This window comes from Bidens hawaiensis, unplaced genomic scaffold (assembly GCF_021521415.1).
Source record: "Bidens hawaiensis isolate Kalapana, Puna unplaced genomic scaffold, B.hawaiensis_p1.1 tig00419396_1, whole genome shotgun sequence".
Lineage (NCBI taxonomy): Eukaryota > Viridiplantae > Streptophyta > Magnoliopsida > Asterales > Asteraceae > Bidens > Bidens hawaiensis.
Window position 1 is genome coordinate 261,407 of NW_027504847.1, and position 143,068 is coordinate 404,474.

General features: G+C 36.0%; 16 protein-coding genes and 3 pseudogenes across 23 annotated transcripts in view; 12 read left to right on the top strand and 7 right to left on the bottom strand.

Annotated features, from left to right (window-relative positions):
* The first annotated feature begins 11,693 nt into the window (after positions 1-11,693).
* On the top strand, positions 11,694-17,571 carry LOC143608566 (uncharacterized). The gene is made up of 4 exons (XM_077083577.1): positions 11,694-11,948; positions 13,075-13,285; positions 14,719-17,459; positions 17,515-17,571. Exons 1-4 carry the CDS (start codon positions 11,796-11,798, stop codon positions 17,569-17,571), a joined length of 3,162 nt encoding a protein of 1,053 aa, XP_076939692.1. The 5' UTR covers positions 11,694-11,795.
* On the top strand, positions 17,405-19,803 carry LOC143608619 (uncharacterized). 2 transcript variants are annotated; one of them, XR_013149291.1, is made up of 2 exons: positions 17,405-19,561; positions 19,682-19,775. XR_013149291.1 is itself a non-coding variant. In XM_077083618.1 (2 exons), the coding sequence occupies exon 1, from the start codon at positions 17,598-17,600 to the stop codon at positions 19,509-19,511; it is 1,914 nt and encodes a 637-aa protein (XP_076939733.1). In that variant the 5' UTR covers positions 17,405-17,597; the 3' UTR covers positions 19,512-19,514; positions 19,741-19,803. The 2 variants fall into 2 exon arrangements, 1 of the variants encoding a protein (XP_076939733.1); XM_077083618.1 differs by having other exon boundaries at positions 17,405-19,514; positions 19,741-19,803.
* A 15,950-nt stretch (positions 19,804-35,753) lies between these two features.
* LOC143608567 (uncharacterized) lies at positions 35,754-50,299 on the bottom strand (annotated as a pseudogene). Its single transcript, XR_013149287.1, has 12 exons — positions 50,018-50,299; positions 48,638-48,922; positions 47,055-47,372; positions 45,568-45,795; positions 45,379-45,479; positions 45,156-45,279; positions 44,120-44,175; positions 42,422-42,605; positions 41,707-41,804; positions 40,147-40,745; positions 38,725-40,069; positions 35,754-38,534 (listed from the first exon to the last, which is right to left on the bottom strand). The product of XR_013149287.1 is annotated as an uncharacterized LOC143608567 (transcript).
* A 6,328-nt stretch (positions 50,300-56,627) lies between these two features.
* LOC143608568 (uncharacterized) lies at positions 56,628-57,710 on the top strand. Its single transcript, XM_077083578.1, has one exon. It carries the CDS (start codon positions 56,628-56,630, stop codon positions 57,708-57,710), a length of 1,083 nt encoding a protein of 360 aa, XP_076939693.1.
* A 3,407-nt stretch (positions 57,711-61,117) lies between these two features.
* LOC143608569 (protein NO VEIN-like) lies at positions 61,118-64,047 on the top strand. The gene is made up of 3 exons (XM_077083579.1): positions 61,118-61,285; positions 63,349-63,558; positions 63,778-64,047. Exons 1-3 carry the CDS (start codon positions 61,118-61,120, stop codon positions 64,045-64,047), a joined length of 648 nt encoding a protein of 215 aa, XP_076939694.1.
* Positions 64,048-64,405: 358 nt separating this feature from the next.
* On the top strand, positions 64,406-66,379 carry LOC143608570 (uncharacterized). The gene has a single exon (XM_077083580.1). The coding sequence runs from the start codon at positions 64,406-64,408 to the stop codon at positions 66,377-66,379; it is 1,974 nt and encodes a 657-aa protein (XP_076939695.1).
* A 21-nt stretch (positions 66,380-66,400) lies between these two features.
* Positions 66,401-68,755, top strand: LOC143608571 (uncharacterized). The gene has a single exon (XM_077083581.1). The coding sequence runs from the start codon at positions 66,401-66,403 to the stop codon at positions 68,753-68,755; it is 2,355 nt and encodes a 784-aa protein (XP_076939696.1).
* A 3,786-nt stretch (positions 68,756-72,541) lies between these two features.
* LOC143608534 (long chain base biosynthesis protein 2b-like) lies at positions 72,542-78,259 on the top strand. 4 transcript variants are annotated; one of them, XM_077083547.1, is made up of 12 exons: positions 72,542-72,704; positions 72,792-72,857; positions 75,480-75,568; positions 75,739-75,884; positions 76,367-76,491; positions 76,567-76,660; positions 76,757-76,920; positions 76,990-77,151; positions 77,230-77,356; positions 77,459-77,625; positions 77,710-77,817; positions 77,911-78,255. In XM_077083547.1, the coding sequence occupies exons 1-12, from the start codon at positions 72,576-72,578 to the stop codon at positions 78,004-78,006; spliced, it is 1,473 nt and encodes a 490-aa protein (XP_076939662.1). In that variant the 5' UTR covers positions 72,542-72,575; the 3' UTR covers positions 78,007-78,255. The 4 variants fall into 4 exon arrangements, with proteins under 4 accessions (XP_076939662.1, XP_076939663.1, XP_076939664.1 ...); XM_077083548.1 differs by having other exon boundaries at positions 72,583-72,704; positions 75,480-75,572; positions 77,911-78,259; XM_077083549.1 differs by having other exon boundaries at positions 72,681-72,704; positions 75,480-75,645; positions 77,911-78,258.
* A 211-nt stretch (positions 78,260-78,470) lies between these two features.
* Positions 78,471-80,896, bottom strand: LOC143608624 (shikimate O-hydroxycinnamoyltransferase-like; annotated as a pseudogene).
* Positions 80,897-92,432: 11,536 nt separating this feature from the next.
* On the bottom strand, positions 92,433-93,317 carry LOC143608572 (uncharacterized). The gene has a single exon (XM_077083582.1). The coding sequence runs from the start codon at positions 93,315-93,317 to the stop codon at positions 92,433-92,435; it is 885 nt and encodes a 294-aa protein (XP_076939697.1).
* A 10,139-nt stretch (positions 93,318-103,456) lies between these two features.
* On the bottom strand, positions 103,457-109,169 carry LOC143608573 (structural maintenance of chromosomes protein 3-like). The gene is made up of 15 exons (XM_077083583.1): positions 109,155-109,169; positions 108,947-109,022; positions 108,485-108,523; positions 108,335-108,402; positions 108,185-108,256; positions 107,631-107,710; positions 107,466-107,544; positions 106,818-106,935; positions 106,561-106,736; positions 106,286-106,467; positions 105,605-105,773; positions 105,020-105,166; positions 104,843-104,935; positions 104,230-104,404; positions 103,457-103,647 (listed from the first exon to the last, which is right to left on the bottom strand). Exons 1-15 carry the CDS (start codon positions 109,167-109,169, stop codon positions 103,457-103,459), a joined length of 1,680 nt encoding a protein of 559 aa, XP_076939698.1.
* Positions 109,170-112,112: 2,943 nt separating this feature from the next.
* On the bottom strand, positions 112,113-114,046 carry LOC143608559 (shikimate O-hydroxycinnamoyltransferase-like; annotated as a pseudogene). Its single transcript, XR_013149284.1, has 2 exons — positions 113,450-114,046; positions 112,113-112,992 (listed from the first exon to the last, which is right to left on the bottom strand). The product of XR_013149284.1 is annotated as a shikimate O-hydroxycinnamoyltransferase-like (transcript).
* Positions 114,047-117,313: 3,267 nt separating this feature from the next.
* On the top strand, positions 117,314-117,805 carry LOC143608574 (uncharacterized). Its single transcript, XM_077083584.1, has one exon. It carries the CDS (start codon positions 117,314-117,316, stop codon positions 117,803-117,805), a length of 492 nt encoding a protein of 163 aa, XP_076939699.1.
* Positions 117,806-119,730: 1,925 nt separating this feature from the next.
* LOC143608575 (uncharacterized) lies at positions 119,731-120,522 on the top strand. Its single transcript, XM_077083585.1, has one exon. It carries the CDS (start codon positions 119,731-119,733, stop codon positions 120,520-120,522), a length of 792 nt encoding a protein of 263 aa, XP_076939700.1.
* A 59-nt stretch (positions 120,523-120,581) lies between these two features.
* LOC143608576 (F-box/kelch-repeat protein At3g06240-like) lies at positions 120,582-121,525 on the top strand. The gene is made up of 2 exons (XM_077083586.1): positions 120,582-120,641; positions 120,899-121,525. Exons 1-2 carry the CDS (start codon positions 120,582-120,584, stop codon positions 121,523-121,525), a joined length of 687 nt encoding a protein of 228 aa, XP_076939701.1.
* A 1,620-nt stretch (positions 121,526-123,145) lies between these two features.
* Positions 123,146-124,456, top strand: LOC143608634 (F-box protein At4g19940-like). Its single transcript, XM_077083624.1, has one exon. It carries the CDS (start codon positions 123,193-123,195, stop codon positions 124,342-124,344), a length of 1,152 nt encoding a protein of 383 aa, XP_076939739.1. The 5' UTR covers positions 123,146-123,192; the 3' UTR covers positions 124,345-124,456.
* A 1,423-nt stretch (positions 124,457-125,879) lies between these two features.
* Positions 125,880-131,355, bottom strand: LOC143608533 (sialyltransferase-like protein 2). 2 transcript variants are annotated; one of them, XR_013149279.1, is made up of 13 exons: positions 131,215-131,355; positions 131,051-131,124; positions 129,197-129,286; positions 128,975-129,052; positions 128,465-128,565; positions 128,007-128,199; positions 127,778-127,868; positions 127,634-127,698; positions 127,130-127,284; positions 126,785-126,866; positions 126,465-126,574; positions 126,097-126,379; positions 125,896-125,995 (listed from the first exon to the last, which is right to left on the bottom strand). XR_013149279.1 is itself a non-coding variant. In XM_077083546.1 (12 exons), the coding sequence occupies exons 1-12, from the start codon at positions 131,300-131,302 to the stop codon at positions 126,190-126,192; spliced, it is 1,317 nt and encodes a 438-aa protein (XP_076939661.1). In that variant the 5' UTR covers positions 131,303-131,355; the 3' UTR covers positions 125,880-126,189. The 2 variants fall into 2 exon arrangements, 1 of the variants encoding a protein (XP_076939661.1); XM_077083546.1 differs by having other exon boundaries at positions 125,880-126,379.
* A 5,422-nt stretch (positions 131,356-136,777) lies between these two features.
* On the top strand, positions 136,778-139,495 carry LOC143608617 (uncharacterized). Its single transcript, XM_077083617.1, has 7 exons — positions 136,778-136,820; positions 138,077-138,160; positions 138,266-138,336; positions 138,607-138,650; positions 138,777-138,868; positions 138,939-139,016; positions 139,127-139,495. Exons 2-7 carry the CDS (start codon positions 138,105-138,107, stop codon positions 139,275-139,277), a joined length of 492 nt encoding a protein of 163 aa, XP_076939732.1. The 5' UTR covers positions 136,778-136,820; positions 138,077-138,104; the 3' UTR covers positions 139,278-139,495.
* Positions 139,496-140,399: 904 nt separating this feature from the next.
* Positions 140,400-143,068, bottom strand: part of LOC143608528 (mitochondrial phosphate carrier protein 3, mitochondrial-like) — a 3,558-nt gene continuing 889 nt past the window's right edge. The window contains exons 2-6 of the mRNA XM_077083544.1: positions 142,215-142,576; positions 142,018-142,061; positions 140,966-141,180; positions 140,747-140,871; positions 140,400-140,657 (exon numbers count right to left, since the gene is read on the bottom strand). Of these exons, the coding sequence (XP_076939659.1) occupies positions 140,618-140,657; positions 140,747-140,871; positions 140,966-141,180; positions 142,018-142,061; positions 142,215-142,576 (786 nt within the window). The 3' untranslated portion in view covers positions 140,400-140,617. The remainder of the gene's footprint in view (positions 140,658-140,746; positions 140,872-140,965; positions 141,181-142,017; positions 142,062-142,214; positions 142,577-143,068) is intronic.

Here is a 143,068-nt window from a genome sequence, read left to right on the forward strand (position 1 = left end):
CAGACCAAAGCGGTTATGTGATTTCTTACGTGTACGATGTATCCTAATCGAGTATAATAAATACAGTAATAATACGTTTATTCAATAAAAGAAAATATTTCGGACCTGGATTTTGGTATTTTAGAACAAACGATATATAAGAAATTGTATGTTTTTTCAACCTGAGCGATTGCACTATCGTATCTTTCGACGAGTGTTTTTCTTGGTTCGAAGGTGAGTGTACGTCTACGTCTGTATCTCATTTAAATGATAGAAGAAAGAATTAGGATTGAAATATGTTTATAGGAAATATAAAATGTAATATTCGAATAATGCAACTTACAAGAAAACTTCGGGAATAAGAAAAAATTAATAAAGGCGTGGAATAAGAATTGACGAAGACGAGAAGTCTATTCACGTACCTTTTCCACAATTGTCTTTCCCATTATATTATTATTAATATTATGATTATTATTATTTATATAAATCCATTAAGTTGATCATCACTCAAGAGTCAAGAGTATTAGTAACCGTTTCTTTTACACGTACAAATTCTGAATACATTTTGTGTGTTTGTTCATCTGCAACAATGGCGAAGGATCACGTGGAGGAGATACGGCGGACGAAGTTTTCAATCGGCGGAGAAGCGAATCCGTTGACGGAGGATCTTCATCAGGCGGTTAAAAATCTGTCAGCTGAGCTTTACGCTAAAGATGTTCACTTCCTCATGGAACTTATTCAGGTAGTTGTTTATTATTATTATTATTAACCTAATATTGTTCATACACTTTGTTTCTGCTACGAGTTTAGTGTTTCAGGTGTAATTTTGTTGCCTGTTACTGTAATACTGTTCGTATTGCTTAATAGGTTCGTTAATAAACGAGCTCGGCTCGTTTAACTTACACATTTAACTTACACGTGTCACCATCTAGCATCGTTCGTTAAGCCCTCGGTGTCTTCCCAGTTTCGATAACCGAGGTATATCGATAATCTAGATCTATGGTTGTTTAGTGTTTTATATATTGTGCTCGTATAGTTGTAACCGGATCCGGGTTTTGGGTTTCGGTTTTTTTGGTTCATGTTAATCGTTTTTTTTTCGCTGCGTTTTATAACTCGTTTATACATGTATATTAATATTGATTAATATCTATCGAAACGAAAATAATTAACTAAAACGGGTTAAAATAACTTGACCGTTTTCGTTCCGAACCACCGTTGAAACCCAACAGTTGTAACATAGCAGAATTTGGGACATTGTGTCATTTTAATCTATTATATTATATAAAAGGTTATACTACGTGAATTGGTTGACTATCAATGTGATCGATGTATCTTTTAGTATCACAATGGCTTGAAGAATTGATGAGACATTGATTTTTTGTGAACACACACTTCCCGGTTGCCACCTATGTTGCACGGAAACGCCACCCGGGTGTCGTACCCCGTCTCGGAAACTCGTCAGGGACGGAAACGCGGTCGGGGACGGCTAGAAACGTTTCTTGACCGTCTCCGGGATGTTGGGGACGGTTGTTGACCGATTCCAAGATTCGAATCTTATTTCGAAACGTTTCTGGAACTTCGAGGACCATTATTAAACGCTCCCGGAAGTTAAAGGTTGTTTCCAGACCGTATCCGATGAATTCCGGCGCCACATACAGTATTCCGGCGCCGGAAAACGAAAGAAGATGGAAGAAGAAGAAGAAGAAGAAGAAGATGATGAAGGCTGTTTATTAAATTAGGTTTAGGCTTAAACAATAAACCCCTTGATCTTTCAATTGTTTGCATTTAGTCTCTAAACTTTGTTAATATTTACATAAATAGTATTAAATTAGGTTATGCATTTTAACATTTAACCCTCGCTATCTAGACTAGCTTACATTTGGTACTCAATTTATAAATTTATACATAAAATGTTTAAATGACATTATATATAAATAAAAATTATATATTTATTTATTTGTTACTAGTAATTAATTACCTGTGTGTGTGTATATATATATATTATATGTATTTATTGCCGTACCCGTTTCTTGATTTTTTGGGTTTCCCGTTCCCGTACCCGTGCCCGTTTCCCGTTCTCGTACCAGTTCCCGTGCAACATAGGTTGCCACCATAGCTTTAGCTTCTAAACACGAGATCAAACGGTGCTCCGACGTTATAACATATATATTATCACAATTTATACATCCATTATTATCTAGATAGACACCATGAAATGTGTTAACGCCACTTTGGACGCTATTCTATCCATCTCTGTTTACCACAGCTGGCTTTTCAATGGGACCCAGTTGTTCCAAGGAAGCAACCAACCATTGAAGTTACCCCAACAATTCTTTCCGTTTTCGTTCTCACCGACCACCTTTGTGCCATACTCCCCAAGATCGTCTCCACTTACCCATTTCCAAACATACTAATTTTCGTTAACATTGCAACTTTTAGCTAACCTCATGACCTCCCCAAGCTCCCTCGTTTGCTTGAACCGAGCTCGGGTGTTTCCTCCACTTCCAAGACCACGCCACCACTGGACCAGTATTCTCTCGTAGCATTCCATCACCTTTGCTTTAACCAAAGAAAAAACTGAAAGGAATATTTTTGCATAATGGACCTGTTCTAGTCCAACTGTCAAGTCAAAAGTGCTCCTCACTAACGATTCCGATGGAGGCAACAAATTTTTTATGCAGTTCCATATCATCATCAGCTAACTCCATCTCTTCCTCTATCTCTACACCTATATTTAAACTACATAGTAAAATTCTATACATTTATCATTATCTTTTCTATTTAATCCACTTGTAGTCATTTTCAAAAAATATTAAAAGATTTATAGGATGTTACATAAATTTCTCAAATATAAAAAAAATTATTAAATAAAAATTCACAACATCTTTTCTCTCATTAAGACCTAAACCACTTCATATATTATAAAAACCTCACTCATATTAAAAGGTGGATGAATTGTGAATGCTTTAAGGACCCTATATCTTTCCAAACCCCTGGAATTCCACTTTTAATTAACTTGGATCGTGTTGAACATTTGACACGAGTCGTGGATAGCGGTAATCACTTGAATATGTCTAGTGATTAAATTTTAAAATATCTAAACTCTAATGTGTAACTCATTCAAACACAGATCGACAAGGATATATTAAATGATGGTTGACATTTTCATTTTTATTTAAACATCGAATTTCTTTTAATCTTGTCGCCTATATGAATTAAACACAAGACTTTCGAACCCTGTTATTTTAAAAGGTTTTGCTTTTCCAATAGACCATTTGCTTCTAATTAGGTATTTTGGCATGGGTTCATTTACAGATCATTCGTGTAAATTATCCATAATTTTGGTGTCAAAACTCAAAATGATGCTTAAATCAATATTCTTTTCGATTATTTAGTGGGAAAAGGATATTAAGTTGCAAGGAAGGAAACATTTGTTATTGGTCTAGAGCAAAGTGTTGTACGGAGGTTACTTTTGTGTCCCCACGAAGACTTTTGTTATTCATCAGGGCTGTTCACGAGCTGAGCCAAAGCGAGCGATGACTTGCTTGTTGTTTGGCTCGTTTACAACTGAACCGAACCGAACAGTTGAAATTCGAACCGAGCGAAAACCGAAACGAGCCAAATCCGAATCAAGCATTTTTCGATCAAACATCGAGCGATTTCGAGCATTATTTATTTCTTTTCACTTAAAAATTTTCAATAATAAACAAATTTGAAGGTTGTAAATAATATATTTTATCAATAAATTAATAATTTTTAGACAAACGTGTAATAGATTGTAAATTTTTATTAAAAATAAGTTTGAAGTGAGATATAATGATTATATAAACAAACTTCTAGTATTGTAAAAACTTCAAACGAACAAATAAAACTATAAAATTGACGAAATATGAAAAACTTTAAGGGGTAAAAATAGTTCTAAGCTTATATTTATCTGTTTTATCTATATATTTATATATTTGTTCATATATAATTATATATAAAATAAATTAAAAATATTTGAGCTGAACCGAATCGAGCAGACCTTTGCTTGTTGCTTGGCTCATTTACAAACCGAATCGAGCAGAGCGGCTCGTTTTCAATCGAGCGAAAAAACGAGCGAGCATTTTATGAGCAACTTCCGAGCGATCGGCGAGCAAGTTCGAGCGACGAGCGATTTGGACGGCCCTATTCATGGATTCTTCTCCGAAAAATATAGTTTTTTGGGCCGCAAGTTTAATTGGCTCGTATGTTCATCTAAATTTATCAATACTAAACTTCGGGGATACTAGACTGTCACATTCTTAAAGGGAAGCTCGTATTTTAGTTTGTCTATTAGTCTTGAGAGATCACTCTTTTGTTTAACTTGGAACCTCTTATTATATGTAAGACTTGAAACGAATATCTCCTACTTTTTAATGAACGATGAAGTATTTGGTTATCTCGCCTTAGCCCGTTGGGCTTCGATCAATTGCAAGAAAAATATAGCTATTAAATGTTTATATATTATAACTTAGACCATGCGTAATGGAAGAGTTATGGGTAAAGTTATGGCTAATAACTCTCTCCTACATAGCCCCCCTCAAAGTTATGCTTTTCAGGGGAGACGTTCAGTGAGAGAGGGAGACGGAGAGGGGTAATGATTACATGAGACTTATGAGATTTTTATCACTACACCATTTTTTTCAAAACTCTCTAACACTTACTGAACCATCACGTGTTGCAAAATGTCTAGATGTGAAAAAATCTGACTACGCATAATCTTATAAGCGAATAATGACATCTATTATAATAAAAAAATCATCCTTGATGTAAGAAAATGAAGGAAAACAAAAAGTAAAATAATAATGATAGACTCTCTTTATACCAACATGTTTATATTCTTTATTCTTCTTAATTAAGTCGTCAACAAACCACAACATCAAATAATTGCTAAATGAAAAGTCTTTAGAACATTAAAAGTTGAAAGGTCTCGAGTTCATGCCTTCGTGATGATAGAAACTCAGTCGTTCAAAAAAAGAATAGTGATAATAATCTTGGTTTAAATCACACCGGTTTTCTCTTAAGTTTAAACCATCTTTTTTTATGAAAGGCAAGTAACCATCTTGAATATCAAAATGAGACGTATGTTTTACTTGCACCTTGTAGTTTGACTCCGCTACTTCAACTTGCAAAGTCTTGACACGATTCCATCGTAATATTGTGCATCGAACATGATAAGTTATTAAAATAATTATTCTTTAGATTATATAAGACGTGACAAATATATTTCGATTCAATATAATTTGAGATAAATAATTAGTTAATATGAACCCGTGTTGCCGGTTTAGGTAAAAAAAATGCATTTTTAACGCGTAATTGCATATATTACCGTTATAAAACTTAGAAAAATATTTTACAATACTTTTAAGTAACTTAGTGGAAAAAATATCGTCTAGCAATAAAGGCCCCAAAATCGTATTTTTGACAGTTAATAAATTATTTTACGGTATTAAACATAACGATGTGTAAAATAATTGGTTTCATCACAACCATCACCACTTTGGTGGGTGGTCATGGAGATTTTCTCTAAGGATTTCCTTCCATGAGTTCGAGCCTTGAAATGAGAAATTTTGTTAGTGCCCCTTTCAAAATTAGGAATGTTAGCTGTAAACAAAATTTGGTTTCACCACTTTTCCTTCAAAATTCATTTTATATGATAAGTAATTTTGTAAAAACATAAGTTTTGTAATTTTTAAAATTTTGGTTTCAGTTTTGTCTATTTTTGTGTTTTTTTTTTCTTATTTATAATGATTGTATCTACTAATCTACTACTCATTATTTATCTGTTGATGTAACTTGAGATTCAGATTTGAGGTGGGAAAAGACAGACAGTGTACGTACAATACTACAATCTAGTTGCTTTTCAAATATATTTGGTTACATTAACTAATTTGGATAAGTTTTGGTTGTGATTGTGTCATACAATTCAATTCAGTATTTTGTTTTTGTATAATAATATGAACATATATTACTAACATAATAAATTGTAGATAAACATATATATGTGTTTGAGGTTTTATGTTAGGTGGTTATAGAAATTATCGGATTTTGTTTTTAATATTATATAGGTCGAACTCAACATGGTGTTGAGTCAAATCTATCCGGGTTAACTTATGTTCTTACTCTAATTATTTAACAACTCAAAAGTCAGGTTACGTGATTTTTTACACGTCTCCTAATCGAGTTATTATTTGAGTATGGTAAATAATCATAATCAAGTTACTACGCGTCTCCTAATCAATACGTCCCCGTATGGTCCTATACGGGGCGGGACATATATGAGTTTTTTTTAGAAAAAAAGTGGGTGTCCATAAAAAACCCCCTTCTAAAACCGGTTCATTTGAGCTTGTTTTTGTTAACTTGTTTTAACATTTATATCACCTGCTAAAATATTATTATCAGTAAGTAGCTTATTCTATGTTCATAACTTCATATACATATTAGGCTGAGGGGTGTGGGGGGCTCTAATGGGGGCTTTAGTGGGAGCTCCAACCAATAATATTATGACGTGTGGCAGAGAGAGAAACTGGATAAGGGGGGTGTTGGAGCCCCCGTTGGAGCCCCTGGCCCTGGTGTGGAGGGGCTCCAGCAGGAGCTCCAGCGAATTTTTTTTTTATTTTTTTATAAATATATTCAAACAACGTATTATTAAAAAAAATCATAAATTATTAAAAAAAACACACATTAATAAAAAAACACATTAATATCTAAAAATAAAATAAAAATTAAAGTACTAAAAAAAACATTATTCTTATTCTTCGGCTTGGTCTTCTTCGATCAACCTCTTTCGGATACGTTCCTTTTGCTTTTCCATTAGCATTTGATCGACCGGATTTAGGTTACTGAAGTCTCTAGTAACGAAGTCCAAATCTCTCATTCGACTTTTTTCCGTTTTGTCATTAGAGACCCCCTCCATGGTTTTGTTGAATTTATTGAGGGATTCAACAAGATTGGCGATGTTTATGACTTCCCCCTCAGCCGGTTTTTTCCCCTTGGCGTCCATTCCCAATGGCCGCCTCCTCGGCGGTGAAGACGTTTCCTCCTCCGCAATGTTTAGGTCGAATCCAACGCGGCAATCCGACCCGGTTGAAGTGCTATACGCTCCAGACGAACTAGTTTTAGTCCGTTTCGGCCGTACTTCCGCATCAACGTCCGGCGCCACCAGCTCAACCCACTTGGAACACCTTTTCAACCTCTCCCACAACTTTAAATCGTCCCACGTCTTCACCATCCCATACCTCCGCAAACACTCCTGCTTCCACTCTTCGACCGTGAAATTGTAAACCGCCAAATCATCACTGCCACTTGGTCTCATACGACCGCTGTTCTTGTTGAAAAGATTAGTAAACAAGCCGACAAATTTTCTGATTTCGGACCATCGACCCGAAATCATATCGGCGTTCCGCTCTGTACTCCCAACGAGCGTATAAAACGTCTCCCTAACCTTTGTCCAAAAAATCTTGCTCTTTTGGTAGTCGGCTGCAAAATGAATAAATAAATTAGATTTCCGTTTAACTTTTTTATTTAACTTTTTTATTAAAAATCATTTTTAAAAACGTTAAAACAATTACCGCAACGCCGATCCTCATAAATGACTATCCAAGCCCGACACAAGGCTTCCTTCTCATCCGATGACCACGGAGTGGTTTTCCGTTTCGTCCTCGGAGTCGAAGCCGGTCCCGACCCGTCCGTTGCAAGTTGTTTTTTCCGGTGGACGCGTCTTTTTGGTCCCGTAGCTTCACCGTGTGATTCTTGTGTCTCCGGAACAACAAAGTTAGGAGACGGTTGTGTGTTGGATGGTCGAAAGCCGGATGATTCTTGCGGCTCCGAATAAAACATCGGTTGGTGCGGTGACGACCATAAATCGTCGTCAATATAATCTGAATCAAGGTTTGGGTACCAATTTCCAGCCATTTTTTTAAAAAAAAGTTGGGAAGATGAGTTGATTTTGGGTGAAGGTTTGAAGTTGTGGTGATTGATATGGGTGAAATGGGGTATTATATAGGGAAAAAACGTTTTTTTTTAATTAAATAAGAGCCCAACGGCTCTTTGTATAAAATCAACGGCTCTTTTCATCAAAACCAAGACCACTTTACTCTCTCTTCTACAGCTAACCCCATCACGCCCGCATGTTTTTTCGCGCTAGTGCCTCGTTAGCGCCCCCGCTAGCGCCCCGGTGGTGTGGTGTTAGCGCCTGGGGGCGCGAGCGGAGAGGCTCTAGCACCCCCGTTGAAGCCCCACACCCACAGCCTTAGTAGTAACAAATATAACTAACTACGAGTTGATTGTAACATTATTGCAAAGTGCCTATATTAATTGATAAATAATAAAAAAAGGTAAATATATCCTTTTTTAAAAGAATCCATGAATTAAGATCATATAAAAATCCAGTAGTGGAGACAAAAGTAAACTTCCGTACGTGAAACCTTTGCTATTTACCAATCACCAATCCTTCCTTCATTGCTAATCACTTTCCTAGTTTCCTTACTCTCCTATTCCAATTCATTATTAATTCATATTAAACAAAAGTTATATATTTATCGAAAAGGTTAGCGTACAAATTATATTAATGTGCTAAACGTAATAATCAAATAAAGTAATTATATATACAAGTAGAGTAATTATGTAATTACATCATAGAGTAATTATCATAAAGTAATTACATAAAACTCTACTTGATTCTCACGTTTAACACATTAATTTCATTTGTATTTGATCCAAACCTTATATTTATACATGTATATATTTATTTATTTATATATTGGTGCTAAAACGGAATATTGATATAACCTGAGTTATGAGGAGGAAGGTCGTGGATTCAAGTTTACAAGTAACATGTATTTAAAAAAAAATCATCATTTACGGGATAATTTTGTAGAATAGTAACCAAGTTTCAAGTTTTTTCTAATTAAGTCACCCATAGTTTATTTAGTCTCAATAAGGTCACTCAACTTTTAATTTGTTATTTGATTGAATACGTGAGTTTAATTCATAGTTCTTTTTTGTACATGTTGAATAAGTTTTAACAGAGGGTTTGATTTTGTTGGATTAAAATGATTCGGAAACAAAAAAAATGATCAAGGAAGACTGATTTACGCTCGATTAGATGACAAAAATCGCAACCAATCGAGTGAATACGAGAGTTCATACGGTCGAAAGAATGGTCGAATACAGTTTTATGGAGATAGTCGAGTTTAATAGACCATATCTATGGAATAAGAAAAGTTTTGGGAGATCAAGATCGAGATGAGGACCAAGATGGCTGTGAAAGCCGAGGATGGTCGAGATAGCGGATCAAACCAGACAGTTCAAAAGATACAAGTTTAAAGACAAAGAATCATCTATTTGGAGTAGGAAATTGGGATGTGGTTGTTGGACCTAATATCCGAGTTATGAAAATTTGGTAAATGAATTAAATCAACTATGGATAAATTAAATGAGTTATATTTAAGTTCGAGTCCACGTATAAGAGCATTCAGAGCATGTTTTCAATATTTATGTGAGTGATTTCCTCAAATTTTATGAAATGACTATGAGTGGAGAAAGAAAATATTGTTGTTTATTAGTAAATTAGCTTTAGAAACCAGTGTATTATACGGGATAAATTAATGTATAAATTACAATGAATAATTTAATATAAATAAAAAAGATAACTAAGTCTCTTTATATTATGTAAAAAAAATGTATTACAAATATAGTTGTATTATATCAATAGATGTATTTGACTTTTAAATCGAGAAAGAGTTGTTCAACAATCGGTATACGATAATGAAGCAATGCCACTGAAAGAAAATTTTAAACAATGAGACCTTTCGATGTGAAAGATATAGCTAAAGTCTTTCACAAATTTTAATATTTAATAAACATGGTTTGTTGTAGATTTTTGAATTTCACCAAGTATGTTGTGAAATATATTATAACAATGTACATTAGTATAATATGTAAATATTTATTTGTATAAAAATGTATAGATATAATACAAATAGAGTTTAAATAAAAGTGAATAATTTAATTAGATATAATATAAATAGAGTGTAAAAGGAAAGTTAATAATTTTTTATATTTGCCATGTATAAGTTTTGGAGGGAAAAAAATTGTAAGGATTAACCACAAACTGACATGTGTCACAATTATTTTACTTTATTAGAATAGGTAGATTTGGTAAGACATTGTTCATTCTCTATATTTTTTAGTATTTTTTAAAAATGGTTGTGAATAGAATAAATAAAACATAATGATAAATGTAAAAAAATATCTTATATAATTGAAAATGAGAGAGAAAAAACAATAAATTTTAATATAATTATTGAGGTGAAAATGAGGAGACTACGATTGTGTTTGTATTTTGCTTCAAAAATCTGCTATGCGGGCGTGTAAACATAAGTCTATTAAGAAAGTTTGTATTTTAAAAAAAAAATATTAAAAATGCTTTTATGGTCTTAAAAAATAAGATAATATCCAACATTTTCACATTTCTTAATATCCTACCAACACCTAATATCCAACACCACCACCACCCACCGTCCGCCGCCACCACCATCGTCCGCCACCACCACCCACCGTCGGCCACAACTACCGTCCACTACCGCCACCCACCATCCACTGTCCTCCACCACCACTTGCCACCACCACCCATCATCTGCCACCACCACCACCGTCCACCACCCACCACCCACCGTCCGCTGCCACCCACCACCCACCGTCGTCCACCACCACCCACCACAACCGTCCATCACCACCACCCACCACAACCGTTCACCACATACCACAATCGTCTACCACCACCCATTTCCATATTTCGTACACCACCATCAATTAATTTAGCAGTGTACACACGTTAAATGACTTATATCTACTGTGATATGTATGATATGTAACTAATTTTCAGCTTATGAAGACGATATCCAGTTTATAAAATAAAAAATATTATATTTTTATGTTGCAAACCTTTAGACCACATTTTCATTTGCAGACAATAAATATGATGAAATCAGATTATAGACATTTTTTTTGTCTCAAAAACAAACAACACCTACTTTGAATGCTTTAATTGTACCGAATCATGGTCTATACAACCTAATTAAAGTTACGATTATGGTTTATGAGTTTGTGATCATTTTAGAGTTACATTTTAACGACTTATATCAATTTGTTCAAGATATTAGGCTCACTCATGTTAGTCGTTACGATTGTTTAACAGACCAAAGCGGTTATGTGATTTCTTACGTGTACGATGTATCCTAATCGAGTATAATAAATACAGTAATAATACGTTTATTCAATAAAAGAAAATATTTCGGACCTGGATTTTGGTATTTTAGAACAAACGATATATAAGAAATTGTATGTTTTTTCAACCTGAGCGATTGCACTATCGTATCTTTCGACGAGTGTTTTTCTTGGTTCGAAGGTGAGTGTACGTCTACGTCTGTATCTCATTTAAATGATTCGTTACCTGTTAAGAAGAAAGAATTAGGATTGAAATATGTTTATAGGAAATATAAAATGTAATATTCGAATAATGCAACTTACAAGAAAACTTCGGGAATAAGAAAAAATTAATAAAGGCGTGGAATAAGAATTGACGAAGACGAGAAGTCTATTCACGTACCTTTTTGTCTTTCCCATTATATTATTATTAATATTATGATTATTATTATTATTAATATTATGATTATTATTATTTATATAAATCCATTAAGTTGATCATCACTCAAGAGTCAAGAGTATTAGTAACCGTTTCTTTTACACGTACAAATTCTGAATACATTTTGTGTGTTTGTTCATCTGCAACAATGGCGAAGGATCACGTGGAGGAGATACGGCGGACGAAGTTTTCAATCGGCGGAGAAGCGAATCCGTTGACGGAGGATCTTCATCAGGCGGTTAAAAATCTGTCAGCTGAGCTTTACGCTAAAGATGTTCACTTCCTCATGGAACTTATTCAGGTAGTTGTTTATTATTATTATTATTAACCTAATATTGTTCATACACTTTGTTTCTGCTACGAGTTTAGTGTTTCAGGTGTAATTTTGTTGCCTGTTACTGTAATACTGTTCGTATTGCTTAATAGGTTCGTTAATAAACGAGCTCGGCTCGTTTAACTTACACATTTAACTTACACGTAGCTCGAGCTCGGCTTGTTTCGAGCTCTATTTTCAAAGCTTGAGCTTGACTCGTGAGTTGATTTTTAAGCTCAAGCTTGCCAGCTCGGTTTGTTTCCTATTTATCAATTATTTTTATATAATTATAATTATTTATTAATATTCTTTTCTATTATAGTTTTATGTATTAAATAATACTGTATATATTATTAATTGTTTTATGACATTATATATATTACTTAAAAATTATTAAATATTTTTTTTTAAAATTTATATAAATGACATGCTTGTTTAGGCTTGCTAGCCGGCTCGAGCTTGGGCTTGTTTATTAAACGAGCTTACTTTTAGGCTCGAGCTTGGGCTCGGGCTCGATTAAGCTCGGCTCGGTCGAGCTTTTCAAGTAGCTTGCGAGCAGCTCAGCTTGTTTTCACCTTTATGCGGTGTGAAATTAGTACATGGAAGTCAAAATGAGAGAACATAAAAATACACAAGGCTTGTGAAGGCTTGTTCACGAGCCTAAACAAGCTTTCGGTAAAAGGCACAAGCTCGATATTAATTGAGCTTTATTTGAGGCCCGGGATCGACTCGTTTTGAAATTTTTATAGATCCGAGCTCGTGAGAGAACATAGTACATAGAAGTCAAAATGAGAGAACATAAAAATACACAAGGCTTGTGAAGGCTTGTTCTCGAGCCTAAACAAGCTTTCGGTAAAAGGCACAAGCTCGATATTAGTTTTTATGTTTTTGGCATCGTTACCATGTATTTTTCGGTATTTTTTACGGTACCTGCACTGACATCAGTGCGGTCTTCAGTTTATACTTTCACTCATTTTCAGTGTTGATATATTTTGGGTATGATATATGTCTCATTCTTAGTTTGTAGTTTTGGAAATGAAAACCTAGTTCCATTGTGAAACTTTTTGTCCTGTAAATTTGATGATGATTAACTTTTGATTGAACGATTTTGCAGAATGCTGAGGATAATGAGTATCCCGAAGGCGTTGATCCATCACTGGAGTTTGTGGTTACGTCAAAGGATATCACAAACACAGGAGCTCTGGCGACTTTGTTAGTTTTCAACAACGAGAAAGGGTTTTCACGTAAAAACATTGAATCGATCTGTAGTGTTGGAAGGTCTACGAAGAAAGGGCTTCGTAAGCGTGGTTATATTGGCGAGAAAGGTATTTTTTATCTTCCATCGTTTATGCAATAATGTTTTTGTGAATCTATTGTATTGTGCTGAACAACTTTAGATTCTCTTTTGGACTATAACATGACTCTGTTTTAGTTGGAATTACATATTCTCTCTCTATGCACGTAGGTCTGTTATTTGGTTGGTTGGGTTCGTTTTGGGTTAGCCGGGTGCAATGGCGAATACAAGAACTTTTAGCAGGGGGCGGGGGATATGGATAGCTCAAAATGGGCCTGTAAAATTGCAAAATTTATGATAAAACAACATAGTTGTATATTTTTTTTCTAGCTTTTAATATAAAAATATGAAAAAAATAAACATAGAAAAACAATCAACCAAAAACAAACAGTTTAATTTGAATAAAGGAGTTAAAAGTGAATTTCAAAGGAACTAAAATAATTTACTTAAAAAATCTGTTAAACTTACAAGCAGGTGACAGAGAAGTTTTTAGGCACCAGTGTTTAGAAAATTCATTTGTTAACATAACTTTTAGTGTGGACCCATCTGCTTTTGAAAGTGCCTCAATATAGCAATATACAGTCTAAACTCTTGCTTTTTTAGTTGGGCCACCCAGTTTTCAAAGCCCATTTGATAAACCAAACTGATTATTGGTTCGGGTTAATCGAGTTTGTTTTAGTTTTGTTGGTTTTTTGGGGTATGGGATCACTTGAATTAGTCAAATTGAAGTTTTTTTATTAGTATCTGTTAAATAAGGTGCTGTAGATCAGAAATATTCTGTAGTTATTAAGCAGTCAAATAATAAACAGTGTTCAAAAGTGTCTTGAGTTTGTTTAATAAACAGTTTGACAAGCGAAAGGCACTTGAGTTCAAAGGAAAAGTCCTAAACAGTAGTTAATAATTGAGTTTATAATATATTGTAGTTGAGTGCAAAAGTGAGGACTTCAGGACGTTGTACCTTATGCTGCTCAAAGCATGTCAAACTCCTGCTTGGTTCACCCAAACCTACCTTGACCAAACCGATAACTGAACCTTTGAACCAGTACTAAGTATGTTTTAATACAAATTTTGATCTGAAACCTGTTTACTTGAGAAAAGGTCCGTCTAAGGTTAGAAACTGATTTGATAGTTAGTTTTTTGGTTTTAGCAATCTTAAAGTCGATATGAAAGTAATAAACAGTTTGATAGTATATTTGTTACTAATGGGCTAATTGAAATTTGTAATTAGTAAATGGAGAGAATTTTGGATTTAGCAGCTTGTAAAATTATTTATGGTATGATGTTAACCTTACATAACAGTCTCTTCTCTGAATGTGCCCTTCTTCATTTCTTTTCGAGCACTTGTTTTAAAAGGCATAAAATCAAATCACTTCTCTAAAAGAGAAGCATGATTTTGTACCATATTTTTATAGACATGCATTTTATTTAGTATTTCTTCTAATACATTGTCTACTTTTTCATCAGGAATTGGGTTCAAGAGTGTTTTCCTGATAACATCTCAGCCTTACATCTTCAGTAACGGCTATAAGATACGCTTTAATGAGAAACCATGCCAACACTGTAATCTTGGTTACATTGTTCCCGAATGGGTCGAGGAGGATCCAACATTGTCCGCCATTCAAAGTGTATACGGTTCGTCTACTGCTCTACCAACCACCACTCTGGTCTTACCATTAAAGGCAGAGAAGGTCAAACCAGTGAAGGATCAGCTTTCAAGCATTCACCCTGAAGTCCTTCTCTTTCTTACAAAGATCAAACGGCTTTCAATCAGGGAAGACAATGAGGATCCTAAACGAAACATCGTGAGTGCAATATCAATCTCAAGTGAGAAAAACTTTGTTACTTTGAAGAGCATGGATGCCGAGTCATACACACTTCATCTCACTGCTGATTTATCTGGCACTCAAGATGACACAGAATGTGGCTATTACATGTGGAAGCAAAGGTTTCCCGTTAAGCAAGAAAACAAAGTCGATGTTCGATCTGAAGTAGAGGAGTGGGTTATTACGCTAGCTTTTCCAAACGGGAAAAGGCTAAACAGAGGTGCAAGCATGCCCGGTATCTATTCCTTTTTACCAACCGAGACGGTAACAAATTTCCCTTTCATAATCCAAGCAGATTTTCTCTTGGCCTCGTCAAGAGAAAATATCCTCTGGGACAACAAATGGAATCAGGGGATTCTTGATTGCGTGCCTGTTGCTTTCTTAAACGCGTTTACATCATTGCTTAAGTCCTCTACAAGTGCTCCGGTGTCAAGTCTTCCTAATCAGTTTAGATTCTTACCTGTCAAAGAATCTTCACATTCCAAACTGAATGTTGTTCGCGGTGAAATTAAAGCAAAACTTGTGAACGAGACTATTGTTCCGTGTGAGTCATACACGGGGCAGAAGTTGTTTCGTAAACCTAACGAAGTTGGTAGGCTGAAGCCTGCATTTTGGAGCATATTAAACAGTGCAAGGAATCAAGGCGTTAGTTTTTCAAACATTTCGTCCCATGGAGCTTATATTCTTACTTGTTCTTTTGATCAAGAGGAGTATGATTCCATTTTGGAGTTTTTGGACATCAAACCTGTAGATAATGAATGGTATGCCAAATGCATTGCTGGCTCTAATATTGTAAGGGGCATCTCAGAGGAACTCTACATGCAGCTTTTGGTGTTCATAGCAAACAATTGGTCTTCTTCATTTTACTATACCAGCATGAAGAATATACCAATCTTAAAGTATGTTGGGATGGATGGCCAAGTGAACTTGTTCACAATTAGTTTCTCTGCAAACAGGCTGCTTGGTGCTGATTCGTATCCCGTCTCCTGGTTGATAAATTGGAACACACAATTCCACGGTTGTAATGGTCAGTACTTTTTGCCTTCAGCCACACAAGAAGCCATTGGATCATGTTTGATGAAGCACACTTTAAAAAAGTGGCTTATGGAGGAGGCGAAGGTTAAATTTGTCAGTGTTAGTCAATATGCTGATAATCTTATTCCTTCACTCACAACCGACCGTAAGCTTGCTGTTACTTTTGCGCATTTTCTTTACCACTCTTTAAAAAAGAAATATTTGGAGGATAGTCAAGTTAGAGCACTGTGCAGTGAAATGCCAATTGTTGATAGGTATGGACAAGTAACTGTTCGAAGAGATGGTGTTCTTGTACCTTCTTACGGAAGTCGATGGGTAGAGCTGATTGGTACGAATCCCTGGACTCAACATAATTATGTTGAGCTAGGAGAAGATTACACCCGGCCCTTGAACTATTTTGGTAATTATGCTTCTGGTCATGATATTGTTACATTTATGGAAACTTATGTTGGAGCTTCTGATGTTCCTTATCTCTCTTCTCCGAATGCTGCTATTCCTACTCTGTCTTCACCTTTGACCAAACCAAATGCATTGTTACTACTACAATGGCTTTATAATTTGAGGTTAAGAGGAGTTAGTCTACCGAATATGTTTTTGTCATCCATCAAAAATGGCCCTTGGCTGAAAATATCTCTAAGTGGTAGTCCTGGTTACAGGGCACCTTCAGAGTCGTTCATGCTTGACTCATCAAGCGGGAGTATTTTACAAAATGGGTCAGTGCTTGTCGACATCCCGCTGGTAGATGTAAAGTATTATGGTGATGAAATAAAGGAATATAAAGATGAGTTGAAGAAAGTTGGTGTGCGGTGTGATAATAAAGAAGCGTGTGAATTCATTGGTGAGCGTCTCATGTCACTTGCAGCTTCTGGAAAGCTTACTCGTGACAATGTTCTTTCAATCTTGAAATTTATTCAGTATCTGGGAGCACATTATATCTCAAGTACTGCACTAGTTAACCGAATCAAACAAGGAAGATGGGTTAGAACGTGCAAAGGTGATATGATCCCAGACAACTCTGTTTTGTACAGTTCTGAATGGGAGGCTGCTTCACAGTTAAGTGACATTCCATTCGTTGACGGAGATTATTATGGAGGGGAAGTACTTTCTTTCAAGAAAGAGTTAAAATTGCTGGGCGTTGTGGTTACTTTTGATGCGAGTTGTTACCAGCTTGTGTCGGACAACCTCAAGTCCTCTTATTCATTGACTTCATTGTCGTCTGAAGCTATGTTACTGATGTTAAGATGCATAAAGAAGTTACTATACAAAAAAAAAACACAAAATGTGTTATGCATACAGAAGTTAAACTCAACAAATAAGTTCGTGCAAGCAGTGAAAAACACAAAATGTGTAAAGACAAACTTGGGCTACAGATGTCCATCTGAATGTTTTTTTATAACTTCAGCAACTGAATGGGGCGGTCTTCTCCAGGTCTTTGGGTCGTTTCCGATTGTTGATGTAAACTTCTATGGAAGCACCATCCTTACAATGCAGAGAGAGTTAAAAACAATCGGTGTCATGGTTGATTTAGAAGACGCAGCCAAAGAATTTACTCGCGTGTTTAAACAACAAGCTTCAGCATCTTCCATCAGAAAAGAAAATGTTCTTACGTTTCTGGAGTGTTTCAGAAAGTTGAAGAAATCGAAGGTCAAGCTTCCAGAAGATTTCAAAAAGTGCATACGCCAAGAAAAATGGCTAAAAACAAAACTTGGTGATTACAGGCCACCGAATCAGTGCATTCTTTTTGGTGCAGAATGGGAACCAATTTCTCAAATATCTATCCTTCCCTTCATTGATGACGGTAACTTCTATGGCAGTAGGATTCATGATTACCAAGCGGAGCTGAAACTGTTGGGTGTAACCACCGAGTTCAAAGATGGTCCTGAGTTTGTTGCTGCTGGACTTTTCTTCCCCGAGAGTTCAAGTGGCATTACTCCTGCAAGCGTTTATGCTTTGCTTGATTCTGTGAAGAGACTTAGAGAATCTGCATCAGAGATTCCTGCTAAGTTTCTTGAGAAACTGTCCCAAAACAATTGGTTAAAAACCCATTGTGGATACAAACGTCCGAACGAGTGTTTGCTCTTCTATGAAGAATGGGATGGTTTCTTTAAACGTGATGATGGTCCGTTCATTGATGAAAAGTTATATGGATCTCGTATTGAATCCTACAAAAAGGAGCTAAGTTTTTTAAAAGTGGTAACTGCTATTAACGAGGGATGTAAGCTGGTTGCTAGTTACCTTTACTCTCAATCCAGTTTTGAAAAAATAAATCGATTTTACATTTACTTGTCTGAGTTTAAATGGGTGCCTGAAGAAGATGACAAGAAGATATGGATACCAAGAGGAACCGATAACGGAGAGTGGGTAACACCTCAAGACTGTGTTCTTCATGACAGAAAAAATCTATTTGGTGATCAGTTTTATGTTTTGGATTTGGATAAATTCAAGTATGAGACGAAAATTCTTGGATTTTTTGCTGATGTTTTCGGTGTAAAGGTTCATCCGTCTGTTGAAGACTACTGCAGTCTATGGAAGAAATGGGAAGACTCAGATCGGTTAATTACTCACACCGAGTGCTCTGCTTTTTGGGAGTTTGTGGTTAGAAACTGGAACTCGGCCGAGGAAACATTCAACAAAAGTATAACAAAAATCCCTGTTTCATCTTCTACTTCTGATGGTATTATTCTGTCATATAAACGTGACGTTTTCATAGGCGATGATCTTTTCTTAACGGATCTCTTTCAAAGCTGTTCCCGTCCCATATTTGTTTGGTATCCTCAACCAACTTCCAAAACTTTAACCCGAACCAAGCTTGTGGAAGTCTACAACAAGCTCGGTGTTCGTACCATATCAGAATCTGCTAAAAAGAACTTATCCGAAGTTGATAATGTGAAATTAGTACCCGTTAATTCGAAAGAGAAGATTATGAAAAAGGGTTTGTTGAAACTGATTCTGGGGTTTCTAGCTGACCCAAGTCTTAATCTTGACGCCGAAAAAAGACATGAAGCTGTAAACCGTATGCTGAAACTTGAAGCTTTTGAGACGGTTGATCCAATGACTGTGAAGTACGGTTTATCTTTGTCTTGTGGAGATGTTGTGAATGTTGAAGCTAAGCGGATGATCCGTTGGGACAAACAGACCTCCAAACTGTATGTGCAGAAGAGAGAACAAGGTGGTGGTCTGAAGAATGTTTTAGAGCACGCGTCTCACTTTGCTGAAGTGATAGCTGAGGGGATGTTGTGGGAGAATGAAGAGGCTGTGCCACAGCTTTCTGAACTGATAAGGCTGGGTTATTTGGTGACGTTTGATGAGGAAGCGGTTGAGTTCCTCATGAAGATGAAGAATCTTCAAGTGTTTGTTGAGGATAATGACTACCTTTCTTCCATATTTTCTTCCTGTTAAGAGGTATGCCATTTTTATATTCTTCCTTTTTATTGTTATTATTGTTTTGGGTAGAAGAGATTGTATATAGGTCGATTTGGGTCAACTCATATTATACAACGGGTTTAAACGAGACACATTTATAAATCCTGCTAAATATTTAAAACGGCAAATTGATATCTTTCTATGAGCCAATTTGACCCATTGTCTGATTATGTCTATGTCTTTGTGCTTGGTTTTTGAAATGCAGGAGAAAGTATAGTGTGATATGAAGATTATGCTGGTGTGGTTACTTGACCTGTTTTTATGTAATCTACTTTTATAATATGCTATATTGCCCTCCTATGCGGCCATGTTTTGCTTCGTTCCACGTCTTTTATTTCAGTTAAAGTAATGGAAACGACGCTTCTACCTTTTGAATTCTATGGTATTATATGGTTTGTGGTTTTAATTTTTACCAATTGAAATTTTTGTCAAGTAAAGGTTTTTAATACCAAAGTTATGCACATCAATGGTATATTCAGTTTGGTTAGAGCTTTAAAGTTAAAACTGAAGAGTAGAAAATTTTGATAGGCGAATAGATTTTTCTACACACGGTTATCTACTGGCCCACTTTTGGGTGCGGGTAAGTCGTAACATCATATTAACTTATGTCAAAAGTGGCATGATTCGACTCTAAAGAAACGGCACGTGTTTGGTTTAGGGCTAACTAAATGACATACATGGCTAAACGACATTCACTGATTAACAACTGTTTTGAACTTTTGTTTTAAATTTGAGTGTTCTTCACACTTCACATATTTTTCTCTCTCAAATTCAGTTGGATTATTAGGTGGTGACACCCAACTAACCCGAAACCCATAAATCCCAAAGTTATATTAAACATATGTTAGGGACTGTTCTACCTTTAGGTTTAATTATAATCATTGATATGTTTTGGATATTTACACCCAAATCCTGATATACAATATTACAATATATAATACATTCATTGATTAATGACTGTTTTGAGCTTTTAGTTTAAATTTTGTTTTGTCTTGACATATTGTTTTACTTTTGTCCAGGCCTATAGAAGATCAATGTTTGATACATTTAATAGCCATGACCATGCCACATGGTTTATTGGTCGTCTTGAATGCAATTAAAATCTTGGATCAACTACAATTTCGGGTGGCGAAATGTTTGATTCATTTGATAGTCATGACCAAGCCACATGGTCTGTTGGTCTTTATTGTTCTCGATTCTTAAATGAAATTATAATCTTGGATCAACTACAATTTCGGGTGTCCACCTAATAGGTATGCACTCTCAATTCTCTCACAATTCAAAACTACCTAAAATACTCTCTGCTCGCTTATAATAGGAAGTTGTTTTGAGGGCATTCCTCTTATGATCGCTATTAAGCCAAGCCCAATCGATCCAACCGAAGAGCCCAATTTAAGAGTGAATGCAAGCCCAAACAAGTTAAACGCTCATGTTATAAGCAAGAACAAATGATTGTGTAAGGCATGAATAGAATTATGAGTAAGGTCTAGTTTTCTCATATCTAATTCTTCTCTGTAATTCCCATCCCACTTCTTACCGTTTATAATTCTCTTTTGTAATCTTTTCGGTTAATCAATTGAATCAAGTTGCTTATCTATGTATTTTGGTTGTGTTAAGATCAAATCACTTCATTGGTACTTTCATTGATCCTTAGCAAAAATGGCTTTGGAAGAACTCCTGCAGGAACCTCCACGATTACCTCATTTCATTGGATCTAATCCCACCATATGAATCTCTCAAGTTGAACAATTTTCTCTTTTACACAATTTATGATGACGAGCGCTTTCCCTATGTCATTGAATTATTTGATGATGAACCATTTAATGGGTTGGCACCGGAGTTCAGAATTCATCACCTGGAATTGTTTCATCGTTGCAATGACTACTTAATTCTAGAGTACGTCTGTTGAGCCATGTTCAATCACTCTGTTTCGATTCCGTTTATTCCTACTACTCACAAGGTTTTGATGAAATGCATGTTAGTTTTTGTAGAGCTTACCTCGGATACGGCCCATAGCGAAGCAGGTCAAGAGGCATGACGAAAACCCAATAAGAAAATCCCTGGAGAAAGAGATAAGAAGATGGAATAAATCAAGGAAAGATCACATCAGGAACTTTTCTCAAGTCTACTGTCCAAGTGAAAGGCTAAAGGTACCCATGTCTCTTGAACCCTGCTAAGGTCCTAGGGATAAAAGACAAAGAGCAAAGACTCAGGAAGGAAAGGAAGAAACTGGACCAAAGAGTTTACAATCTAGGATAAGTTAAATATACAAAATGTAATGTAAGGCAAATTCATGAGCCACGCTTAAATACTACAATAACAACACATTGTTAACAACAAATAGCATTCATCTTCATCACTATTCTTTTATAGGTGTAACCTGAATCCTCCTGATCACAATACACACTTCACTTATATTCACTCCATAATTCATACTACCCTTAACAACACATGTAGTCCGGTCATTCAATAGAGCAAACTTCGAAATCGTATCAATATTATCGTCGATTCAACAAGGGTTCAAACATTGGCGCCATCCGTGGGAGCTTAAGCTCCAGCAAAAGTTTTCCGACTTCCCAAAATATTTCATGAAGTCAAGAATCTTGAAATAGTCTCCGGAGTCCCTACAAACTCATAAAGACGCCCGGAGAGCATGCATCGAAGAGCAAGAGTGGTAGGAACATCTGCAATGTCTACACGATAATTAGATTCTACACGAGTTTAGTCAAATCGAGGAGCGAAAAAGCTCGATTTTGGGCCCTTTCTGCTCGGCTTCGATCCATTTCAGCTCAGTTTGGAGCACCGTCCGCTCGCGGTCAAGCCTATTTTGGATAACTAACCTTTTGGGTGGATCTTGTCCAAGGAACAACAAAATCTTGCTAATATCACTCAAAAATTCTTTATTACGGCTACGAGAACGCCTTACCAATTGGGCTTCATCATGTTTGCATTATCTTGACACGCTATATAGGTTATAAGACATCAAAACACCAAAATATAATTTTGTGTTCAACGAATTAATATGATACAAAGAAAATATGAAGAAAATAAAACTGCATCATCATTTTTTCCTGTATATAAAAAAAATTAAAAAAAAGAGAGAGAAAGAAAAGAAAGAAAGAATAAACTATTTTGGCGATGGTGCATGCACGTACCATGGAGATAAAAGAGTTACACATTGTATTCGATATCAACAAGTTAAATCTTACATATCATAGGGTAGAAAGAAATGCATAGCTCTTAACTTTGACTATTTTGATAGTGACAAATAAAAGCTAGAGTTGTTCTTTCACCTTGGTTATTATATCTAAATCAGTACTTCTATTGTGAGACAAAAGATATTAAAAAATGTGTTCCTACTCTGTTAGAGTTAATTAAGGTCAATTAAAAACTGAAAACTTGGATTATGAAATTGCGAAACAAAATGAGAAAATTGGATCAATATGTCCAATTGAATGAGTATGAATAAAGAATCCATGGATGAAGATAGACAAGTAGATTTCTAATTTCTAATCGTAACTAAATCTTCAATTTTTGTTTTGGTTGGAATTTGGAAAGGAAAACAAACAAGTAAGCCATATCTTGGATAGAGAACACAAGATTTATTGGGAAGAGGAAAACATTAAAATAAACAAGTGAAATGAAAATGTGAGTTATAAGTACGAGGGACCTTGGGCTTGGAGAATGTAACATCCTATTTCGGTTATATTAATAAAATAAACTTAGTCTATTTTATAGTGGGTCGTTATCGGTTTAGATAAATAGAATATGAGTTGGGCTAGTGTTGGGTAAATGGATATGGGTTATGGACTTGGGGTATGAAAGAAGAAGGAAAGGCCATGGGCTTAAGCCCATGACCCCTAAATATAAATACCATTAATCATCACTTAATCCACATTCACACATATTCCATACACCACCCAAAAACACGCACTTAAGATTTCTCTCTAGTTCTTCCTTATCCCTAGCCGAAATCAAGAAGGAAACTGAGCACCGACCCGAGGTAACGATAGTTTAATATTATATGAGCTTAACCCGTTAGATATAGTTGCGAAACGACGAGCCGACACCGTTAAACCGTTTAAATCACAAGATCCGGGTGGAATCGGGTATAAACTGAACCTATGATGAGCTTATGGATCACCCTAGCTCATATCTGGATCGAACGGGGCGAAAAACGAGTTAAAACGAATTTTTCCGGTGAGTTCGCGTTTTTCCGGCAGCTTTCCGGCAATGGCGGCGTCGGAAAGGCGGCGCCGGAAAGTGGTACGAGGTTAAGGGGAATGTCAGAGAATGTTCTGACATTCTCTGACCTAACCCTAGTTCGCTAGCGGAGCCTAACGAATTAATAGGTGATTCGTTAGCTTATTCGTATACGTGAGCATACCGAACTAGACTTAGTTCGTGCTCAGATTCGTTAAGGGTAATATAACGAACTAACTTCCACTTCGCTATGACCATTCGTTAACTGAGATAACGAATTAAAAAGTCCAATTCGTTACATGGACTGATTCGCTACATGAACTGATTCGTTATAAGGTCCAATTCGTCATAAGGACCAGTTCGTTATAAGGTCCAATTCGTCATAAGGACCAGTTCGTTATGAGGTCTAATTCGTTACAAAGCCAGATTCGTTATAATAGTTAATTCGCTATGAACTCCCATTCGTTAAGAACTGAATAATGGATTAGAACTTTGATAAAATGACAGAACAGTCCCCTGACTTATAAAAGAATGAATTAATTACAATTAGGCCCTTGAACTTTTGAGTTAGAAAATTAATTAATGATTCAAAATCTTAATGGAAAATGTGTTACGACAGTTAATGGAAATAAATTTTTTCCAAGCTGACCTGGCAGCTCGACCCCAGCCAGGGGCTCTGCCCCTTGGACCCTGCTAGGGGTTGCCGCCCCTAGACCCCGCTGCCAGGGGTGCTGCCCCCGGACCCCGTTCGTTGTGGGTTATAAAAAAGATAGAAATACGATATGAGATAGAATAGTTAATTGATACATGTAAATATTATACAGTTAGCCGTGCATAGCTCAAGAAAGGAATTACCATTAACATTGAACGTAACCGACTTCAGGTGAGTTTCTAGCCCCATTCCTTGTTATGTTTGCGGGGCTGTGTGCATACTCGATGTGATTAGTTAATACACTTATCCTAAGTGATAAGTGTATGCCATATATGTATTATGTGAAATGTATGAATGGTTTCTTGTCGATACATGAACGATCTTCGGAATTGCATATATTGCCAGGAAATGGTTGATGTTATATGTATGTTGTAAGATGAAGAATGAATGATGCATGTATGAAACTTACGATTATGTATATAGAAAAGTATGTTAAAAAGGTATGGAAGAAAGGGTACCAGACCCTAATAATATCCGAGGATGAAGGGTACCGGACCCTAATAATATCCGAGGATGAAAGGTACCGGACCCTAATAATATCCGAGGATGGAGGGCACCGGACCCTAATAATATTCGAGGATGGAGGGTACCGAACCCTTATAATATCCGAGGTATGTAGGGCGAATGCTCTTTATAACGTAAGGTTAGATATGTATGTGTATGAAAGATTGATGGACAGGCTAAGTATGTAATGTGTACCTACAGGCACGTGTATGTGTATGTAAAGTAAGTTATGTGATTAACTAGAACTCACTCAGCGTAGCTGAATTTTAGTATGCACGCAGGCAAATAGGTTGAGGCAGCTCGCGTGATTGAAGACACATGGCATGGAATCGAAGAGACTGGCATCTCAAAGAAATGTTGTGATGTTTTGAAGACTATGTTTTGTTTTAATTGACTATGAATGTTTTATAAGACAAGATTTTAAGGTTATGTAACATATTATGGTTGAAGTTTTAATGTTCCGCGAATGTTTTAATTAACTCTGATATTAAGAACCGTGTTTATGAGTAAATCCAACACCAAAGTAGGGCTACCGGTAACGGGGCCTTACAGAGAAATTATGTGTTTACCTACATGCTAGGCTTTATAATGGAATTTAAAAGGCAAAAGCATTGTCCTCGTGGTCATCCCATTTCTTGTCACTACACATTGATTATTAAAATAGAATAAAATAAAAGAGTGATGGGAAGTGCACTTTCTAAAAAATGATAAAAACTTTGTCTTTTAAAGGTTGATGTGACTTAACTCACAAACATACATCTTTTTGGACAACTCATACATACCCTATGCATTATTAAACTTTATTATAAAATTATGAAGGCAAGCCCCTTCCCGTGGGGTGTCCTGCGCCATTACTTTAATATGAAGACCCTTATGAACGAAGCCCCTTACTAAATAATCCCTCCAGAATAAACCCCCTTGTAAATAATTTCTTCAGAAAAAGGTCCCTTACTAAACCATCTCTTCAAAGGGAAGCCCTTTACTAAATAATCCATCCAGAACAAACCCCCTTATAAAATAATTCCTTCAGGAAAAGGTCCATTACTGAACCATCTCTTCATAATGAAGTTCATTGTTAAACAATCGCCTCAGATGAAGCCTCTTACTGAATAATTCCATTAGAATGAAGCCCCCTACTAAATGATTGCTTCAAAACAAAAGCCCCTTACGGAATATTCCTTCAAAATGAACCCCCAAACCAAACTATACCCTCAGAACGAGGTTCCTTACCAAATAGTCCCCTTCATAATGAAGCCCTGTCCAGATACTCCACTCACAAATATCTTTCCATAGGTAGGGAAGTCTCTTCTTGCAACATCTCATATTGCAAGATTTTCCTCCAAGGAAGAATAATCCCCTTCCATTGGAAGATGTGTACGAGAAGCCCCTCTCGGGAGGAATGAGAGCCTTTTACAACAATATTTTGCATTACGAGAATTTTATCTTAAGAAGAATCCCTCTCCAAGGGATAAAATGTATGAAAGTATTTCTTTCCATCAAATCTCATTACTACAGCAACAGCATCCCATACTACAAGAGTTTTCTATCAAGAAGAGAAATCCCCGTCCAGGGGATGACACACAATAAAGGTCTCTTTCATTCAGAAGGGTTCCCCTCCCTACACCAACATGGAGCTGGGGTACTAATGTAACATCATGAAAATATCGAGTCAAAAGTGTCAAATTCGTAAAATCAAAGGACCAAAAATGAAAAATGAAAATTCTGATTTTCTGGCCGATCGCGATACACGATGGCCCAAGCCTGAACGTCATCGCGTATCGCGATGACGTGGTCTGACAGCGAGACACGTGTCCTGCCACGTGTCACCATGTGGCACTGTGTCCCGCCACGTGTCACCACGTGGCATGACGTCCGCCACGTGTCACCACGTGGCATTGCGTCAGCCACGTAACAAGGCTACATGATGAGTCAACAAGCTACGTCGCGATACGCGACGAATTGCATCTCAGGCCATCACGTATCGCGATGGCCTACCGAGACACCTATAAATAGAGGGCTCCAGCCCTCATTCTCACTCACACCAATTCACCCTCTCTCTCTAAGTTACGTTCTCACTCTAGAATTTACCTCGTACAGCATGCCACCGACCCTCCTCGTTTTCCATGCCTTAACCTGATGTTGCCTCGAAATCCGTGCCACACATCAACGATGATACATTGAAGTGCGTGCCATCCCGAGGCGACCCGACGTCTCGCCTCGAAGTGCGTGCCGACAAGTTTTGAAAACCGGTGAACCTCGCTTTACGTGAAGGAATGTGTTGATCAAGATTCTCGATATACATGCAAACGTCAAAGTACTGCCCGAGAGTCTAGAAAATAATAAGCCAAGCAAGGTAGGGTAATGCCCGATAAAATATTAAAAGGCTTAAACCCTAGTTGAGGGTATACTCGATACCTCGGAATATAATAAAAGAAAATGAATAAAGAAAAATAAATTAAATAATCTTTATAAATAAATAAAAATAAAAGTATTATTTAAGAGTATTTTAAATAAGTAAATGAATATATATATTGTCTATATTAATATAAACTAAATGATATGTGTGTGTGTGTATATATATATATATATGCATGTATATATATATAAGTATACATTTTTGAAAAAACGTAGATTTTAGAAAAGAAAACGTGTCGGACTGAAAGTCTGAACATAAGAATAAAAGATACATGATTTGAACTATAGGTTCAAACATGTTAGAAAAAGAAAAGTATTTTTGAACTAAAGGTTCAATAAGAAAAGAACGAGGTAAAGAATATGCAAACAAGACTAAAGATCTTAAGCCAGATAATTAATCTGGTAATAACAAATAGTTATACTCGTATATAGGACCGAGATAACAAAGAAAGAAACGTCGATCAGTGAAGTGAAGCTGAATCGTCAATAAGATGAATATGTCCAAACTTTATACAAGCGTGAAAACGCCAGTTTTTAAAATAATATTTAAATGTGTCAAATAAAAATTTACATGGGATTACGTGTCCCTAAAACGTGATAAACAATAAGTATTCGCTAGCCGTCAGGCTGTCGTGTACGTTTGTTTAGATCCCTACATATGTGGAAGACGGTGGGCACACCGCGCCACACCTGCTTATTTTCCTCCGCCATGATGGGCCGGACCTAAGTTACGTCTGAGTGAGGGTAATCATGTGTATACTGATGGTAGCTAAGTAATCTCGAATGCTGCGGTGTTTGCTGAGCAGTTCGTGTAGAACTTAAGTTTATAATTTGATTTATGTTTTCAACTTAATTATTCCTAAGTCACGATGGGCCAAGACCTAAGTTACGCCTTGAGGGTTAATTGAGTAAATAAAAATATTTTCGAGTCAACGTGTTCACCAGCATACAGCTGACGTATTTTTCTAACATTTCTAGAAAATACAGTATCAAGGATTTGAGCCATTCATGAATTGGATGTTCGCAAGGTATAGATGGCTCAGTGATTAAATTATTAAAATAACACGCAAATTTAAACAACAATTATAACACAAATACTTGGGTATTTATTACCCGAGAAGCTTTTCAAATAAAAGAATTAATAATTTATTAATAACGGTTTCAAAATATATAAATATTTTATTTTAATAATAAAAAGTCTTCCGCTAAAATAAACTCTGATATATTTACAAAACCGGTACCAACTATTGGTCACACGCCTAGACCCTATGTCGGGGTGTGACAACAAATTTGGCATTGGATCATTGTGTCATGGGTTTTCGTCATGAAATTGTCTTTAATAAGATTATAGGGATGTCACGATGGTTTTTCTCAATTCGCAAGGAGCCATGTTACAATTGTCCATATTACAAAAATCTTTTCCAAAGAAGAAAATCCCTTTTCAAGATTTTTTTTCTCAAGAAGAATAGTCCTCTTCCAATGAATGAGGTATGGGAAAAGTCAATTTCAAGAATGAAAGCCTTCTACATCAACATCTCATGTTCCAAGAGTAAGAGTTTCTTTGAAGAAGAAGAGTCCCCTTCCAATGAGTGATAAAGTCGCTATGGAAGGAAAAAAAAACCTCATGTAGCAACACTTTCCGGTCCAAGAACTTCCCAGGGGGAGAAACTTCAATATCCGTATTATCTTTTATAATGAGGGAATGAGCCCCTTCCATCATCCTTCATGTGCAATATTTCTAACATGTATTAAAACTAATTATGCTATGATTATAACTAACAAATTTAATTGGTTAATCATTACTTATAATTCCCTAAGATGGGATAAAGCCCTCTTTAAGAGCCACCATACTTATAATTCCTCCAGGTGGGATAAAGCCTTCTTTAAGAGGCACACTACTTCTAATTCCCCAGATGGGATAAAGCCCTCTTTAAGAGGCACAATACTTATAATTCTCCCTAGTGTGAAAATGACATAATTTCTCCTTCACAATAGGTGAAAGGAAAGCCCGACATGGGGGCTTGGATCCATATACAAAAATAGCCCAATCTATGAGGCTAAATACTTATAATTTCCCCCGTGGAAAATATCCTCATCTATAAGGCTCAATACTTATAATTTATGCAGAAGAAAATAACCCCATCTATGAGGCTCAATACTTATAATTTCCCAGAGGAAAATATCCCTATCCATAAGGCTCAGTAATTATAATTTTCCTAAAATAAAATAACCCCTACTAAAAGGCTTAGAACTTACATTCCCCCCAAAATGGGATATGACCCCTTGTAAGAGGCTCACGAATTATATATTTCCCACTCCATGGGGCACCATACATATACACCCACCCCAAATGGGGGAAAGGAAATCGAATCTTCTTCACAACGAGTGAAAAGAAAGCTTGACTACAAAGTAAGAGCTATCATACTACATCCACCTCACAGGCTGGAAACCTTATAATACATCAGAATACAAATTGAAAACATCATGATACACCCGCAAGCAAGAGGTGAACCATGTAGCCCAAAATGCGCTTAAATACACCATTGAGTCAAAACACAATACCCACTAACATCTTTAACTTGATTTATTCATATCAACCAACAAGACCTTGCAGGAGAAACATATAGAAATAAATCAAATCATCATGATTAAAAAGGACCACGTATTTCTATCAAGAGAATTGGATCAAGATCATGGGAACTAAATATCATCTACCTCAACCAAAATATCAAAAGAGGATCTTTTCCAAAACTGTTCCAATGAATGTGTTAAAAAGGGATGAACATATCTTGTATGTGATGAGAAAGATGTGCTAGACTACATTAGTCTCTTGTCGTTATCATAAAGAATGGGGGGGGGGACTTGTAAAGTCTGCTATGAAAATGGGTCTCGTCCCATGATGAAGTCCATGTCGGGAAAGCCTGGGAGAAACCAAAATATAGGGGGAGCACTTGTTACTCTAACCAAACATTGATAAGAAGGAGATAGGAAATGCAACTTTGAAAGTGAGAAAAAGGGAGCAAGCATTTAAGATAAATGCAAGCGATTCAAAGGTATCATGACATCTTGAGGGAAGCGTGAGAAGCATTTATAAAATTGTCGGGAGTTTAGGTGTGGGCCAGTGATGGGCTGAAAAGATAAAAGGGGGATTGGATAATTTAAGTCAAAGAAAGGTCTGAGTTTGGTCCATTACCCTAGAAGATATATAGAGAAGGGTTGAGCCGTTTAAAATGACATGAAAATCGGGCCAATAGAGAAAGACAACATAAGTGGACACTTCCAGAGGAAAAAGAAAGTGTTGGGTTAAAAATATAGCGAAGAATCGATATAAGTCTATTATACAAGTCATAAATAATGAGCACAATGGACTGGGGGACTTGAAGATATTACCCTTGAGATAGGCTCTTCAAGTGATAAGAGAATAAGCGTAATAGCAAACACAAGCTCAAAGTAAAGGTGGCTAAAGAAGCCCAAAAGAGAGTAACCAAAAGACCTCCCAAAGTAACTAAACGAAATCAAAGGTTCTCTTAAGGATTAAGGACTTGTCCAATCGATCTAAACAAGTGATAGTGTAACCCAAAGGAACGAATTAGAACAACACATGTGTCAAGCTATGTTGCTGGAATAGATGGTGCCTAAGTCAAAGAGAACAATGGCCCAGGAGAAAGCCCCTAGTTCAAAACCAGCATTCAATAGTTCTATGGATATTCTTTTTGTATCAAAGAAGCTCCTGGATATATACAACGTGGAGATCTTTCATTTGTACTCACTAAATTCCCACATGAAAGAATAAATACTCACAACCACTTAGTCAATCGTAGGTTAAGGTAGATCACACAAGAGGCTACCTCGGATATGGCTTCCGGTGAAGTAGGTCAAGAGGCATGACGGAAACCCAATAAGAAAAGTCCAGGAAAAAGAGATGAGAAGAGGGAAGAAATCAAGGAAAGATCACATCAGGAATTTTCTCAAGTCTACTGTAAGGCACCCATGTTTCTTCAACCATGCTAAGGTCCTAGGGATAAAAGACTAAAGAGCAAAGACTCAGGGAGGAAAGGAAGAAACTGGACCAAAGAGTTTAAAGTCTAGGATAAGTTAAATATACAAAATGTAATAACAATGATCCCCTCCTTTATATATGGAACGGGGGTCACATTTGTAAGGCAGATTCATGAGCCACACTTGAATACTACAATCACAACACATTGTTAACAACAAATAACATTCATCTTCATCACCATTCTTTTATAGGTGTAACCTGAATCCTCCCAATCACAACACACACTTCACTTATATTCACTCCATAATTCATACTACCCTTAAAAACACATGTAGTTCGGTCATTCAATAGAGCAAACTTCGAATTCGTATCAATATTATTGTCGATTCAACAAGGGTTCAAACAGTATTGAAAATGAAATTGTAAAGGAAGTTCATGAGACCATGGATGATGAGGTATTGGGAATCCAAACTGACTCAATGGTTGATGTTCATGAGTCACTAGGAGTAACCGATGCTCAAATGGGTATATCCATTTATAATTTGATCCACGACATTGATTCAAGTAAGTTCAATGTCGGACTCGAGTCAATTCAGTCTACTTTACCTGCTCACCTTGCACAACTGACGAGAACAAATTTGGGTTTTGTTACTGACCCAATCCCAGTAACGTGTTACCTTTACAGGGGTGTTAAGCGGTTTTGGCATGTAGGTTCTGCTATTCTACGGTTTCGTAACTTGGATTTTGATGGTCGGTTAATTTGTATATGTTTTAGTTCGTTTATTATTTAGTTTTAACTGTTTATTCTAGAACTATCGATACTTCATACGTGTTTTATTGGATTTCAGTTCATAGGCGTTAAAGTACTCAGTATGGACCTGTTGTGACACGGAATGAAGACCCGGGATGTCCAGCACGCAAAACGATAAAAAGAATGAAGATTGCTGTAGCAGTGTCCCATCGCGGTACGCGATGGGCTTGCTGAAGACCCATCGTGTACCGCAATGGGTGATAATCTAAATGTTGACTTTGGTGGTCAATCGCGGTACGCGATGGCCATAGAAGACCCATCGCGTACCGCGATGGGAGTGCAGACGGGAATTTTAGGTTATATCTTCTTTTTCATCAACACATAACCCTAACTTCGTTTTTGACGACCAAGAGGCGATTCCAGCAGTCCAAGAAGGCGATTTCCACTATCCTAGCTCGTATCAAGACCCTACATATGATTTCTATCATCCATATTGAAGATTCAATGATGTCTAGGCTCGGCTAATCTCCTAGAATCGCACCCGGGATGTATAGTTTGTAACCCTTTACAGTTTTTCTCTTGTGATTAAGAATACTTATGTTTTGTTATTGATGATTAAATATGATTATTGATTTTTGGTATTTCTGTGTGTTCGGTCGGTTTAGGTTTACGTTGGTCTGAACGATCTGTTACCAGTTGCTAAATAATTAGTCATATAACTGTTTGGTTAGATTGAATACGATAAAACGTACAATTACCCTTAACTGAGTCACACTGGCAAGGACTGTTTGATAACCAGTGCCGTGTGTAAAGTAATTGTTGACGTCTAAGGTTTGTCTGGTTGATCAGTTTTCAGTTAATCGTTAATAATAAATCTGTTAGGTTGCATGAGATACTGTTTGGTTGCTTACTTGAATTCCCATGTGTGATTTGCTTTGTTAACTGCTTAATACTCGTTTACTTGTTCGTTGCTTAGTTCTCTAAATTCATCTTAAATTGCTTGTGTGATCAGCACTAAAAAACCAGTTACTTCATAATATTAAATCTGTACACAAATTACATTGACCACATACTCCTTATGATACAATACCCTACTTACTCTAACTATTTAGAATAATTAGGTTTTTGATTGACTTAAACGACGGTCATCATATTTGGTAATGCATCATACTGTTTTTGCTCAATCTTCAAACGTGCCCTTAGCTATGAAGTCAAAGCAAGTCAACAGAAACACATCTTGTTATCTATTATTTAAATTTAGCTCATTTCAATCGCTTCACTTGGAAGTTCCCGGCATATTTTGCTTCGCTAATCAAATTCCCATGGAAGCCCCCATGGTGTTGTTTTTGTTCCTCTCTCACTCAGCAGGTTCCCGGTTATGTGAGACGGCCTTTAATGGTCGTTGCACATGAAACAAAGAGTTCAGCTCTCCTCGAGTCTATGACTACATTGGTAGAGTATGTTTGGAGGGAACGCGCCATCGTGTACACTTTAACTACACAATTTATTGTGGTTTTATTTCACAGGTCTTACGAAAGTTCGGTTGTGTTTCAAATCATTAATATCACTTGTTCGTATTATATGAACCTTAAGATTCTACTCTTGTTGGACCATATCCCTAACGAATTCGAACCACCACTTGTTGAAGACCGCTTTGAATTTTTATTGTTTGGGAGATCTGGAAATATGAAAAGAACATGGATAATTTGATTCTTTGGGTCATGGTTGACTTTCTATGAGTCAACAGTGTAGATGGGTAATTTCAGATTTTTCTTGTTCTTTAACGTTGTTGACTGGGCCAAAACGTTAATCAAGATTAAAGGCAATGAAGTCGGGTTGCTTGTTGTTGGTTACTACCTCTATAAAGATCGAAGGAACAAAAACAAAACTCGAAACAACAATAGTCAAGGAAATGGTAATTTAGTCATCTGAAAACACAAAATGAAATTCCGGTACCATCGAGTGTATTTTGGTCATTGTTGAAAATCTGCAAAAAGAGGCTTATGTGAGTTCTGCTGAGTTTTTTGGTCATTTGGAGTTCGGTGACATTTTAATTTCCACTAATAAAAACCTATGTGGCCCTCAAGACGTAGCTATTTGCCACAAAAAGGGTTATAAACCAACAATACGAGGTGTGCTTTTGAATCAAGCTGATGGTAACGACAAGTACGACTTTGAAGAAACAATAGATTTTGTTTCATGTTATGCAGTTCAAGGGTTGTAGATTTTGTTGTATGGTAACAACAAGTACAACTTTGAAGAAACAAATGCTACCTATTTGAATGTTTGGAAAAATATTTGCTTAGTATTCTAAGTGGGGTTACTACTGTCTTTATTATCATCATACTTGCAACAGGACAAGAAACAAAAGGCCTTCCTGGTTTATATGAGAGTAGTAGCATTTGTGGGTTCACCCACTTATCGTTTATGATTCTCTTTTGTAATCCTTTCGGTTAATCAATAGAATCGAATTGCTCATCTACGTATTTTGGTTGTGGCCTGGTCTTCTAAAAGTAATCCTAAAGAATATTTTGCAATCCGTACATTAAGTTTTGAAGTATGCTTATCAGTTATCACTAGCATTTTGATATATAAATGTTCATTCAAATCGTTTACGAGTTCTAAAACATCACGATCCAACCCATTTTTGCCCTCAAATCCATGCCCAGTCGTTTAACGTTATTTATAATTATTAATGTGACAATTTTATTAATAAAAATTGGCAATCAGGTTCTCTTAGTGTACTATACTATCGAATATTTCAAATCAACCTCATCGAGTAGTAAAAACTTAAAAACGACTTTTATTATTTTTAAATGCATTTATTATGTTTAAATTTTCTTAATTTAATAAGATTATTTTTTTAACCGGTTTCAAACCAACCCAAACAGGTTCCTATATGTTACGCTTTTCTGGTTCACAACGGTTTTAAACCCGAACTGGTTTCACCCAAACCAGTTGTGACCTTTGTTGACTGAAACCGGTTTGTTGAAAAAAATAAAAAAAAATGTGCACCTCTGCAAGATCTTTAACCCAAATTCATAGTTGCTAATATTAAGAATAAATAGTAAAAACTCAAATGTCCCTTTCACTTAATTAAAGTAGATTGGCGACCTGGATTGGTGGCCAGTTGCAAAGACAAAATCTTTTTAAACACCAAAAGGTTTCCGGTTTGTGTCCCGTGAAGTAAAAGAAATTCGCCTTTCGGAAAAAACAAAAGAAAAAGAAAATATCATTCCAAAAAGCTTCATCAATCAACTTCCTGCATATGCTAGTCATCTCCTGCAGTTAGAACACACAAACATAATTTGTCAAACATTTAAACTGTATTTAATAAAGACTTTATAAAGATTTTAAAAACTTTTAAGACATGCATTTGAGAAACTAATGCATCAAATATAACATACCTCATAATTCTTCACATAACCTAGTTACTGCATGCCAGTTTCCTATCCTGCAGTTAAAACATACAAAAAAAAATGTCAAACATTTAAACTGTCCTTTTTTAAATATGAAACTGGCCAGTTATTAACTTATATAACTAATTTACTAAAAGACTTTATAAAGATTTTTAAAACTTCAATGACATACATTTGAGAAAATAATGCATCAAATATAAGTTATATAACATACCTATATATTAAGAGGAAAATGTGTTAGTAAGGAACTGATGATCCTCCATAAAGATTTGAAGATTCTTCATCTTCATGAGAAAGTCAACTGCTTCGTCATCAAACTCCACCAAATAACCCAACCTTATCAGTTCAGAAAGCTGTGGCACAAGCTCTTCATTCTCCCATAACACCCCTTCAGCTATCACTTCACCGAAATGCGAAGTGAATTCGATAACGTCTTTGTAACTACTACTTCTTCTATCAATCTTCTGCATAAACATTTTCGAACTCTGCCGGTCCCAACGGATCATTCTCTTAGCTTCAACATTCACAACATCTCCACAAGATAAGGATAAACTATATCTTACTGGCATTGGCTCAACCGTCTCAAACGCTTCAATTCCAAGTATACGGCTTACCGTTTCATGTCTTCTTGCCGTGCCAAGTTTAAGACTTGGATCAGCTAGAAATCCCAGAATCAGTTTCAACAAGCCTTTTTTTATTATATTTTGTTTCGAATCAACGGGTACTAATTTCACATGATCAACGTCGGATAAGTTTCTTTGTGCAGATTCTGATATGGTACGGACGCCTAGTTTGTTGTAGACGTCCACAAGGTCGGCTCGGGTTAGAGTTTTAGAACACGCTTGAGGATACCAAACAAATATGGGACGCGAACAGCTTTGAAAGAGATCCGTTAAGAAAAGATCATCGCCTATGAAAACTTCACATTTATCTGATAGAATAATCCCATCAGAATTAGAAGATGTTGATACAGGAAGTTTCGATACGCTTTTTTTAAATGTTTTCTCGGTTACCAAGTTCCAGTTTCTAACCACAAACTCCCAAAATGCGCAGCATTCGGTATTAGTTATTAACCGATCTGAATTTTCCCATTTCTTCCATAGATCGCAGTAGTCTTCTACCGACGGATGAACCTTCACACTGAAAACGTCAGCAAAAAATCCGAGAACTTTTGTCTCGTACTTGAATTTATCTAGAACATACAGCTGATCACCAAATAGATTGTTTTTGTCATGAAGAACACAATCTTGAGGTTTTACCCACTCTCCGCTCCTGACACCTCTTCGTATCCATATCTTTTTACCGTCTTCATCATCAGGCTCCCATTTAAATTCAGACAAGTAATTATACATTCGATTAATAGTTTCGAATTTGAACTGAGAGTTAAGGTAACCAGCAATCAACCGACATCCCTTGTTAATAACGGTTATCACACCTAAATTATTGAGCTCCTGTTTGTAGGATCCAATCCGAGGTCCATAAAACTGTTCATCAATGAACGGACCATCGTCACGTTTCAAGAAAAGATCCCAGTCTTTATAGAATAACAAACACTCGTTCGGACAATTATATCCAAAGCGTGTTTTTAACCAAATTTTCTGGGATAGTTTTTCGAGAAACTCAGCAGGAATCTCTTTAAGCCTCTTCACGGAATCAAGCAAAGCGTAAACGCTTGCAGGAGTAATACTACTTGAACTCTCGGGTAAGAAAAGACCAGCGGCTACAAACTTGGCACCATATTTGAACTCGGTAGTTACACCTAACTGTTTCAGCTCCGCTTTATAATCATGAATCCCGCTGCCATAAAAGTTATTACTGTCATCAATAAACGGAAGGGTGGATATTTGTGAAATTGGTTCCCATTCCGCACCAAATAGAATGCACTCGTTCGGTGATCTGTAATCACCGAGTCTAGTTTTTAGCCACTTCTCTTGGCATACGCACTTTTTAAGTTCTTCCGGAATCTTGACCTTCAATTTCTTCAACTTTCTGAAGCATTCCAGAAGCGAAAAAATATTTTCTTTTCCGATGGAAGATGTAGAAGCATGAAGTTTAAACTTGCGAGTAAAATCTTTAGCAGCATCTTCTAAATCAACCATAACACCAATTTCCTTTAACTCTTTCTGAATTAAAAAATGGAGCTTCCATAGAACTTTTCATCAAGAATCGGGAACGACTCAAACACCTGTAAAAGACAGCCCCACGCGGATCTTGAATTTACCAAAACGCATTCAGACGGATATTTGTAACCCAAGTTTGTCTTAACACATTCGATGTTTTTAGCAGCTTGAACAAGATTATCTGACGAGTCTAACGTCTGTATGCATCTTAACATCAGTAACATGGCTTCAGACGACAAAGAATTCAACGAAGAAGAGGACTTGAGGTTGTCGGACACAAGCTGGTAACAACTCTGATCAAATTTAACCACCACGCCCAACAGTTTTAACTCTTTTTTAAAAGAAAGTACTTCTTTTCCGTAATAATCTTCATCGACGAACGGTATGTCACTTAATTGTGAAGCCGCGTTCCATTTACAACTGAACAAAACAGAGTTGTTTGGGAACATATCCCCTTTAGATGTTCTCACCCACTTTCCTTGTTTTATACGGTCAACAAATTCCTTACTAGGAATATAATGCGCTCCCAAATACCGAATAAGTTTCAGAATCGAAACAACATTGTCTCTAGTAAGCGTTGAAGAAGCTGCAAGGGACACGAAACGGTCACCAATGAACTCACACGCTTCTTTATCATCAAACCGCACACCAACTGTTTTTAACTCCTCTTTGTATGTTACTATATCATCACCATAAAACTTTGCATCTACCAAAGGAATATCAACAAGCACTGATCTGTTTTGTAAAATACTCCCGCTTGATGAGTCAAGCATGAATGACTCTGATGGCGGCCTGTATCCCGGACTACCACTTAAAGATATTTTCAACCAGCTGCCATTTTTTATCGGTGCAAGAAAATTTTCGGGTACATTCACCTGTCGAGATATGGAATTCAAAGTAAGGTCTTTATTAAACAAATGGTATACATAAATACATAATCGGATGCTCAATAACCGGAACAGATTGGTTAATATAGTCCGAATACTAAGCTATTATATTGACTAAATGATTTACAAAATAAATTCAAATAATAATAATAATAATATAATTGCCGGTTAATATCACCTTCTTTGTTCTCAAATGATGTAGCCAACTTAGAAGCAATAACGCATTTCGTTTAGTAAGAGGAGATGACAGTGTAGGAATAGCAGCATTAGGAGGAGGCAGATCCGGAATATCAGAAGCATTAACATAGGTTTTAAGAAACGAAATAATCTCTTCGCCAATACCAAAACAGTTCATCGGACGAGTATAATCTTCTCCCAGCTCAACATAATTATGTTTCCTCCAAGGATTTGAACCAATCAGCTCCACCCATTTGCTTCCACAAGCAGGTACAAGGACTCTGCTCCTTTTTGCGGTTACTTGCCCGTAATTATCGACAATGGGCATGTTTAGACAGATATCTTTAATCTCATGCTCTTGTAAATAGTTATTCTTTAAGGAGTTATAAAGGAAATGGACAAATGTAACCGCCGTCTCCTTGACAAATAAATCGAGGAAAGAACTAAGACTCGCAGCATATTCAAAAACATTGACAAATTTAATTTTCGCTTCTTCGGTAAGCCACCTCTTTAAAGTATATTTCCTTGAACATATTTTTATGGCTTCTTGTGTAGCTTTGGGCAGAAAGAACTGAAATTTTGAACGTTGGAATTCGGTATTCCAGTTAAGCAACCATGAGATGCTATCAGAATCAGAATCCGTAGCAAGAAGCTTGCCTGTACATTCATTTATCTTGAATAAGTTCACGTCGCCAAAACGCCCGGCATACTTTATGATTGGAACATTCTTGATATTAGTATTGCGAAGCGAGTACTTCCAATTATCTGCTATGAATAACAGAAGTTGTATATAATCATCCTCGGTGACACCCATTACAAGATTCGTACCCGCGATGCATTTTGCATACCAATTACCGTCTACAGGTTTGATTTCCAAAAAATCAAGAATATCATTGTACTCGGCTTGATCAAAATACGAATTAACAAGATAAGCACCATGAGATGAAATGTTATGCAAACTCACACCTTGCGTCCTCGCCTTGTCCAATATCGTCCAAAATTCTGGCTCTACTAGACCGACTTCACAGGGTTTACGAAACAACTTCTGTGTGGTGTGCGACTCACATGGGATGATGGTCTCGTTTTTTAATTTTGCCTTAATTGCATCTCGGATTTTGTCCAGTTTCGCATGAGGTGAATGTTTGACAGGTAAGAAATGAAACATGTTAGGAAGACTCGATACAGGAGCGTTTTCAGTGGACTTCACTAGTGAAACAAATGCATTTACGAACGCAACAGGCACGCAATCAAGAATTCCTTGGTTCCATTTGCTGTCCCAGAGGATATTTTCCCTTGATGAGGCCAAGAGAAAATCTGCTTGGATTATAAACGGGAAATTTGTGGCGGTTTCAGTTGGTAAAAATGCATAGATACCGGGATAGTTTGCGCTTTGGAGTTTGTATCTATTGGAAAAGCCAATGTGATAGTCCACTCTTCGACCTCCCTTCGAACATCAACTTTATTCTCTTTCTTAACCGGAAACCTTTGTTTCCACATGTAATAGTCGCATTCACCGTTGACTTTGTGGTTCGTTTCATCAGCGTAAGACGAACTGAGTACGAATCTGCATCCTTGCTCTTTGAAGTAACAAAATCTTTCTCACAAGATATGGATATTGCGCACACACTGTTTTCCCGGACCGAAAGGCGCTTTATCTTGGAAAGAAACAAAAGCACTTCAGGCCGGATGCTTGAAAGCTGATCTTTGACTGGTTTCACTATATCCGGCTTTAGTGGTAACACAAGAATTGTGGTTGGAAGTGCGGTAGCTGAACCATATATGCTTTTAATTGCGGATAGAGTCGGGTCCTTATTGACCCATTCAGGAACAATATAACCAAGGTTGCATTGCGGGCAAGGTTTTTCGTTAAATTTTATCTGGTAACCGTTACTGAATATGTAAGGCTGAGATGTTATCAGAAATACACTCTTAAATCCTATGCCTGAAAGATCAAGTACAAGATTCATCTGAAGTAGTACTAAATGAGATGCGTAATTAGAATACAATATTATGGTAATTTGACTACGAAAGTTTAAATAAAAAAAAATTAACTTTGGCTTATTCAGGTTACCCAAATCCGCCCTGGTAACCCATCGAGTCACCGACCTGACTATTCCCCCAACCCGATTAACCCAAAACCCAACCAGATAACGCGTACCATCACATACACATACACAAAGAGATTATATATATTTGCGGCCGAATTTGACTAAAAATATGCATAGTTGATGTGGGCCCAAGTGTTGAAGACCGGGCCATTATGTTTCTGGAGGCCCAAGATCGCGCTACAAAAGGGGCTGCACGAAAATTGGCATAACATGGCCCACGAAGCTCCGTTTCAGGCCCATTACCAGTCAAATCGAAGCTTGAGACGAGGAGCACGTTGTGGCAAACAGCCAACGATGGTTTGGCCCCTGTCCGAAGCCCAAAAACGTCTTCTAAATAAAGTTATGGGCCTTTTTATGTTTTTTCAGCATTTTTTATGTTTTTATTTTTGGGTTTGTGTTTGGCCCATGGACTTTTTTGGGCTCATTTCGTATTAGAAACTTTATTTATATGCTGCTTATGTAATATGAATGGACAGACTTGAATATTATTAATTTTCATTTTCTCTTCATTTTCCCTTGACCTTTGGGTGGGATTTGGGAGTTTTGAAGTTCATCACTGGTATTCACTGAATCAACGTGATTCGATCTTCGTTTTTTGTTTATACCGCTGCATCAATAGTCATGTCAAACTACGTTAAGTAAACACAATATAGGCGTTACAACATAATTTAACACCACAGGTAATCGTGTCGTGTCTAACCTGTTATTTCAAATCTATGTGCACATGGAGAAATAATGAAAAATAAATAATTAGAGACGAACCTTTCTCGCCAATATAACCACGCTTACGAAGGCCTTTCTTAGTAGACCGTCCCACGCTACAAACAGAATCAATGTTTTTACGTGAAAACCCTATTTCATTGTTGAAAACTAACAAAGTTGCGGGTGCTCCGGTCTTCGTTATGTCATTTGATGTAATCACAAACTCCAGTGTTGGATCCGCTCCTTCTGGATACTCGTTATCCTCCGCGTTCTGTAAACAATCATTCAACCAAAAAACACCTTAAAGTTGATCCATCATTCATCATCCACAAATTAGGTTTATTATTTCAACCACAATAAATCACTTTACAATCAAATTAACAAGTAAACATTAGGCTAACTGTTCGTGAACTATCTGGCATCTATGTTCGTTCTTTTAATAAATGAACAAGGAATTTTGTTCGATTAACCTAAATGAACGAACACGAATATAGCCATGTTTGTTCAATTGTGTTTGTGAACATTCGATAATGCATGTGTTCGTTTTATATTTGTTCATTAAAGGTTTTTACTACTTTTTAATGACTATCTAATCTTATTATATAGATTTAACAGAAACTATTATCTACAAAACAAAAATATATATGAGTATTATGTGTTTAATTTGTATGTAAAATTAACATATGAATATGATTATATGAATGTTACATAAAACATCAACACAACTACCATTCTCGTTCATTTGTGTTTATGAACCGTTCACCAACATATTCATTTTCTTAATAAATGAACACGAACAAAAAGTTTTTTCTAGTTAGTTTTCGGTAAACTATTCGCTTGCCCGATAAAAGCAAATAATAACATGACAGTTGATAAATAATTGAAAACCTGTATTAGTTCCATGAGGAAATGAACATCTTTAGCGTAAAGCTCAGCGGACAGATTCTTGACCGCCTGATGAAGATCCTCCGTCAACGGATTCGCTTTTCCGCCTATCGAAAACTTCGTCCGCTGTATCTCCTCCACGTGAGCCTTCGCCACGGACGCCATTACAGATGAACAAACACAAAATCTATACGTATAAAAACTGTTAGTAAGCTACTAAACAGTCATGAACATAAATAATAATAATAATAATAATAATAATAATAATAATAATAATAATATGTTACTGGTGACATACTAGTGAGGAAGAAGACCAGAACTCTGTGTTAAGTGACTAGGAATCTTTTCATTCAATACTATATATTTATTTATATATAGTTGGAAGATATTGTGTTTATAATAGGTTTGAAATTTGTATATTGTAAATCTTATCCTATAATATTTGAGCTCCTTGTTTAGTTATTTATACTCACTGATTAATGAAAGAATTGACTTGAGTCTATTATTGTATCAAAGAGATTATGATTTACCATTTTTTTCTCATTATTAATCAATTCATATAAATATTTTGGGATAAGATTTAAAGTATCCAAACCTTAATATAAACTATGTACAATATCTTTTTAATATATTGTCTACTAAAGTCTACTGAAATTAAATCACTCTTCTTTTTTCCGGGTATTATTGCAGTTTTAAATTTTATGTTTGTTAAATCCATCAAATGCGCATTAAACATTCAAAAGCTTCAATGGTGGCTTAAAACTTAAAATCCTTGCAACTTCAAGGTTTGGAGGATTTTATTTTGGAAAAATTTGCTGTTCACAATATTCAATGCATATTATAAGTAGTTTAAAATGTAGAAATTATATTAAAATTCAAAATGGCCGGTAACAAAAATTTTGAAAATGATATTGATGGATTAAAAATCATGAATAAAATGATTTTTTCGGGTTCTAAGAAAGGGAGAAAGTCCGTTTGTTGATGTTTTGATTTAGATGATATTGTTCTTCTGTAGTCGAACAAGTGACGGAGCGAGTGATGCCCGTTTTACTCGAAGCCGTTTCAATGAAATTGTGTTACTGAATCCAATCTTTTAAAGAAAAGTTTGAATTTATTTTGATATTTTGATCTTGTGAATATTAAAGTATGTTCTTGAATGTAAGAATATACATACAAAAGGTATATAACCCACTTCATTACACCTAATGATAGGTGTCGTCTCCTTGTTGAGAAGTGAGAACTACGACTCACATCTTGCGGCGAACCCATTAAAAACATATACAAATTTCACGCATTAAACTCAAAAAAGTTTAACGTCTTCGAAAGTAGGTGTAGTATGGGAATAACGTCTTCGAGAGTTTCTACTAAGATTATATTATGTATGTTTGTTTTCCAATATGTGTTATACCTTCCTCTATATATAGTTTCCAAATGCAGAATTTTTTTTCCAAAAAACGTGTTGTTCTGGACACGCAAACCGGCCTGGGCCGATCACTTTAGGTAAATTAGCCTTACTCGGCAGCAAGGCGATTGGCGCTTGCTCCAAGTCTTATGCCCCCCCCCACCCTAAAAAAATGCAGAAAATGGCAATAATAGTTTGACAAAAATGTACAGGAGAAGTGAAATTGCATTTTGCATATTATGAACAAGAGTCCATTAGCTTCCCCTTTTTGTGTTGGATTATACAACATTTAAAATGACCCAACCAAAAACAGTACCAATAAAATGGCGGTTGCTTCCGTTACAGCTCTTCTTCTCTGGAGATCAAAATTAAGAAATTCGGTCAATATATTATTACGAAACAAAATAAACCGAAGGTAAAATCAAAATAGCTAGAAAGAGAAATGGGTCAAAGTAAAACGAGTCGAAAGTTGTCAAAAGTCTACTTGACATGCATACATGATACAACCTCTTAAATCGTTTTTATTCAAAAATTTAAACTTTCATTATTATTGTGATGGCAGTGTTTTCAATGTAACTAGTTACACAGATAAAATAAATATATTGCAACTTTAGTCCCAAAGATAAAAGAAACTTACACGTTTAGACCAACTGTTTGTCAAAACGTAACAGCAATGGTCCCGGTCATATGTAGTTGGCAAACTTTTGAGGCGATATCGGGGGGGGGGGGGGGGGGTAAATGTCACCTGTGTTGTGTGTGTGTGTGTGTATGGGGCTACAACACCATTACACCCCAAAAACAAAAACCTACCATTTGCTAACTGGGCGACACATGGCGCAAATCGCCCCATTGTGTAGCCCCTCCACTACACATAGCCTAATCAGTAGATTGGATGGGCATTAACTTTTTCCGTTAAGCACAAGAATTACCAAGATACCCTTTACATATGGTATCTTGGTCATTCATGCCCATCCAATCCAGAGATCATTGTTGTTACGTTTTGACAAACAATTGGTCTAAACTCGTAATATTTAAACTTGAGGACTAAAGATGCAATATGACCAAACCACGGGACCATCCGTGTAATTAATTCTTTTTTATATCGGTTTGCAAATTATATGACATTATCATGCAAATATTATTTCAACTTGCATTTAACCTAGATTTTAATTCTCAACACTAAACTTTAATATTGTCAATGAGATAATTTTTTTACATTAAACTTGACTTTGGATTTCTAATTACATGTCCACTTGGTTTTCAGCTGTCAACTAAAATCATAAAACATTACAAGCATTTGTAATTAATAACAGAAAATAAAGATGTTTTACTTACATCTAAGTTTGATTGGATCTCTGCATTGGCTTCTGGAGCTGGAACCGCACGGCTAACCCGTTCACGTGGTCTTGTTCTTCTATTTCCATCAATAGCATGAGATTTACCACTTAAACCTCTTTGCCTGTGAATAAATAATAAAAAAAATTTGCTTCAAGTTTTAGAGAAAATAACTGAAAAACATTTTGTAAGGTTAACAAATATACAACATAACAATAACAACCTTCTAGCTTCTTCCTCCCTTAATTTGACATCTATTTCTTTACTCGGAGGGTATTTTGGTAATTCTGATGGTTCACACGCGTAAGGTTCAGTGGTAAAAAACTGCACAAAAAGAAAAGTAAGATTTCAATGGATTCCATTGTACTTAAATCGAACCATTTGTAAGTAATGCAAGCAGGATGTTACTCACATTGCTATTAAGGGCTGATGTGGCAGAGCCGCGGTCTTTAGGATCAATGGCAAGGAGAGTTTCTAGTAAAGGTAAAGACGAAGGGGGAAAATCTTTAAATGTTTCTGCTAAACAACGTTTGTGCGGATGTTGTGGCTTGAAAAGAGTAGCGTTTGGTAAGCGGTATCTTTTCCAATATTCCTCCGGTGGAGAACCACATAATTTAAATATCTTGTGCAGTTGTTCAACCTGAAGTTAAAAATGGTTCATTTTAGCACGGGTGTTTTTATCCATTTTTAAAATACTTGTACAAAACAAATCTACACATTAAAATTAGGGGTGGCAATTGTGACCCATTGGGTTGTATTAAAACGTATATAATAGGTCAGAATGGGTCAAACTACAAAAAGAAAATGATTGAAACGGGTCAAAACGGGTTGACATTTCTCGAGTTTTTTTTATTGGAACGAGAAAAACATAGGAAACTTTTTAGTATTTTTATTTTTTAAGTTTTTGATTTATATTTCGAGTTACAAATTTTTAATTACTTTTTTGAATTGTTTAATGAGGGGTTTCTGAAATCTCAACCCATTTTGACCCATTTCAAAAACCCCTCATTAAAAAATTAAAAAATAATAATAAAAAAATCATAACTCGAAATATAAATCAAAAACTTAAAAAGTAAAAATACCAAAAAGTTTCCTCCGTTTTTCTCGTTCCATGAAAAAAAAACTCGATAAATGTCAACCCGTTTCAATCAAAATTTTTTTTAGTTTGACCCATTCTGACCCATTATGTACATTTTAATACAACTGATTCAACCCAATGGGTCACATTTTCCACCCCTAGTTGAAATCAAACAATTTAGAAGGTTGTATCATGTATGCAATAAATTTATACTATGGTGGCTTTCAACTCGAGATCAGCTCACCAAAAGCTCAAATCAAGCCGAGCTTAAACGGATCAAGCCTAAAAATAAGCTTGTATAATAAATGAGCCGGCCCGAGCTTTGGTTATCAAGCTCGAGTTGGCTCGCGACCTTAAACAAGCCTATTATTTATATAATCTTTATTTAATATAGTTGTATGTATCTATATAATAATTATTATTATATTATATAAATAAATATGATAAAAACAACTAACTAACATATGTTATGTTATATGTATAAACTATAACTAAAATATATGTAAAAATAGTTATGAATAATAAACGAGTCGAGCTCGAGCTTTTTACACCCCTACTTGACATGTACCTCTTTGAGCTATTTTTTTTATTTGATGTATGGGGAAAACACCAAACAAATTAAGATTGCCAACTATATGTCATTTTCACATATATTACTTTATGACAATGTTTTCCAACATATGCTTGTTTTAAGATCAATATAAATCGAAAACTAACATGGAAGAGATAAGAAAGGTACAAAAATTGAACCTTTCTCAAGATTCTTTTACTCTAAATAATGTAATAAAATTTCAAACTATAAGATCTTTTTGCATTTTTACCTCTGTTCGTCCGGGCAATATTGGCTTCCCAGCAAGAAGCTCAGCCAAAATGCAGCCAGCACTCTACAGGTCAACACCGACACCATAATAAGTGGCACCGAGAAGCAGCTCTGGGGGTCGGTACCAAAGGGTAACAACACGACTAGTCATTGGTTGCTTTTGTTGTGGACTAAAAAAAGAAGCCAACCCAAAATCAGCTATCTTTAGGATTCCATCATTGTCGATCAGTAAATTTGAGCCCTTAATGTCACGGTGCAACACACCGTTCTCGTGACAATGCTCAAGCCCGGAAAGTAGTTGTTTTATGTAGCACTTAACCTGCCCACATGATTATTATTTCAGGCATGCAAAAAAACTAGGAATATTTACGACATATATAGAACTTAGAGGTCATAATTGTAACGGTCAAACATTCTTATACTTAACCATCTGGATCACTAATGAGAATGAAAAGGTTGAAAATTTACTTGCTAATAAGATAACCGAACAAACACAAAGTATGTTTGTGTTTGTTCTTTTAAGTTTTAACTTTAACCGAACAAATGATCAAACACGAATAATTAAGCGAGCATGGTTTACTAGTTCGTGTTCGTTCGTTAGAAAATTAACATGTTCGTGTTCGTATACCAAACGGTTAACGAAGGTAAACGAAAGAGCATAACTTAACATAGACGAACGTACATAACTAAGCTAAAACTAGTTAAAATTAACGTGAAGAACAATGTGTTGGGCCTAGAAAATTATTAAAACTATACTAAGTTGTAACGGGCCAATATTAAATGAATATATTAGTGAAACATAAACGAACAAACTTAAGCTGACGAGCATAAATGAATGTAAACGAATCTTAAAAACAAACGTTCGGAACATAAAAAAATGTGCGTTTAACTAAATTAACGAACCAGACGGTTAAGTTAAACTATATCAACTAGCTTTGATAAGTTAGTTGACCGTTACAATAATGACCCGTTAGTTCTATTAGTTGACAATTAGCCTTCTTTATTTATTCACTAGATAACAAAAAGTTTTTCCTTTATCATCACTTCATAACATGATGAAAACTTCAATTCTTTTTAAGTATATAAGTATATTCTTGACTTCATTACAAATCCATAGTTTTTCACAATTGTCTAGAACCAAGCGAATTTCTTAATCGCGTGGTACCAATATTTTTAATCATTACTTTTCATAGTCAACATCGACGAATTTAAGACATAAACGACACAAAACAGAAGATTCGACGGTATTCTTAGCCATTAAAACTATTAAAAAAACAATAAAAACATATTTCTGGATACTATCTAATGGACAAAACCAGAAAACAACAATGTGACAAAACACAATAAAAAAAACCATGAGACAGGTACAACCATACATGCCAGCAATAATAAGACAAATCCAACAACTGTATCACAATAATAATCAATATAAAGACCAAAACAAGGTCAATTATAATCAATGACATCAACATTAATTGCAAACATTATTATTAAACTAAATGTAAGTCCATATATATCTTAATCAAATAATTGATAGTATCATAATTCATAATTATAAAACTAGGTTTGAGTTTTGAAAAGTACCTGTGGCTCGGTAAATTTGACACCTTGAACGGCTGCAAGACCGGAAAGATCATGTTCCATGTATTCGAACACGAGGTAAAGACTACAAGACATTCTTGATGTAACCAATCCTTCAAGCTTGATAATATTGGGATGGTTTAGCTTCTTTAGTATAAGAATCTCTCTAGCCATGAACTTAACGCTTTCGGGCTCTAAATTATCAAACCGAACTTTCTTTAAAGCAACTATCTTTCCTGTAATCAAATCCCTAGCTTTATATACATTGCTATATGTCCCTTGCCCAATCTATAAACAACAAATTAAACAATCATAATGTTACACACTAGCTAGCGCAAACGAATCTCGCGTGGAAAATAAAGAACACGACAATATAACGTGGTTTACGTCCACGGCTACAACTCGGGTTTGAAAAAAACAGTTTGGTTTTATGCTTTTGTAAAAATCGAACACATGGTTTAGTTTTGGTTTCACATGTAATAAAAACTGAACCGAACCGAATTTATAGATTCTCATTTTTAAATTTTTGAAATTTATAAGAATTTAATAAATATGTAAAGCAAATATTTTAGCTCAAATGTATTTTAATCAGTTATTTATTAATTAACATAATAATTCAGACCCAAATTCATTACTTTAGGCCAAATAGTTTTCTGCCCAAAATTTTTAAACTCAAATAGCAAAACTGAAAAAACCGAAACATAACGGATTTCAAAATTTAAATCCCGGAATTTTGGTTTTTCCTGCCCACACCGAACCGTGCACACCCGTAAAACTTCAACTATTAAATACAATCTTAGAACTAACCTTGTCAACTTTCATTTTAAGTAATTTATAAGAATTTAATACACATGTATCTTCAAATAATATTTTAGCCCAAATATATAATAATTAATTATTTATTAATTAACAAAGTAGCTTAGGCCCATATTAATTATTTCGGGCCAAATAATTTTCCGGCCCAAAATTTTTAAGATCAAATGAAAAAACAGAAACCGAAACCGAAAAACCAAACCAAACCAAAACCAAACATTTCAAATTTTAAAAAACCGAAGAAACCGAACTGAATTTCTAGATTTTCACCTTTTTATTTTAAGTAATTTATAAAATTTAATAATTATGTAACATAAATATTTCTTTTTTACCCAAATATAGAATAATCAATTATTTATTAATTAATTAATTAACAAAATAATTTTAACCCAATTTCTTTTCCTACCCAACATTTTTAAGCTCAAATGAAAAAAACCAACAAAACCGAAGCTCGTCCCAAAACAAAAATATTAAAACCAAGAGGTTTTTAAAAAATTCAAAATTTCAAAAACCAAAGTTTTAGTTTTTAGTTAAAATATTCTCTCAAAACCGAACCGACCCAAACCGAACCTTATCAATTTTCTCAAACGTATTAGCCAGCTTGGCGTCCAATCTTTAATAGCATCACCGGCTACATCACACAGCCACGTGGGCCACCCTTGATTTGTCTTCAAAGTATACGCCGGTTTCAGTCTACGGCGATCATTCGCCGGAATTGACTGTCGGAGTTTGTCACACACCAAGTGTTCGACGTTATGCTTAGGTGAAGATTGTTCACCATTTGATGTGGGTTTTGGTGGGAGGGTAGTTGTGGCTCTTTTACAGAGCACACATCCCATTGGTTGGTTATTATTATTAAGTTGTTTGGAGTAATAACATTAAGATGAAAGATGATGATGAGACTAGTGAGCGTGTGTGTGGTGGGTGTAAGGTAGTTGTGGGTATTAATTGGTGGGTTTGATTGTACTGAAACTGGTTACTTGGGACTTGCAGAGGAAAGAGTGGGGTTAGTTGAAGAAGAGAGAGTGCGTGTATTAATGGTGTGGAGGATAAAATGGTCATTTTTTTGGATTTATTTGTTTTGATAGATTTGGTTTTTAAAACAGAATTAAGTTCTAAAGATATAGTAGGAGTATGGATCATCGTTTTCGGTACAGGTATTTAGGGTTGTTCATGAAATGAGCCGAACCGAAAGTAGGTTTGCTTATACTTGATTTGGTTTAAAAGTGAGCCGAACCAAGCAGATTGAATTTTAAGAAACGAACGATATTTTTATGCTTGAACTTGGTTTGGTTTGAAACCGAGAGGCTTGGCTTTGCTTGGTTTCTTACAAAGTTTTTAACTTTAAATTTTTAAAAGTGAAAAGTATCATTAATTCAAGACTTTAACTCCAAAATGTCTAGACTTCTAACCCTAAAATGTTTAATACTCAAAGTTAACAATAAAATATATATAAAACGAGCAGCTAGAGTTTAATTGAACTATAAAGTCAACACAAAAGAGTAAAATTTCAAAAACTTAAAAAAATACTTTATATATATAAATTATATATTAAAAATAATTCAAGCAAAAACGAACCGAACCGAGGGAGGTTTTGCTCGTGCTTTCTTTGTTTTTAAACCGAACGAGTCGAACGGCTCATTTCCAAACCGAGCCGAAATTGAACGAGCATTTTTCGAGCGATTTTCGAGTAGGCGGCAAACGAGCAGCGAGCAGTCGGGCAGCCCTACCGGTATTGTCGGTATCGTTGGTATATGTGTTGTGGAGGAGATTAGTTTTGAGTTGGTATCGAATCGGTATCAAGTTTCGAGTTATTGGTATCGGTAAGCGATTGGTATTTCACGAAATTTGTACGAAATACCGATAACGAACCAGTACCAAATATTTCAAATTTTCTAGATTGGTATCGGTACTATCCCGAGCTCATCCTTAAGTAGGATATTTAAGATTGATTTGTTAAGAATTTGAACCAGTTTAACTTAAATTTGATTTGTACATATGTGTTGTGAAGGAGGTTAGGTAATTAAAAAGTGTTGTTACTAGCATTGTCATGTAGATATTAGGAAATTAACTAACCAACCCAAAAATTTTAAGCGATAAGGGTTGAAATGGGAGTGGACCCAACCTTTTTAATCTCTCTCAAGCGTCACTAGCATGGCGAGCAAAAGAAACGGCGCCAAAAAAAGTTATTGGTTTTGAATGTTTGGGTGATGGGGCAGAGAGTGACGCCCCATCACAACACGATCTTATGAAGTATGATTAGACTTGAAAACTTAAACGAGGTCATTATTTGTATAAGTTTTACTAAAAGAATTAAATGTATATGAGACTATGATAAAATAATAACTTATATATGCATTGTGTTATATATAAAAATATAGTTATAAATACGTATAGAAATTGTTATAGATATAAAAAGTTAATGAAAGAATACATAGAAGACAATGAGCTACGTTCGAGCTTGAAAAATATTCATGGGTCATGTTCGGCTTTAAAAATGGAACTCAAAACGAGCTGAACTCGAGGTTTTACAAACTTGGACTCGACTTGTTTACGCCACAAAAGTTAAGAAATATGTTCTATAATTCTTAAAATAATTCGGCTTTGGCTCTCACTTCTATGCCAACCTTTCACACATAATATTATGGGACCACCATAGTTATAAACTACCATACGTTGACATAGTTGATTTATCGTGAGAATTTGTAAAAAAAAAAATGACCAACTATTGTAAACTATGGTCGTGTTACTTTAACTTCTTTTATGTGTCTTGACCACTCTGTACGATCATTGTGTGGTACAAACTATCATGTCGCCTATGATCTTGTGGTTGAGTATTGAGCTTAATTTTAGCGGATGATCCATAGTGTGTCTATGTCATTGGTCGTGACTCGTGAGCCTTCATTTGCTTTCTTAATCCATTGCTATGCCTATTAGTTGTTTTAAGTAAATGGGAGGGAAATTTATGAGCACATAATTATCTTGATGTACTATTTAACATATATGTTTAGATTTTAACATAATCAAACTAGATAATTGTATCGTACTGGCTATATTCATCGGATATTTGTTGAGTAATTACTCATCATGTATCGGGCATACCCGTTAGATTGTTAAAAATTACTGTCAGGATTTTCAGATAAATTCTTTACTGTTTATTATTACATACATTTATTACGCGATTAAATTAGAATTATATAAACTAACAATTAGTGAATAAGCAGATTATTTATATTACCCAAAAAAAAATATAATAAAAAAAATTGTCTACGAATATGGTTCAGATAATCAGGTATGCATGTTTCGGGAAATCCGGTCGAGTGCCACCTAATACCATACCCATCTTAACCCCAGGAAAAGTTTAAAACAAATCTAATACCCGAATACTCGTCCAGAATATTCATGGTTTACCCGATGGAGTTTTTCTTTTTTACCAACCTTAACTCTTTGTCTTTGATGGAAGGAAATACACACCGGTTTTAGTGGAAGAGAACTCGAATTACACTTCGTTGGTAACCTTGAGGTTAAAGAGGGATAAAACAAGGTAACTATTGTCTTTATGAAAGTCCTGACCTGAATGCTCATTTTATTCTAGTACCATTGCACTAAAATCGAGAACATTAATGTCTTTTGGTCAGCTCTACAACAATTTAGATAGCACAAGAAAATCAACTAGGTTCGAGTATTTCAACAATTAACTAGTTTTTAAGACCTCGCAAGTTGTGGCGGGATCGTTAGACCAAAACAAAAATTAGACGTAAAAATATTGACTTGCGCACGTGCGTTAACTTGTAAAAATTAGACTGAAACGTAACACATAAAAAATAACTTAGTCGAAACGGTAAATAACGTAAAATGTTGAAATTAATAAATAAGCCAAAACGGCAAACTAGCATAAGACAAGAAGTTACAACTTTGAAAAAAAAGTAATTAAAAAAAACGTAATACTTATTGACATTTACATACGCTGTGTTCCCGAGCCTTATTTAATGGGGTGGGGGGGAGAATTATGACATGAAAGAAAGATAGAGGAAGGAAAATATGTGATTTTATTTCGTGTTCCCGAGTTAAATGAAAAATAAAGGAAAGGAAAGGAAGGAAAGAGGAAAAGAAAATAAAGATACATTTTCCTATTATACCCTTTAAGTAAACTATTACATGAAGTTAGATATAAGGGTAATTTAAGAATTGATAGAAGTTATAATTAGACACAAATATTTTCTCTTCTAATCTCTTCAATTTGGGAGGATGATAATATGCTTAAATCTTCTAGCATTTTCCTTCCTTTACCCTCCTCTCCATTTCTTAAAAAATCTCTGTAACATGATTTTTTTATATTTTCCTCTCTTTTCCTTCCCCTCCCCTCGTTAAATAAGACTCGGGAACACAGTGTACATGTTCCTTTAAAATAAAATTCAAAAAATTCATAAATTATAAAAACAATTGTAAGTGTCGTAGTAAGCGATATTCCTTATATTAACTGTTATATGAACTCTCACAAAATAGATCGAACCCTCTTCTCATATTTTTTTTAATTTATCTTTTGTTTGGTGACCCTATCCCTTTTTTTCTTTGCATGATACACGTTAATAGCATGGTGCATACATAAGATATATATTATGTAAAAGAAATTGTACATTTTATAAATAGTGATTTTAGTGAGTGATAGAATTTTTGGTTTTTAATATATATATATATATATATAGTTTTTTTTTTCACGCCAAGAGCTAAAATATGTATAAAATACGACGTTAATGCCTCCAGCGGGTGACTAGAAACAATTACAAAACAGATAACATAAACTAACAGGTACAACAACCGAGAACACTTAATCAACAAAACAATGAGATATTTCATGAATAAAATAAACCTAAAAAAATCTAACTATTTATTAATTACTCTTTTTAAATGCCCAATAGAAGTAACCCACAAGTTTATTTAACTTATTAATCAAAAGTCAATGATCATCAGCTTAGTTAATAAATGCTAGCGAGTACGAGTGAGATGTATCAAGGTTCATATCATGCATGTTGCAAGAATTTTACAAGAATTTCTAAAGGTCTCAGTTCTATTTCAACAAATAATAGAGTAAAACACAATTGCTTAAAAATTCAAACTACAGTAATTTGAATTGCATGCGGTGGTACGTCTCAACCGGTTACACTAAATTCGTTCAAAAAAAATAAATAATTAAAAGAACTGAAAGTCTACAATGTAATTACCCAAACTTTTATGGTATCCTAATAAATATCTTGTTATTAATTTTAATGAAACAACATTTTGTAAGCGATTTCTTAAGAGTCCCATTTTCATTTACAATATGAGAATTGTGACACTCGTGAAGTAATAAGAATATTGGAGGGAAACAAATTACGTTGAAACTATGTTGACTTACTAAAAGATGGGAAAGTGAAAAGTTGAAAGGGACAACATATAGAATGAGAATTTGGACTTTTATGATTTATCAAGTCCAATTTGTAAGGCACGTGAGCTACCAATATAGTGATAGGACCATTAAAAAACTAATAAAGTCACACACACATATATTTATGTATGTATAATTTAACAAAGAACACATATGCATGGTTTTATAGTCATGGTGCGTACATATACATTATCTAAGGTGGTGGTGAAATGTATATTGGACACCCGCCAAACTGAAATGTATCAAGATGTTTATTACAGTATCACTAAACAACCTCTATGCGTAATTATGAACGCAAATGGATAAGAGCCTAGCCCAAGAAGCCATTATTACATGTCCCGACGCAACGTGCCGGGGTAAATTACTAGTTATATACATATACAGTAATCGTTAGGTGTTAGGGATTGAATATGCTGGTTATGGGCCAACCAGTTAATTGTTGGGCGGAGAGTAATGGACCTAACCTAATGGTACCAAACTACCAAGGCCGGTCAATGTTAAATAAATATATACACATTAATTCAGTTTGGTAAAAAGTTATTATACAGTTTAGAATCTACAAGTTTAAATCATTATACATTTGAATGTGAGGCTAAATAAACAAGAATATTTGAAAAGGACGTTAGATTGGATATGGAATACTTGTAATGAAAGAAATATAAAGTTGCCTATAATGGAGATTAAGAAGCCTTTTTTCATAACCTTTCCAAGGTATCATACTTGTTATTTACCCATAATTCTCATTCTTTCTTTCATTAGCCATCTCATTCATTCTTTCTTTCAAACACAATGGCAGACCAACGGCGATCCGCCTTCCGTTTTCGTGGTCCTCGGTTAAGACCCTCCGTCCCACCTCCTCGCACCACTGCCGCCACCACCACCACCCGAACCACTACAAGAAACCCACCAGTGCGACCATCACCTCAACCATCAACAACACAATCAACGCCACCACCAACTCAACCTCAGGGTCCTTCCCCAGCTCCACCATCACCACCACAACCACCTATTGTACCATCACCTACACCACCACCGCCACCAACAACAACTCAACTTCGAGGTACATCCCAAGATCTACCATCACCACCACAACCACCTGTTGTACCATCACCTACATCACCACCACCAACTCAACTTCGGGGTACGTCCCCAGCTCCATCACCACCACAACCACCAACTCAACTTCGGGGTACATCCCCAGCTCCACCAACACCATCACCACCACAACCACTTGTTGTACCATCACCTGCACCACCGCCACCACCTCAACTTCGGGGTACATCCCCAGCTCCAGCACCAACACAACAACCACCAACTCAACTTCGGAGTACATCACCAGCTCCACCATCACCATCACCATCACCACCACAACCACATGTTGTACCATCACCTACACCACCACCAACCCAACTTCGGGGTACATCCCCAGCTCCACCATCACCACCACCACAACCACCTGTTGTACCACCACCTACACCACCACCACCAACTCAACTTAGGGGTACAACCCCAGCTCCATCACCACCACAACCACAACCACCAACTCGGCTTCGGGGTACATCCCCAGCTCAACCACAAGAACCACCTGCATTACCACCAACACCGTCAGTTGGATCTCTGAGCACAGTATCGGCTCCCCCACCAAACCTATCAAGATCACCATCACCACCAACACCGTCAGCAAGATCTCTAGGCACAGTCCCGACTCCATCACCAAAGCCATCATCATCATCACCACCACCAGCAACACCAACAATGTCAGTTGAATCCCTGAAAAGTAAAACAACCTTGGCTCCACCAGCACCAGCACCAACATCGCCAGTTAGACCTATAGGGATTGTTCAGGTACCACCACCAAAGCCTTTAGTCGAACCATCACCATTATCACCACCACCACCACCACCACAACCAAAAGATGAACCAACCTCAATGGCACCAACACCATCATCGTCACCACCACCACAACCAAAAGATGAACCAACCTCAATGACACTACCACCACCACCTGAAGCCAAAAGTTCAACAGAAACATCTTCAAGCAACCATCAATCATTGTCATCGTCGTCGTCGTCATCATCATCATCATCATCCACGGACCAATCAAGTGAGCAATCTAATTCAGATTCCCATTTAGAAGAAACCCATCATGAAAACCATGAACCCATTACCACACCACAAACCAAACAAATGATTTCACACCAAAATGACAAATCTCCTAAAACCCATAACCCAAACAGGCCACAACCTCCTAATTATGAAAAACCCACAAACCCGAACCCGAACCCATCAAATCAGTTTTCAAATGAAAACCCCGCGATTATTACACTTGCAGGTGATAACAAAGGGACATCCATGCATATAACTACTAGTGCAACCAAACGAGAAAAATCGATCCATATTAACCGCAAGTATAAACCCAACCCTGATGAAATCTCGGACGCCACAACAGACGACGAAAACGAAAAAGAGAACGATTCAAAAGCCAACGAAAACGAAGAACAATCTTCGTATATCAACTGCAACATTCAAGGGATCAATAACTCATTGGTGTTCAACTGCTCGATTACCGAAAAGAGTCCTGGAGTTCATTTTGGTTCTTGTAATAAAAAGCATGCAAAGAAACTAAAGAGGAAATACATAAAGTCAACTGACTTGAAGAAAGTCAAAGTCAACAGTATTCCATCACAGAAGCATACAATTAGAAGGAGGTGTATCAGAGGTCTTTTCGCGGAGTCAAGTGACTCTGACCCGAACGATCCCCAGAAGCCTAGGCGACATGGTTGTCGTTACGCTTCTGGGGACAAAAGTAGCAAAGATGACAAAATGGATGTTGCTTGAATGCTTGATTTAATCCCATTTGCAAAACGAAAAAAAAATAAATGAAAAACTGTAAAAAAAAATAAAAAATAAGGACGATATTCCATGTACTCTTGTATTTTCTTGCATACAACCATTCTTTATATTGTAAACATGGAGCGAAACTTCGAAAACATTTGAAAATCATGATGAAACGGGTCACAAGGACAATAAAGCTAATTATTCTTATTCACATGCGGGTTTAGTGTCGAAACTGCTTAAACATATCGCAAATGCTGAAACGTAGGTAACGGGTAGCGATAATCCATAGTGAATATATCTTTTCCCAGTTTTCGCAAACTGTAGTACCACATCATTTTGTTTATCAATAAACTATAAAATGGTACATAATCGAGAAATAAGTATACGTACATAATCACGTTTTAGAATTTTTAACGCTGATAAATAACGTTAGAGCAAGAAAATTCAAAGACAAATTGGTAGCCAAGCCCAAGTGGTTATAGCAAGATTTGGGCTTTTAAAAGTTTCATTGCGGCGCCATCAATAGACAATAGATCGGGATGAAGTTTCAAATGGTAGATTGTCGACTTTATGTAATCCTTGGTCTTTCTCACTATCGCCTCACAAATTTTACTAGCGTCGTACTAAATAGGATTCGACATAATTTCACTTGCTACCGTCATTGCATTATATGGGAATATAACGTTCCCAAAATAACATGGTGGTAAAGCGGGCTTAATGTGGGCTTGCCCATCAACAACAAAGTAAAGTGTGGTCTCGTGAACTCGCGAGCAATACAACTGCACTTCCAAACATGACCCGGAAATATTTAGAAGGAACTATAGTTTATTGGCTACCATCATCCACCAATTTTGCTTTAAGTGCGTTGAGTTGGCCTGGTGTTAACTTAAAACTTGAGACCGTTAAACATTCACGTGGTTTCACTTCAAGTGGTGATTTCGTTGGTGTGGTGTGGTGATATTTGATGTGGTCATAGACTGGTTGTGGTGGGTTCGGGAGGGAAGGAAGGTCCGGTCTATTAAGGGCCACGGGCCATATCGCCCCACATGCATAATGGTGCATTCCTGATCCTAATGAAACTCTACCGCATTTAAATAAAGTAACCTACTCAAATTTACATAAGAAAAGTTTATATTTACATGTACATCATATTATACTTGACTCGTAGCCATGTTTTTACTTGTAAGACTAGTAATGGACGTAATTCGATTCCTCGTGAATAATCAATGGTCGGGATAAGCTCCCGAATAGCGCCGTATTCTGTCTCCTAAACAACACGCCTTGTCCTTGACAATTGATCCCAATCCGGCCATTCTCGTCTTTCTTTAATCGGCCGGCCATTGAGTAAAAGGCAACCAAAGGTCCAAAGCTCTACTCAAAGCATCTTTGATAACTTTTGTATCAAAGAAGTTAGTAGCACCGTTAGGACGATAAATATAAATGCTTTGTGTGTAAATATTTGGGACTACAAGGTCGAGGTTCGAGTTCCATAGGTTTATGTTTGGTGTCTTGTCCGCAGGAATCACCATAGTTGATTCTCGTATCACGATCTTCATTTGTTCAATTATAGTATTAATTATTGATCAACAACAAATGTGTTATAAAATAGTATGTTTCATAAGTATTTATATATTTTGTCACATTTTAATTTACATGAGGGGTTTAGTCTTTAATTTTAATTTCCTTTTAATGGAAAGAATATTTTGCCCATTAAAAATATTTGCATTCGCTTCGGTTCAAGCTCAGACTCAAACTTAAAACTAGTCACTATACTCGACTTACTTATCTTTAGCAAGCTAAAATTTGAGTTTAAGTGTGGCTCAATTGAAGGTATAGGTAGATATAATATAATAACAAAGTTAATATTAATCTCACACATGTAGTGGTGAAGCTTGGACGATAATGTTAGTGTAGAGAGGGGGGGGGGGGGGGCACAACTTTTTGAGCGAAACAGATAAATTTATATTACGAAGAATTTTTTTCGGACGAACACACATAAATTTATATTGTGAAAAAGGAAAAGGAGGGGGCGGCCTCCCATAGGCCAAGCTTATGCTTCATCAATGCACATATGTATTGATGATGTAAAATAAAAGATGGTTGAATTTTTTTTATAAAGTCGGGGCTTTTGAATGATAAACTTTTAGATTAAATGTTTAAGCTTGTGGCTCAAAGACTATATCCACACATATTTGCATGTTGAGAGTTTGGGTTCACAAACAACATGAATGAGAATATTATTTTCAAAAGGAGGGGGCGGCCTCCCATAGGCCAAGCTTATGCTTCATCAATGCACATATGTATTGATGATATAAAATAAAGATGGTTGAATTTTTTTTATAAAGTCGGGGCTTTTGAATGATAAACTTTTAGATTAAATGTTTAAGCTTGTGGCTCAAAGACTATATCACACATATTTGCGTGCTGAGAGTTTGGGTTCACAAACAACATGAATGAGAATATTATTTTCATAAAATCAATCTCTTCATTATAATCCTTCCCCTTATATATAGGTTACACAATATTTTAAGATAAGATTACATAGAATCATAATTATGTATACACATTCCTATTCTACATTTATTTTATTAATAACCACCAAGATTTAGTGTTAGGGTTTGGGTTTACAAATACAAATGTTGGTATTTAAGTGTGGTTTGTATGTTAGGATTTTAAAATTTTCTTGGTTTTGATTTACACGCCAGGTAGGGTTGCAAAAGAACTAAACATTCAGCGAATAGTTCGTGAACTGATATGCGGGAAGTTCGTTTATGTTCGTTCGTTTAATAAATGAACGAACATGAAAAATAAATTCCGTTCGATTAATTAAACAAATGAACATGAAAAGTTCATGCTCGTGTCGTTCATGAAAGTTTTTTTTTTATATTTATTTATTTAATCCAAACATCTTAAATTCTTTAATTTATTACCTCTAACATAAATTCGGAAACCATATCCTCACACTTTTTTGCACTATTTTCATTTCCTTTCTCATTATTCACACCGATCTTAATCTCTAGGCTCTGCCGATTTTATTTGTGTTTGTGAACACATTCATTTCCTTAACAAACGAACACGGACATAAAATCTCGTTCGATAAGTATTCGTGAACCGTTCATGAATACATAATTTCCTTAACAAACGAACACAATTAAGATCTCGTTCTTGTTCGTTTGGTTCGTTTACAGCCCTAACGCGAGTTACAAAAGTCGTATAAGGACTGAAACTGTAAGTTTTTTAAAAAAGAAGTGGTCACAGAGATTAGAGCGGCAAACATTCAAAACAATCAAAACACGACGGCGCGTGTAGTCCAGTCACCACCACACAGTTTGTTACAAACAAATACGAAACTCTGCATTACGTTTCGTTGATTATTATTATTATTATTATTATTATTATTATTATTAATGGCGGTTACATCGGCGAAGCAACACGTGGCGGAGATACGGCGGACGAAGTTCTCAATCGGCGGACAACAACGGAGTCCGTTGACGGACGAGCTTCAACAAGTTGTGAATAATCTGTCCGCTGAGCTTTACGCTAAAGACGTTGATTTCCTCATAGAGCTTATTCAGGTTAATTTTGTTATTCGGTTCTATTTCGGTTATCTGCTATCTTAATATATGTTATTATATTGTTATCTGCAAGTGTTAATCGTGTTTCGGAAAGTTAAATCCTAGTTTCCTTGTGAAGTTTTGGCTCTGTTAAGTTAGTTAACTATAGTTTTGTTCATTTGTATGCGTTAATCTGCTTTATCGGTACAAGTTGCCTTTTAGTCTCTGAAATGTAAAACCTAGTTTACTTCTGAAATTTGGCTCTGTAAAATTATCTATAGTTTTATTCGTTTGTATGAGTTGATTGTGCGTAATCGGTTAGTTTCCTCTTAGTTTTTGAAATGTAAAACCTAGTTTACTTGTGGAATTTTGGCTCTGTAAAGTTAACTATAGTTTTGCTCGTTTTTATGTGTTAATCGCACTTGTTGTCCTTTAGTTTCTGAAATGTAAAACCTAGTTTACTTGTGAAATTTCGGCTCTGTAAAGTTAACTATAGTTTTGTTCGTCAGTATGTGTTAATCGTGCTTAATCGGTAGTCGTTGCCTTTTAGTTTTTGAAATGTAAAACCTAGTTTACATCTGAAATCTTGGCCTTGTAAAGCTGGTTAACTATAGTTTTGTTCGTTTGTATGTGTTAATCGTGCTTAATCGGTCCGTTGCCTTTTAGTTTTTGAAATGTAAAACCTAGTTTACTTCTGAAATTTTGGCTTTGTAAAGTTAACTATAGTTTACATTATCTTTTAGTTTTTGAAATGTAAAACCTAGTTTATATGAAATTTTGGCTCTATAAAGTTAGTTAACTATAGTTTTGTTCGTTTGTATGTGTTAACCGTGCTTGATCGGTACTCGTTGTCTTTTAGTTTCTGAAATGTAAAACCTAATTTACTTGTGAAATTTTGGCTCTGTAAAGTTAACTATAGATTTGTTCGTTTGTATGTGTTAATCGTGCTTAATCGGTACTCGTTGTCTTTTAGTTTCTGAAATGTAAACCTAATTTACTTGTGAAATTTTGGTTCTATAAAGTTAGTTAACTATAGTTTTGTTCGTTTGTATGTGTTAATTGTGCTTGATCCGTACTCGTCTTTTAGTTTTGAAATGCAAAACCTAGTTTACTTGTGAAATTTGGGTTCTGCAAAATTATATATATTTTTGTTTATTATGATGTTCATTAACTTAGTTTTGTTCGTTCGTATGTGTATTGGTTCGTTGCCTCGTAGTTTATGAAACGCAAAACCTAATTGTGAAATTTTGGCTATGTAAAGTTGAGAATAATTGATCATGAACCAATAGTTGTTTCGGTTTTATAATCACTTATAGACAATAATATCATAGATATTACTCATCCGTTATGCAGTTTTTGTTCGATTTTATTACTATGTGATCATTTGAAGTTGCTTTGCTGTTTTAATCATATTTTGTGCTTCATGAGTAATATCAACAAGTTGGTTGTCCGTAAGTGTTAGTTGTGCTTAAGCGGTCGTTGTCTTTTAGTTTTTGAGATGTAAATCTTTGTTTACTTGTGAAATTTGGCTCTGTAAAATTGAGGATAACTGAATCTGATCATGAACTGATTGCTGTTTCGATTTTATAAGCACTTACGGATAGCAAAATCATAGATATTACTCATCGGTTATGCAGTTTTTGCTCCATTTATTACTCTGCTGTTAATTAAAGTTGCTCCTGGTGTCCGCTATCTGTAGTATTTTGTATCTGTTAATCGTGATGAATCTGTCGTTGCCTCTTAGTTTCTGAACTGTAAAACCTAGTTTACTTGTGATATTTTGGCTCGGTAAAATTGAGGATAACTGATCATGAATCGACAGTTGGTTCGGTTTATAACAGACAACAATATCATAGATATTACTCATCCATTATGCAGTTTTTGTTCGATTTTATTAATCTGCAATATATTAAAGTTGCTTTGATGTTCATATATTGTACTTCATGAGTAATGTCTATGATTTTGCTGTCTGTAAGATTTAATTGTGTTAAACTGGTTCGTTGCTTTTTAGTTTCTGGCATGCAAAACCTAGTTTAGATGTAAAATGTTGGCTCTGTAACGCATGATGAATCGCTGTTTCACAGAACGCGGACGATAACAAGTACCCAGACGGAGTTGATCCATCACTAGAGTTTGTGATCACGTCAAAGGACATAACGAACACTGGAGCTCCGGCGACATTGCTAGTTTTCAACAACGAGAAAGGATTTCTGCTAAAAACATCGATTCTATTTGTAGTGTGGGATGTTCCACGAAGAAAAGTCTCCGTAAGCATGGTTATATTGGGGAAAAAGGTACTATACTTCTATCTAATTAAGGACCTGCAATTTATGTAACGTATGCTTCATGGATATAAATTAATGTATGTCAATGTGAATTTGTGTAATTGCTTCTCACACATTATCTGCTTGTTATCAGGAATTGGATTCAAAAGTGTGTTTCTGATATCAGCTCAGCCTCACATATTCAGCAATGGTTATAAGATAAGGTTTAATGAAAAACCTTGCCAGCAGTGTAAAATTAGTTATATTGTTCCTGAATGGGTCGAGGAGGACCAGACATCATCAGCTATCAAAAGCATATACAGTTCAGCGACTGCCCTGCCAACTACAGTTCTTGTTTTGCCACTAAAACCGGAGAAGGTCAAACATGTCAAAGATCAGTTGTCAAGTGTCCATCCTGAGGTTATTTTATTTCTTTCTAAGATTAAGCGGTTTTCAATCAGGGAACGCAATGAGAATCCTAAATTCAACACTGTGAGCCAAATATTGACGTTATTTTGACGTTATTTTACTAATCTCGTGAAAATAACGTTAAAAGTGACGGACGGTTAATCAGGCATCATGTAGTGGCGTTGATAGCTGAAAGATAAGGGTACATGCACCGATCAGCCGGTGTCCCGATGATTGAGTGCTATGTGCCTTATGTCCAAGGCTTGATGCAAAACTACTATCGAGCCGGGGGTCTCACCGGAAGCAGCCTCTCTATCCCTATGGGGTAGAGGTAAGGCTGCCTACATCTTACCCTCCTCAGACCCTACCATAGCTTTGCTATTGGTGGGATATACTGAGTACGATGATGATGATGATGATGAGCCAAATATTGATCTCCAGTAAGAAAAAATTTGTTACCTCAAAGAGCATGAATGCTGATTTTTACATGCTTCATCTCTCTGATGATATTGGTCACGAAGCTGACAACGAATGTAGCTACTATATGTGGAAACAAAGGTTTCCTGTGAAACAGGAAAACAAAGTTGATATCAGAAGGGAAGTAGATGAGTGGGTTATCACACTGGCTTTCCCAATTGGGAAAAGACTCAAAAGATGTGCAAGCCTTCCTGGCATTTATACATTTTTACCAACCGAGACAGTCACAAACTTCCCGTTTGTAATTCAAGCAGATTTCCTCTTGGCATCATCAAGGGAAAATATCCTCTGGGACAATAAATGGAATCAGGGGATTCTCGATTGTGTGCCTGTTGCCTATGTAAATGCATTTATCTCAATGGTAAAGTCAGAAGATGTGCCTGTTTCCTTTCTTCCACAAGTTTTTCAGTCCTTGCCTGTTCACTGTCCATCTCATCCAAAATTGAACCATATCCGTGATGTAATTAAAGCTAAACTGATGAACGAAGCTATTGTACCATGTGAATCATACTCAGGGCAGAATTTGTTCTGTAAACCCAAGGAAGCTTGTAGGTTGAAACCTGCATTTTCAAGCATATTGAACAAGGCACGGAATGAAGGAGTGAGTCTCCGTAATATTTCATCTGACGGATCTTACCTTCTCGCTTTCTCACTTGATAAAAAGGATTACAATGCCGTTCTAGACTTTTTGGAGATCCAAGAAGTTGATCACAAATGGTATGCAAAATGTATAGCCAATATTGATCTTGTAATGGGTGTCTCAGAGAACGTTTATATACAGCTTCTGGTGTTTCTTGCAGAGCATTGGGATTCCTTGTCTCACAGTACCGACATCAAGAACACACCACTCATAAAGTATGTTGATATGGAAGGGGATGTCAAGTTATTTAATATTAACACAGTTTCCTGTTCTAAAAGGCTACTTGCTGCGGGTCATTCTCGTTACACATCATGGTTGATTAATTGGAATAAAGAATTCGGGCGTGCAACAGGGCAGTTCTTTCTTCCTGGAGTTACACATCAAGCGATAAGATCATGCTCAGAGCAGTATATGTTAGAGGGCTGGCTTAAATATGAGGTGAATGTTAGATTTGTAAATGTTTTTGGATTTGCTAGGGATGTTTGCCGTTCACTCGGTGATGATCACCAGCTGGTGGTTTCTTATGCACATTTTCTTTGCAACTCCTTAGATAAGAATTACTTACAGGAGGATGATGTTAAAGATCTTTGTCGTGGCATGCCCGTTGTTGATAAATACAGGCAAGTAACTTTAGATAAAAGTAAGGTTCTTTTACCTGCTTATGGAAGCAATTGGGGGGAGTTGATTGGTTTAAATCTTTGGAGTAAATATGGTGTTGTTGAGCTGACAGAAGACTATTTTGGTAATTTTCAATCAAGTGAAGAGCTTGTTAGGTTTCTTGAAACTTATGTTGGAGCTTATGATATCCCTGATCTAATGGCCCCCGATGCTGCTGTCCCTACCGTGTCTTCCCCTTTAACTAGAGAAAATACATTATTACTTCTAGAATGGCTTTGCAATTTAAGGGAATTGGAGCTTGATTTGCCAGAAAAGTTTTTGTCGTCCATTAAAAGTGGAAGCTGGTTGAAGGTCTCTTTAAATGGCGGTCCTGAGTACAGACCGCCATCTGAGTCATTCATATTAGACTCTTCATTCGAGCATCTTCTACAGAATGGATCATTGCTTGTTGATATCCCATTGGTAGATGTAAGTTTTTATGGTAATATGTTAAAGCAATACAAAGAAGAGCTTGAAATAATTGGAGTTCGGTTCGAGAGTAAAGATGCTTGTGAATTTATTGGCCAACGTCTCATGTGTCTTGCAACTTCCTCAAATCTCACTACAGACAACATTTTTTCAATACTGCAGTTTATTCGGTATATGGCAGAAAATCATCTTTCTAGATCGTGTTTGGACTTTATCAAAAGCATCAGAGGACGAAAATAGCTTAAAACATCCCGAGGTTACATGACTCCACCCAACTCTGTTTTCTTCAGCGATGAATGGAATGTAGCTTCACAAATAAGTGAGATTCCATTTATCGATCAAGATTATTATGGAAAAGATCTACTTTCTTTTAAAAAAGAGCTAAATCAGCTGGGCGTTGTAACCAATTTTAACCAGAATTGTTACCAGCTTGTTTTAGACAACCTCAAGTCCTCATTTTCATTCACTTCTTTGTCATCTGAAACCATGTTACTAATGTTAAGGTGCATACAGAAGTTAGAATCATCAGATAAGTTAGTGCAAGCGCTTCAAAACCAGAATTGCTTGATGACAAACTTGGGCTATAAATGCCCGTCTGAATGTTTCTTGATGAATCCAGAATCTGATTGGAGTTGCCTTCTACAAGTCTTTAAATCATTCCCGGTTCTTGATGAAAAGTTTTATGGAAAGTCCATCTTTTCAATGTCAAAAGAATTAAAGAAAATTGGTGTTATGGTGGACTTTGAGGACGCTAGCAAAGAGTTTACTCGCACTTTCAAGCAGCAAGCTTATTCATTCTCACTCACAAAAGAACACGTCTTCTCTTTTCTATCATGTTACAGATATTTAAAGAAAAAGAAGGTCAAGTTTCCTTTAGAATTCAACAATTGCATACATAAAGAGAAATGGCTATGCACAAGAGTCTTTGGTAGTTACAAATCACCAAACGAGTGCATTCTTTTTGGCAAAGATTGGGAAATGATCTCTTCAATATCATTCATGCTTCCGTTCATTGATGACAGCGATCACTGTTATGGCAGTGGGATCCATTCTTATAAAGAGGAACTTAAGCAGTTGGGTGTAACTACTGATTTCAAAGATGGTGCCAAATTTGTGGCTGCTGGGCTTTTTTTACCTAATGATTGCAGTATCGTTACTCCTGCAACTGTTTATGCATTGCTTGATTCTCTCAAGAAACTTGAAGAAATTGAAGCAGGCATTCGTGGTAAGTTTCTCACACAATTGTCAGTGAAAAAATGGTTAAAAGCCAGCTTTGGATACAAACGTCCGGATGAGTGCTTGCTTTTTAATTCAGCGTGGGATCCTTTTCTGAAACGCAGCGATGGCCCGTTCATTGATGAGGTATTTTATGGAAACAGAATTGGATGCTACAAAGAAGAGCTTAAAATTTTAGGAGTAATAACCGATATTAATAATGGATGCCAGTTACTTTCTACTTATCTTCACTTTCACACTAATTTTCAAACTATTAGTCGAATTTATAGTTACTTGTCTGAATTTAAATGGAAGCCTGTTGATGATGATAGCAGAAGGATTTGGTTCCCAAGAGGACCCGACAGTGGAGAATGGGTCGACCCAAACAATTGTGTTGTCTATGATAAAAACAGTTTATTTGGTGGTCAGTTGAATGTTTTGGAGCAACTCCAGTACGAGAAGAAAACTCTAGACCTTTTTGCTAATAGTTTCAATGTGAAAGCTCATCCGTCAGTTGATGACTACTGCAAGCTGTGGAAGAAGTGGGAGATTTCCGAATGTAAAATAACCAATACTGAATTTTGTGCCTTTTGGGAGTTTGTGGTTAGAAGCTGGAGCTCAAAAACAGAGGAAACTTTCAAGAACAACTTGTCTAAACTCCCGGTTTTAGATCCTACTTCTGATGGGATTTTTCTATTCGACAAGCGTGATGTTTTCTTTGGTGATGATTTTTTATTAACGGAGCTGTTTCAAAGCTGTTCTCGTCCCATATTCATATGGGATTCTCAACCGACTTTTAACTTTCTAACACGAGACAAGCTTGTGGATATCTACACCAAACTTGGTGTCCGTACATTGTCTGAATCTGTACAGAAAAACATACGCGAAGTTGAACACGTTGGATTGGTTCCAGTAAGAGAAAAGATTATGAAAAAGGGTTTGTTTAAACTGATTCTCGCCTTTCTTTCTGACCCGCGTCTTAAACTTGACACAGAAAGGAGACATGAAGCTGTTAACCGGTTATTTGCAGTTGAAGCTTTTGAGACATTAGAACCACCGATGATGGTCGGATATAGTTTATCTTTGTCTTCTGGAGATGTATTAAATGTTGAGGATAAGCGAATGATCTGGTGGGACAAAAAGAAGTCCAAATTGTTTATGCAGAAGGTGGAGAAATCTTGTGGTTCTGAAAGTGTAATGGAATATGCTTGTCATTTTGGTGACGTATTGGCCGGTGGGGTGTTGTGTGAGAATGAAGAACTTGTGCCACAGCTTTCTGAACTGATCAGGTTGGGGTTTCTAGTGTCGTTTGATGACAAATCAGTTGACTTTCTCATAAAGACCAAAAAACTTCAAATCTTTATGGAGGACCAAGATTACCTTTCTTCCATCTTCTCTTAACAGGCATGTTATCTTTTATGTTTACTTTATTCCATCATGCAGTAATTGGTTTGATTTTTTTAAACATGTTAAGACGATATGCCTTTTGATGTTTAAAAAATCTGTTTATAAGTGTTTGAATTCTTTAACCCTTAATAAAATGTAGAATTGCTAGAAGTTTATTTGAGGATTTGATATTTTAAATATCGCGTTTTGGGTAATTTTTAACACATAAGATAACAAGCATGTGTGTGTGTGTGTGTATTGATAAGTTCAGTTTGTTGTGTTCATAGTTATTAAAAGCGTGCGCCTTTTGCGCTTAAGCGCATTTAACGCGTCAGGCGCGTTAATTGCGATTAGCATGCAACAGATAGTTAAGGCACATTCATCTTTTCCCAACCCTCGCCATGCGTATTAAATACCATTTAATAATCTGTTCCTATTCTCTAGGAGTCCCTAACACTCCAATATTTTAGGGGTTCCATAATCAATCTTATAGCACACAAAATTATCAAGAAACTAAGAATTTACAGGCTAGTTTTGTTCTTAATTTCCTATTTTCGGATTTCTTTCTTTGTTTCCTATTTTATGTTCTTTGTTTCTTATAATCTTATTAGTTTTTGGTTTTTCGTTTTTCTAATTATTATGATGAACTTGGTACTACTTCATGTATTGGATTTTGGTTGTTTTATAAACTATTTGAAAAATGAATGTATGTGTTCTTCATAAAATGTTCTATTTAAGTTAAAATTTTTGTTTTTTTAACGTGCGCTTTTATTTTTTTAAAATCGGGCGCTTTTTTTGCGCTTATCGCCTGGGCGCTAGACCCAGCCTCAACGCTTTCGAGCGCTTATCGCATTTGATAACTATGGTTGTGTTACATCTCTGTGATATTTGATTGTTTACACTTCTGGCTGCACATATAATGGGGGATCTACTTGCATCATAATCTCTTACATCTGTACATATTTATGATGAAAATGATAATACACACATAAGCAAATTATGGTTTGGTGATCATTGATTAGTGATAGTTAAGCTGTGTCTCCCTTAAACACAGATTAAGCTAGCCCCGAACGAATCGTAGATTTTAAGGCAAATCAACACGTCTATACAAAATAGAAGTATGTGTGTGTGGACGTGCTTGGGTTTAAAACTTTAAATAAAATATAACTATAATATTATAGAGTTTGATGACACCACTTTTGCGTTAAAAATAAACTGGACTCAGTGGGAACTAAACGCGCAACCCTCTCATGAATGTTTGGACTAAGTTTGCAAATTTTAAAATCCGGCGACCAAACTTGCAATATGGTCAAACCACATGACCATTTGTGACATTTTCTCAAAATAAAATAATGAGTTTGTAATGATCATAATAGGGAGGTGAAGGTGCTATAAGAGTAACCATGCTGCAAGGAGACTTAAAAAAGGTCAAGATGGACGGAAACTTGATCCGCATGTTGAAGAAAAGTTTTCGTGTGGTGGGCTTTTGGCTGGGATTTTCATCACGCCTGAGCCAATGTGGTCATGCTGACGGGTATGAAATATATTATTTTTGGTATACATGGTTTTGTACTTTTGTTTAAATGTTTGGTTGTATTGTTTTGTGGTAGGTCAGTAGGTGAGGGTAAAGAACAACTTGAATTCTACATGAAGAATCTTCAGAAGAAGAATTATTAATACCAGGTTATTAAGTTTTTCTAAGGCTATGTTATTTTTTGTGTTTTAACTTATTTGAATGGGAATTGGATTTTGTTTTTCCTCAAAAGCCTTCCAGACCACTTCTGTCTGCGCCGCGCAGACCACGCGCAGACGTTGTGGTCAGCAGTATGTTTGTTTTTCCGAAGACATTTCATTAAAAAATCTCTGCGCATGTCCCTTCTTCCAGAAGTGTTGTTCATGCTACTCAACTTTTATTTCCCTTAGCTCTCTCAAACCTAAAACCTATACACCTTCTTCTTCAACCCTCAAATCCCGTCAGCCCCTGCCCACCTCCGATTCAGCCGCCACCACCTTGCTCCACCTCGCCGCCGCTCCTCCGCTCCCTTCGTCCTGCACTTCCGTCCATCCACCGCTGCTCCACCCTGTCTACAAAACCCCGCCTCCCACGCTGTTCCTTGCCTCATATTATTCGGCGGCGCCACTGCTGTTGGCGGTGGACCTTCGTCTCTGGTCCCTGGAATCCGTAACCATCCATCCATCCTTCATTGATTGATTGTTTACTTGAGTTTGTATAACTGTCCCCAAATTGATTGATTAGGTTAAATGTTTCAATTTTAGGGTTAGATGGTGTCACAAACTCTGTTCATGTGTATGATGTTCTCACCAGAAAATGGACCACAAATTTGTTTATATATTTGGTTTTTTAAGCATTTTTAGTATGTTTGATTTGTTTATGTTTAGGTTTTGTTGTTGATTAATATTAATTTAGGTTTTGGTTGTTGATTAATGTCAATTGTGGTTTTGTTTGATTTGTTAAGAATTTTAATAGGTTTGATTACCATTAGTTTGTTTGGTTTGGTTTGTTTATGAATTATTTGTTTATATCATTCAGAAATAATTTTTAACAATCTGCAGACGTTAAAAAACAAACAGTCTTTTTCTTGCATATTGCAGAGGTTTGGTCCACCTCTTCTGCCACAGATTCCTGCAGATGTGGTTCGCAGACTGCAGACATTTACCTCTTAAAAAACTAACAACACCTAAGTCACAAATGGTAGATCGCACAAGCAGAGAGCTAGAGCTTGACACATTTCTAACAAGCTAAGCTCAAGTTATAAATATAGAATTTGAAATTTTGAAAAATTACTTATGATTCGAGCTCGAACTTAAAAAAAAAAAAAAAAAAAATAGAACTATTGACCATAGAAGAGCTGGGGCGTTGTGATCGTTTACACCCTTTGGCAACTTGTGTGCCACTAGCAGCTATTGACTGACTAACATGGCCGGCCCTTGGGTAGGGCGATCCGGACAACCGTCCGAGGCACGTAATTTTTGGGGGCCTAGAATTATTTTTATACATTTTTAATCTTTCATGACTAATAGATACAAGTTTTCATGAAAGAAGTGAGTTGCAGACACAAAATGAGAAAGATGATGGTTGTTAAAAAAAAATAATATTTTATTACTTGGTTTTTGTGTCTCTTTTCTCTCTCCTAACACCACCAGTCAACAATAAATGGTTTATATGCATACTTTTTTCACTTTAATTTAAGTTGTTAATTTATTTTTATTTTTATTTATTACTAAGATGTAAATTTTTTTTAGCAATGATTTGAATAACTAACAGTTTTTTACTTTTACTTTTTTTTTTAATTCTATATGATTATTATATTTTCTATATCAAGCTTTTAACTTTGCTGACTAATTTATACGACTTACTCTAATTTTTAATTTAACAGTATATGTTTATTTCTTTTAAAATATTTCTCTAAAAGAATATGTTGTAAAAGAAACCTTAAACAATAGTTGGGTTTTATCTTCTCTTCTAAATATCAATGAAATCAATACTCAAAGAAATTAGAAAAACTTTTTGAAGAATAAATTATTGGTGATCTTATTTTGCGTAAACCGATTAAAGATTAATAATTTTAAATATACACCCTAAAAAAATTTATATCCAAAACCCGTTTAAACTATACGGGCCTTTTTTTTCCAGTTCGGCCGAGGTATATAAATCCTCGGGGACGGGCCCTGCTACCTAATTGCAATAATAATATTAATAATAATAACAATAATCTAACACCTTCAAAACCAAATCCAAACACACACCATCCAGTTCAGTTACCTTTCCGATCTGCAATCCATCCACCCACACTCATCTGCAATAAAAATAAAAATGATAAAGATACCGTACATAACCGCTTTAACAACCTACTTCAGTTACGGTTTACTCTTCGCTTTCGGTCAATTCCGTGATTTCTTCCGTAATCTCTTCGATTGGTGGAACAGAGATAACAATCTCCAGGTACTCAATTCTTTTATTTTTCCACTCTTACATGTTATTATTATTATAATGCGTTAATCATCTATATTATATGCTGTCTATTGTTAGGGCTATGCACCGATCTGCCTAGGCCTTGAAGATTTTTATATCCGCCGCTTATATTCTCGTATTCAGGTATTATTATTATAATTATTTCCGGCTATTTCTGTTCGGTGTGATTTGTTTAAGCAAATGATGCAGTTGGAACGTTTCGGTTAGTTGATTAGGTTTTGGCAGTTCATACACATACAGCTTGATTTGAGTTATGTTAAAAAGTCTAGATTACGCCAAGTAGTAGTGAAGTACTCAACAAGCAGAGCTCGACTAGGCTTGAGCTTGGCTCGTATAACTTACACGGAGCTCGAGCTCGGCTCGTTTTGAGCTTATTTTCAAAGCTCGAGCTCGGCTCGTGAGTAGAATTTGAAGCTCGAGCTCGTCTTGTTTACTATTTATTAATTACTTTTTATTTATTTATTTATTTATAACTATTTATATATATATATACATATTATTTTCAATTATAATTTTATGTATAAAATAATATATATTATCTAGTTATTTTTTCATAACATTATATATATTATTTAATAATTATTAAATATATATATTACAAAATTATCTTAATGGCAGGCTCGTTTAGTCTTGTGAGCCAGTTCGAGCTCGAAAAGTGAAGCTCGGACTCGATTAAGCTCGGCTCGATCGAGCTTTTTCACGAGCCGATCTCGAGTAGCTCGGCTCGTATGCACCTCTATTTATGTGTATATCTAGGGCCGTAAACGAAACGAACCAAACAACGTCTCGTTCATTAAGCTTTTATCAGACAAGCGAATGGTTCACGAACACAAGCAGTGTTTAATTTGATTTTTTTGGCTAACAGAGAATGGTCAGTGTCAACTGTTTGCTCTGGCTACCAAGTTTGTGTATATAGGGCTGTAAATGAACCGAACCAAACAACGTCTCGTTTGTTAAGCTTTTATCAGACAAACAAACGGTTCACGAACACAAACAATGTTTAATTTGATTTTTTTGGCTAACAGAGAATGGTTGGTGTCAACTGTTCACTCCGGCTACCAAGTTTGTGTTGGTGATTTTTTTCAACATTCATATTCATATGTTAATTTTACATATAATTTAATCGCATAATACATTAATACTCAGATATTTTTGTTTTTTGTTTTATATATTATACCTGAATACGAAGATATAATCGGCGAATATAAAAATCTTCAAGACCTAGGCAGATCGGTGCATATCCCTAATAATACACAACATACTGATCATTTATGCATTATACTAACAATTAACAACAATTTCAGTTGCAAATTAAAAGAGAAAACAAAACAATAAGATGGGATTGAGCACCTGGAGATTGTGTCATTGTTCCACTAATCAACGACATTACGGATGAAATCATGCAATTGACCAAAAGCGAAGAGCAAACCATAAACTGAAGTAGGTTGTTAAAACAGTTGTGTACGGATTTTTAATCATTTTGACGACTAATGAAGTGGATCGGAGATCGGAAGGGTGATGGGTAGAGTGATGGAGTGATTGGATGGTGTGTGTTTGTGTTTGGATTTAGATTTGGTTTTTGGAGGTGTTGATTGTGGCTGGTTTGGATTTGACTAGTTGCAATAATCAACATCTCCAAAACCAAAAATGCGAACACAAACACACACCATCCAATTACTCCATCTCTTTACCAGTCACCCTTCTGATCTCCGATCAACTTCGTTAGTCGTCAACATGATAAAGATTCTATACATAACAACTTTAACAACCTACTTTAGTTATAGTTATGGTTTGCTCTTCGCTTTTGGTCAATTTCGTGATTTCTTCCGTAATTTTGCTTGATTGGTGGAACAAGGATAGCAATCTACAGGTGCTGCTCAATAACATCTTATTGTTTTATTTTCTCTTATAATTTTCAACTGAAACTGTTGTTAATTGTTAGTATAATGCATAAATGATGTGTATTGTTAGGGATATGCACCGATCTGCCTAGCTTGAAGATTTTTATATTCGTTGATTATATCTTCGTATTCAGGTATAATAATAATTTCCGGCTATTTCTGTTCGGTGTGCTTTATTTATGTAAATGATGCAGGGCTTTAAACGAACTGAACGTTTGGCGAATTGTTCGTGAACGGTTTGGGGAAGTTCATTTATGTTCATTCGTTTAATAAATGAACGATCATGAACAACGAGTTTGTTTGGTAATATAATGATCGAGCACGAACACATGTTCGTTCAATTGTGTTCGTGAAGATTTGATAAAGTGTTCGTTTATGTTCATTAATGTTTGTTTTTTAAAGGTTTTTGATACTTCTTTTTTACCCTTTTAATCTTAACATATAGACTAAAGGAATTTTTTTAACTATAAAACAATAATATATATATGAGCATTATGTGATTTATTTATATGTAAAATTAGCATACGAATATGAATGTTAAATAGCCGGACAGAGTTGTTGACACTGACCATTCTCGGTTAGCCAAATCAAATAAAACATTGTTTGTGTTCATTTGTGTTCGTGAACCGTTCATGAACAAGCTCATTTCCTTTATTCCTTAATGAACAAACACAAACAAGAAATTGCGTTTGGTTAGCTGTGCGTGAACCGTTTGATTGTCTGATAAAAGCTTAACGGATGAACATGAACCAGGCCTTGTTCGGTGTTCGGTTCATTTGCAGCCCTATGTGCACTGAAACTTGCCTCTGTAACTTTTACTCAACCAAGTTAACTGTACATGTAGGATTGTTTTGGACGACCAATATCAAGTCCACCTGATGCTTGGTTTGATGTGCTGGAGCGTGTTTCCAAAGATAATAACAAGACACTCAAGTGAGTGAGTGGATATGCATCCTGAGTTTGCAGTTGAAATTTACCATATTGATTTGGTTCCTCCTTAATATCCAAATGTTAGAACATGTTATGACTTATGATGCATCCCATTTCAGTCTACAAGGTGTCCTCAACACTCGTTTTAGACTAAAAATTATATATATTTGCAGGCGGACTACAAAAGTAAACAGGTGCCTTAACTTGGGATCATATAATTACCTTGGATTTGCTGCTGCAGATGAATACTGCACGCCCCGTGTAATTCAGTCTTTAAAGAAATACTTTGCAAGCACGTGCAGTTCTCGTGCTGATGCAGGTAGTTTTCTAGTTCCATATCCTATTTGTAATAGAAAAGATAACACAAATGGTCCCTGTGGTATGTTAAAGTTTCACTATTGGTTTTCACGTGTGGGAAACTACACCACTGGTCCAAACGTATGTAAGGGCATAACACCAATGGTCCCTCGTATGGATGGAGTTATTTCCATTTAAAAAATGTACGGGAATTTGATAAAAATCAAAGATTATCGAAATGCCCCCGGCGCCACATGTCAAAAGTACAATATTGTTTTTTGGACTTCTTAGGCTATCTCTGCTTTGTATGTGGACCTTTCTCTCTCTCTCTCTCTTACATAAGCTTTGACTAGTGGTATACTTTCCCACACTTAAGGACCAAAATTGAAATTTAAGCATACCATAGGGACCGTTCGTGTAATTTTTCTGTATAACTTTTGTATCGTATGTAAATGGGAATTAAAGTTCATGATCTGTTATCTTTATTTATTATTATGAATTCAGGAACTACAGCACTGCATTCTGAATTAGAGGAGGCGGTGGCTCGTTTTATTGGGAAACCAGCTGCTTTAGTTACTGGAATGGGTTATGTCACTAACTCTGCTATTCTTCCTGTCTTAATTGGAAAAGTATGCACCACTATTTGAATATCAATACGAGTGAGACGTTTAATTTCTCATTTTAATTTTCATGAATGTTCACAGGGAGGGTTAATAATTAGTGATTCTTTGAACCATAACTCTATTGTCAATGGCGCTCGAGGGTCCGGTGCTACAATTAGAGTATTTCAACATAACAGTAAGTTCATAACTTCATATGCATTTCTTCTTAAAATTCGTTTTGATATTGCATATTTATATATTTTGTTATTGACTTGCATACTTTTATATGTAGCACCTTCTCATTTAGAGAGTGTATTGAGAGAAAACATTGCACATGGTCAACCGAGAACACATAGACCTTGGAAGAAAATCATGGTTGTTGTGGAGGGGATATACAGCATGGAAGGAGAAATTTGCAAGCTTCCCGAGATTGTTTCAATATGTAAAAAGTACAAGGTAATTCATTTGAATGATAAGTCTCTTTAGTTGTACTTTTGTTGACCACATGTATTGTATATGTAACAGGCGTATGTGTATTTGGATGAAGCTCATAGTATTGGAGCAATTGGGAAAACTGGAAGAGGCGTGTGTGAGCTTTTGGGTGTTGATACTGCTGATGTGGATATCATGATGGGAACTTTCACAAAATCGTTCGGATCATGTGGTGGTTATATAGCAGGATCCGAGGTCTCCTTTTATTTTATCACTTCAGAAATAAATATTATTATTATTGTTGTTGTTTTGACATTTCTATTTGCATGACAGGAACTTATTCAGTATTTAAAATACACATGTCCGGCTCATCTATACGCAACATCCATATCTCCGCCTGCTGCTCAGCAAATTATATCTGCCATAAAGGTTATTATCGGAGAAGACGGTTCTAGTCGAGGTTCATATTTCTTATTCCTATAAATTTACTCTCTAAACAGCATCTTTGACGATGTTGATCACAATTAGCTATTTTATTATCTATTATTACCTTTTTATATAGGTGCTCAAAAGCTGGCTCAAATTCGTGACAACAGCAATTATTTTAGATCCGAGTTGCTGAAAATGGGATTTGAAGTTTTAGGCGATGATGACTCGCCTATAATGCCTATAATGCTTTATAATCCTGGAAAAATCCCCGCCTTTTCAAGAGAGTGTCTCAAACGAAATGTATGTTTTTTTTTTAAATGATAATGTCTGTTTCTTTAACATTTATAATATATATATATTTAATATTTAATTCTGTGACAACAGGTGGCTGTTGTTATGGTTGGTTTTCCAGCTAGCCCTTTACTGTTATCTAGAACGCGTATATGCATTTCTGCTGCTCATACACACGAAGACATGGTCAAAGCGTTAGAGGTTAAAAACCTAACTGTTAGATAATAATATAGTATATTAATATAATACATTTAGATAATTTCATCATGTAATGTAGCAATGTTTACTTGCCAGGTTATAAGTACAGTTGGAGACATGGTGGGTGTTAAATACTTTCCAGCCGAACCGAATAAGCCACAGCTTGAAGGAAACCGAGTAAAGGTGGAGTAGATTTTATCATTTTTATTATTATTATTTTTAATATTTTGGGTCGGGCAAATTTATCGAGTCCTGTAAAACCCGCGTATGTTTGTGGTTGTAGAACAAGATACATGTAAATACTTGTATGCTTTTCGTTATAGAATCTTGGTAGGGTTTCTTGTATCATGCTTATATGTATCAAGTTTTTAAGTGGAATTTTGGGCTAGGGCTGGTATTCAGCCTGTCGGTCTGGTTTGGTCGACGGTCATTATTTAATATACAGTATGAGGTTGCATTATATGGATATAACTAGAAAACTAGATACATTTGTAAACGGGCTTCGAAGTAGGCTGGGTCACTGGTTTATTTTCCCCAATTAAACCGCACTGCAATGTGAATACCAATTGCGAAGAATTCAAACTCGTGAAGCTCTAACGAATCCTTGAACTAAAAATATCGCCGCATATATAATCCACTGACCAAAGAGGCAGAGATACTAATAACTAGATTACTATGTTAATGTTTAGAAATTTAGGTATTACACACAAAGCTCTAACTTCTTTTTTATATATCATACAAGAACTTCTTAAAAAGCTTCATATGCTCAGTTTGTAGCGAAATGACTATTGACAAGCTCCCGTCTTTGATCGGGCTCGGTAACAAGGTGCATACTCCTTCAACACTAATCATAACGGGTCCCATGAATATCGGTCGACCCCACCCGAAGTCCACATCATGGATCGAAAACCAAGCCCATGTGGTTATAAAAAGATTCGAGCTTTTAAAAGTTTCCACAATGTCACCAACCAGAGACGTCATATTAGGCTGAAGTTCCAAGTAGTCGATTGCTGACTTTATGTAATCATTGGTCCTCCTCACTACCGCCTCGTGGATTTTACTAGCGGCGTACCAACTAGGTTTTGATAGAATATCGCCCACAAGTGTTGTTGCGTTATTTGTGAAGACCACATTCCCAAAATAGCCTGGTGGTAGTGCGGGCTCAAGATGGGCCCGCACATCAGAAGGAAAGTAGAGCTTTGTTTCCTCTTCATCAGGAAGGGAACGAGCTTTACACATGCACTTCCAAACGTGACCTGAGATCGTCTCAAAGGTACTATAGTTGATTGGACCGCCATCCTCACTTGATTTGGCTTTAAGCGCATTGATTTGGTCTCGTGTTACCTTGAAAATTGAGAATGCTGTTTAACGTGATTGGGCTTCCGGCAGCAGTTTCATTGGCACACCGAGGTGGTATTCAATGTGCTCATATACTGGCTGTGGTGGGACTCGAGCACGAAGGAGGGTTCGGTCTATGAAGGGTGGCGTGATGAGGTCAAGGCCACGAGCCATATCGGCCCAGGCGTTCATGAAGTGAAGCGCGGAGATACCGTCGCACACGAAATGGTGCATTCCAACTCCTAGAGAAACTCCTCCACATTTGAAGAATGTGACCTGATCAAATTTGCATATAAAACGTGTTTGTATTTATTAGTTAGCAGCAGTATATAATATATACATCATCAATCCATTTACTATCTCAACTTTCATATTATGTCTACTACAAGTGATATCTTGTTAACATTAGAAATTAAATATTTAGTTAAAGTTAGAAACATAGAATATCAATAAAAGATAAAGTACTTTGATTAAGTTAGTTAAATATACGTGTATATTTAAAATTTTAAATTATTTATAAGTAGGGGAATTCATGCGTGTTGCGGTGAGAATTCGGTGCGTAAAGTTGATATATGCATAAAATATAAAATAATGTTTACATTAGTGTCATATCTAACCAAATAAAAGTAAAAAACAAAAGGTTGCGAGTTAACACTTCGCAACCCTTAGTAAAAAAATATTGAAAAACACCATATCAAAAATAAAAACTTTAAAAAGTTACACAAAAGTTTCACGTAACCTAGAAAATATAGTTGAAATATGCTCAAAATGATAACGATTTAAAAATCATATAAACGGATCAATACGATACCGATAATCGATAACACTGACACCGTCATAGATGTTGTTAGGCTAGTATCAGTCGATTCGTCATGGTACTAGTACGCTATCAACACTCGGTATAGTTTACAATACTAAAAAATGGCTTATTTCGAATACAGCACTATGTTTAATAAAATTTATATTAGAATGCTTAGAAAAAAATTAAATCAAACATAAACACGTATTTAGCTTTTGCTTTATGTTAATGAACGTAAGTATTGAACTATATTATTATTAAGTACTATTAGTATGAGCCCACGGACCCATCTTATATTTCTAAGGTTTGCATTCGGTTATCAATATATTGTACTTCATTGTCAAAAAATAAACGTTCAAGTATTTACCATTATGCTATAGTAAGTTACTAAGTTATTAGAGAAAAATAAAATAATTTAAAACTAATGAGTTAAAACTTATAATATTCATAATAGAATTGAAGTTATATGAAATCCATACATAGTCATGAAGGGAAATGCTTTTAAGAGCAGTAACGGATACGATTCAATTCCTCGCGAGTAATCAACGACTGGGATGAGCTCCAGGAGCTCGGGTGTAGGCGTAAAGTCACCAAAATCATCAATCACGCCATCATAATCCGCCTCCAAGAACAACACGCCTTGTCCTTGACAATCGATCTCAATCCGGCCGTTCTCGCCTTCCTTCAACCTACCCGCCAACGGGTAAAATGCAACCAAAGCTCTGCTCAAAGCTTCCTTTATGAGTTTTGTATCAAAGAAGTTGGTAGCACCGTTGGGACGGTAAATATAGACTGTTTGTGTGTGAGCACACGGGACCATGAGGTCGAGGTTCGAGTTCCATAGGTTTATGTTTGGAGTCTGGTCGGATGGAACCACGGTAGTTGATTCTCGTACCACGATCTTCATGTGTATGTTTGGTTATAGATGTGTTGAAGATTGTAGTAAAATTTAAAATTTTGTAATTTGTATCATGTATTAGGAATTTATTTAGGAGTATTTATAATGTATGCAGTGTTGATTTTGTCTTGCATGGGGCCAAGTATATTTGACATTTGAGACAGCTTTGTGCTGTCAAACCGCATATTGATTATTAAATTCTCATAATTCAAATTCAAGCACAAATATTTAATTTCTTGTGTTTCTCGTATACTCACTAATCAGTTAAATACTTGTCTATATATAAAACTAGGTTTTATCCCATCGTGTTATGGAATTGTATTACATTAGTCGTTTATAATATTTTTATATTTTTTCGAATTTTAATTTTATTTATTATAAGAAAGTTACCAATATATTTATGGTCTGATGATGAAAATGTTTCATAAATAATGAGATGTTATAACCAATTTAAAAGTTATCCGAGTTTAGTACGACATATGACCCACTTATTTTTTACTATAAAACTGTTTCTTAATCATAGGTAATTTTTTTTTAAAAAAAAATTGAATATTAATTTTTAGTATTTCCCTATTTTATAGGATTTTCATATCAAATATTGATGAGATTAATTTTTATTGCGATGAGATGTTATAACCCGTTTAAGGGATATTTGGGTTTGGTGAGACCTATACCCGTGAATTCGGGTCAAATGCATGAAAAATCTTCATTTACAAATAAAACAATTTGGTGAATCGAAAGGATGTAAGAAGAAACTAGAGAATTTTAAAGGTTTCGTTTTTATATATTTAAAATATCTCTCATTATGTTTCTCATAAATTCATACACACACATAATGTTTAATTTTTTCTCGCAAATTACAATTCAAATTCAATTAAACACATAAGGGTGATGTTTTAACTTTTTATAGAATTAATATAAAACAAATAATATAAGAGGTTAATTAAGGAAATTATCAGATAGAATGCAGTCGCTGTACGCTAATGCCTTAACGTACGATAGGTATGCGAGACACGCAAAGAAAAAAATCTAAAACGCTCAGAAAACGCTCACAACAAACTAAAACGCTCAGCCAAAAACCTAAAACGCTCAAAAAGGGTTTTCGTTAAAAAAAGTGAAAAATTGAACGATTAACCACCCCAAACTGTTTTCTTCGGCGAACCAATGATTAATTGGATATGTATTGACGATTCCGAGATGTTTGGATGTGATATCATGGATCGATTTCGTGAAAAATCGGATTCGCGTACCTATTGTATGTTAAGGCATTAACTTATTGCATTTTTTCTCTTACCAAATATATATAATGTTCATATTCTAAATTTGGTCATTAGTTATTAGAATTATACGTAGCTATCCTTCTTGTTCAATGACATAAGAGTGATGGTTAAGACTTGACATCTTATCATCTTATGGTCTTAAGTTTAGAACCTGACTCATGAGGATGTTCCTATAATGGTAGGTAACTACCTCCTTGACGGTGTTTTGGTTGAGTCTCAAGTCTCGGATCGATAATCAAACACGAATTAAACGAATAATTCATGTTTATATTAATCAGAAAATATTACTTAAAATTTGATTACAACTCTTAAACCCTAACACAGTTTGACTCTTGATGAACCCTAAATCGGTTGCATCTAGATGAATTCTAACTCAGTTACATCTCGTGTGTGTCTCTAGATGAACCCTAACTCGGTGTTACGGACTGAAACCATTGCAAGGTATGAGACTTGTCCCACATCGGTTGTATGGGCAACTGTGTGGGGTTTATAAGCCAAATGGGTTCCCTCACTTATCAGACTAGTCTTTTGGGTTGAGTTCTTCTGTTTGGCTTGTAACATTGGTATCAGAGCCAACCTCGGAGTGGTGGCCCGCGGAGTGGTGGCCTGGAGTGAGCCGGCCGTGACCAACGAGGACGTTGGCCCTTGAAGAGGGTGCATTGTTACGGACTGAAACCATTGCAAGGTATGAGACTTGTCCCACATCGATTGTATGGGCAACTGATGTGGGGTTTATAAGCCAAATGAGTTCCCTCACTTATCAGACTAGTCTTTTGGGTTGAGTTTTTCTGTTTGGCTTGTAACATTCGGTTGCACCTCACTCCACAATCTATAATGTCTAACCATGACTTGGTTTATATAGGTTATCCTAACTTGCTAGCGAAGACATTACCTATTATAGTTACAAAATAATTATGAAACATAACCACTATGACCTATGTGTCAATATTGGTCTCTCAAGTTCACCGACTTGTAACTTGGAGTCCGAAATTACTTCCAACGTACAGGGTTAGGAACACAACGTCAAAATCAGTAGCTAGGATGATTAATATTCCGTTTCAGAAAAACTCATTTAAGTATCAAAGGTAGTTCCAAAGGCGGTTAGAAAAAAGAAGTTAATAGAATTATATATGCAGTCTTTTCGGTTCAGATTTTATAAATATATTTATTGACGATTGTTTTTGTTTGAGACGTTAATTCCAATCAAATATTTTGCAAATGAGAGCACATATGATTGTTTTTACTTGTTTTTATATGCATCATTTATGCTCTTTCTCTCTCTCTCTCTCTCTCAAGCGTATATTCCTTATTTTGTAGGCTAGTAGAATTTTAAGTTAATTAATGATCATGCAAATAAACTATCTATAAAGAGAGAATCATGAAGAATGTATGTAGAAATAATAATATTTAAAGATAATGGTATAATGATCATGTTGTAGGTGAAATCAAGTGGTGTCCATCTCTTTGATCTTATCTTATCTTAAAGAAGCAATTTCTTTAGGAGCAATTTCTTTAGGAGACAAATTGGTTTTAAGAGTTGACATATAGGAAGTTGGTGAAGTATTATACTTAGCCAGCTAGCTAGCTTATGTGATACCAAAATCTATTGTCGCATATCCACTTTAGCTTGTTTATATATCCGACTCCATCCCAGTTGTTTCATGCTGAAAATCATGTAAAGGTGCGCGGGCCGCCCTACGCGCCCCCACCGGATTAGTCGTGTTACATGTGACACGAATTTTATATGACAAGTATCACTAAGGTATAATTTATGATTTTATTCAAAGTGCAGCTAATGATGTTGTAGTTTGAATCAAATGGTGACCATGTCATTGATCTTATCTTTTCACCCACTAAAAGAAGTATTTGGGGGGACGAATTGGTTTTAAGGGTTCACTAAAGGAAGTTGGTGAAGAATTAAGTTTAGCTAGCTTCTAGCATTTCCAACAGGTTATCTAAAGTGTTTTGATTGGGTTCTCAATATTTTATAGAGTAGTTATTAATGGTTGTGAGCTTGAAGGAGATCAAAAAACTTTTGTTGATGAGTAAATATGGATAAACATTATTCACCATTTATAATTTTTAATGGTTTTTTTGAAAGTTGAGGAAAGAGAAAATGTAATGGTAAAAATATAAAAAAATATTATTTAATTGAAAAAGAAAGAACAAGTAGTGTTTTTTAGTGTAATTATAGAGATGAAGATAGAAATAAGGATGGACATTTTGTCCCAAATACCTGTACTCGTACCCGTACACATACTTGTACCCGTACCGATTTAGCTTATTCGATACGGGTATTAGTATTCATTTTTGTTGAATTTCGATACATGACAATCGGGTACAAGTATGGGTACGTTTGGTATTTTGTACTTGTTAGTAATATATAGGGGTTTGATTGAGATTCTTCGTATTTAAAATATAAAATAAATTCTCCAAGCATGTTATTATTGAACAAGTACCAAATGTTACTTCAATATTAAGTAATATAACATCCAAGACTCGAACCAACGAGCAGATCACTTAAAGTCGGCAACAAAATTAGAGTTTTTCAGTACTTTCTTATCATTAAATCGGCGGCCAATTTGGTATTTGTACTAATTTGGTACCCGTTACATACTTGTGCAAGTACTGATACTCAGACTAATTCAGGTTGTTTGTTACTTGTACTTGGTACCGGATTCAAGATCCTCGAAGATTTGAAAATAAAAAAGCAAGTGGTACAAAAACGAGTACCAACTGAAATACCCGTACCATACCGAACATTTTGATACGAGTATTGTTACATGTTTTTATTGATTATTGGTATGGGTACAATCGAGTACAGGTATACAGATACATGTACTATCCCAAACTATCCCTAAATAGAGTTGCTGTTGAGAATGCTCTACCCGAATCTACTTTTGCGTATCCACTTAGCTCGTTTATCTAACTCTATCCTAGTCACTTCAAGCTAAAAATCTTATTAGGGTAGGGTGGGTGGGGGTGGGGGGACTACTCTTCACCACCTGAGTAATTGTGTTAACTGTTATATGAGACACAAAATTTATATGACAAGTGTCACTAAGCTAATCTATATTATATATAATACACAAAACACGAGTAAATTAAGACATTCATTGTCATAAAATACACAGAACACGTGTTACCCTAAGTTCCTGAGCTTGTTTTGAGAAGAGAAAGGAAAAGAAAGTAGAAGGAATTAGAAAAGAAGGGTGTTCCAGAGTTGTTTTAAGGAAGGAACAAAAAGAAAGGAAAAGAATTGAATGGAAAGTTGACCCATATATGTTTCCTTCCAAATCGGGAAGAATCCAAGAGAAAAGAAAGTAGAACAAGTTTAACCAAACTCAAATTACAAAGTTACCCTCTTCTTCCTTGTGAAGCTTCGTTGTTTTAGTAATTGTAAATCAAATTGTCGTCCATCACCACCCTACTCCGACGCCTCAAGCACACTGCCACCTGCAACTCTGATAAACTACTCTTATTTTAGTTTATGCACTTTATTTAAGATTTAATTGCAGTACTCAATTATGTAAGGGTTAATACTCTCTGCCTCTCTCGGGTAAAAATTGAATTAACAAGTATGCAATTCAATAGCTTGGTTGTTCTTTACTTCAAATTCTTATTAAACATCGATTATGGGAATGAAATTTTAACCTATGCAAATTTGGAGCAAACTTCTGTTGGGTTTTAGGCTATGCAGATTTGCAGCAACTTGGGGATTTTTTTTTCTGTTAGATAGATATGGCAATGGAATTGGATATAAACAAGGGTAGCCAAGAAATGTTATCAAATGTATCTTTTATTATAATTATACTTAAAAGGGTATAATAGTAATTTTGTAACTTTCTTTTCTTTCCTCTGACTCGGAAACACACAAAATGTTTAAATTCCTTTCATTTCCATCAAACTCGGGAACACAAAATAAAATCACATTTTTTCCTTTCATTTCATTTCTTTTCTCACCTAGTTTCTTTTCCATTCTTTTCTCTTGTTAAATGAAACTCTGGAACAGAAAGCATGAGGTATATGTGTTAGTAAGGGTAAACTTGTCTTTTAAACACAATCCATTCAACTTACAAGTTTGGTCCCTCATCTTTAACTATATTATGTTTTTAATTTAAGTTATAAACAAACTTCTCACCCATGATTTTTAAACGACTATAGCCTTTTCAAACGTTAATATTTTTATAAAAAAATTACACCATAAAAACGAACATTTTATTCCCTTTAATTTGGATATGATATTTTTATAATTTTTTTCATTTTAAATAAATTAATATGTTATGTAGGGGGTGTTCAGTGTCGGTTTTGATGGTTTTTAAGTTAAACTTGTGAGTACAACCGTTAATACTGATTTTTTTGTCGCCCAAAACCAAACTCAACCATTGAAAATTGAAACCAAATCGTTACTAACAGCCTGGTTTCAGTTTGGTTTCACAGTTTAAACTTTAATAATAAATTTAGTTTAAAATAATTATTAATTTAAATGCACCATCAATTTTAACTAAACACCAACATAATATGATACTTGAGAGTATCATATATAAAAAATGATAATTTTAGCCACATAAATGGTAAATATTAATGGAAGATCTAGGACGTGAAATAATAACAACAAATATCACAAAATGAATCTTACTGCAATTAGGTTAATTTGAAGTTGTATAGCCAATTTATTTGTAATAAAAAGATTATGTTCAATTAAATTTTAACTATATCTAATATGTATTACAAAACATATCTAATAATTAATAATAAAAAACATTAAAATGCATTTAACATTTACAGTCTGGTCTGGTTTCATATGGTCGGTTGCTAGTATAAACCGCGAACCAACAGTTCACTACGTTTTGAAAATTTTGAAACCGACCAACAAACCGAAAGTAAAAAAAAGGAAAAGAAAAAAAAAGTCAAACCAATGATCAGTTTAAACGATTTCAAGGTTCTAACCGAAATATAAACACTTATATTTGTTACGTGATTAACAAGTTCAAACACTCGCTGCATCGCACGGGCACCCGTTTAATTAATCATTATATATCAACCATAATTAGTTGAAAATTAAATAGAAGAATAATGTAGCGGTTTTATAGTATGAGAAATTCACATGAATTAAGGGTATGTTTGGTTAGAATTAATGGAATGAAAAAGGAATGGAATGAGAGAAGGAATGGAATGAACAAAGGAATGAAATGGATCATTACCATTCCATTGTCTTGTTTGGTTAACCCATGAGAATGAAATGAATAATTACCTTATGTTGTTTGGTATCTAAAAAAAATTGTATGAATAAAATAGAAATAATAAAAATATTCTTATCACAAAATATATTTTTTTTACAAAAAAAAAAAAAATTGAAATGGCGACGGTGGTGGTGGTAGCTCCAGCGACGAAAATGGTGGCGGTGGCAGTTAGCCGGATGGTTATGGTGGTAGGGGTGGCGGTAGTAGAATTGGTAGTGATGGCGATGGTAGGGTGGTGGTCAGGCAGCGACAGTAGTGGTGGCAGTTATGGTCGGGTGGCGGTGGTAGTGCTGGTGGTAAGGTGGTGATGGTGGTGGCGGAGGTGGTGGCGACGGTGATGTAAGGTGGTGGTGGTGGCGGCGACGGTGACAGTCAGGTGGTGGTGGTGGCAATGGTAGTGGTGGTGGTTGTTGTAAGGTGGTGGTGGTGTTGAGAAAGTAGGGTAAGGGAGGAATGGAATGAAAAAAAAGAAGGGGAGTGGGAAGGAATGGTTTTGATGGAATGTGATTCCATGTGTAATGGATGATTCCGTTCCATCGAGTAACCAAACACCACGTTCTTCATTCCCACGTAATGAATCATTCCATTCCCCCTGTCATTTCTACATACCAAACGCTATCTTAATGTAGCGGTTTTTAGAGGTTCTATAGTATGAGAAATTCAAATGAATTTGATGGGGAAATTAGACCAAATGATGTTCTTATATTGTCGAATCGACTCAAAGATTATATAACGCCCTATATCTTAAATAATCTCTATAACATATTTAATTGTGTACGATAAGGTCCCAAATTAAATTCAGTTTCGAAAACTTCATTGTAAATCAAGTTTTATCAATCAAAATATCGATACATTTTGTTACGAATCTAAGTACTAAATTAAATAAGTATTTTGTTCTAGTTGAATATTGTTTCGTTATGGCGTTCTAAGCTCAATTACGAAGTTTCGAAGCTAAAATATGTCGGTTTCAAGCTTAGTTATGGTGTTCTAAGCTATGTTGTAAACAATCATAGCTAATTTAAAGGTTTAAAACTGAAAATAGATGTATAAAAGACAGGTCCCAAGCAGTGTTGAAACATTAAATGAGTAAACTTTGTATACGATACAATTGTGTTTCTGAGTCTCGCTGCTAAATATCTCGTGCTTGTATAAGTGAAATTTATATTCTTTTCGGCCTAACCCAAAATATCGTAGGCCCAACGTACAATATTCAATTAATTATTAAATAACAAAAACCTTTTGGCCTAAATTCAATATATTTTGTCTTTTTTTTTCGGTTCAAAATTTTCAAGCTTTAATGAACAAACCAAAAAAAACGAAACTAAACTAAAGTACCACACCCAAGCCAAAAACCGAAATAAAACAAAATGGAATGGTATTATTAAACAATAAGGTTCAAAGGTTTTGTTTTTTTTATTCACTGTATATTTTTCTGATACAATGAACAAGAAGATACAAGGTTTAAATAGGAAATACAAGAAATACAAATATGGGAAACATAATGAATGGTAGCCAAAATACATGGCTGTAAATGAGCATGGAATGAATGCACGAATATTTGATTGAGAGAGAAATATTGAGAGAAAATTAAGGAGAGAGAAATACGCAAATCTCAATACTCCCCCTCAAGGTGGAGCGTGTAGATTTCGCATGCCCATCTTGACTAGAAGAAACTCGAGTTGTTTAGCCCCCAAAGCCTTTGTTAGTAGATCGGCTATTTGTGTCTTTGTGTCAACGTAAAAAAGGCTTGATTTCCTGTGACTCGACTCGTTCCCTGACAAAGTAACAGTCCATTTCCACGTGTTTTGTTCGTTCGTGAAAGACCGGGTTGTTAGCGATATGTCGTGCCGCATTGTTATCACAGAAGAGAGGTGTAAAGCTATGTTGTCTTGTTTCTAGTCCTTCTAACAACCAACGCATCCACAAGATTTCACTAGTGGCGTTGGCCATTGCGCGATATTCCGCTTCAGTTGAGGAGCGAGAAACGACTGATTGCTTCTTTGATTTCCACGAGATAGGAGCTCCCCCCAAAAGAAGAACATATCCTGTCCTAGACCTCCGAGTGAGTGAGCATCCCATCCAGTCAGCATCACAGTATGCTACCAAATCCATTCCTCCTTCTTTCGGGAAGAAAATACCTTGTCCCGGAGTTGCTTTTAGGTAGCGAAGAACTCTCATGGCTGCGTCCATGTGTTTCTGTCGAGGGTCCGAGACGAACTGGCTTAAGACATTTACCGAGTAGGCAAGATCAGGTCTCGTGGCTTGGAGGTAGAGCAATCGGCCGATTAGTCTTCGATATTTGCTAGCATTGACACGAACATCCTCTTCTCCTTTATCCAGCTTCACATTCTGTTCCATTGGGAAGGTGCATGGTCTACATCCTAGCATTCCACTATCTTCAAGGATGTCAAGGGTGTATTTTCGTTGACTTAGCACTATCCCATCTTTGGTTCGAGCGGCTTCTATCCCAAGAAAATACTTCAGTGGTCCGAGATCTTTGATACTGAACTTGTCATTCAGGAACTTCTTTGTTTCTTTGATTTTGTGTTCATCATTTCCTGTCATAATGATGTCGTCTACGTATATGAGGGCGGTAACAAAGATGCTACCTTCCTTGTATATAAAAAGCGAGTGGTCCGCAGCGGATTGTTTGTAATTGAGTTCCAAAAGGGCTGATGTAAATTTTTGATACCAATTTCTTGAGGCCTGCTTCAACCCATATAGTGATTTCCTTAGCCTACACACCTTTGTTCCTCCCCCTTTATCGTAACCTTGTGGTATTCGCATGTATACCTCTTCATGTAAGTCACCATGCAAGAACGCATTGTTCACATCGAGTTGATGAATGCTCCAATCCCTTTTGATGGCGACGACAATGAGGCTTCTTACAGTCACCAACTTTGCTACGGGGGAAAACGTGTCGTGGTAATCGACACCTTCCATTTGTGTGTAACCTTTTGCTACGAGCCTCGCTTTGTACCTTTCGACTTCACCATTTGGTTTAAATTTTGTTTTGTACACCCACTTCGAGTCTATAACTCGTTTTCCATTGGGTAGATCTTCGATGGTCCAAGTACCATTTTCTTCAAGGGCCTTTATCTCATTTTGCATAGCATCCCTCCAATGTTGATCCTGTACAGCTTGTTTAAAACTTTTTGGCTCACCATTTTTAGTGATGGCCGCCATGAAGGCTTTATGAGTTTTTGAAAATTTTTCATAAGAAACGAAGTTGGCAATGGGACATACCGTTGAGGGTTCTTGATCGGAGGCGGGGGGCGGATGGTCTATAGATGGCGGAAGCTTCACATCATAATCTTTAAGTCGTGTGGATCTAGTTCGAGTTCGTTTCTCCCTTCCTTGTGCAACATTTTCACCAATTTCATTTTGGGTTTCAGAAGACTCATTTGTTGTTTCTGTTTGAGGAGTGGTATTATTCGGCCCATTAAAAATCTGTCCGGTATCACCATCACTTGGGCTAAATTGGTTTGGCACTACTAGTTCTTCTTCTTCATCATGTTGGTCTCCAAAACTCAAATTTTCAGTGCTTGCTTTATTGAATCTACTGGGCCCATCTTCTTCATCTATAAATGTGGTAAAAACATCATCCCTTTCACATTTAACCTGTTCTATTTTTGTGGCAAATGGAAAAGTCTTTTCAGCAAATCGAACATCCCTTGAAGTAATAATTTTTTTACCTTTTGGGTCATAAATCCTGTATCCTTTTGTTCCATTAGGATACCCCATGAATACACCCGGTTTCCCTCTTATCTCAAATTTGTCTTCATTTGTTTCAATGCTTCGATAGTACGCCAAACAACCTAGGACCTTCATGTGGTCGTAGTTTGGTTTCTTGCCGTATAGTAACTCGTATGGAGTTTTGTCTTCAATGACTTTTGAGGGTAACCTATTTATGATGTATGTTGCTGTCAAGACGCATTCCCCCCAAAATCTTTTCGGGAGACTTGCTTCAAACATGAGGGCACGCGCTGTATCAAGCAAGTGCCTGTGTTTTCTTTCTACGATTCCGTTTTGTTGCGGAGTATGTAGACACGTTGTTTCCAACATGATTCCCCGTTCTTTATAGAAGTTCATCATTTGGTTGGAAATGAATTCCCCACCGTTGTCGCACCTTATTCTTTTTATTTTCTTTTCAAATTGTGTTTTGACCATCTCGTAAAAATGTGTTATGCAAGTGCTTGCTTCATGTTTATGTTTGAGAAGGTAGACCCATACGCTTCTACTATAGTCATCTACTATTGTTAGAAAATAGTTGGCCTTTGTAAACGAAGGCGTACGGTACTTACCCCATATATCACAATGAATGAGTTCGAAGCAAGCATTTGTTTTGGTCATGCTAGTGGGAAAAGGTAATCTAGTAAATTTAGACTTCATACAAGAATCACAAACGTTGTTATTGTTCTTAAAAGAAAAATTACTAAGAAGCTTTATTTGAGATAACTTCTCATCACTCGCATGTCCGAGCCTTTTATGCCATAAATCACTAGTTACCATCATTGCCTTCCTCCTAGCCCCAAGCATCCCCATTTGATATAGACCATCTTCGCACCTACCCGCTCCAATCAATTTCCTCGAATGTAGTCCCTGCATAACAAAGAAATTTGGAAAAAAAGTTATGGCACAACTTAGATCCTTTGTAAGTTTGCTTACGGACAAGAGATTAAAAGTGAATTGTGGAACATGCAACACATCTTGCACTTTTGTCCCATTTTGTAAAGTATGGCTGCCCTTTCCTTCGACTGGTATGCTTTCTCCATTCGGTATGATTACAGGTGGTTCGTCTCTCGATTCGACTCGATTTTCGAGAGCATCGGACCTGTGTGTTATGTGTTCCGTACATCCGGAATCGACTATCCATTTATCATTGTGTCTAAACTTACCAGCCATATTTGCGGTGCGTGGAGGCTCACTTTGTGCAGGTTTTCCTTCAGTAGCGAAATGCTTCTGGAACTGCTCGTATTGCTCTTTTGTCAGGCTTGAAATCAGGTCCGGTTCTGTTTCTACGCAGGCTGCCTTTGGCTTCACTTTTTCTCGTTTATTCTTCACGTTCCACCATTCTGGGTAGCCACTATCTTGAAACAACCATCTCGTGTATGTCCGTCTCTGCCACAGTGATCACAGTGGCCTTTGTTTTTCTTCTGGCCGACCTTGTTCGGTGACCCGCCGCGTTTTGCGGAGGCTTGGAAAGCCATCGTTTCATTCACAGGTTTCTTCACGCCAGCTATGGATCTTTGCTGCTCATCTTCGGCAACGAGATGGTATGCATTTCTCAAAGATGGGATTGGTTTAGTGGCGAGTATTTGGGTTCTAATGATGGAGAACTCACCATCTAGACCCATAAGAAATTCATAGAGATGCTCCTTTTCCTTGAGCTCCCTAAGAGATTTTCCAATGCCACATGTACATCCATTGCATTTGCAAACCGGAGCAGGCAAGAAGGATTGCATCTCATCCCATAATCCACGCAGTTTCGTGTAATAGGCTGAAATGGTCATCCCTTCTTGTCTAGTGTTCGAGATAGCCTGCTTCAATTCATACGCACGCGGTGCGCTTTCCTTACCGAACCGTTCCTTAAGATCCTTCCAGATTTCCGACGCCGAATTAGCGTATTTTACACTTCCCCGGATTTCTTTCTCCATGGCTGTAGTAAGCCATCCTTTAATCATCGCATCACATCGCATCCATGCCATATAATTAGCATCGTCCGATTCTGGCCTTTTGATGGTTCCATCGATGAAGCCGATCTTGTTCTTGGCGAACAAGAAATTCTCCATCTCTTGGACCCAATCAAGGTAGTTGTTGTCGGTCAAAGCATCGTTGACATGCATCTGCCTGGGATAATCGGAGGGGTGGAGATAGTATGGCGAGTTGTGGTTTGGGCTGTTAGCATCGGTCTTGACAAGATCTTTGTTTGCACCTTCTGCCATATCGGTGAGATAGTGAGAAAGGCTTTAGGATTCGGTTTTGGATCGAGCGTATTGCTCTGATACCATAAACAATATGGTTCAAAGGTTTTGTTTTTTTTATTCATTGTATATTTTTCTGATACAATGAACAAGAAGATACAAGGTTTAAATAGGAAATACAAGAAATACAAAAATGGGAAACATAATGAATGGTAGCCAAAATACATGGCTGTAAATGAGCATGGAATGAATGCACGAATATTTGATTGAGAGAAAATTAAGGAGAGAGAAATATTGAGAGAAAATTAAGGAGAGAGAAATACGCAAATCTCAATAATTATTGGTTTTTGGTTCGAGTTTAGCCAAAAACTGAACCAACCCATGCATACGCTTTGTAGAGTTTGCTTGTAGCTACTTCTACATTAAGTAATAATTATCCTAATCAAATCCCATCAAACGATCAAGTCTTAACATATAAAAAAAAAGATGATGCATTTCTTCATTCAACACAAATCCTCTGGTCCATGTTGAGCCACTACACCTAAACACACAAATTCTTGTTAATAAGTGACTTTAGAATAAGGTACAAAAGTAGCCAATTTTTTAATGGGGTTTTAATAATAATAAAAGAAAGGGTTATGATTTTTTTTTATTTTGCGTTCAGATTTTTTTTTTAGATAAACAAAACCCAAAAAAAATTTAAGAAAAAAAAATCATAACTCAAAATATAAATAAAACACAAAAAAAATAAAAAAAGTAAAATGTTCCTGGCCCGTTGTCCTAGTTCATAAAAAAAAGGAGCAATAAACCGAAAAGTTGACGAAAACGAAACAAAACCAAAACTGAACTGAATTGATAGAAACCGAAAAAAAGATCAAAACGAAACTAAAAACCTGAAACCGAACATAAATGAAATTGAGAAAAACTGACCAAAACGAAACAAAAAACCGAAAACGAATCCGAAATCGACCCGTCTAGTGCAAAAACACGAAAGAAACCGAAACCCAACCCGTCCAGTGCAAATACTCGTGTCGGCACGAAACCTCATCCGGGCCAAAACCTAAATCGATATCTCATATATCAGTCCTTGACCGATATCCGATGTTTTTCTGCAATAACTACTTAGGATCAAAATACTCAAACCGAAGAGATGTCATATGTTGTGTTGTTGCACAACATAATATGGATTGGAAAGAGAGAACCCCGCACTTTCCAACAGATTCTTAGCTTCAGTTTTCCTACAATGATGTGTTTGCTTCTTTTTCATAACATTCAAAAAAGATAATAAGAGAATTCAAGTTATCAATTATGTGGTTCTTACGTTATATGCTTCCCATCCCAATAATATTCGTCCTTTTTAGTATCGATTGTTCTTCGCAGCCGCACCTCCTTGTTATCAACCTTCAAATTACAGAAACCATTAATACTAATTAAAAACTAAACACTTTTCCGTGCAGACGAAACAAAATTCAATAGCAATGCATAAAAAAGTAGCAAAACTCATCTGGCAATAAAACAGTTAATAAGTGTGACCAACATTTTAATAATAACATTTTATGTGTTTTGATCAACTACTAAAAAGCTATGAAGTTGTCTGTTCTGATAAATTCTATTTTTCGGTTTATGACCAACATTTTCTAAACTAAGAATACAATTTTATTGTAGAACATAAAAGGATATATGACTAGACACTTTTAAACTTAATGTAACAAATGTTTCATGACGAATCACTCACAAAGGGTCGCTTATAACAAAACGAATTGCTGCAAACATAAATCAGGTAGGTTGAGATGCAACAAAACGAGCGAATAAATAGATAGTTAAAAGTTATAGAGTTACACGTACCATGAAAAATATTAGACTTCCCAGATCCATTTGCACCAACTGCAGTTTAAATTTGAATAATTATAATCATAGTTCAAAGATTATCGCGAAAAGAATACATAGTGTTAACTTAGTTGAATCTTTTCAGGAACGAATTGATAACCAAAACACAAACAAACACACAATTTTAGGATGAACTTTCGATTACAATAATCCCTCATACGATATCCTTAATCATGGTTATATATTTATAAAGGTCACGGTCCACAATAGGTCCAACCTGGTCATCTCTACGTGACGAGCCTATTATAAATATATAACAAACATCATTTCCAAGCCATGATAACAGATAAAGATAAATACGAGAAAGCATTACATGAGAATAAAAGAGTATTATTGGTAAAAGAAATATAAAAAAGTATATATATCATACCAAGACAGTTAACTTTCGGACTGAAATCTTCGATAGCAATTCGTTCTTCATAGTTCTTAAACCCTTTGATAATGACCTGTACAGCCCCACAAGCAAATGCAGATGATATAATTAGAATAATGAATAACTCAAGACAAGAAGAAGCTAATTAATAAAAGCAATAGAATTCTCTCTTGATTTATTGATAAAACAATGTCCCTATATATAGGGAAGAATACAATCTAAAAATAAGGAAAAGATATCTACAAGAAAATACAATGATTATCTCTAAATAAGTAATTATAATCTATTCCTAAATTAATGCATAATCGGCTTGGCTAAGACACCCCCTCAGTTTGAGCAGGAGGAGGACAGACGCTCAAGCTGGACCGAAATGATTGGAATAGTTCACGAGATAATCCCTTAGTAAAAATATCCGCATACTGCATAGACGATGGGACATGTAGAACTTTAATGTGTCCAAGACGAACCTTTTCTCGTACGAAGTGTATATCAATCTCTATGTGTTTAGTCCGTTGGTGTTGAACCGGATTATTGGACAAATAAACTGCGGAAATATTGTCACAAAACACTACCGATGCTCGCGTTAAAGGTCTGTGCAGTTCGAACAACAGATTTCGAATCCAAGTTGTTTCTGCAACTGCATTAGCAACACCTTTGTACTCGGCCTCTGCACTGGATCGCGAGACAGTCGGCTGGCGTTTAGCAGACCATGAGATAAGATTGTCACCGAGGAAAACACAATAACCCGACGTGGAGCGTCGTGAATCTGGGCAACCGCCCCAATCAGCATCCGAATAAGCAACCAATTCATGAGAGGCCGAACGTAGGATCCGTATACCGTAGTTAGTCGTACCTTGCAAGTAACGGATGATCCGTTTCAGGAAGGCAAAATGAGGATCTCGAGGCTCATGCATGAAGAGACACACCTGCTGAACTGCATAAGACAAATCTGGACGAGTAAAAGTTAAATATTGCAAAGCACCCGCCAGACTTCGATATAATGTTGGATCCGAGAAGAGGGCCCCATCAGTAGCACTCAACTTGGCAGAAAGATCAACCGGTGTAGAGCAAGGTTTACACGAGATCATAGAAGCTCGGGCTATGATGTCCTTAGCATATTGATCCTGTGACAAGAAAAGACCGTTCTTCTGCTGAGTAACCTTTATCCCCAAAAAATGATGCAACCGACCCAAATCAGTCATGGCAAACTCCCGGGAGAGCGTGCTAATAATGTTGTGTAAGAGACGATCATTAGATGCCGTGAGAACAATATCATCAACATATAACAATAAATATGCAATATTGGATGGGTCATGTTGATAAACAAATAAGGACTGATCACTTGTGCTGCTACTAAACCCCTTGGAGGTGATAAAATTAGCAAAACGAGTGTACCATGCCCTGGGTGCCTGTTTAAGACCATAGAGTGACTTCTTCAAACGACAAACATGGTTAGGAAAGCGTTGATCATAAAAACCTGGTGGTTGATGCATAAATACCGTCTCATGTAGTTCCCCGTGTAAAAAGGCATTCTTAACATCAAGTTGATGAATAGACCAAGCCCGTGATACAGCAAGAGACAAAACCGTGCGAATGGTGGCCGGTTTGACCACAGGACTAAATGTCTCGTCACAATCGATACCAACTGTTTGTGAATTTCCATTAACCACCAACCTAGCCTTATAACGTTCCAATGAACAGTCTGATTTAAATTTATGCCTAAATAACCACATGCAACGGATAACGGGACGGTCACGCGGGCGGGGAACAAGCTCCCATGTTTCATTATCCTGTAATGCTGTATATTCGGTTTGCATAGCATGCAACCAATTAGGATCTGTTAGAGCTTTGGCATATGAGGTAGGAATTGGTGAAAGGTTGAGGGTGTTGTGTATGGCGGAAGGAGTGGACCGGGATTTGGAACGAGTTGTCATGGGGTGTTGGTTTGTAATCGGACAAGTGGGCTGGACAGGCTGGGTCTGGGCTTGGGCTGGTGCAGGTGTAGGGGCAGAAACAGGGGCAGAAGAGTATGGTGGGCTGGACTGTTGAGTGGTCGAAGGAGGGGCAGGCCGAGGACGACGAGAATATGTAAACCGGTATGGGGCAGTGACCGGGTTTGAGGCGGGCTGGGTAACAGGCCGATGAAATGTGAAGCCTGGTGGGATAGCGTCGTCCAAAAAATTGTAGGAGGTGGGATGATGAGGGAGTGTAAAAGGGAAGACGTGCTCATCAAAAGTCACATGTCGGGAGATGTGCACCTTGCCTGTGGTAGGATCCAAGCAACGGTATCCACGAAAGTCGAGTGGATACCCAAGAAAGATACATCGGATGGACCGATGGTGAAGTTTATGAGGCTGGGTAGCAGATGTGTTAGGGTAACACGCACATCCGAATACTCGTAAGTGTTCGTAATCTGGATGACGAAGGTAAAGGGCAAAGGTTGGTGTGTAAAAATTTAGGCGTTTTGTGGGTAAGATATTGTGAAGGTAAGTGGCAGTGTGAAGGGCTTCAACCCAAAAGGAAGGAGGTAGATTCGCATGATTTAAGAGAGGTCGAATAATGTCATTGAGACGGCGAATCATACGTTCGGCCCTTCCATTCTGAGAGGAGGTTTGGGGGCAAGAAAAACGAAATAGCAAACCGTTTTGTTGGGCGAAGGTTTTAAATGCTAAATTGTCAAATTCACCCCCTAAGTCGCATTGAAAAGTTTTTATTTTGCGGTGAAATTGGGTAAGGATTAATTGATGGAATTTTGCGAAAGTCGGAAAGGTTTCGGATTTATATTTTAGGGGGTAAACCCACACAAAATGTGAGAAATTGTCAATGAGCACCATGTAATATTTATATCCTGTTTTACTCGTGATTGGCGAAGTCCATAAATCGCAGTGAATGATATCAAATGGAGCAAAAGTAAATGTATTAGACGAATAAAAAGGCAATCTTTTACTATTCGAAATTTGACAAGAATGGCAAAGATTATGACTTTTGTCCTTATTACATTGAAAATTAAAATTGCGATTTAAAATATCGAGAACTTGCGCCCCAGGATGTCCCAAACGATCATGCCAAGGTAGGTGGTGGGAAGTAATGAAGGTGGCTTGAGGCGGCAGTTGTGGTGGCGTGAACGTATAAAGAGTCCCGGTGCTATTGTGGCGAGATAGTGTCTTCTTAGTTTTGAGGTCCTTCAAAGAAAAACCAAACGGGTCAAATTCGACAGACACTTGATTATCACGAGTAAAACGTCTAACGGAAATAAGATTTTTAATTATTTGAGGGCTATAAAGGATTTGTGGGAGGATATAAGTTCGGTTTGGTAAAGGGTGAAAGCCCGTACCAGATCCTTTAATTGGTAAAAACATGCCATTACCTACCAAAATCTTACGACACAAAGGATAAGAGTCAGGGATAACAATTTTACCTGGGTCCCTAGTGACGTGGGACTCAGCACCAGTATCCATAACATCCGAGTTCCAAGCCATAGTGGGACTGTTGACCTGCATATTAGCCATGGCAGCACTCAAGTCGGTTGGGCAGAGGGGGTTGTAAGCTGGCTGGTTGAAACCAGGCGGTGCAAAGTGAGCCGGGGAGTAACCGGCATACTGAACCTGTGGAGCGGAGGTCGGGTCAGACTGTTTATTGCCTGACCACTGCTGCTGGGTCGGGTAGGGACATGGTGGAGGTGTCCACCAAGCCCATGGGGGATAAGATGTCGGCTGCTGATAACCGGTCCATGGGAACTGTTGCTGTGGGCGTCCCCTGCCCCTGCCCCGGCGGTTTGAAGCTCCACCCCGTCCTCTGCTGCCTCGCCGATTGGTGGAAGGATAGGATGGTTCGGGTGGCTGATTATTGTTGGAAGAACCGCCCGAAGCCGGTACTGTGGTGGCAGCCAAAACAGTGTTCTGCGAGCCCTTCTGTGCCTCGATCCGGATGACTTCATCGTTAAGCATGGCAATGGCCTGGTCCCAATCAACACCCTGCTGATTAATGAGAGATGCAGTGGTGTTAAATTCGACCGGGAGGCCGCGAACAAGCTGAAGAACAAGGCGGGAGTCAGACACAGGCTGATCAACATCTGCCAATTGGTTTGCTAAATCTGACAGCTGTTGACAGTAGTCGTCAACCGATGAACAAGCAGTCAGATTGAGATTACAAAATCTTGTCTCAAGCGCCGCAGCGCGAGCCTTTTTGTTGCTCAAGAAAATCTTCTCGAGCTTCGTCCAAGCCGCTCTAGCAACCGTCGTATCCATAAGACGTTTCAGAAGATCATCTGAAACGGTGCTGTAGATCCACTGAAGGACCAAGGCATCGAGTTCTTTCCATTGGTCGTAATCGGGTGATGTAGCGGGTGGAGGAGCTGAGTCATCGATGTGGTTGGATACCTTATAAGCAACAACTTGAAGGCGGAAAAGTTTTACCCATGCCGAATAAGTAACCTTCGTTCCGTCCAAAGTCCGGATCTTGGATTGAATATTCGACACAGAGTAGGCAGGATGAAAGGAGGTGGGTTTGGTCGATGATTCAGCGATGTCTTCTTTCGTCATGGTGACGAGGCCGGACGTATCCGGCGGGTAGGAGGTCGGGATCGGAAAAAAAAGAAAGAAAGGCAAAGATATCAAGAGCCGATTATGGCTCTGATACCATAAAAGCAATAGAATTCTCTCTTGATTTATTGATAAAACAATGTCCCTATATATAGGGAAGAATACAATCTAAAAATAAGGAAAAGATATCTACAAGAAAATACAATGATTATCTCTAAATAAGTAATTATAATCTATTCCTAAATTAATGCATAATCGGCTTGGCTAAGAATTAAAAGGTAGAAGTTAGAAGCAAATAAAGTAAAGGAACTAAAACAATTACCTGTTTTATGTACATTCTGATATACTTACAGCTTGCTTAAACCTATAGGCAATCATATTGAAAATGTGTCAACATAACTTAGCTAATGTGTAAAAAACAGCATGATCAAAAAAGCAAGAATGATAATATATTTCGCAAATACGACCAAAATTCACTAATTTAAACGAGCAATTGGATCAGACACGTAAACAAACAATTCTTCGATTGTCCTAACTTCTCCCTAGGAAACAATGGGTCAAAAGTGAAAATTTATGTATAAAATTTGGTGTGTATTTATATATGTGTATTTTATGAAATACTGCATATAAAATTCTGATCGGATTAATCCTGATTAATCCATACTCGATACCCTGGCGGCCGACTAGCACCTAGAATGTATGATAATCAGTTGTGATGAGCAAGGAATAACTTACTTGACCAAGAAGAAACCTAGTACTGCTGTGTGAGTATCTGTTTAACTCTGATGAGGTATAGGGTTGTTTGCATGGCTCATGGGCCCATTTTGTGCCCTAAGGTATTTTACTAGGAATGTCCATTCAGACTTATAAAACATTAACTCAAATACAAAAACATATCACGGCGGCTATCACTCTGACGGAGAATCCCGAGTTATTAAAACCATATATGGAATGAAATAATTAATGTTAGGAAAACATAAAAACCCCGAAAAAAAAGTTTTAATAAAGGTTACGGGCCGTAGAGTAACTCTATTAAATTTCAGGGATAGCAATGTAAATCTGATTGAAGTTCATAATTAATAGTGTAATTGACTACATGGTTGATCCATGTGGTTTGCAGATATTGCACGTTCGAGTCTCTAACTAAACTAATGCCAAACTTGATCCCAATAGTTATAAACATATTACTAAGGTGGTCTAGATCTATGAATTTTGTAACTATGATGGTACTTAGCCGCTAACACCATTAGATGGCTTATACCTGATCGAAGAAAGATTCGCCGGGCAATCGGAGGGAACTTAAATTCTCAGATGACTTGAAAAGATTAGGCAAGAAACTTAAATTCTCAAATGACTTGAAAAGATTAGGCAAGAAACTTAAATTCTCAATGTATATTAATCATTATATATCAATCATAATTAGTTGAAGTCTAAATAGAAGAATATTGTAGCGGTTTTAGAGGTTCTATAGTATGAGAAATTCAAATGAATTTGATGAGGAAATTAGACCAAATGATGTTCTTATATTGTCGAATCGACACAAAGATGACATAACACCCTATATCTGTAACAATCTTTATAACATATTTAATTGCGTACGATAAGGTCCCAAATTAAATTTAGTTTCAAAAATATCGATTCCTTTTGTTACACCATGCTTTTAGTATTTAGAATCTAAATACTAAATTAAATTAGTATTTTGTTCTAGTTGAATATGATTCGGTTATGGCGTTCTAAGCTCAATTACAAAGTTCCGAAGCTGAAATTTGTCGGTTTCAAGCTTGGTTATGGTGCTCTAAGCTATGTTGTAAACAGTTATAGCTAATTTAAATGCTTAAAGCTGAAAATAGATGTATAAAAGACAGGTCCCAAACAATATTGAAACATTAAACGAGTAAACTTTGCATATGATACAATTGTGTTTCTGGTTCTTACTGCTAGATATCTCGTGCTTGTATAAGTGAAATTTATATTCTTTTCGGCCTAACCCAAAATACCGTAGGCCCAACGTACAATATTCAGTTAACTAACAAAAACCTTTTGGCCTAAATTTAATATATTTGCTATTTTTTTGGGTTCAAGGTTTTCAAGCTTTGATGACAAAACCAAAAAACACCGAAACTGAACCAAAGTCCCAAACCCAAACCAAAAACCGAAATAAACCAAAATGGAACGGTACATGTTGGTTTTTGGTTCGAGTTTAGCCCAAAACTGAACCGACCCATGCATACGCCTAGTAGAGTTTGCTGGTAGCAACTTCTACATTGAGTAATAATTATCCTAATTAAATCCCATCAAAAGATCAAGTCTTAACATATGAAAATGAAGAAAATAAGACTTCAAGTTCAAACAAAAACACCAGAATGTTAATGTTAAAGAGTCAACATGCATAGCTAGATTTCTTCATTCAACACAAATCCTCTGGTCCATGTTGAGCCACTACACCTAAAATACATAAATTCCTGTTAATAAGTGACTTTAAAATAAGGTACAAAAGTAGCCAATTTTTTTAATGAGGTTTTAATAAAAAAAAGGTTATGATTTTTTTATTTTACGTTATGATTTTTTTTAGATAAAAATCCCCTCAAAAAAAATTTAAAAAAATTATAACTCAAAATATAAATAAAACACTAAAAAAGAAAAAAAAAAGTAAAATGTTTCCTCCGTTGTTCTCGTTCATAACAAAACGAGAAATAAACCGCAAAGTTGATGAAAAGGAAACAAAAACCAAAACTGAACGGAATTGATCGAAAAAAGATCAAAACGAAACTAAAAAACTGAAACCGAACATAAATGAAACTGAAAAAAAACCTGACCAAAACAAAAAGAAAAAAAACGAAAAAGAATCCGAAATCGACCCGTCTAGTGCGAAAACACGAAAGAAACCGAAACCCAACCCGTCCAGTGCGAATACTCGTGTCGGCACGAAACCTCATCCGTAAGCCAAAACCTAAACCTATCTCGTTCCAATCCAAAACCCGTTTCAACCCGAACCTGCCATATTTCCTTAAGACACTAACCCACGTCAACCCACATCTTCAAATTTGTCGACCCATTTTGACCCGAAAATAAGAATGTAGAATTTCAAGTGACTCATTTTGACTCATTTAGTTAAAACCTAACCCAAACCAACCCATATAATTTTTAAAACAACTCAAACTGACCTATTTAAAATCGTTTGGGTCAAGATTAACCACCTCTAGGTTTTATCTCTAACGAGTCAAACAAATAAAAACTGAAATTCATTCGAATGAATCTATAACATTTTATTCAAATAATCTTATTATTATCAAAATAAAATAATGTAACATTTGTAAAATATAATGTAACAAGTTGTTTTTGACTTTACCAGGTGCAGCTCATTCAGCATTATGCATTTGATCTTGCTCGATGAAATCCAATGCTTCCTCCATGGTCATAACTTTTACATGACTAACACGGTTTTTGTGAGTTACACCATATATCTTGTCAGCAACTTTCACAAGCTCGGGTCGAAATGTTGTTGCAATGAACTGTGTACTTTGCATATCTGCGAAGCGACGAATGATATCTAGAAACAAGTTGTCAAGGATGCAAATAATAGAAAAAATGAGACAACACACACGAGTTAAGTCACCAATTTAATTGACTAGCTAGCACTAAATAATAAAAGTGGCAATTTCCACGTATTTACTTTTAAATGGATTAACCCGGGGCTATGTTTATCTCAAACGGGTCAACAAAATTAGTTGAAATTCACCCATTGAATCATTTTATGTTGAAAAGTTTAGATCATTATTATCAATGGCATATATTATAAAAAACCAGTATACTTTCTGTTTTTCTCTTAAAAGTTTTACACGTCATCTTCACATGTTAAATTTGATCAAAACTGTTAAGGGACTTTAACGAGAAAAAACAGAAAATATGTTGGTTTTTGTATGGTATCTGCTTTACTATCAAAATAATATGATTTTTGTAATCATATTTGACAGACTATTTATAAAAACATTTTTTTAATAACTTTGGACGGTATTTTGAGCCAACACGTACAAAAAAATTCCATTTTGACCAGTCAACCAACCCACTCAACCCGCCCGTATTGCCACCTCTAAAAAACCATTAACAAAACTTCAAATATTAGACAGGATACTTCCAACTGCAGTTCGATACTGAGGGTCTAGTGCGGCATCTATCTCATCAAACAGGAAAAACGGCGCAGGATCATGTCTTTGAATGGCAAATATAAGTGCCAATGCAACCATAGTCTTCTGACCATCGGACAATTGCTTCATTGATTGTGTCACCTCTTGTCCCATGAAAGAAACCTACAATATTAACCTTAAATCAAATGAACCTTTGCACATAAAAATTCAAAACATACATGCCACCTCTAACTATGATAAGAGTCGTAAACAAACCCAAGCCATCTCGTTAAAAGCTTGGATCAAGCTAAACAATCGAAGCCCGAGCTTATCAAGCTCAAGCTGGTTGCAAGCCTATGCGAGCCTATTATTAATATAATTTATGTTTAATGTGTTAAATATTTATTTATATGAAAATAATTAGTATGTATAAAATTATAATAATATAACTAATTAACAATGCACATTATGTTATATACAAAACTATAGCTTAAAAACTATTAAGAAAGAACACAAATGTATATAAATTAATTAATGAGTTAATATTCAACAAGCCGAGCTCGGGCTTGTTTACACCCTTAAATCCTATGATAAAAGAAAGATTATGTAGAGAACACTTGCCTTTACTTTTACACCAATGTATTTTTCAATAGGCTTCTCGGCATCAACACGAGGCCCATGATCATCATAATAGTTATCAGCGGGTTCACCATCCTGCTTTGTTTTAAGACATATGAAGTAAGTTAGAAATCCCACAAGGACGGAAAATGTACGTATAAAGGAAACTAAAAACCCGACGTCTTTCTTCATCATGATCAAAGATCCATGACCGCCTTGCACAAGTTCAGAAAATACATCTTGAAAATGCTTAGCCACGCTTTCCAAAGTACTTTCAATATATTCATCGTTGCGTTGATCCAGTATTGATACAAGTTCTTTGATTTTCTGTCATTAAGATTTTGAAATGGTTTTTAAAAAAATGCAAAGAACAAAAACGTAAAGATGTACGCTTTTTTAGACTTGTAAATGAACTAGGCGTTCAATGAACAGTTCGTGAACCATTCAACAGGAAGTTCATTTATGTCCGTAAATTTTAAATTCGTTTACATTCAATCATGTTCGCTAGTTTATGTTTATTCGGATATGTTTCATTTAATTATTATTTGTACCATTACAACTTAGTGTAGTTTTAATAACTTTTTAGGCCTAACACGCTCTTCTTCACATTACTTTTACGAACGAACACAAACAAGAAAATCTCGTTTGTTTGATTGTATGTGCTCAATTGATTGTATTTTTACAAGCCTACTTTCATAGTCCTTTTCATATTTTTTCTCAAAACTTAAAAGAAGTTAAAAGTATAATAAATAACATTAATGTAACATCATCACCAGCATCAAGGTCTTGTAGTCGCTTCTGGAGTTCTTCACTTTCATCCGAAAAGTATGCATACTGATCAAGTGCTTTCTTGTTTGCATGACTAAACTGTTTTAACTTCTCGTTGCACTTTTGCAGCCTTTTATATAACTCTTCTATGCTTTTCTGTTTGTGCCTGTATTTGATACAATAAACAAGAACAAACAAGATAATTCATTCCCCCTATAAAAAACCAAACCAAACCGGTGTTATAGACTTAAATTTTAAATTCTGTATTTTAAACAAGTTATAACAAATTATAAAAATAGTGAAACTAAACATTGTAGCCCAAATGTATAATAATTAATAAATTACCATTAACAAAAACCTGTTGGTAAGTTTGAAGCCAAAACTCATTAATATGGGCCATATTTTTATAGCCCAAAACTTTCAAGCCCAAATGGTAAGACTATGGTAAGACCGGAACCAAACGGTTTTTAAAAACTCAAAAACCAAATTTTTTTTTGGTTTGGTTTGAGCCCAAACTGACTCATGGCCACCCCACTTTTAACGCGTACAAAAAAAAAACAATCCATACCCAACCCGGCTGACCAACTCATTTTGCAAGCTCTACTGGCAGATATATCAGCCAACAATAACGAAAATCAGTTAAGTCAAACAGAATGGAGGTCAAGAGACTATAATTACGTTTCAAATGCGTCTGATGATAACGGACCCAAATCTGTGATTTTCTTGGTGAGCTCTTCTTGCTTTGCAAGTAAAATGTTTTTTCTACTTATAAGTTGCTCCGCTCGTTTATCCTCATTTTGACGGGTCTCTTCGCACTCAACTAAACAAGCCTGCATTACAAGAAATGTATTACTATCAATAATCAAAGTTTAGTAAGGAACTTGTTCTTATAAAAATGACGTTGGAAACTTAATCGAGCAAAGAAAACTTGAAACTTTTATAGATAAAATTACCTCAGTCAATTCCCGACGAGCATCGTTAACTTCTTTGTCATAAATAGTATATTCTAAAGACTTCCTCAGGTTATCAAGCTGCTGATACTTCTTCAACTCGGCTTTTTGTTCATCTAGCTCGCTTAATTTCTCACCCAAGTATTGCAGGATTTGAATTATCTGGTTTCTCGCATTTCCTGATCTTATCATAAAAGTAATAAAGTATATAAGAAAAGATTAACCAAATGCAATAAATACCAATCTTAACAATCACTTGCCATTTTCTTGCAACATTTTCAAGGTTTCAAGACGACTCCCTTCATAAACACGAATACCACTTATTTCCATTAACAGATCCAGTCGTTCCGAATCATTCATCAAGGCCAATGATGCCATCTGCAAAAAATGCATGATTATTAAAAAGTATACACTTCACCTGCGATCAAAACTATGCAGTCGATATCGCCAATATATCAGTGATAGTGATATATCGGTTATTGCCCCCCCCCCCTCTCGGTGAAATATCTGTAAAAATATCGGTCAGAATAACAGTACCGATAATATCAGCGATATTGACCGATATTGGACTGATATTTGACTGATATATCACCGATATTGCTGATATTAGTGTTTTAAGCCTTAATCATCAACTTTTAGTGTTCAATGCTAGTGTTTTAAGTCTTAATCTGTTCTTACTTGCTACGATTGCTAGTGTTTTGCAAGTTGCAAAAGGTTAATTTGTTAATGGTAGGAGATTATATTGAATTATTAGTGTTAAATTGCTATATATATGAATTTTACATGATATTAAAATTACCGATATCTCATTGCGATAACCATAACCGATATCAGTCCTTGACCGATTCCGATGTTTTTCTGCATTAACTACTTAGGATCAAAATATTCAAACCGAAGAGATGTCATACGTTGTCTTGTTGCACAACATAATATGGATTGGAAAGAGAGAACCACGCACTTTCCAACAGATTCTTAGCTTCAGTTTTCCTACAATGATGTGTTTGCTTCTTTTTCATAACATTCAAAAAAGATAATAAGAGAATTCAAGTTATCAATTACGTGGTGGTTCTTACGTTATATGCTTCCCATCCCAATAATATTCGTCCTTTTTAGTATCGATTGTTCTTCGCAGCCGCACCTCCTTGTTATCAACCTTCAAATTACAGAAACCATTAATACTAATTAAAAACTAAACACTTTTCCGTGCAGACGAAACAAAATTCAATAGCAATGCATAAAAAAGTAGCAAAACTCATCTGGCAATAAAACAGTTAATAAGTGTGACCAACATTTTAATAATAACATTTTATGTGTTTTGATCAACTACTAAAAAGCTATGAAGTTGTCTGTTCTGATAAATTCTATTTTTCGGTTTATGACCAACATTTTCTAAACTAAGAATACAATTTTATTGTAGAACATAAAAGGATATATGACTAGACACTTTTAAACTTAATGTAACAAATGTTTTATGACGAATCACTCACAAAAGTTACACATTTGCAATCTTGTAAGCATGTGTGTGCACAACATTGTGAGCATCCATCATAGCAATATGTGAGAATAAATTATAATTTACACGTATACAAAGTAAAGATTATGCCTACTAATAAATGATGAACATTACTGGAATACGATTGTCGGTGTTATCAAAAACAATCTCAACGAACGCTGGTAGAACTGTTTGTCCTGCTCCTTCCTGTGCAATGTTCACATAAAACTTATTATTTAATATTGCAAACAAGTTGATATGGCCATAAAAACATAAGCAACATACATGGAGGAAGGCAAGCCTATCTTCAACACACGGGTTCTGAAAAGGGTCACTTATAACAAAACGAATTGCTGCAAACGTAAATCAGGTAGGTTGAGATGCAACAAAACGGGCGAATAAATAGATAGTTAAAAGTTATAGAATTACACGTACCATGAAAAATATTAAACTTCCCAGATTCATTTGCACCAACTGCAGTTTAAATTCGAATAATTATAATCATAGTTCAAAGTTTATCGCGAAAAGAATACATAGCGTTTAACTGTTTACTCAGTTGAATCTTTTCAAGAACGAGTTGATAACCAAAAGACAAACAAACACACAATTTTAGGATGAACTTTCGTATTCCTATAATCAAGAAACTAGCTAACTCAAAACTCGATTACAATAATCCCTCATACGATAACCTTAATCATGGTTATATATTTATAAAGGTCACGGTCCACAATAGGTCCAACCTGGTCATCTCTATGTGACGAGCCTATTATAAAAATATAACAAACACCATTTACAAGCCACGATAACAGATAAAGATAAATATGAGAAAGCATTACATGAGAATAAAAGAGAATTATTGGTAAAAGAAACATGAAGAAGTATATCAATGTATCATACCAAGACAGTTAACTTTCGGATTGAAATCTTCGATAGCAATTTGTTCTTCATAGCTCTTAAACCCTTCGATAATGACCTGCAGTACAGCCCCACAACTCCACAAGCAAATTAGCAGATTATATAATTAGAAGAATAATGAATAACTCAAGACAAGAAGAAGGTAATTAAAAGTTAGAAGCAAATAAAGTAAAGGAACTAAAACAATTACCTGTTTTATGTACATTCTGATACACTTATAGCTTGCTTAAACCTATAGGTAATCATATTGAAAATGTGTCAACATAACTTAGCTAATGTGAAAAAAGCAGCATGATCATAAAAGCAAGAATGATAATATAATTCGCAAATACGACCAAAATTCACTAATTTAAACGAACAATTGGATCAGACACGTAAACAAACAATTCTTCGATTGTCCTAACTTCGCCCTAGGAAACAATTGGTCAAAAGTGAAACTTTATGTATAACATTTGGTGTGTGTGTATATATGTGTGTGTATTTATGAAATACTGCATATAAAATTCTGATCAGATTAATCCTGATAAATCCATACTCGATACCCCCGCGGCCGACTAGTGCCTAGAATGTATGATAATCAGTTGTGATGAGCAAGGAATAACTTACTTGACAGAGAAGAAACCTAGTACTGCTGTGTGAGTATCTGTCTAACTCTGATGAGATGTAGGGTTGTTTGCATGGCTCATGGGCCCATTGTGTGCCCTAAGGTATTTTACTAGGAATGTCCAATCAGACTTATAAAACATTAACTCAAACACAAATACATATCATGGCGGCTATCACTCTGACGGAGAATCCCAAGTTATCAAAAACCATATATGGAATAAAATAAATAATATTAGGAAAACATAAAAACCCCGAAAAAGTTTTAATAAAGGTTATGGGCCGTAGAGTAACTCTATTAAATTTCAGGGATAGCAATGTAAATCTGATTGAAGTTCATAATTAATAGTGTAATTGACTACATGGTTGATCCATGTGGTTTGCAGATATTGCATGTTCGAGTCTCAAACTTATCTAATGACAAACTTGATCCCAGTAGTTATAAACTTATTACTAAGGTGGTCTAGATCTAGGAATTTTGTAACTATGGTGGAACTTACCCGCTAACCCATTAGATGGCTGGTACCTTAAGAAAGATTCGGCGGGCGATCGGAAGAAACTTAAATTCTCAAATGACTGAAAAGATTAGGAAAAAAACATCAAAACTCTAAAGTTGAGATGTGGAAACGATTATCGGGTTTGTTACTTATTAAAACCGTTGGAAAGGATCGGCAACCGGAAAATTAAAGTCATGCAGAACCAGAAGTGCGAAGGTAGACATAGGTGGCGTTTGTACGTAATATGAAAAAAGCTCAGCGGGAGCTCTTCTGTCTGCACCGCGTCGACATGAGCTTCTGCAAGTGTTTTTTTTCTGGCAAACATTTTATTAAAAATTATATGTGTGGCCTTTTCTTGATGCAGATCTGGCTCGGCCTTTTCTTGATGCAGATCTGGCTCGGCCTTTTTTTACCTCCTCCAACATCTTTCTAACCTCATAAGCCATCATTCTCCTTCACAAACTCTCAACACTAGCCACCACCCCTAGCTCCTCCACCGGTCGCTGCCTCTCAACCCGCCGTCGCCCCTCCACAACCCCTACTCTCCCGAAATTTGATGTTGACTGTAAGTGAAATTAGCAGCCTTAAAAAATTGTATTTGCTAAAATTTTCTCTAAGATTGAAATTAGTCATCTATGTTGCACGGGAAATGGGCACGGGTACGGGAACGGGAAACGACGAAACTCAAAAAATCAAGAAACGAGTACGGAACTGGTACGACAAAAATAATATAAAAAAATACAAATATATTAACCATAGATAATTAATTATCAATAACAAACAAATAAATATATAATTTTTATCTATATATAATGTCAATTTTAAACATTCTATGTATAAAATTATAAGTTGAGGACCAAATATAAAGTAGTCTAGATAGAGAGGATTAAATGTTAAAGTACATAACTAATTTAACATTTTTTATGTAAAACTTAACAAGTTTGAGAGAGTAAATGCAAACAAGGAAAAGATCAAGGGTTTAAATGTTAAAACTGATCTTATTTAACCCTAACAAAAACAAACACAATATCAATCAGCCGATACTTTCTTCTTCTTCCTTCTTCTTCATGGCTTTTCCGGCGCCGGAATTCTTCTCCGGAATATACTATGTGGCCGCTCTGCCATGCTATTGGCTGTAGAAACGTCTCGTAATCGTTTGTTGACCGTCCCCATTTAACGGGTTCGGTTAGGAAACACCCGTTGACTTTTCGAAACGGTCAAGAAACGTCCCCGGCCGTCCCCGTAGGCGTTTCCATCCCCGGGGAGTTTCAGGGGACGGGGTACGACGGCTAAATGTCGTTTCCATGCATCATAGTTAGTCATTAAGTTTTCGGGTATTTGAAAGTTGAAATCAATATATATATAGGATTTGATAACTCATATTGAAAAGACCTAGGTTTGATTTTTAACAGAGGAGATTGAATCATTAACCTTATAAAACATCAGTTTATTTTAGCAATCTGCAAAAATAAAGAATAAAAAATAAAAAACAAAAAACAAATAGCCTTATTATTAATTATAGACTACATACATTTGGTCTACCTCTTTTTCTACAGAGGTTTGCAGATGTTATTCACAAACTACAAACATTTTACCTCTTAAAAACAAATTGTATCTTAGGTTGTTAGCAAGAGAGATCGAGTCGTCAAACTCTATGGGTAGGAGAGAATTTTGACAATGAGAAAGGATAATTTTGGGTAGGATTTTGATTGTGAGAATTGAGAAACAACCCCAACATGCCATTCCCCTTCTGGTGGAGTGGTCAGAGGCTTTTCCTTAGGATTTCCTTCCTGGGGTGGGGGGGGGGGGGGTGTTCGAGTCTCTCTGGGAGCGAAAATTTGCCAAAGTAACTTCTAGTGGGGCTCCTGGGTGTTTGTTGTTCAAAAAAAAAATCTTTATTCTTCATTTATATATATTTATCATTAAAGTTTTTATCAAAAACCAAATACACAAAGGTTCGAACATGCATGACACTTTCAAAATGATGTAGAAAGAAGAAAGTGGCCATTCACACATAGGGTTGCCATGAAATAGAAGTATGTAACATGTTATATATTATACAACAACTTTTTGAAAACCTTCATTTGTTCAACTTCTAGAGAAATTATTATAGACAAGCTTCCATCGTTGATTGGGCTTGGTAACAATGTTAATATTCCTTCCACATCGATCGCACCGGGCCCCATGAATATCGGTCGCCCCCACCCAAAGTCAACATCATGAATCGGGAGCCGAGCCCAAGTGGTTATACCAAGATTTGAGTTTTTATAAGTCTCCACAACAGCACTAGCCAAAAACGCCAGATCAGGTGAAGTTCCAAGTAGTCGATTGTTGACCTTAGGTAATCGGTGGTTCTCCTTCCTAACGCCTCACGGATTTTATTAGCACCGTACCAACTAGGATTTGACATAATTTCGCCTGCTAATGTTGTGGCGTTGTGTAGGAAGATAACATTCCCAAAATACCCTGGTGGGGCTTAATATTAGCCCGCCCGTCAGCTATAAAATAAAGCTTGGTCTCCTGGTCATCAGGCAGTCCACGAGCTTTACAAATGCACTTCCAAACATGCCCCGAGAAAATTTCAAATGAACTATAGTTTATTGGGCTGCCATCTTCGATGGATTTTTCTTTGAGCCTGTTGAGCTGGCCTCGTGTTAACTTCAAAATTGAGACGGTTATTTCTCGTGGTTGTGCTTCGAGTGGCAAATTCATTGGTGGGGTGAGCCTACATTCATTGTGCTCATAGGCTGGATGTGGTGGGTCACGAGCACGAAGGAGTGTCCGGTCTATGAACGGCGGCATGATGAGGTCAAGGCCACGAGCCATATCGCCCCAAGCGTTCAGGAAATGCAACGCAGAGGCCCCGTCACAGACATAATGGTGCATTCCAACTCCTAGAGAAACTCCTCCACATTTGAAGAAAGTAACCTGCCCAAATTTACACATAAAACATGTTTATATGTATCAGTCTTTCACACACAAACGCATATTTATATATAGTTTTATAAATATAATAATGTACCGACATTGGTAGTAATAAATATTATTATGATCAAGAAAAATAAACACAAAAAAGAGAGAAAACAAAAAAATAAAAATAAAAATAAAACATTAAAGAAAAAAAATAAAAATAAAACTTTTAAAGAGAGACCATAAAATTAATTTTAAAAAATATTATAGTGTAATATTATGTCAAATAAAATTGTTGAAGACAGTCAAAGTTGAAGGAGGTGGTACGACAAGTAAGGGAGGAAAGTATGTTTAGCCTAAACCTTAATTAATGTCACACGCCTTTTAAAACCGATTCGACAGGTTCGATCAGTATGCTAGTAAAATGATAAATTTAATAACGTCTACGTATTGAGTCATTCATGTTTTTAATCACCTGTAAGACCAGCAATGGATACGATTCGATTCCTCGCGAGTTATCAACTTCTGGGATAAGCTCCTGAAGCTCGGGTGTAGGCGCAAAGTCACCAAAATCATCAACCACACCATCATAATCCGCCTCCACAAACAACACGCCTTGTCCTTGACAATCGATCACAATCCTACCGTTCTCATCTTCCTTCAACCGGCCTGCCAACGGGTAAAATGCAACCAAAGCTTTGCTCAAAGCGCTCTTCATGAGTTTAGTATCAAAGAAGTTGGCAGCAACATTGGGACGGTAAATATAGACAGTTCGTGTGTGAACACGTGGGGCTATGAGGTCGAGGTTTGAGTTCCATAGGTTTATATTTGGAGTCTGGTCCGCGGGAATCACCATAGCCGATTCTCGTACCATGAGCTTCATCTTTTGAGGTATTAATGTGTTGAAGATGAAGTGATAATTTTGTATGAAATGAGGCTAGAGCTTTAAGAGTATTTATAATATAAGAGAATAATATAAAATGTTTGGAAAAATTGATATGATATGTTCAGATACGGAATTTTGTTTTTAATTAATGGATTTGCACATTTGTCTTATCGGTTCGAACTTTGTAACAATTTTGATCTTCAATAATGACAAACACAAGACATACATTTAGAAGAACAAAAAATATACAAAACACACTTACTTTGGGCAACTAGTAAAGATATACATAATATGATCATAATGTTGGATTTACGGTTAATACGAGGAAGCCATTCTTTAATTATTATTATTTTTGAACAGACAACAAACAGAGAATTGTTTAGGTATTTTATACGTGGTGATCAAATGTCAAAAGGTCATCGCCAGCTAGCTTAACCTAGCCGTACGAGTCCTTAAGCGTCTCCAAGTTATCTCCAATATCGGGAAAACTCACCCGCCCAAAGGCCCATTGGTGGTAAACCCGAACACCCTTAGGATCGAATTGGAGATCACAAAAAGCCCAGTTTTCCTTCATTGAGCCACTCATACCCCTCCAAAGTGCTGTTTGGGGAAACTGAACGCGCGTCTCCATTGAAAAGCGCAGGCTTCCTATCTCTACACCACATTATAAGGGGTATGAAGAACCTACCATACTGAAGATCTTAAGTAACGAACAACTAGATAATAGATGAAGTAAATATTCTGCAGAGATCTTTACCCACGTCAAGGATAAGCTTGTAAGGTTACCACAACCATTGAATATTGATTTAAGGTTGACATCACAATATTTAGGTCTATGTCCGTTAACTGATTCAATGAGGATTGAGATAAAGGTACACTGAATTCATGCACCGCAAGTGTTAATTTCTTGATGGTATTGTTTCTAGACAAATGAACTATTATTTGATCAATTTCAGTACATGTGTAATATGTTCGCATCGAAAGGGAGAACTCGTGTGTTGGTATATAGCATAGAAACATTTACACCTCGTGTCCATGTTTTTCCTTGCACTCGCCATGTTAGATGTTTGTTTTCTTTTAACTTTCCTTTCGAGTACGGTAGGCAGACTGAACACAAGTTTAGGGATTGTCGTCCATTTATACCTCCACCCTTTGAGAGGATACTTGTCCTTGCTGCCTCGTCAATTGGTAAAAGACAGAGAACGGTTTCTATGATGGTTTGAGGAAGAGTTGTGATTATATCCAATCGTTGAGCTTTAGACAAACGTTTTGGTTTCATCTTAGGCTGTTTTTGTTGGACCTACATTGCAAACTCTGAAAATCGATTTAAGATTAGCAATGATATTTTCTTAAACACAATTCAAATTTGTAGTTGGAGTGTTCGGACAACTATAACGATTTATGAATGCTGAAAATGAAATAATAACAGCTATCAACAATTCAAACCGGGATAAAACATTCTCAGTTACATATAATATCAGATACTGGCGAGCTAACTACCAACACTAATTAAATGAGTAACTCTAAATGGTATCAAAGAGCCATAACACAATAAAAATATCGTCGAACAGTGAGCAGTTCGATGGCCAATTTAGGTTAAGAAAATAAGAATTAATTACCGTTTTGGAGAAAATCCAAAAGAAAAAACAAACCAGGAAAATCAAACCGAATTAGAATCCAATTGCTCGGTTTTTATTTCTGTAATAACGGTTTAGGGTTTTGTGAAAATCCGAAAAACCGGAACCGATCCGAAAAAAACAGATTTGTTCAATTAGTTTTTCATTGAATTGTTTGTGTTTTATAAACTTGATATTTGATTTATTTTTAACATTAATCAGTTATGTTGAGTGGATTTGAATGTGATCAAATCATCCAAAATGTAAGTATTTTTTTAAATAATAGGCCAATTTCAAAATATCATAGGTCAAATTTCTTTGGCCTAAAAATTACTAGCCTGATTAGCAAAACCGAAAAAACCTAACCTGAATCCCGAAAACCCAAAACCAAACGTTTTGAAAAAACAAAAAACCAAAAATTTGATTTTCAGTTCGGTATTTACCCAAAACCACACCGCGCACAACCCTAGTGGTGGTTATAGTCGTTGCGAATAGTAGAAATGAAAAAAAAAAAAAAAAAAGCCTAGTACGTTTTATCCGTGTAAATTGGGCGAACAACTTGTAGTTTAAACCATGGTAATACAAGTTTGCACCGGTTTAACCTAAGGTAAAATTTTGGGTTTAGACTTTAGACAAAAGACTTTTAGCGGCCATTTCATGAACCATTTACCTCCCATTTAAGTTTTAACTAGACCTGTAAATAACAAGCCTAGTACGTTTATCCATGTAAATTGGGCGAACAACTTATAGTTTGAACCATCAGAATTACCGGTTGTACAAGTTTGCACCGATTTAACACCTAAGGTAAAATTTTGGGTTTAGACTTTAGACAAAAGACTTTTAGCGGCCATTTCATGAACCATTTACCTCCCATTTTAAGTTTTAACTAGACCTGTAAATAAATCGAACGCTCAGTGAACTGCTCGTGAACCGTTCGACGGGAAATTCATTTGTGTTCGCTCATTTAATAAACAAATGAACATGAACAAAAGGTTTGTGTACTCCATTTAATTACATGAACGAACATGAACACATGTTTTGTTCGTTCATTTATGTTCGTTAACGTTTGCTAATTTACGCTCGTTCATGATCGCTTTATGTTCGTTTATGCTCATTTTCTGAATAAAATTTTGGATAAATCATCTATAAACTGTTTTATATTTGTTCGTTTGTGTTTATTTAAGTGATGTTTGTTTGTGTTTGTTTACCTCTATTCATATATATGTTCATTCATTTATGGTCGTTTATCCTTCTTCAGTTATGTTCATTTATGTTCGTTTGCGTTCGTGAACTATTTGTTTAGATTTTATAAGCCAAAACCGAAACCATAACCAAAGTCATTGGTTAATCAATTTTATTAACCACCAGGTTTTTGGTTAATTCGGCCCGGTACATTCGGTTAATTTGTTGATTTTTGGTTAATGACCAAAACCAAATCTGGGCTCAATCTTTTGCTTAGAAATAAATGAATTGAATGTATATAAACATGATATGAATGTATGAAGTTGATGTACGTATAAATACATTATAAATGGAGGTATAACATAAAATACAAAAAAATTAAGATATAAAACTATAAATATATGAAAATAGTTCGGTTCGGTTAATCGAGGGTTAAAAAACAACCGATAACCTATTGTCGGTTAATGCAGTTTTTGGTTAATTTCGGTTCAGTTTTATATTGATGGTTCCGTTATTACAGTTAAGTTTCCAAGGTCGTTTACCTCTCTTTCTTTTGTCACTATTAAAACCCTAAAAAACCCATGCACACCGATCTTCAGTAGTCAAAATAATCATAATGTCAGACTAGGTACCTCATGAAATCCAATTGGAAATCATGACTCGGCTTCATGTCAAATCGTTGATTCAATTCCGATCGGTCTCCAAAACATGGAAGTCTATCATCGACAGCTCTGATTTTATTAGTAAGCATTACAAGGGACACCACACAAAGCCACAACATCTGCTTGTGATGTATCAAGATACACTTGTTAGGTTTAGTGGTCAAGTGGATTATAAGCAAACATATGTTTCAATTGTCGATGATCATAATTTCCCGAAACACAAAGTTTCTCTCAAAGTTCCTCTATTGGTTAAGAAGCTTGGATATCCTACGATAATCGACACTTCTCACTGTTTAGTGGGTTTGTATAGCGGTACTTTGCACGATGAAATAATTAGTCGTAGAACGGATGTGGTTGTTATTTGGAATGTTTCAATTAGAAAAGTCGCTGCTGTTTTCGTGCCTAATGTTATCGAAGATGAGATATATGAAACTAATTTAGGTTTTGGAGTTTGTCGTGTGACCAATGACCCTAAGATTTATTAGACCAATATATTTGGTTAAATATTATAACCAGTTCTGCTCAAAATGGGTGAGGTCCACAAACATCCCAACAAAACGGAAAATCGGAACGCATGATTCAACGCCTTAACGCGATCATGCTCACTCTCTTAACCCATGCCTCCCTACCACCGACATTTTGGGTCGAGGCGCTTCATACCGCTTGCTACTTACACAATATTTTACCCACAAAAGTTCTAAAATTTCAAACTCCCACATCTGCACTATATCTCAAAAACCCATCTTATGAACATCTAAGGGTATTTGGTTGCGCGTGTTATCCGAACATGTCATCAACTCGGTCACACAAACTTTCCACTCGTTCAACCCGATGTATTTTTTTGGGATACCCCTCCGAGTTTCGGGGATACCGATGCCTTGACATCTCCTCGGGTAAAGTATTGTTTTCTCGCCATGTCACTTTCGATGAATCAACATTTCCGTATGCTGACCAAAATTCCAAACAAACTCACAACTATACATTCCTTCAACCAGATCCATCTCCATTAATTTTCCAACCCAATCACATTAATATACAACCCACACCAAGCCTAAATATACCACCAGATCAACCATTCACCAGTTCACCTTCCAACATTCCACCAGCCCCACCCACTCTTCAACCCATGACCAATCCACCAGCCCCCCTACGGTCCCACAACAAAATCATTCACAAACAATCCACCATCCCAACCAAACCCCAACCCACCAACTCAACTCATCACAAATTCAAACTGCACCTACCACACAAACTTCTTCCGCTGCTACCCATTCCATATCTCAACCAAATACAACAAACACTGCACAACCTATCCATACTCACACCATGACCACTAGATCAAAATCTGGAATCACAAAACCGCGCCTGCCATTAAACCTTAACATCCAAACTGAACCACCTCTCTCTCCTATACCCAAAACGCCAATCCAAGCCCTTAATGATCCAAACTGGCATGCAGCTATGAATGAGGAATATCGAGCTTTATTGGATAATGACACAGGGAATTAGTACCAAGACCCCCGGACACCAACATAATCATGTGCATGTGGCTTTTTCGCCATAAATTTCATGCGGACGGTACCCTTCAACGTTATAAAGCACGTCTAGTCGTCAATGGTAAAAGTCAACAAGTCGGTATAGATTGTGACGAGACGTTCAGCCTTGTGGTCAAACCTACAACGATGCGCACCGTCCTTAGCCTAGCTGTCTCACGTGGTTGGCCTATCCACCAGCTAGATGTTAAAAATGCCTTCCTTCACGGAAACCTTAACGAGACGGTATATATGTTTCAACCCCCGGGCTTCCGAGATCAAACACACCCGAACCATGTATGTCGACTAATCAAATCTCTTTACGGGTTGAAACAAGCACCACGGGCATGGTACGATCGGTTTGTCACATATGTCACCAACTGCGGGTTCAAAAGCACCATTAGTGATACCTCACTATTTGTCTATAAAAAGGGAACTCAAACTGCCTATATGCTTCTCTATGTAGACGATATAATTTTGACCGCGTCAGACAACACTCTTCTTCGACATGTTATTAATCTTTTGTCAAAAGAATTTGGTATGTCCGATCTTGTCCAACTTCATCATTTTCTCGAGATAAATGTTACACGCCGTGACGGTGGTCTATTTCTCTCACAAAGCAAATATGCCTCCGAAATTCTTGACCGAGCAAACATGTCAGATTGTAAACCCGCACATACTCCTGTTGACACGTCCTCAAAATTAAGTGCAACAAGTGGAAACTTACGAGTCGGAATGTGTAGTTCTAGTAATAAGTTACGTATCCAACTTCTTTCCTAACTTTTCTCAACACCCTACCGCCCGATTCAATTTTTTCCGGCTGCCGCAAGCCTTTCCCTTTCTTCACCATCACAGCTCGCCTCCTGCCTCCTGTTACAATGGGAGACCAAACTCGCCCTGTTACGATGGGAGACCAAACTGACCAAGCAAACAAATCCCTACACCCCGTCTACACTGTTACTGATATCACTCGCAAAGTAAGGGTTCTAGACGGAGTGAAGGTATCATACTCATCATGGGTCAAGTTGTTCCAGCTACACGCTCGAGGGTACAAGGTCATGAATCACATTGATGGCACAAGGGCACCGGCTAAAGAAGATCCTGCTTACGCATCATGGTCCGAAATTGATGCAATCGTCCTTCAATGGATCTACGGAACGTTGCCGGACGATCTATTGGTACGTTTTTTAGATACGAACCATACCGCTCTTGATGCTTGGTCTCGTATTCAAGACATATTTCTCAATAATAAAGGGGCGAGAGCCGCTGCACTTGAGCATAAGTTCAATAATCTCACGCTCAAAGGCATGCCGTCTCTTGAATCCTATTGTCAAAAATTAAAATCTCTTGGAGACCAACTCAATGATGTGGATCATCCGGTGGGTGATCAACGTCTCGTGTTACAACTTGTTAGAGGCTTGCCAATCGAATATGATACTGTCGGAGCATTCATCAATCAAAGTCTTCCCTCATGGGAGACAGCCTGCAGTATGCTTCAACTAGAATACCAAAGGCAAACTGCCCGGGAAAATCACTCCGCTCCGACGGCCCTTGCTGCTATGTCTAACGAACCACAGAGAAATGATCAGTCAGTCCACCGTCGAAGGGGTTCAAACCAGCCTACCAACCAATCCACCTGCCACATCATCAGCTCAGGCCCACATTGGTGAATTTGATCCACTTCAACCCACACAGATTGGTGAAGCATTACAAGCCATGAACATTAACAATGAGGAAGCACCGTGGTTCATGGATTCGGGTGCATCGGACCATCTCACAAGTGACCAAGGTAAAATTACTAATCCTATGTCTTCATGTCCTATTGGCTCGATTTTTGTAGGTAACGGTGCACGCATGCCAGTCCTAGGATCAGGACACACCACACTACCGTACCAAAACCGACCCCTTCACCTAAAAAATGTCCTTTATATACAAGGATACAACAAACTATCCTCAAAGTTAGGAAAGATAATTACAATTCAAATATACAAAATAATTACATTAATAATACCAAATATATTTGGTTAAATATATTGGTCTAATAAGATTGTCAAGATTACATATGCTGACAACCCTCCCGAGGTTGAGATTTTCACATTAAGCACAGGGGCTTGGAGAAGGTCAGATGGCAATTTCCCTTCTCATATATTAATTAAAAGTTTAATCCGGAATGAGGTAGTCGTAGATGGAGTTCTCTACTGGGTTTTTAATGCTAAGAATACTACTATAGACAGTGATTTTAGGGATATGGTTATTTCATTTAATATGACAAGCGAAGAATTTAGAGAAGTAGCCATTCCACATAGTTTAAATTTCGTGGGCATATGTAAGCTAGGGGAGTCTCTTGTTGTGGTTGGACATGCGTCACATGCCATTAACTCAAATTACAATGTATTTTTGATGGGCGGTGGTGTTTCGAAATCGTTTACAAAGCTATTCACTTATACTTCAAAAGTTCAATGTCATGGACTATTATTACGGAAGAGTGGTAAACTTATCATTGAAACTCAAGAACAAGGAGATGATGATCGTGGGCAGCTTGCTATTTATGAGCCCTACTCAAACCATGTCGATAATCTTGGGATTGCTGGATCATCGGATTCATTTTTTGTGTGTGACTACATGGAAACACTGCTTTTGCTTGATCAAAAAGATCTTATGGTTTATAAATGACATTTGAAAGCGGAGAGTTAAGAACAAGACGCTTTTGAAGCATACAAGAAAGTATAGAGATTGAGGTAAATTGTTCTAGGTTTAATTTTAAATTATTTAACATGTCTTTTGCACATGATCTTTGTCTTGATGCACTTGTGCTTTTATATTTTGAATTCACATCTGTTTGGAAGATTGAATGCTGATCTTTATTTATTATTATCATTATTATAGTTGTTCCTGGCATACTAAATTACTTTGATTAATGCTATAAACATTGCATAGCTACTGTTCATTCAAACAAAGAGATCAGGTAGGTCCTACCGGGAACCAGTTATTAGATCGACCCATTACATCATAGGATGTTTGCATCAATCCATCATGTTGATACTTGTGCATTCAGGATTTACTAGGTAGGTGTTAAATAAATATTAATTATAATTTGTCACAAGTTAATTAAATGGGCATTGTGGGATACCCGAGGCGAGAGTTATACAATACTTAGGACGGTGGACCGCACCCAGTTGTTCATTTCGGTTCTCGGGCTGCGTTGGTTCGGGCCACTCTGGTAGTGATGTACAATTAACGGATATTGGCATGGATTTTAGTCATCAAGATTGTCACTTATGGAACTGCGTGGATTTTAGTCATCAAGATTATCATTACCTTAACACCCGGAGCATTAAAGATGTTTTGGCAAAGGTTAACGTGGGACACCACTCCTTTCGTGGGTTAACGGACTTTAAAGGCGAAATGGGTTAAAATGTTAATGGGCTTCGAAATCCCATTCACTCACACACATGGAACTTGCTATGTTAGGCTTGTCATCATTTTGGCATTCATCAAGTGCATTAAAGTTTGATATTGTTACAAAGAGTTATGTTCTTTTAGTCAAGATGATGGGTAATCTAGTTGTGGAATCCATTTGATTTTCTTCTCTTGAGTATGAAATGCTATCAAAGGTAAGCATTGGTCGGGTTTGAGTTTAAACCAAACCAACCGAAATGCTTGTTTTCAGTTTTAATTTTCTGGTTTTACATACGAGTTTAGTTGCATTACGAGTTAGTTTCAGTTTTTCATTTGGTTTGAAATGTTTTGGCATGAAATAAAGTTGGTTTATATCACATTGGAGAAATGAAAATATGACGATGTCTAAACTACAACAAATGTTAGCAATATAAAAACGAGTTAATTGATTAAATATAAGCAAATAAAACAACATAAACAACAAATTAGGTATAGAAGTTTAAAATATTTTTATTAAACAGTAATAAAAAATCATATTCAAGTGGCTAGAATTATTAAATGATTTTCTTTATGTTTTACACAACAGGTATATCATATCCTCACGAACTAAATTACAAAATCTCTTACTGGTGGTCTAATGATAGGAGGCTTTGATTCTTCAGTCAAAACCTAAGTTTGAATCCTATTTGCGTCACTTTTAGGTGGATATCTGCAAAGGTTGTCAGTTCGAACACGGAGTCCACCCGATTTTTCGTCCCACCGTGTGTTACGCCAGAGAGTTCTGATCTTGTGGCGGCACAATGACTGTCAAGTGGCAGTCGGTGGTATTATTTCTTAGGGAACACCCAAGCAAAACTTTGAAGCCCTTTGAGCCCGGTTAAGACAACTTCCCTTAAATACCCTCTTTCATTCATATTGTAAACCCTAGAAATCACTTCAAAATGTCACACAGCATACCTCTTGAAATCCAACTAGAAATCATGAAGCAGCTTCCCGTCAAATCGTTGATTCAGTTCCGGTCAGTCTCCAAAACATGGAAGTCCATCATCGACAGCTCTGACTTTATTAATAAACATTACAAGGTACACCACACAAAGCCACAACATCTGCTTGTAATGTATGAAGATACACTTGTTAGGTTTAGTGGTCAAGTTGATTATAAGCAAAAATGTGTTTCAATTGTCGATGATCATAGTTTCCCAAAACACAAAGTTTCACTCAAAGTCCCTCTATTGGTTAAGAAGCTTGAATGTCCTAGGGTAATCGGCACTTCTCATGGTTTGGTCGGTTTGTATAGCGGTACTCCGGGCGATGGAATTTGTAGAACTGATGTGGTTGTTATTTGGAATGTTTCAATTAGAAAAGCGGTTGCTGTTTTTGTGCCGAATGTTTCAATTAAAACGGTTATAGGTTTTGGGGTTTGTCGTGAGACCAAGGACCCTAAGATTGTCAAGATTACATATGTTGTTCACACGGGTATTGAAAATTTAACTTGCAACTCTGAGGTTGAGGTTTTCACATTAAGCACGGGGGTTTGGAGAAGGTCATATGGCGGTCTCCCCCCTCATATATTATTTAATTGCGATATCATGAATGAGGTAGTTACAGATGGAGTTATCTATTGGGTTGCATTCGGTAAGATTACTACAAACGGTAATTTTACGGATGTGATTATTTCATTTGATATGACAAGTGAAGAATTTAGAGTAGTAACCCTTCCACATGGTTTAAAACTTGTGGGCATATCTAAGCTAGGGGAGTCGCTTGTTGTGTATGGACAGGATGAATGTGCCGTCAATTTAGATTACGATGTGTGGGTGATGTGTGATGGAGTTTCGAAATTGTTTACAAAGCTATTCACTTTTACACATATAAAAGGTACTAGTGAACTGGGATTTCGGATGAGTGGTAAACTTATCATTGAAACTCAAGAACAAGGAGATGATGATCGTGGGCAGCTTGCTATTTATGAGCCCTACTCAAAACACGTCGATAATCTTGGGATTGATGGATCATTGGATTCGTTTGCTGTGTGTGACTATATGGAAACACTGCTTTTGCTTGATCAAAAAGATCTTATGGTTTATAAATGACATTTGAAAGCGGAGAGTTAAGAACAAAAAGCCTTTGAAGCATACTGGCCAGCATATAGATTGAGGTAAGTTGTTCTAGGTTTAATTTCAAGTTATTTAACAGCATGTCTTTTGCACAGGATCTTTGGCTTGATGCACTTGTGCTTTTATATTTGAATTCACATCTGTTTAGAAGTTTGAATGCTGATCTTTGTCTCAATGTATCTTTCTAATTTACCCTCCGAATTATATTCCATTAAAATATGTTTGTGATAAACATTGACACAAGTGTTTTTGAGCATGACGAAAACACAAATTATGAGAAATAAGCATGGCAAAACAAGCGGAGCGGGTTAGTTAACGGGTCAGGTTTGGATCAAAACACATAGATTTGAAAAAACCTTCAATTTGGCTCGAAACGAAACGGTTTGTGATAGAAAACCTTCATTTTGGTTCTCGGGCTGCATCGGTTTTGGCCACTCTGGTAGTGGTGTACAATTCACAGATTTTGCAGGTGATTTATTTGTATTTTTTGCATTGTGGAGTTTGTATTTTTACCATAAATCACTTCAAAAACATTATTGTGTGAACTTGTGATTATGGGGCTGAATTTAACAAAATTGGACCATTCTACATTGTATTGCAACTATACATATCACGCGTACGATTAAATGTCTAAGTGAGAATTCCATGATATAATTGCTAAACAAGCTTTCAAGATTATGAAAATATGAAGTGGGTTTCCAATTTATATCAGCCTAGTCACATAGTGATATTAAGTTGAAGCCTAGCACATAAACATCTCTTATTCTTCTTTGTTTCCGAGGTAAACCGGTCTTCAGGAAACTTGGGTTTCGGTCAAAGAAACCCAAATTGGTTTTTACCCAAACATATTAGAGTTAAAACCGATTTTTGTAGGAAAATGATCAGTTCAGTTTGAAACTGAGTTTTATCCGGTTCGATTCGCTGTTTACTAGAGGAGTATGCAAACCATGGTTTGGTTTTAAACAAGGTTTCATCGAAGCCTGTTTTAAATTAATTGTTGTCTACTTTCATTCTATAATTGTTCTTGTATTGGTACATGATGTGAACAATAGTGACAATTGTTTAACAACGCACTTGTTTTTTTTTCTTTCAAACAAGGTTTCATTCCTTAGAGCTAGCAATATGTGTCATGTCTTATTAAATGGATTGAGCACGAAACAAGAAACAACACGTTTAACACATCTAGCAAACTCGAAACCAAACATGTCATTTTCTTATAGACTTAACACCAACATGTTTAATAAGCGTGTCACACCCAATGTTTAATAAGCATGTCAAACCCATGGAGTTTAAGACACCGAAGTAAAACCATAGGAGTTCAAAGATAAGTGGATGACAAGGAGCCAACACATCCTCAATATCCAATTCGACTCTGACTAATAACGGTTAAGAACGCAGATGTGTAGCAACTATTCATAATGTCACGGGACAAAACACGTTCGGTAACTAAATCAAACATAAACCTATGGCCGGACAAAAAGATAAAAATGATGTTACAAAACAATCGATGCTAGAGCCTATTGATTCTTTGATCCCATACAAAAAGACCATTAATATTAATAATCAACATATTTTACAACTGTTCAATGAAGCCGAATCTGCTCTGCGCATGATCAGAAACGCCAACCTAAACAAAATCCAATGATCCGGTTGTGTAATTAACATATAAGTATGAATTAAAAGGAGTGAATGAAGGTTATGAACTAATGATAATATAGAGAAACTTACAGGTGGTGAAGAACGGGTATTTGGTAACATGCTGATAATCTTGAGCAGCAGTGGTTGCAGTTTGTGTATATGGAGGTGACAATAAACGTCGGGTCAGCTATTGGACACGGTGCAGAGTTGACTGTGTCCAACGCTATGTTCCAAAGGGTACATTGTGGTCTCTTTCACATATTTTTGATGATCAATAGCAGCTTTTCTCAGGGATGAAAATTGGCTTTTGTGGAGTTTCTTCTTGATGATGGAACAAGATGCAAGTGGGTCATCGGACCCGGCTGCAACCCACCTGGTACAGTAATAAACCGTTTTATTCGAAGATTAAGATCATTGTTCTAAAGATAACAAGATGTAAATGGTAAATACGGAAATACCTCAGCATTTTCTCTGACGCGAGTCTAGCAGCGGTGATTGTACTTTGGCTTGGCACCCATTTGACAACACGGTTTGGGTCAGCTCGCATTGGCGAATGAATTTTAATAAGCTTATGTATGCAATTTGAACAAATAAACAATAAATTAGTGTGGCGAGAGTGAGAACGTTTTATCAGGAAACAACAATAGTATTACTAAAAAGGCAGAAACATGATGCTGGATATATAATATTTTTTTTTCTTAGTGAAAGGGAAGAATTTATCTCCTAAAAGTAATCTATAATATAATAATCTTGAACAAGGAGTATATAATGAACTTACTCCTAAACACTCCATCATCTGGTAGTAAGCCCGACCCTGCAATGGGGTGTGGCCTTGTCGAGACTCGGAGAAATATCTTGTCCTGAAAACAACATTTCCATGATAACTCATTAGACATTTTACATAACTTCTAACACTGTTTCCAAAACGACAAATTACGGAGCTAGTTTATCTATGTTTCAACAAGACAAATAGACTTTAGAGACTTCATTGATTAAAATAAGCAAAGCTGGCTGGTTGTTGACTAAAACCTGATGCAAGTGATATGGCATGCCACATCATCTATTTCGTATATGTGCATTGGTAACCAATAATAAAAGGAGAAGTTTATATAAGATTGTATACCATTCTTTATATCCTGGATCCACAGTAAATCCATACATGTCAACAGTATCACATACTGACAGAGCAAATTCAAGAGCCTTGAGCCCAGTTCCCTTTGCAGCTGAACCGAAAGATGCACCTAACATGAGATATACGGGATTGAGAATTGGAACTTCCTACAATACAAAATTTAGAGCTTGAAAATCAGGGAGACGGAAGGGTATATTGGACAAAAATAGCATGTACAAAATCTTGGTAATCAAATTTAAAAGTTCAAGGAGAGTTAAAACATCGAAAAGATATATGGACTCCACATTCTCATTATAACATTAACAGTGTACATGACATTCATTAATATTTGTAACACATGCAGCAGTTCATTTACAGTTGTAATAACTAACCCTCATAAAACTTAAGTAATTATCATGTGCCACATAAAAGATACAACAAAACTATCATCTACTATAGTCTATAAACTTAAAATTGATACATCTAAGTAGGGTGCAGTGTAAAGAATGTACTCACCCGAATCATTTTGTTCATGATGTCATGAATTGTAGTTTTTACAAGCAGTACTTCTTTCCCAGTTTCTGTTAAATGCAAAACCTTTAGTATGCTTCCAGTAAAAATATATGAAATTTTACATGTAGAATTACTAAAAAAGAATACCATATAACTCGGCGACTTTATCCAAAGCTTTGGCAGAACCCCTATTAAGTAGCCGAAATGTACTTTTTGTACCCACATGCTCTGTGTAATTCTGCATAGCAACAGGAGGAAAGCATTGGGTTAATAAGTTTAACCATATGCTGAAATTTGTATTAATAAACCATGTTGAAGAACATTTGTTTTCACCAAAAAAACTATACGCTAAAATTCAAATGTAACTGATACATACATTGATTGGTGCACCGTTTTCCCTGAGAACAGCATCATAACCATCAATCTCTTTCCCGAACTTTGTTTTTAACAGATCTCCAGAGTTACCAATTACTGCGCATCGACCATATTGACGGGGGACATATGGTGGTGTTTCAGGTAGTACCAAAGATAGTTTCTCCATGCAGAGTGTTTTATTTGCACAGTTGTTACTGCAGCAGAAATGCACCGAATCAGACTGGTAATTAGCTATGAAAGACTATTTTGCGAAATGAAAATAAACTGGACATTTATAGAGATTTAACTAGAAATATTGGCAATTTGGATTCTTTTTCCTGAACTAAGGCGGATATGGCTTAACTACTCAAATAGTCAAATCCATGCATCAAAATTACTCAGACAGTCAAATCCGCTTAAGGTGGAACATTAAAACTACTCAAATAGTCAAATCCATGCATAAACGGACAGTAAACTTACAGAAGTATTCCTTTATTAATCCTTCTCCATGCATAATCTGTCCATCCATTAGGTAAAGCATCAATGAACTCCTTTGTGAGAATGGTGGTACTGTTCCGAACCTGGACGACTCAACGTATGAGTAATCAAACAATAATAAAAAAAAAATACAAAATTAAACAGCTTGAATATCAGTTCCCATTTAAAGTCCCCATCAATTATTCAACTACTGCACCTTGATATTTGCTTAATACCAAAAATAAACTTTCAAGTATCTTTGTGCAGTTTGCCATAAAAAGCTTCCATATATGTTAGATAAGTTAAGTATCACTTAAAAGTGTCATTCTACAAAGTAAATTGGCAATTTGTGACATATTTCAAAGCAGACGAATCGACATCATGTATTAAGTTTTTCTTGTAGTGCATGAGGTGGCACCACGTGTGATTTTTATTATTATACAACTTGCTAAGGGAAGACTTTAAATTTCACATTATAAACACATTAAAACTAACTACACATCAGAGACTAACCTGCTCCCATGTGGCAACTGCTTCACACAGATTAAACTCGAAAGATAAGCCCTCCACATTTCCAGTTTTGGGGTCTTTCTGTTACAACCAGTCAGTTAAGATACTATATTAAAAAAATACAAGTAGAAGATAAACATGAAGAGGAAAAAACTAATTATAGACATATAGCCCTTTGTTTAACCAGATTATGTTAACAAGAATCCTGAGTTTGAGAAAACCTACCCACATAGGAACGGTGTCACTGGGAAATTGTAGTGTAACTTTGCAGTAGTCTCTGCTGCTGATAGCTTGCAGCCCTAATCCATTTGCCGCCTGAACCAATTTGAACAATGCAAGCTCAATAAATCACAAAAATAAGAACACACTTATAACAGTGTTACTACATAACCTTCTGACAGTCCTTTTTATCCTTTAGAACTAGGGCTTTACACTCAATTCTATTTATTTGCAGCATTTAAAGCATCAAAACTCTGAAATTACTTTAGCACATATTCTATAAGTTTCAAATTGTTCTATTTCTTCAATTAATAAATCAAACATTTACTGCTAAATTAATCAGAGCATATAGCTGATCACCTCTATTTATCAGTCTTCATGCCTTGAAGACATTACAAGATAACTAACTTTTTATTAGGGATGTTAAATGGGTCGTGTTGGCGGGTCCAAACAAACACGAACCCAAACGCAACCCAATTCCGAAAATGGTGAAAGATGTCGTGAACCCAAACACGGCCCGTTTGACCCAAATGATCATTTATTTATTATATTATTTTCACATATTAATATTTCAAATTTACATTTTACAACTTACAACAAAAAAATACAGATTTATATAAAGCACTTAAATTTTAATTATAAAATATATTTTATATTAATTTTCACTTTATTTAAATTTGGCATAAGATACCCAACTAATTTAATTTATTACATATAACAAATTTCAAAAACATTACAAGAAATAAATAGGTTAAACAGATCAACCCACAAACCCACCGGGTTGACCGAACCCCGTTTAGCTAAACAGGTTCACGGGCTCAACCCGAAACTGACACGAACCCATTTATACCAAACCCAACCCGCGAACTTCGTGTTAGGTTTGTGTCAGGTTTTCATATTGAGTCGAAAATTCACAGCCCTAACTTTTATAAACAGTATGTTTTCAAACCCAAACCTGTTTAAATCAAACCCAAACAAGGAAATTCACAGCCCTAACTTTGACTAATGACAATCGTAACTTTCACTTTTGATGCCAAGAGCAATTTCACTAGAATAATTATCATAACTTTACACTTGATTTTCACTCCATTCCTCTCACAATGATGATTTTGAACACAGCCGAGAAACACACAAGCGAAATCGAGTACAAATGAAATGTAAATTGAGAGTATAATCTATGATAGGGGTGAGCAGAAAGCCGAATTAACAGAACCGAAACCATATTAACAGAAACGAAGCATTAATCGATGGTTATTTTTTTGTTTCTTTAGAAAAAACAAATTTTCAGTTTCGGTTTGGTTTTCCATTTTTAAAAACCGAAAAGAACCGAACCGAACATATTGATGGTGATGAAGATTATGCATATGATGAAGACTGAGACTAAACTTTGAAGATGAACAAGATGATGAATTAAGATAGGGACTAAACTTTTAGTGTTTTTTGATTAAGAAATTTGTTGAATTTGTTGAATTTTAAACTCTACTACTCTAGCACTTTGTATTCGCATGGTTGTACATAACACGAGCCTATTCTTGTTTTTTGAATTCAATATATATGTGGTACTCACCGTACTCTAATACGCTCTTACAAGCTAAAATCATCCTTTTCATTTTTAAATTTTTTTGGCAATGTCTAAGCATAATAAAAAAACCGACAAACTGAAACCGAAAATAACCGAAAACCGAAGGATTGTATATTCAAAAAACTGATGACTTTGGCTTCGGTTTTGGTTTCACCTAATAACCAAACCGAACTGTGATCAGCCCTAATCTATGATGATTATGCTTACTGTCATTGGTCAAACTATAATTTAGATTATTAAAATCTAATTTTCCTAAAAAAAACTATACAGAAACTCACCACACACTTCTGGAATCCACTTCGCAACGACAGCACCGCTTCGATCTCTTCATCCGAAACATTTAACGTCGTGTCTGTTCACCAGTAACAACCACAACACCAAATTAAGCTACTAATTATCAACAATTAGAGATTAAACTAATACGAATGAACACGAAACTTACTTAGATCGGAAACGCCAGTGATGTAGATGAAAATGGCGGCAAATCCAGACGCTAAAGCGATAATGAATGCTAATTGTAAGAGCCTCATGTATCAATTAGTTAGGTTAATAATGTATTGAGAGATCTGTTGTTGATTAGTTAAATTAATTAAAGTATAATTAAGTAACTGTGTGTAACTGAAAGAAATTGAAACCCTAACGGATTGCAGTAGAGTTGAGTATTGCAGTGAGGTGTGATTGCTTTTCTCGATCTGATTTGCAAACACAGGACCTTTATAGTTAGATAAAAGTAGCAGTTATGGCCCTTTAAGAGTGTTGTAACTCATTACTTACCCCCCAAGTTTTGTCAATGTATCGGGTAATTAATGAACTAGTTTTAAGACGTCATTATATTAGAGCATCCTCAACAAGCAGGTATTCTATATTATTGTGAGTGAGTTTATTATCAAGTGTTTTGTGAGTAGATAAGATAGAAAATTTTTTATTGATGAGTATATTTGAAAAACACTGTTCACCCTTCATAATTTTTTGACGTTTATTAAGAGTGGTTGTGAGTGAAGGATAGAGCAAATGTAATGATAAAAGTTAAAAAGTATTATTTAATTGAAAATAAAAGAAAAAATATATTTTTTAGTTTAATTATAAAGATGGAGATAGAGATGTTGTTAGGAATGCTCTTAGTATTAGGCTATGCGTAGTGGAGGGCCTACAAATTGGGGCGTTTTACGCCGTGTGGCGCCCAGTCAGCAAGGGTGAGAATTTGTTTTTAGGGTGTAATGGTGTATGGGCTACAACTAGTAATATAATATATATATGATATATATGTATATATAACACACACATACACACATCCATACATGCCGGCCCCACCACCCTCTTCTTCCAGGCGACGAGTAGACCTCGCCCCCGCCCCTTATCGCCCGAGGGGCGGTGTTCTAGCCCCTTCGCGCCCAAAAATTGCCCAAAATCACGGCCACTACATATGGCGTAAGGCCCCGTTCCCGGTGCCTCACTTTAACGTCAGATTTACTCATAAACACAGTTCTACAAATCAGAGTTTATTAAAACTTTCGCGGAATATAAAACTTTAACCGTTTATTACAAAACATTTAATCTTCTCTTTAAAACCATAACATAAATCATCATATTAAAAACATCTTTTCTTCCATCTTCAAATGCCAGCCGTTCGATCCATGCCATGTGTCATCCTCATGCCTTCTCGATAAACATATATACCTGCATGCATACTAAAAGTCAGCTACGCTGAGTGAGTTCTAGTTAATCAGGCGACAGACAATACATACACATATCTTACATACATACATATCTTAACCTTGTATAAATATCCATAAGAGGACGTCACATAATATCTATTAAAAGAACTATTACTATTACCCTACTATCTATATTCTTCATAGAAGGACACTCTATATATATATTCTCCATAAAAGGAACATCCTATATACTTCCATAGAAGGAACACAGGGCTTTCCATCAAAGGAACACTATGCTTTCCATCAAAGGAACACTGGGCTTTCCAATAAAGGAACACGGGGCTTTCCATCAAAGAAACACTATGCTTTCCATCAAAGGAATAATCTATATATTATCCGTAGAGGGAACTCTATATATAAGTTATCATCTAATATCCATATAAGGAGACAATCATCACTATTCTTGGCAATACATGCAATATTCGAAGATCGTTCACATATCGACAAGTAATCATCCCTGAATTACATACAATATCCATATATGTATTTATAACCTAACGGTACATGCAATATCCGAAGATCGTTCACGTACCGACAAACAATCAATCGTATCTATCACATATATCATACATGGCATACACTTACCATTTAAGTTAAGTGTATTAACTGTCACTTCGAGTATGCACACAACCACGAAAACATAACAAGGAAGTGGGGCTAGAAACTCACCTGAACTCGGTTACTTCTTCCGTTAATGGTTACTCCTTTCTTTGGTTGTGCACGGCTAGCTGTATAACAATTAGGCGTATTGATTACTATCACTTTTCATATCGCGTTTCTAGTTAAATTATTACCCTCAACGAACGGGGGTGCCGGGGGCAACGCCCCTGGCAGCGGGGTCTAGGGGCGGCAGCCCCTAGCAGGGTCCAAGGGGCAGAGCCCCTGGCTGGGGTCGAGCTGCCAGGTCAGCTTGGAAAAATTTTATTTACATTAACTGTCTTAACACATTTTCCATTAGAAAATTAAACTATTATTTAATTCGCTAACTAAATCTCTATAACGAATTAAGCCTGATTCGTGGTCTAATTCGCTATTTAGATTCGTTATCTCATCATAACTTGATTCGTCGTCTGGTTCGTTATCCTCACATAATGAGTTGGCAAGTAACGAATTACCTGATTCGTTATGCCAATTCGTTATCTGAACATCATCTGATTCGTTACCTTAGCATAGCGACTGAGCATAATCGAATTACCAGATTCGTTATCTTATCTAACGAATGGATAGATAACGAACTAAGAGCTCATTCATTGTCAAGTCTCACGAATTAGATCCCATTCGTTATGAACGCGTAACGAATTAGTCAATCATAACGAATCACCTCTGTTCTTATCCAGACTTTGACTACAGGGTCAAAGTCAAAATCACCAATAACGTAAACAGTCAACCTATCTCAGATTTGCAATTAAATATTCGTTTCTTAACGAAATAACATGATTTAGGTACCGTTGGAATCGCCTATGCAACGACTGCAAACCCCAAGGGTCCAATCATCCAGATATTCGTGTTTGTAGGGTGCGATTTAAGCATCTATAATACGGGTTATTTAGGTTAACAATTAACCTATCAAACGTTACTCAATTTCAGTAAGTTTGGCTTTGTTGGATTCGTTTTTACCATACTAACACAGATCTATGATTTCCTAAATCAAACCGAACCTATATGAACGATTTCTAAATATAAAAGTACCTTAAACGAGTCGTTCTACGAACACGAGCTGGTCTTGATGTTGTTTAGGTTTGACACGATGATCTAGCACCAACAAGCTCGGGTTTTCAACTTTGAACCTAGGCTCGGGTTAAAGGATGACGTGTGTGTGTTTCTCAAGGTGTAAGCTATGGTGTAGTGATAGATAATAATGGAAAGGATTAGGGTTTAAGGGGTATTTATACTCCCTTAGGCCCATGGGCCTAAGGCCCATCTTTCCTTTTTGGTCCATAATTCCATCTACTTAGCCTACTTGAACCATCTTATTATTACGTCATCATTTCTCTACCAATTTTAGTAAACTTTTCAATCGTCAACGAATAATACATTAAATATTATTCTTGAAAATTTAGGGATGTTACATATGGCCTTACTAGTAGGGGTGTGCATGGGTCGGTTTTGGGCGGTTTTGAGCCAAACCCATAACCATAACCGATATGCCGATTAATGCATAACTATAACCATAACCGGCCGTTATGGCGATTTTGGTTAATCGGTTTTGTAGGTTGTAGTGAGTCGGTTACGGGTCGGTTAACCGTAACCAAAACAATGTATACGATCTTAAAAGTTTTGTACCAATTATTACAAAAAACGACATGACATAATCTAGCAAAGTGTATAGATCATAATATTAATACCAAATATCCAAAAAAGAATGACATCATATAACCCAACAATGAAATTCGACTTAATTTGATAACAAACGTTGAACCAAAACTTTAAAATGATATAATCTAACAAAATGTTAGGTGAAAGTTAATTCCAAACATATTAAACATATTTTTGGTTAAATAAATTGGTCAGTTCGGTTATAGCGGTTGTGGAATTATCTTAAACCAAAATCGTTAAAGAATGAAACAGATCAAATGATTAGAATGGCTATTTCTCACAATTGCTCCTTGTGATGCAGTGGAACCATGGCAATTAGGATCTCAAGACGCAACAACACCTATGATGTAAGGAATAATAGACTTACATCACGATCAGAAATATCATTTGATTCGTCGATCCTCAAAAAAAGAAATAAGAAAAGTCCGATCGTTGAGTGACAAATGGGAAATTTATAGAAAGTTATCAGAAGCTTGGGCTAAAATTCCTGAAAAATTAGCCTTTTATGATTACCTCGGAAATAATCGACCCGAATTTGACGGTTTTTAATAATTCATTAAACCGACCCACCGGTTATGGTGATTATTGGTTAAAATATATTCGATTATGTTGATTATGGTTCAGTTTAACGATTATGGCGGTTAAGTTGCTCACCCCTAATTACTAGTACTCATATAAGCTACTGCTACTTGGGGGTGGGCAAATAATTCTGGTTAATGAAACCGACTCGAAAATCGAATCAAAATCGACCGATTTGAAACCGATATATAAAAACCAGTTTGAACATATTGAAACAGTAGATTTGAAACTGGTTTGTAATTCTCACAACCGAAACCGATTTCAAACTGATTAATCGGACAAAAACTTATCATAAACCAGCCAAATAACCAAACTAAAACCGATCATTGATTAGTGATATTATTATTATTATTATTATTATTATTATTTTCTTAAATTTTTAATGTGTATATTAAAATGTCATTTTTTTATTTTTGTTATAATATTTAATAGATAATTTTATAAAGTTGAGATGCATTGTTATGATTTGTTACCCATTTTTTTAAATCATAACTTCAATATAGTTAACTTTTATAAAACTTACAAAAGAAAATTAAAACCACGCTCTTTTTTTTTCTTAGTATTTTTACCATATTTTAAGATTTAGCGTATAAAATTGAATAAAAGTATTCAGTAACAATAAAAAGACAGGTAAGCAAACAATAAATTGTGTCGTCATTCTATTTTAAATGTCAAATATGATCCTACACTTTGAAACAAAAAAAAATGTTTGTTATAATATAACTATGATTAGCACAAGATTAATGATGTGATTTAAAAAACTTTAAAGATAATTGAAAGAAATAATAATCACACAAGAGTGTAAATTATGGGAGATGTTACTATGACCTTTATGTGGTATTCATACAACTAGTTTTTACTATTTTTACTATTTTGAAAGAAGTTACATTATTGGTAATGTATTCATCCAATTATTGTAACTTTTCATTTCATTGTTTACAACAAAGGTAAACAGTCATGTGTGAGAAATAAAAAGATCGAAATATGAAATTTCTCTTTACTTAAGTAAATGCAATTTGTAATAATATCATGTGTTTTTTTAATTATTATATCCTTTTATTATGATAACTCGATGACATATTTTATAATGCTCTCTAACATAACACAACACGACCCGAACGAAGAACCTATATGCAACAACAATAATAATAATTGTTGGCTCGGCTCAAACTCGAACCTAGCCAAGCTGCCTCGTTTAATTTTGAGTTCGAGCTCGGACTCACCCTGACTTGACTCGGGCTAGACTCGTTAACAACCCTATTATGTACGCAAAGAGTAAAAAAAACAAAAGGACCATATTTGTGAATAAGCATACTTACAGGGTAATTTATGTGACTAGTTTAACCTTGTAAGTAAATAAAGCATTTGATCATCGGCTCCGCCGTCTCGCCCACACCACTAACGATTACTGCATCAGCTCCGCCGTCGTCGTCCACCGGTTAGTTCTCCGGCGTACTCACTACTCCACCACACACACGAACACGTACGGTGATTAATTTTGGTTTAATTTGGTTAGGGTTTGACTGCCGTACATCAGTTATGTATTTAACCTAATTTCTAGTTTCATTTGATTGAGCAATTAAATAATATTTGTTCATGATTTGAAGTACTGAATCAATTCATATAAATTAGTGTTCATTTTGAATTCTGAAAGAGTCAATTAGGTGGTTTTATTATCATCAAAATTGAGAAACTGCTGGTGATTCGTTAGGTTAATATACAAATATGACTTTTCGATCGAGTATATTAGCGGCTTAATAAATTTTAATTTCAATATATCGAAGTAAAGTTTGAATCTTGGAAGCTATCGGTTCCTTGGTAATATATTGTTGCAAATGATCGGTCCATAGGCGATATTGACGGTTATTTGACCGATCATCACCGATTTTCCCGGAAGTCAGTTTTTTAAGTCTTAATTGTCAATTGTTAGTGTTTTGTAAGTTGCAAAAGGTTAATTTGTTAATGGTAAGAGAGTATACTGAATTGTTAGTGTTTAATTGCTATATATATAAATTCTGCATGATATTAAAATTACCGTTATCCCTCCGGGATCACCGGTATCTCAAGTATAGGTGCTTGACTGATATCTGATATTTTTCCGCATAACTGCATAGTGAGTATTCAAAGTCATAAGTGGACTGAGTATGAGATGAAAGGAGTATAATTTAACCTTTCCGTGTAGATCTTTTGTCAGCTGGATTTTTTCATTTGTTAGCAGTTCTAACTTCTAAATGCATGTAGATTTGTTGATATCATTATTATCATACATCAAATGACATTGTTGTAAGAGTAAACGGATAAAATACCCTGTGACCTTCAATCGATCAAGTTTACTAATCAAGAACCAACAACTAAGTGCAGCATGTCGGGTTATAAGGCTTTGGGTCGGGTTAATTAGTTATTAGAGGGCCCATTGTTTGTGTCTTGTTCACCAAGTTCTTAGCCCTAGTTGTTATCTATATATACCCTGCTCTGTAATTGAAATCTTTGCAACTTTAACTAATAAAGATAAACCCTAGTTGCAGATTTGACCGTACCACGTTAAATTCTCATGGTTATTTTTTTTTCTGTGTTTGTGTGTTGATTGTTTCCATTGTGCCGTTTGATTCCTTACACAAGAATGAAAGTTTGAAATGACTCCATATTCACTGATCGTATATCCAACCTCACAAACTTAGTGCGGCAACACTGAAGGTGTTATTCTTGTTAAGACTTAAGCATTATGACAAAGTTCAGGAAGCTCAATCGTCCTACTGGACATAGGATGTCCATGCTCAGGTTTTTGATTGTTCATTTGTCTTACATGTGGTTTATCCTTGCTTGTAGCAAGCACCGCATGCCACCTAGGATGAAAACACTAAGTAGTATTGTGCGTTTTTGCAGGACCATGGTTTCTCAGTTGGTGAAGCATGAACGAATTGAAACTACTATTACCAAGGTAAACTACCTTATTGGCTTTTCTCTTATTATTATTAGTAAAATTTCATTGTTGAAACTTAAGACAATACTCGTGTATCGTAGTGTGAGATAAACTGTAGGCTATAAACTATAAAGCCTTATGTTAACTTTTACTTATGGATTGAACAAGTTATGGCTATATATCATACTACTATAATTAAGATCTAGTCATATTTATATATCAGCATCTTGTTACTTATTTCAAAAAGAATGTTACATATTTCATATTTTTCATTTTATTTACTTTTAATTGTTATAAGCAAAAGAAGTCCGTCGACTCGCTGATAACATGGTGCAACTTGGGAAAGAGGTATGTGTAGCTTGAATCTTTTATATATTTTATACTTTATGTTATCTTTGATGGGAAATTTGTTGAAGCCAAATACCTATATGCCCATCATCATTATGTTTGAACTGTTGTTTAAACTATTTACAGGGTACCCTTTGTGCTGCTAGGCGTGCTGCTGCCTTTGTGCGAGGAGATGATGTTATTCACAAACTATTTACAGAGCTAGCTTACCGATACAAGTGAACATTAAACCTCTTTAAGTTTTTTACTCAGTATTAACTGTGGTTAAACAATATATTGGTGACGCAGAGATCGAGCAGGAGGATATACAAGAGTGCTTCGAACTCGTATAAGAGTTGGTGATGCTGCACCAATGGCATATATTGAGTAAGTTTTTTTTTTCTTTTTTATCACATCGGCTTAAAATACTTTTCCATTTGTTTATTCTCTCTTTATGATACATTAAGTTCTATTTTTAAACATTGTGACTTTAACAGGTTCATAGACAGGGAAAACGAGCTTAGACAGTCAAAACCGCCGGTCCCGCAACCAGCTCAAAGGCCACCATTGGATCCGTGGACTAGATCACAGCTTAGCAGGAGTTTTGCATCTCCTAAAGAGGTCAAAAGCTCAGAAGCGGAGGATTAGAACTTTTGGAATTATTCTTTCGAAAGGTATTAAAAGAATGTCAACACTAGCTTTTAAACTTAATGTTATGAGATTGTAGCAGCATTTTATGGCTTAGAATGAATAATTTGTTTGGCAGCTAAGTGAAAGAAGCTTTATGAGTACATTTTTCTCGTCGTTTAGGAGGATTTGGATTATGAGTATGATTATATAAAGTTGATTTGAAATTTTGAATCACATATGAAAATTTTTGTTGGTTGGATTGAGATTTTTTTAAGAAGCAAATAAAATGTTTCTTCACTGTTTGATAGGTATTAGAGTGTTTAGGATTGTGTACTTGTTGGTGCTTCGATTATATGCACGTATGGTCATACTTTAGTCGGTAGTTTTAGGTGTGGCTCAATTCGTGCTTGTTTAATAGAGCATGGTCATGATGTATCCTTTTCGATTATTCGCATGTTCAAGTAGAGCTTGTTTGATCAAAAGCCTAGTCCTAATAGATGTTCTTGAGCCATTGACTTGACTCGTTTGTAGTCCTAATTGGAAAGCTGACTCGATTAACCAGTGTTGAGCCATCGACTTGACTCAACTCATTTGTAGTCCTAATTGGAAACTTATTTATGGTGGTTGCAAAATGCCCCCAATTTGTCGATTATTGAAGTGAGCGTCAAAAGAAGAGCGACAATAGTTTGGAGTAGGGGTGGGCAAACCGGGTTCTTTCAAGAACCGGTTCCGGGTTTGGTCGGCAAAGTTAAGAACCGGGTCGGGTAGGAACTGGTTCCGGGTTCCAGGTATGGTTGAGTTTGTGACCGGGTTTTGATCAGTTTGAAACCGGGTTTGATGCCTACCTATAGTTTGGAGCACTTACAAGAGATTTGCATTTTATTAGCACAATTAGTTGCATAACTAGCCAACTCAAACAACCTCCTTGGTACTTTTGTATACGCCACTCTTTGGTAGTGTTGTAGTACGGTGATTTACGTGTGACAATACGCTAGAGAAACGAGAATGTCAGACTAAATGATTCTACCTGACAAACTTACATCACAAAATACATAATTCATCAATTAACAGTTCCACCGTGAACCATATTAAACCGATAAAAATTTAACCACTTGCAAAATGGTCCATCAGAGTGGCTTACAGGAGAATCTATAATTTCTCTAAACAATTTACTTGTTTTACAAAATTTTCACAAAATGTTTAAACAAAATACAAATACTAATAAACAAAACAAAAGCAACTGAAGTCTGAAACACCCATAAGGTGCTTATTTGCAATCAATATTGGTGTCTAATAATGGTATGAACTTAAAATTACTAGACAATAAAGAATCAGATACAATCATCTCTTATGCTGGCTTAGTTTACAGCAACAGGAGCGGTGCCACCGGTAGTCGGCCTAAAAGAATAACAAAACAAAACAGATAAATAAAACAAACTCGTTTTTTTATGTTTAATGCTAGTGAATATGGTTTGGAAGTAACTTACAGCCCGACGTAAACTTTGAAAGAATCATAGATACCCCATTGTACTCCTGTAAGACTTCCAATCATGATTATACGAAGAGGCAGCCCACGCGTGAAGAGACCCCATAAGCCGAGTTTCTTGACAGCCTGCAAAACGTGTTATAAGTCAAAATGGTCAAAACCGCAACTTTAATATTTGATCAACGGGTTTAAGGGTTTAAGATATTGGGTTTATACTTACATCTCCAACAGTAGCACCCTCGGCATTGTTGAGGAAAGATACCAAATTATCAGCCGGGTGAGAAACAACGGCACATAATATACCGGCCAAATAACCACCAGCGAAGCTCACTCCGAGCTGAAAGCTCGGACTACATTGCTCTTTTGGTGTGGGGATGGCATGTTTGTACATCATCTCCACAATTGTCTCAAAAGATGCAAACTTCATCATTGTATCTGTACAATAAAGTGTTTTAAAACTAATAAAAAATTACTCTCAAATAATAAATTAATTTGTTAATTAACGTATGAAGAGGTTCATTAAGAATACTAAATTATTCGACAAACAAAGAGAAAAAGTAACTCGTTTAAATTTTATCAATAGTTCATGTTATTAAAAGTTTTACTTACATATAACTATGTATGTTACGGATACAAAAACCATTAAATTAATTTAATCATACATTTTTTAATATTTAAACATTTACATGCACATATGTAAGTTATGTGTAGGTAATATAACCTACACATGACTTGCAGATGTGTAGGTTCTATAAATAAACAAAATTTGTTCATATATATATATATCATCATCATCATCGTACTCGGTATATCCCACCAATAGCAAAGCTATAGTAGGGTATGAGGAGGGTAAGATGTAGACAGCCTTACCTCTACCCCATATGGATAGAGAGGCTGCTTCCGATGAGACCCCCGGCTCGATAGTAGTTTTGCATCAAGCCTTGGACATAAGACACATAACACTCAACCATCGGGACACCGACCGATTGGTGCATGTACCCTTGTCTTTCGGCTATCAACGCCACCATATAATGCCTGATTAACCTTCCGCCACTTTTAACGTTATTTTCACGATATTAGTAAAATAACGTCAAAATTAGTGCAATTTCGCTTTTGCTCACCCGATGGTTCACATATATATATTTTTTAATGTTATGAAACAAATAAACATTGCATTCCAACCATTTTAATTTTTGAATAACAATATCTACAACTATATTATGATGCAAAGGATAATAATTATTAAAAAACTACTATTAATTATAAACTCACATGGAATTTGTCTTCCCCATAGAGGAACCAGCCCCTTGAATAGCCTGTAAAAAATATAAAAAAAGTATTATTAAAAAAAATCTAATCCACAACTTTTATACAAATTTACTTAGGTGGAAATAAATATGTTACTTCAACTTTACAAATTACAAATTAATTATTAGTTAATGAAGTGATCAATGATCATAGTATCATACCCTGTGGCACCTTCATTCCTGATGATCTTTGGAAGACCATCAGACAAACCTCTAGCGTATCCCGGTTGCGTTTGGACACGAATCTTAACTGCCTCAAACGGGCAAAGTGCAACGTCGGCTATTATTTCTGCTGACGCAGAACCAGCAAGGTAAATCAATGTTTTGTACTTGGTTGCATACTCGGGCCCAGCAATGTCCGAGTATGTTTTCTTGAAGTACTCGTAAAACCCGTATTTCGAAGCACCCTGTAGACTATAACCGAGGAATGTTGGTGCCCAACCTTTGTAGAATCCTTTGAGTCCTTGCTCTTTGAGTAATACACCAAATCCGGATGAAATGTTCTTGTACTTTGCAGGGTCAATCTTAATAATTAAACAAATAGGACATGGTCAACGGAGGCATAATAAATAAAGGGAATACAGTATGTCTAGGGGTGTGAAATTTTGACATGAGATGTTGGTTTGAATGGGTTCATGTCAGCTTTGGGTTGAACGCATGGACACATTCATTTAGCTACATGTCATGTTTGTGTCAACGACTTTTTTAACCTATTTATTTATGTAGTTTTTTTTAAATGTTTTTTTATACAATGACTTACTATTGGGATTTTTTTTATGCCAAAATAAAACAATAAGATGACATAGTTTAGACATAACTGGTTCAAGAGAATAAAAAACATATGTAAATTAGAATTTTAAAGTATTAATATATAAAAACAATTATATATTTTTTTAGTTAAATAGGTCATGTTCGGATTCATGTGCGTAACACACCTTTTATGTTTATATAAAATTTCAAGTTTAAGTCACGCATTTTTCCCATCGTCGAACACGACACATTTAGCAGCTCTATGA

What these genes read in the sequence shown, in the direction of transcription:
- LOC143608617 (XM_077083617.1), top strand. Translation starts at nt 138,105, where the DNA reads ATGACAAAGTTCAGGAAGCTCAATCGTCCTACTGGACATAGGATGTCC. An exon ending in CATAGGATGTCCATGCTCAG is followed by an intron (nt 138,161 to 138,265) that starts GTTTTTGATTGT and finishes GCGTTTTTGCAG; the next exon opens with GACCATGGTTTCTCAGTTGG. An exon ending in GCACCAATGGCATATATTGA is followed by an intron (nt 139,017 to 139,126) that starts GTAAGTTTTTTT and finishes TGACTTTAACAG; the next exon opens with GTTCATAGACAGGGAAAACG.
- LOC143608533 (XM_077083546.1), bottom strand. Translation starts at nt 131,302, where the DNA reads ATGAGGCTCTTACAATTAGCATTCATTATCGCTTTAGCGTCTGGATTT. An exon ending in GTGGATTCCAGAAGTGTGTG is followed by an intron (nt 129,287 to 131,050) that starts GTGAGTTTCTGT and finishes AAATTGGTTCAG; the next exon opens with GCGGCAAATGGATTAGGGCT. An exon ending in GCGTCAGAGAAAATGCTGAG is followed by an intron (nt 126,380 to 126,464) that starts GTATTTCCGTAT and finishes TTACTGTACCAG; the next exon opens with GTGGGTTGCAGCCGGGTCCG.
- LOC143608634 (XM_077083624.1), top strand. Translation starts at nt 123,193, where the DNA reads ATGTCACACAGCATACCTCTTGAAATCCAACTAGAAATCATGAAGCAG.
- LOC143608619 (XM_077083618.1), top strand. Translation starts at nt 17,598, where the DNA reads ATGCAGAGAGAGTTAAAAACAATCGGTGTCATGGTTGATTTAGAAGAC.
- LOC143608576 (XM_077083586.1), top strand. Translation starts at nt 120,582, where the DNA reads ATGAGGAAGCACCGTGGTTCATGGATTCGGGTGCATCGGACCATCTCA. An exon ending in CCATCTCACAAGTGACCAAG is followed by an intron (nt 120,642 to 120,898) that starts GTAAAATTACTA and finishes TGGTCTAATAAG; the next exon opens with ATTGTCAAGATTACATATGC.
- LOC143608566 (XM_077083577.1), top strand. Translation starts at nt 11,796, where the DNA reads ATGGCGAAGGATCACGTGGAGGAGATACGGCGGACGAAGTTTTCAATC. An exon ending in TCCTCATGGAACTTATTCAG is followed by an intron (nt 11,949 to 13,074) that starts GTAGTTGTTTAT and finishes ACGATTTTGCAG; the next exon opens with AATGCTGAGGATAATGAGTA. An exon ending in TGGTTATATTGGCGAGAAAG is followed by an intron (nt 13,286 to 14,718) that starts GTATTTTTTATC and finishes CTTTTTCATCAG; the next exon opens with GAATTGGGTTCAAGAGTGTT.
- LOC143608572 (XM_077083582.1), bottom strand. Translation starts at nt 93,317, where the DNA reads ATGGCAGAAGGTGCAAACAAAGATCTTGTCAAGACCGATGCTAACAGC.
- LOC143608569 (XM_077083579.1), top strand. Translation starts at nt 61,118, where the DNA reads ATGGCGGTTACATCGGCGAAGCAACACGTGGCGGAGATACGGCGGACG. An exon ending in TCCTCATAGAGCTTATTCAG is followed by an intron (nt 61,286 to 63,348) that starts GTTAATTTTGTT and finishes GCTGTTTCACAG; the next exon opens with AACGCGGACGATAACAAGTA. An exon ending in TGGTTATATTGGGGAAAAAG is followed by an intron (nt 63,559 to 63,777) that starts GTACTATACTTC and finishes CCTTGCCAGCAG; the next exon opens with TGTAAAATTAGTTATATTGT.
- LOC143608571 (XM_077083581.1), top strand. Translation starts at nt 66,401, where the DNA reads ATGACTCCACCCAACTCTGTTTTCTTCAGCGATGAATGGAATGTAGCT.
- LOC143608568 (XM_077083578.1), top strand. Translation starts at nt 56,628, where the DNA reads ATGTCAGTTGAATCCCTGAAAAGTAAAACAACCTTGGCTCCACCAGCA.
- LOC143608574 (XM_077083584.1), top strand. Translation starts at nt 117,314, where the DNA reads ATGACTCGGCTTCATGTCAAATCGTTGATTCAATTCCGATCGGTCTCC.
- LOC143608534 (XM_077083547.1), top strand. Translation starts at nt 72,576, where the DNA reads ATGATAAAGATACCGTACATAACCGCTTTAACAACCTACTTCAGTTAC. An exon ending in GTTATATAGCAGGATCCGAG is followed by an intron (nt 77,152 to 77,229) that starts GTCTCCTTTTAT and finishes TTTGCATGACAG; the next exon opens with GAACTTATTCAGTATTTAAA. An exon ending in ACATGGTCAAAGCGTTAGAG is followed by an intron (nt 77,818 to 77,910) that starts GTTAAAAACCTA and finishes TTTACTTGCCAG; the next exon opens with GTTATAAGTACAGTTGGAGA.
- LOC143608570 (XM_077083580.1), top strand. Translation starts at nt 64,406, where the DNA reads ATGAATGCTGATTTTTACATGCTTCATCTCTCTGATGATATTGGTCAC.
- LOC143608573 (XM_077083583.1), bottom strand. An exon ending in ATGTTGTGCAACAAGACAAC is followed by an intron (nt 106,936 to 107,465) that starts GTATGACATCTC and finishes CATTTTTTGCAG; the next exon opens with ATGGCATCATTGGCCTTGAT. An exon ending in GTATCGAACTGCAGTTGGAA is followed by an intron (nt 103,648 to 104,229) that starts GTATCCTGTCTA and finishes ACTTGTTTCTAG; the next exon opens with ATATCATTCGTCGCTTCGCA.
- LOC143608575 (XM_077083585.1), top strand. Translation starts at nt 119,731, where the DNA reads ATGGGAGACCAAACTCGCCCTGTTACGATGGGAGACCAAACTGACCAA.